The 144,179-nt window shown below is 38.2% G+C and overlaps 3 long non-coding RNA genes across 3 annotated transcripts; 1 reads left to right on the top strand and 2 right to left on the bottom strand.

The window, feature by feature from the left end:
• Nucleotides 1-29,518: 29,518 nt before the first annotated feature.
• Nucleotides 29,519-38,667, bottom strand: LOC134737608 (uncharacterized). The gene is made up of 4 exons (XR_010122656.1): nucleotides 38,580-38,667; nucleotides 32,884-32,973; nucleotides 31,922-32,005; nucleotides 29,519-30,464 (listed from the first exon to the last, which is right to left on the bottom strand). It is a non-coding gene; the product is annotated as an uncharacterized LOC134737608 (long non-coding RNA).
• Nucleotides 38,668-43,301: 4,634 nt separating this feature from the next.
• On the bottom strand, nucleotides 43,302-140,819 carry LOC134737607 (uncharacterized). Its single transcript, XR_010122655.1, has 5 exons — nucleotides 140,364-140,819; nucleotides 131,558-131,646; nucleotides 57,910-57,969; nucleotides 45,505-45,558; nucleotides 43,302-45,210 (listed from the first exon to the last, which is right to left on the bottom strand). It is a non-coding gene; the product is annotated as an uncharacterized LOC134737607 (long non-coding RNA).
• On the top strand, nucleotides 78,173-80,856 carry LOC129010182 (uncharacterized). Its single transcript, XR_008492943.1, has 2 exons — nucleotides 78,173-78,260; nucleotides 79,122-80,856. It is a non-coding gene; the product is annotated as an uncharacterized LOC129010182 (long non-coding RNA).
• Nucleotides 140,820-144,179: the final 3,360 nt, after the last annotated feature.

Below are 144,179 nucleotides of genomic sequence, written 5' to 3'. Positions count from 1 at the left end.
TGGACACAATTTTACTTATATCTATACTAAAATTTGAATATCAGTTATGGGGATTTGCTAGCAATTATGCCAACAAAACAGTAGAATTACATCCATGCATATCAAAAAAGCACAACTGACATATTTAGAAACATCTCCTATTAATCCAGGTTCATTTCAACCTGAATTCTATTTAAAGTCAAGAAAAAAAAAATAAGACACAACAATTATTTAATCTGAAATGTGATGTACAGTAATGATTCTCCTTCATCCTAGGACAACACATTTCATACGTGTAAGTGACTAAAGGGCAATGACTCTTTATGGATTTTCCCTTTGGTGACTTTTACAAAAAGTCTAAGGTAAAGTTCTAACTCAGTTCATTCTACCTCCCCCTCACTGCTCTAAAAGAAGTATTGGGGAGGTGTCATTTCTACAAATCAAGTTCTGACTCAGTGCCAAAAAATTTTTAAGGAACAGAATTCTATATGCAGATTGCCTAGCCCAAGACAACTTTATAGTCACCAGGACATTTTTTTTGGAGGTGGGAGGGTGCAGTTCTCTGTTAAATTTTATTATTATATAAAACATAGCCTTTTCTCTTTTTTTTCTGTACTTGAGAATGCAGATTTGCTTTTTGTCATCACATAAACTTATGGAATCCTAGAATCTTAGGATTGTAAGGGACATTACAATGTAGCCAACATTAGAAATCGGCTACTTTAAACTCTTGCTAAATGCTCCCACTCCCCAGCTCTAATGTATTTTTTTTTTCCCCCTTTAGCTGAGAATTGATTTAAGGGAAGGCAAGATTCTGTGAATGCCTGAACTCTGTTTCATGTCCTACTTCTGTCTTCCTCTGCACTTTGTTTAAATGATTTTTCCAGGAGGACTTTCCAGAGGTGGGGTTTTGTTCTTGAACACATGTGAGAACGCATTCGTGCCCTACATTCTGAGGGGAGGTGATCTCGGCGGGGATTTTTTTGCTCATGGAAGAAAAGTATATGAGCACATTTTTTTCTACTGGGCACAGCTGGTAGTTCCCTACTGACTGGTGTTTGTTTTGAAGTCACGTGGCAAAGGGGGTTTCTGCCAATGTTTACTCATTACACATTCAAATATGACACCCTGACGCCCATTCACAGTAGAACTTCAATGTTGCTATCCAATTCTCTTGCCAGAAACGGAAAGTTTATTCCCAGAGTGAAAGTTGCTCTCTTTGCAAATGCAGAGGGTTTAGTGCTCAACAGTGATAGTTGAGAATTGTTGATTTTTAAATATTAAATTTATTGAATTATTTAATTTTTACGTGATTTAAATGGACTGCTTGGCTCATTATACGTAAAATAATTCTTAGTCAGTACCGCATTTATTAAAGAATAACTTTATGCTACAAGGAAGGGAGGCTGACAACCACTTTATACATTGCTACCCTGATATAACTGAAATAATTTTATGCCTATTTGGGGTCCCTCCCTGTGAAAGGATGATACACCCCTGCCATATTGCATGTGGGCAATGCTGTGACTTGCTTTGGCCAATGAAATAAGGGTGAAAGCCACTTTCTATCAGAAGCCCTAGAAGCCAGTGTGAAGTCCATCAATTGCACTTTTCACACTGCCACATTACTGGCAATGATCCAGATAGGGGCTGTTCTGTCAGCTAAGTCCTGGAGTAAACACAAAGCAGACCAAACCCACAGCAGACAAGGAACATGAACAAGAAATCAAGCTTTATTATAGTGAGCTCCTGAGATCTGAAGGCCATTTATTACTGCAATACAACCTAATACAACCTAGCTCATTCTGACCAATGAAGATTGTACATTGGAAAGAGCAGAAAGATCCTAAGAGAAATCCTGGTTCTGCCATTAAATAATGATGTGAACTTGGACATTTGGAAAGTACCAACGACTTTGACAACTTGAACCTGTTTCCTCTTGTGAGAAATGGACATAAAAACCATTCCATTCCTGATCATACAGAATGGTATGGGGCTAAAATCGCATCATTTATGTTATAAAAATTACACTGGAAAGAACTATTGCCTATATAAAAGTAAGGCACTGCAATTATAATTTCCTCTTTTAGTGAGTTGCATGTACTGATCTTCACCTCTTTTCAACTTTCTAGTAAATAGATGTTCTGAAGTGTATCCTCGTTATAAAGTTTTAGAAGTAATCAAACACAGATAGTCATACTTTCCCGAGAATGGCACTCCTGACTATAGTGGACCATTCTTTTTTAAAAATCCAGCTTTGAGATGAATGGATACACGTGGAGTGCTGCTGAGACATGCGGACACTTGCCTGGCCGGGCCAATCTGCCTGATTATCTTTTCTGAGCCATGAGCATATCATGTTCTGGCCAAACTGCTTTTGCGTTCTGCAAGAACATTGTAACAGGCAGAGAATACTGTCATTTATTTTACCAGGAAGAATTAGATAGTGAAAAGAGCATTAGCTTTAGAAACAGGCAGACTCAGCACATAGTAGTCACTCAATAAATATTTGTTGAATAAATAAACAATCAGTTCAAATCTCACCAACGATTTCTAACTGTGTGGTCTTGTGCAAGATATTTAACCTCTTTGAGTGTCAATTTTCTTATAATTCCTACCTCAAAAAGTTTTTTTTCTTAAAGATTAAGGAAATGGTAGATGTACAAGGTCTATCAAAGTACCTAGTACAGACTGAATAAATGTGAACCTTTAGTTAATTAGCCATGTTCTTTTCTGGAGTGGGTGACCAATTTATAGAAAAAAAGAGCGGGCTTTAGGGCTTGTTTGCAGGGCTTCATTGGTGAATGAAGTCTCTAGATTCCTTCTGAAAAAATCAATAGCATTTTGACAAGACTATACCTTCTTTGCCACAGAAGCAATACTATATAAGTGCACCCGAGGAAAGCATTTCAAATGCTTTTGATACACAAAAGCTTCAAGGACTCTGCCTTTGAAAAGCTTTCCTAACAAAAGGAACCACACAGCCTCCCACTGCCTGGTTTCTAGATTGGTTTTCCATCTCCTCTCAACCGTACTGCCTTTATCTCTCAGTTCCTGTATCTGCCTCTTTAATATACTTGCAGGTGCTTGAAAGACCCTTCTGCAGGTGTTTCTTAGTAACAAACTTAGGAATTTATATGAGCAACAAAAAGGTTGATGGCAAACTTTTAACTGATCTGCATCAACAAAGGAAGAAGAGAAGAAGCATTGGCCAGAAGCCTATTATATACATGCTGCTTTTCCAGATATTTATCATTTCATTTAATCCTCACAGCAGCTCTGTGAGATACATGACTTTATTTATTTATTTTTGCTGTGGTGATTTTAAAATGAGGATAACAAAATACAAAGTTTAGGAATTTGTTCAAGGTCACATAACTAGTAAGTGGCATAGCTGGGAGTTGAATGCCAGTCTGTTTTTTTCCAAAACCATGTTCTTTTCCTCACATTACTCTTCCTCACTGTTTACCGACTGTTCACTACCTCAATGCATGATGCAACAAAGATGTCTGACAGCTTGCTGTGTTGTGGAGAGAGCCTTCAGAGCCAGGAGATCTGGGTTCTTGCACTGATAATGTCATTTACTAATTATGTGGCCTTGGGCAGGTTACTTATCATCTCTGAGCTGCAAGTGCTTCATTAGTAAAAAGAGAAAAATTACCTCTTTCAAGGCAATGTCATTGTGAGGACTAGAGACAGTATATGTAGAGTGACTGGCATAGGGTAGACATTCAATTAATGGAAGTTACTGATATTATTATTATTGTTACCCTTAATAAATGAATCCCTGAATAGGATGACGAATTCTGCATAGCTGTACCTAGTAAGTATCCAATGGGTGAAACAGATATGAGTATTTGAAAGGAGGTGCAAGCAGGGAGATTGTCTTCTTGTTAGAGTAAAGTAACTGGGACAAGACTGAAACTGAATCACTAGACACTGTAAAGTCCACCAGGGCAGAGATTTGGCCTGCATTTCTTTTTCTTAGCATTGTCTTTCTAGGACCTAGGACAACGGGTAGCAAGCACAAAGTAGGTGTTCAATAAGAGTGTGTTGATTGAATGAAGGGAAGTTTGCTCTTAAAAGATGGATTTTGAAGGAGTATAAAGGAGGTTGAAGGGAATGCAAAAGGTGACTTAAAAAGGTAGGGTGGTGATATGGTTTGGCTGTGTCACCACCCAAATCTCATCTTGAATTCCCATGTGTTGTGGGAGGTACCCAGTGGGAGGTAATTTAATCATAGGGGCAGGTCTTTCCTGTGCTGTTCTCGTGATAGTGAATAAGTCTCATGAGATCTGATGGTTTTATAAAGGGGAGTTTCCCTGCACAACCTCTCTTACTTTGTCTGCTGCCATGTGAGATGTGCCTTTCACCTTCCACCATCATTGTGAGGCCTTCCCAGACATGTGGAACAGTAAGTACTTTAAACCTCTTTATTTTGTAAACTGCACAGTCTCGGGTATGTCTTTATCAGCAGCGTGAAAATAGACTAATACAGGTGGTCAGGAAACATAGCATTTATAGGAGACAAAAGTGAAACAGTACGGCTGGAGAAAAGATATGGTTGTATAAGTAAATTGGGGGGTCATGGAAAATGGGAGTTTCAAATACAGCCTGCCAAGTGTGCAAAGGAAGCCTAATTCAATAATCCATCAATGCAGAGACCAATGGTTGTCCTTATTATAAATTAATTATAGTACTAACTCATCTACTTATTGTGGGAATTAAATATTACATGTAAAAAGCCTGGCATAGAGCCTGGCACATAGCAGGCACTCAGAAAATTAGTTTTTTTACTAATATCAACTTATTATTTATTACTTATCATGACATTTTGGCAAGTGATGTGAGCAGAAGGCACACTGTGGAGATCGGAGAAACAGATCAAAAAGACAGCGGATGCTGATATTTATCAAGAACCTATAGGTATAAAATACTGTCCAGGCCCTCCAGAGGACACAGAAATAAAACTTCCTCCTTCTACTTCTTGTAACACCAAGATGTCCCTCAGGGACCTCATTGCCAGGTGTAGAGTTAAAGTCTGCGAAATGGATATACTATTAATAGCCAGTTTCATAAGTTGACCTTGGGGGCCCCTTCCCATGACATCTCCCAACACATCCGTTTCTCTTTTGCACCCAGCTGCCATCCTATGGATAAAAATGGGAATAGGAACAGGTCACGCCTGGTCTTTATCCAAATGTGTCTCAGTTACTAAAGTAACTAAATTATGTGATCAATTTGAGATTACAAGATTGGACTAAAATTTATTTGGATATTTTTCCTGTTGGTAGCAGGTCTTGTGAGGAGGAACACAGAAGTTGTAGACTAAAGAAAGAACAGTTTTAGAACAAGTGTTCTCTGCTTAGTTGAGTATTGCCTTAGCTATTTTATGACCCGCCATGTGAGTATTTCAATAACTATAATACAAAGTAGAAAGCGATAAATACAGAGTACATAAATGCCATGGGAATCCAGAGGAATTATTTCAGCTAATTCAGGAAAGGCTTTTTGGAGGAGACAAAACTGGAGCTGTTTTTCTCTTCAACATTTGACTTTGAAAAATTTAAAACATACAGAAAAATGAAAACAAATCATAAAATGAACACCCATATACCCTTCAATGAGGTTCAACATTTAGTAATCTCTTGGTATATTTGTACTCCCTCTCACTATACAAATATATATATTTGTATATATAAGATACAAATTTTATAATTTTTGGTACCATTTGGGAGTAAGTTGCAGACATCGTGACACTTTGTTTCTAAATACTTCAGCGTGCATTTTTTTTTTAAATGAACAATGACTTTCTCCTATGCAACCACAACATCATTATCATAATCACCAAAGAAAATTGAGGAACCACAACCAGAGTTAGATTTTGGAAGAAAGGTAGAGTTCGGATTTTTGATGACAGTGTTAAGTGCCTCTTGGGTGGAGGACACAGGATGATTCCAGGCACAGATATAGGGGCCTACTTTAATCCCTCCATTTGATGAGAAACTGCTCTAGACCAGAAAGCTGAAGTGATTTGCTAAAGTTTGGAAAGAGCTGGGACCAGAAACCACATTTCCTGATTCCTTTTGCATTGCTCTTCACTACCCTCCTCTTCCGGCATGGCACTAAATTTAGAATATGACACTCTGGTTTCTACACAGCAGAACCTTTAACTCAATCTCAGTTTAAAAGACATTTTATATGGCGCCTTTCTGCATGGATTTCTAAGATGTTGGCAATTCAAATCCTGCCAGTTCTCCTGGAAGATCAAGGTTTAAACAGGGGAACAAATAGAAGTAGGAATGACTAAAAGCACAAGTCATCGAAAAAGCCAGGTGGAATGTTCCAGGTCGCCCCCCAAAAAGCAGCACTGTTACTTGCTCTGACTTCCACTTTCTCACCCCGTGACCTTTATGGCCTAGGACCCCCTCCCTCTCATTTTGCTTCCCACTGCAAGAGAAGAGGAGCCAGCAGATGCAGGGATATGGTTGAGCAGTGAATCAGGACACTGTACGCTGGTCTGTCTCCACTCCTGATGATCTCTGTGACTTTAGACAGTGATTCTCACCCGGGGCGATTTTGCCTTGGCCATTTCTGAAAACACTAGGTTGTCACACCAGAAGGGCTGCTAGTGTCATCTACTTGGTAGAAGCCAGGGATGCTGCTAAACATCCTACAGTACACAGGACGGCTCCCCACCCTGAAGGATTATAGAGTCCAAAATATCAATAGCAGTGAGGTTAAGATACTGCTTTACACAAACCATTCATTTTCTTCAGGCTTTAATACCCTCACTTTGAAATGGGAACATTTGGGTTGGCTCGGTGGTTTTCAATCTTGAGCGTGCTTTAGAATCTCCTGGGGTGCTTGTTTAAAAAAATGCAGGTTACAGCCAGGCACGGTGGCTCACGCCTATAGTCCCAGCACTTTGGGAGGCTGAGGTGGGTGGATCACTTGAGGTCAGTAGTTCGAGACCCGCCTGGCCAACATGGTGAAATCCCGTATCTACTAAACATACAAATATTAGCCAGGCATGGTGGAACACACCTGTAATCCCAGCTACTAGGGAGGCTGAGGCAGTAGGATCACTTAAATCCAGGAGGTGGAGGTTGCAGTGAGCCGAGATCATGCCACTGAACTCCAGCCTGGGTGACAAAGTGAGGCTCCATCTCAAAAAAAAAAAAAGATTACTGACCCCATCTTTAGGGGTTCCATAGATGGGAGGCAGAGTCCACACATGTTGAGAAATGCTACATACACCGATGGTTTCTAACTTCCTTCTCAGCCCTCTCATTTTCTAATTCTGAAAATGCTGATGGGTAAGAAATGTACTTAGAGTTCCCGCCTGAACACAGTATGAATATAGAAACAGGAAATGATAATCTTCCTTAGGCTCTCACACACACTTATACCTCTACTCTCCTGGGCCCACACAGAGTGGCCAGGGGTTCATGTGCTGAGACTGGAGGTCAATTCTTTTTGACCTTCCTTTGAAGCCTATAAACCTATAAGCCCACTGACACCTTGTATGAATAATTCTGTAGACACCAGTTATTCTGGAACACCTCATGTGATAGAATAGTGGGACACGACTGACACTCCTTTAAATTCAAGTCTCAGCTCTCCAAGCATCTTCATTTCAGCAGAGGTACTTTATAATGCAAAGCCATCAGCTGGCATTTTCAGGTTTGGATTGGCTGGTTTACAGACATTATCAAATAAAGCATAGACATGTTTGACTGTTTGTTACTTATGGGATTTGGAAAGGAAAAGAAGGAATCTTTTTGAACTGTATGTCATTTTTGGGGAAGGGCAAAGTTGGGTGTATTGCTACTGCCAGCAAAAGCATGACTCCATGTGTACTAATAGCCACGGAACTGAACATATTCTATGTGTCAGATGAGGTGCTTATATGCATCACTTAAATTTCATAGAGATCTGCAAGAAAGAAATTAATTTTTCATTTTCCAGATTAAAAGACTAAGGTTCAGAGAGATTTAGTAACTTGCCTAAGATCATATTATTAATAAGTGTCAGCGTCCACTTATTAACCCAGGTCTGTTTGATTCCAAAGCTCATCCTCTTGTAAATATGTTTAAGTTCCTTACAAATTCTGGATATTAGACCTTTGTCAGATGGATAGATTGCAAAAATTTTCTCCCATTCTGTAGGTTGCCCGTTCACTCTGATGATAATTTCTTTTGCTGTGCAGAAGCTCTTTAGTTTAATTAGATCCCGTTTGTCAGTTTTGGCTTTCGTTGCAGTTGCTTTTGGCGTTCTTGTCATGAAGTCTTTGCCCATGCCTATGTCCTGAATAGTATTGCCTAGGTTTTCTCCTAGAGTTTTTATAGTTTTAGGTTTTACATTTAAATCTTTAATCCATCTTGAATTAATTTTTGTGTAAGGTATAAAGAAGGGGTCCAGTTTCAATTTTTTGCCTGTGACTAGCCAGTTTTCCCAGGACCATTTACTGAATAGGAGACCCTTTCCCCATTGCTTGTTTTTGCCAGGTTTGTTGAAGATCAGATGGTTGCAGATGTTTAGTGTTATTTCTGAGGTCTCTGTTCTGCTCCATTGGTCTATATGTCTGTTTTGGTACCAGTATCATGCTGTTTTGGTTACTGTAGCCTTGTAGTATAGTTTGAAATAAGGTAGCAAGATGCCTCCAGCTTTGTTCTTTTGCTTAGGATTGTCTTGGCTATGTGGGATCTTCTCTAATTCCATATGAAATTTAAAATAGTTTTTTTCTGATTCTGTGAAGAATGTCAGTGGTAGTTTGATGCGAATAGCATTGAATCTATAAATTACTTCAGGTAATATGGCCAGCCACCCCATGTAAAAGTGGGCAAAGGATATTAACAGACACTTCTCATAAGAAGACATTTAAGCGGCCAACAAACATATGAGAAAAAGCTCAACATCACTGATCATTTTGAAATCCAAATCAAAACCACAATGAGATACCATCTCATTGCAAGTTAGAATGGTGATTATTAAAAAGTCAGGAAACAATAGATGCTGGCAAGGCTGTGGAGAAATAGGAACACTTTACACTGTTCGCGGGAATGTAAATTAATTCAACTATTGTAGAAGATAGTATGGTGATTTCTCAAGGATCTAGAACCAGAAATACCATTTGACCCAGCAATCCCATTACTGGGTTTATACCCAAAAGAATATAAATCATTCTACTGTAAAGACACATGTACATGTATGTTTATTGCAGCACTATTTAAAATAGCAAAGACATGGAACCCACCCAAATGCCCATCAATGACAGACTGGATAAAGAAAATGTGGTTCATGTACACCATGGAATACTATGCAGCCATAAAAAGGAATGAGATCATGTTCTTTGCAGGACATGGATGAAGCTGGAAGCTGTCATCCTCAGCAAACAAACACAGGAACAGAAAACCAAACACTGCATGTTCTCACTCATAAGTGGGAGCTGAATGATGAGAACACATGGACACAGAGAAAGGAACAACACACACCAGGGTCTGTTGAGGGATGAAGGATGAGGGGCGGGAACTTAGAGGACAGGTCAGTAGGTGCAGCAAACCACTACGGCACATGTATACCTGTGTAACAAACCTGCAAGTTCTGTACATATATCCCTTTTTTTTTTAAAGAAATAAACAACAAAAAAAATAAAAACTAGTTCAGAAAAAAAAAGTTCATCCTCTGTCATTATTTCTAAATTGCTCCTATGAGGATTAGAGTTGACCCAGGAAGGGCAGAGACCGGGAAAGTAGAGGTCATAAGACATAAACAGCTTCACATATGGCCTGTCCCCAAAGCATCTCTGTGTGTATGTTCCTGGGCTTGATTTTTGCTTGGAGGTTATTTGGCTATTTCGGGGTAAGATGAAATGTTTATTTATTTAATCATTTCTTAAATATCCAAACTTCTTTCCCAATATTAGTATCTTCTAAGAAAGGAGAATATTAAAAATTTTTATATAGATGGATTTATTTTTCTAAGACCTCTCATCAGAATTACTGAGTTAGACTCTCTGGGTCTAGATTTTTTGATGTTTTATTTTGTTTTTGGTCTATCATATTCAAAACTTCCACTAACAGGGTCATTATTCTTTCTTTCAGTTAAGATATTTTCTCTAGAATGCTTCAGTCTAAATGTAAACATGTTACCTGGAAGTGGTGGCACAGTGAGTCACCGCCTCTGTCAATATTCTGGTGTAGGCAGGTATCAGATCATGTCTTGTGAGAAAGAAACCCATAATAGGCGTAGAATGATGTAAAGATACATTTAGGAGAACTCCACCCATTTTACCCAACACTTGGTGAAGAGACAGAATCCAGGTGGGTCCTTCAGTGGGACTTCATTACTTCAGTACTCTTGGTACTGAGAAAATGGGGATTGGATTTTGGAAATAAATAAATACTAAAGAAGTTGATTAGAAGGGGATGCTGATGGTGAATTTCTTTTATTAAAATAGGTTGATGGCAAGGTCATTACAATATGTTTTAAAGGATTTAATACTAAAAATTAAGGTTTTATCTCTAACTTATTAGATGCACTTTTTAAAAGAAATGAAAATCACAGCCTTTAATATGCTTTTGCCACTGAAAGGATAATAGCAAACTTCGTGTGCTTTCTCATCAGCTTGATACTTCCTTTTTGCAAATAAGCATGTATTCACTGTTGGCTATAACATACTTTTTAGTTAAAATAGTTAATGCTGAGGCTTTTGTAATTTTCTTTCTTATATTTAGAATCTTTAAACTGACAGTTCATTCCTTTCTGCTTTATGTTCATATCTCTGTAATAGCACCTACCATATCTTATTGCAATTTATCTGCTGCGCATTTACTTCAAAATATGGTGAGGAATTTCTCAGGAACAGAAACTGGGTACCATTTATTTTTGTATACCCACTGAATGGAGTGAAGAAAGTATTCAACAAATGGATCACTTGACCAAATGAATGCATTTATTTTCCAGTATAAGCCAGGCCTTGCTTTGATAGGGTCTTTTTGGCCAAAAACTTATTAGAAACACAAATCAAAATATTTCCTGTTTGTATATGAAGGTAATGCCATTGATCTGCTGTTAGTATGGAATGACAACACAGAGTGGGGTGACTTACCAGAATCAGTCATGGATTAGTAGAGATTAAGCTACACATCTAATCCAGGTTTCTTATAGTCACATGCATTTCTGACCATATCTTTTACTACTTTAGGAATGGATCTTTAATTTTTCATTTCTTTATTTATTTTGAATATAAAGACAAAACATGTTTATTATAGAAAGATCGAAAATAAAGACATCTATCAGTCAGAGTTCTTTGGCTATAAGTAACAGAAACCAATTAAGAGCTAATTTAGTAAAAAAAGAAAATTTATGTATTTACTTTTTAGATAAATGGTCTTGCTCTGTCACCCAGTGCAGTGGCACAATCACAGCTCCCTATAACCTTTAACTCCTGGTCACAAGCTATCCTCCCATCTCTGCCTCATGAATAGCTAGGACTGACTACAGGTGTGTACCACCACACCTGGCTAATTAAAAAAAAAAAATCTTTTTTGTAGAGATGGAGTCTTGCTATGTTGACCAGTCTGTTCTCAAACTCCTGGCCTCAAGCAATTCTCCCACCTCAGCCTCCCAAATTGTTAGGATTACAGACATGAGCCACTGTGTCCAACTCAAAAAAGAAAATATATTAAAAGGATGTAAGAGTGTTTCCTATCCAGAATGAGCAGGAGACCGGAGAGTCGGTTTAGAAATAGGACAAAAAGAAGGGCAGCTCTAGGCATCAATGTAGTAAAAACTTGACTGCCTAGTTCAGGTGCAATAGGATTGAATGAAATCTATCATTTTTGTGTGTGTGTGCCAGTGTAGCTCAGCTAAAAAGTCTTATTAGCTCATGTTAGGATGCAGCAAGCTCTTTGGCTTATACTGCACTAATAAGCAAAAAGATCTGGCTAAGGAACTGCCAGAGATCCTTTTCAACTTCCCTTACGGGGAGCAAAGAACCTCAATTATTATCATCAAGATCCATAAGTGAGGAAGAAGTGATTCTCTAAAAGGAAATTGGGGGTATCAGCAGAGAGCAGAAATGAGCTGGTAGAGGGAAAAAGACAATTATTTAAACTATAATTATGATACCACATAATGATAACATTTAGTGTTTTTTGTTTTCTTTCCAGACTTTATTCTAATCATAAGAACCAGATTAGGATTTTAATATATATAGTTTTATGTCTCACTTTAAAAATTTCAATATATGTCATGAGCATTTTTCCTATTAAACATACATCAAAATTATCCTTTCTATTAGCAGTGTAAAATTTCGTCTTTTGGCATTTCATCATACATGGAAGTACTCTCTAGAAAGATGTTTTGGCTATTGTCAGCTTTCTAGAAACTCTTGTAACACAAAGACATGGTAACATGGTGGAACAAAATGGGCTTTGGTGACTGGGAGAATTGTATTTAAATTCCAGCTTTACCATTCCCCAGTTAAGTGCTCTTAGGTGAAATGTCTAACTGCTAAGTCTCAGTTTTCTTATTATAAAATGGGGGTACTAACTCAGACCTTACAGAGTTGGACATGCTGAGTTTGAAGTGATTATGGGATATCTGAGTATATACAGATTTGGGCAAGAGTTCTAGACTGGAGGTACAGCTTTTTAAAAAATTTGATTTTAGGGGACATTTGAAGTCCTAAGAGAGGATGAAATCAGGTAGGAAGAGAGAGTAAAGAGAGAAGGGGCATGAACCATGGATTCAAAGTGACCTGAGCCATAGGACAATGAACAAATGGTAGAGGACTGAAAGGGGAATCATGAAAATTGTATGACGAAGTCAAGGATGTTGCTTTAAGAAGCGAACAGAGAGGCAATAGTCAGAGAGGTATAAATAGGAAGAAGAAATGGTAAGGGGTCAAGATTGGAGGAAGAAGAGACACCATCTGATACAACAGCGAGGTACAGTAATGCAAGGGCTGAAAATGGCCATTTGATTTGGCATTTAAGAGGCCTTTTGTTTCCTCAACTGGGACAGTTTCCCCAGGGTGGAGGGTCAGAAGCTAGAGAAGAACATACTCTAATTGTAGAGCATGCTTTTGAAAAGTTTATATAAACAGGGGAGAAGAAAGGATGGAGAGAAGTTAGAGATGATTAAAGAAAATTTTTATTTTTGAATGATGTAAGCGATTTCAACAAAGTTTTAGGCTGGGTGGTGGGAGGGGGTGAATAAGAAGACAGTGAAGAGGAAGAGATTACAGACGTGAGAAAGAGGGAGTAATTCACTCATTTGTTCATTTCTCCGTTCTTTTATTTATTCTACAAAGTAGAAGAAAGTGCTTACTGTTCATTAAGAACTGTTCTACACACTGTGTATATATAGTAATTATCAAGGCAAGTTGCGGTGCTGCTTTTTTTCTCTCTTTCTTTTTTTTTCTTTTTTTTTTTTTTTTGGAAACAGGGTCTCACTTTGTCACCCACACTGGAGTGCAGTGGCACAATCTCGGCTCACTGCAGCCTCAACCTCCTGGGCTCGAACAATCCTCCCACCTCAGCCTCTTGAGTAGCTGGGACTAGAGGTGTGCACCACCATGCATGGCTAATTTTCATATTTTTTTGTAGAGATGAGGTTTCACTATGTTGCCCAGGCTGGTCTTGAACTTCTGAGCTCAAGCGATCCACCTGACTTGGTCTCCCAAAGTGCTAGGTTACAGGCATGAGCCACCATGCCTGGCTGGGTGCTGCTTTCGTTGGAGGTTCTAGCAGGAGAAAACAAACAACCACCACCAAAATAACAAAAACACGATAATGACACCATGAAGGTAACTGAGAAAAAAAAATGCGAAAAATAAAAAGTGTACACAGGGCATCAACATAGATTCACAGTTTTGTAATGAATGGCTTGTTTAGATTGGATGTTCAAGGATGGCCTGTCTGAGGGGTCAATATTTACACTGAGGACTATATGACAAGACAGAGACAGTCATGCAAAGATGAGTAGGAAGAGACTCCAAGTAATGGGAGGGGATAGTGCAATGACTCGAAGATGAGCTTGGCATGCCTGGAGAGGGTAACAGATAAAGAAAAGAATTGGAGATGTGATTGGAAAGGAAGGAAGCTGCCAGATCCTAAAGGATTTGTAGGCCATGGTTTATTCTGAATGGGATTAGAAGCCATTAGAAGAAAGTAATATGATTACATTTGTGTTTTAAAAGGAGCATTCTGGCTGTGGTAAGAAGACATAGTAGGAGGCAGGAGCAGAAGATGGGGGCCAGTTAACAAGGTATCACTGTAGTCAAAACAAGCAAGATGTGGCTTGGAGTAGAGTGGGAATGATGAGAAATCAGGCCCTATTTCAGAGCAGAGTCAAAGGACATGCTTATGAATTGGATGTGAAGATGCAGCACCTGAGAGAAAAGAGGAATCAAGAAGGGCTCATTGCGGGGGGCTTGAGTGGATGGCAGATGATTTTCTTGAGATGGGGAAGAGTTGGCGGGAGGGATGTGAAAATCAGGAGTTCTATCCTGCACATAGTAAGGGGGATGATTAATGGCTAAATGACTGCAGAAACATGTTTACTGCCAACCTTATCTCTTTTGCAGTTGTACCTACAAGTCTCTGGGTTATTGAAAGCATGTAAAAACAATTCAGAATATCCACTTTGTGACCTCACCCACTTTCCTGTGCTTATTTGCCCATCCCTCTGCTCTCTGGTTTCGTACTCTAGCTTCTGACTCAGCTGCCTGGTTCTAGAAAATTATTTATCCTTTTTCTTTCTTTTATATATATATATATATATATATATTTTTTTTTTTTTTTGAGACAGGGTCTCCCTTTGTTGGCCCAGCTGAAGTGCAGTGGTGCAATCTTGGCTCACTGCAGTCTCAACTTCCTTGGGTTCAAGTGACCCTCCCACTTCAACCTCCTGAGTAGCTGGGACTACAGGTCTATGCTACCACATGCAGCTAATTTTTTAATTTTTTGTAGAGACTGGGTCTCACTACATTGCCAAAGCTGGTCTCAAACTTCTGGGCTCAAGCAGTCCTCCTGCCTGGGCCTCCTAAAGTACTGTATGAGCCACAGTACCCAGCGTATCCTTTTTCTGATTTGTTACTCAGGTTCTTATCTGAGTATCAGCTCTGCATACTCCTTTTATCTCAACTTTAGCCTTGGCTTCAAGATACTCTATCACAGGGGTCCCCCACCCCCAGGTCATGGACAGTTACTGGTCTGTGGCCTGTTAGAAACTGGGCTACACAGCAGGAGGTGAATGGCAGATGAGCGAGTGAAGCTTCATCTGTATTTACAGCTGCTCCTCATTGCTCACGTTACTGCCTGAGCTCTGCCTCCTGTCAGGTCAGTGGCAGCATTAGATTCTCACAGAAGCGTGAGCACTACTGTGAACTGTGCATGTGAGGGATCTCGGTTGAACACTTCTTATGAGAATCTAATGCCTGATGATCTGTCCCTATCTCCTATCACCCTCAGATGGGACCATCTAGTTGCAGGAAAACAAGCTCAGGGCTCCCACTGATTCTATATTATGGTGAGTTGTTTAATTATTGATATTTCATTATATATTACAACATAATAATAATAGACATAAAGTGCACAATAAATATACTGCGCTCGAATCATCCCCAAACCATCCCCCCAACTCTTCCCCAGTCCATGGAAAAATTCTCTTCCATAAAACAGGTCCCTGGTGCCAAAAAGCTTGGTGACCGCTGCTCCGTCAGATATCACCGAGTGTTTTTTATTCTGTTTCACCATTCCATAGACCCAGATCCCAAAAACCATTGCTCTTCAGTACCCCTTCCTTCTTAACCAATGGGAGGAGAATTCAGCTATTTATACTCTGTTAAACTACTGGGTAGATTCAGACAATAGTTTACACATTCTGCGTTTGTTATTATTCTTTAAATCCTCCTTTGTTATAAGTATCAATTTATACTATTTCCTTGTTAGGGTTTTTAATAAAAATATCTGCATTAAGGTGTTCATTAAGCTGGTATGCTGACACCTTCATATTCTAAGCCACCATCTTTTCTTACTTGAATCTTGGAAAACCTCCTAACTGGTTTCTCTTTGTCCAGCTGTTTCATTCTCCACAGTATAGCTGGGGTAATCTCTACAACATGAACTTGATCCTGGCTAGTCTTCTGCTTGTGGTTCTCCATTACCTAGGATCTAGCCTGCTAAGACCTGCATGCCTTAGTAAAAACATTGCCAATCTCTGAATGGCCCCACATGCTCTCTACATTTTCCAGCCTTTCTTGTAGTCAGCTGGGACTTTGCAGCTATTTCTGGCAAGGAGGGGATGAAATGAATGTGTTACTTTTGGACCTACACATGTAAGAGGTGGTGTGCCACTTCCACACTCTGTCTTCACCTGCTGTGGGGATCTTGAAAGCCACGTGTTGAGATGGCAATATCAAAACATAGTGGGATCCTGGGTGTCTCAGTTACATCATGGAGAAGAACTGCCCTGGAATATCACCTGACCTGCATTGGAATTTATTTGACAGAGAAATAAACTTGTGTTTGTTGAGCTGGCAAACTTTAAGGTTTCATTCCTGCAGCACAACCGAGCCTACTTGGCTAATGCACATGGCTAACAGCCCTGCAGGCTCAAACACCAGCCCATCTCTCTAGCTTGTCTGACTCTTCAGGCATGCAAGACACTTTCATTTCCTCCAAGTTGCCATGTTTTCTCCTGCCTCTGGTTATTTCCCGCTTGCTGGGCAATGTCTGCCTCTTCCCCTACTACTTCCGACACATGAATTTTGGTTCAATTTTACTCATCCTTAAAGTCACAGGCTAACCATCACTTCCTTATGGAAGCCTCTATAACCACCTCCCTTCCATAGCTTGCCATCCTCTTGTTCATTACACAGCCTTGCAATTGTATTTAAACAAATGTTTGTCCTGCTAGACTATCAGCTTTTCCAAGGTCCAGACACTGTCCTCCATGGTTTTATTTTAAATAGGATTAGAAGCTATTGAAAGGAAATAATATGATTATATTCATGTTTCAAAAGGATCATCTGGCTGCTGTGTGCCACTGGATTGCCAGCCCCTACTTACATTTAGTAAAGGCTCAATAAATATTTGTTGAATGATGAAATGGTTGAATGAATGAATAGATGATTAGCAGGAATAAATAAAGGCAAATAGGGAGACGATTAGCAGGAATAAATAAAGGCAAATAGGGAAAAGATTATAAAAAGGGGAGATGTAGTAATGGACAGGATCCAGCTTGTGCAGCAATTATGGTTGGTCTAGGTTAGGGGCATTCTGGGTAGCCATGTGAAATACTGATTGCAGCTGGACCTTCTCATCTTTGCTCTGTGATACCACCTGAATTATTTGAATAAAAATCAAATCTTTCCTCCTTAAGAATCCTTGATGGCTTTCTGTTGCATGTGGAGTAAAGTTCAAACATCTTAGCATGAAGAATGCGTCAGTTAAAGGCTGGCCCCTACTTTTCCTTATCTCCTACTACCTCCTTCTCCATTCCCTCACCCTGTCTAAGATATGTGAAGCTTTCTTCCACCTTGCCTACCTAGCCAACCCTTACTTGTATTTTAAGACTCAGCTAAAATATCACCTCCTCTGTAAAGACGGTTTCAAGTCTGCTGGTGTTAGCCATTCAGCATTTTGGGGTCCAATAATGCTGCGTCTGTAGTTCTTCTGTAGCACTTAGAACACAATTATTTGTTTATATGTGTGCCACTCTTACTGAGAAGTGAGCTCCTCTGAGTAGCGGCTATGTGTAACTTATCCATTATTTCCTATTACAGTGTTTAGTCAAAAAAGAACTCTGTGAATGCTTGTTGAGTGAATTAACGAATACATGAATGAATAGCGTTTGAAGAAACAAAGCTGGAATATTACGATAGATGCAATTTCTAGTTTTGCTCTTTGTTTTAAAATACATTTTCTTTTTTTTAAGAGGCAAGAGTCTCTATATTGCTCAGGCTGGAGTGCAGTGGCTAGTCACAGGCATGATTATAGCACACTACAGCCTTGAACTCCTGGGCTTATGGGGTCTTCCTGCTGCAGCCTGCAGAGTCGCTGGGATTATAAGCACGGACCACTGTTCCCAGCCAATATTTTCTTTTCTTAAATGAGTACATAGGCAATGGGAGTTGAGGTTGCAAAAGAGGAAAACAACTTCTTTTAAACAATTATTTTTGCTTTTACATTTTCTCTTAGGACTGGCCAGGTTTCAAATGCCAAGTAATATGGACAGCATATTTCATATTCCATGGCTATTTATGGCTTGGTAGCAAAACCTTAATACAGAATACACATACTTTTGATTTGAGATACTTAGAAAATAGGTTTTTCTAATTATCTGAAAATCAATGCTCAGGATATATTTTTAAATTTGAGATTTTCTTCCAAAAGTTTCTTTTTTTTTCCCTGGGACACATAGAATAAATTTTTCAATGTTGGAAATGGAGGGAGTTTAATTTACATTGATCTTTTCTTCAAACTTTAAGTGTTTTTTTGAATTGTTATTATTTTTTAATTTTCTACAGACATTCAGCCTTGAGCACTGGGAAAATTCCATTTCCCATTCCCTGTTGAGAATATGATGGTGAAAAGTTATTAGTCTTGACAACTCTCCAAGATTTTGTCACTGGCTTGGGATATTAGGCTGATAAAAACCCACGCATCTCAGAAGGAGTGGGTTGGTTCTGAAGAACAACCTATGGAAATGCTTACGTAAACACCCAGTGCTGGGGCTGGTTGCTCACACGGTGTGTCTATCTCATACCTCTATAGACTGACTGATGAATGCTTTGCCCATCCCTTTACCACACAGGGGCTGAGACAATTCTGAAACGTAGCTGCCCAAGCTTTGGAGCAGACTGCCTAGGAATAAACAATGCTGGAGGCACACCATGTGTAGCTTAGAATCTCTAGAGGGGTTTGAAAATTTTTGAAGGAGAAAGATTTTTTTTCTCCTTTCAGATCTGTCTAGGGATTCAGCAGGATCCCCACAAAGTAGACATAAAGATTTCAGTAGGAACAGAAAGTTGCTGGTTTCATTCTCTGTGATCTAGAACTGCCAACTCTTGACATATTCCACTTTAACCTGGCTGAAAGATTTCTAACATAATTTCCAGGGCTGTCAAGCACAATTTGTATGTGTGTGTGCACGCGTGTGTGTGTGTACCTATGTTTTCTTACATACACATTTTCATCCTGCAGGGACAATTGTGTTTGGGCTTGTAGATATAAAGGTCTGTTTTTCCTCTGTCAGGTTTTGGGTTTCGTTGTACTCAGCAGGCCTTTTGTCTAGAGCATTGACACCTTAATGAAAAACAAAAGGTAGATTCATCAAAAGAGACAAGATTACTTGAATCATAAATGGAGAACATCAGGGAGGCTAGCAACAATAATAATAATAAATTACAGCTATCGTCCACAGAAACTTGCTTTTCTAAGGTACTTTTGATAATTACCTGTCAATGTTTCAGTTTTAACACCCTCTCCTTGAATTGATGGAGTCTATTTATATCATATGAAATTCTTGTGTTTGCCTCTTGAAGTAGATTCTATTCCCAGGCATGAATAGGGTTAGGGTTATTTTATTTTTCTAGGAGGGGAAAGTGGCATTGTTGAATTTGATACATGTACACAATGTACACATTGCTTTCTGGTGGAAGGGAAGCAAAATGAAACAACAAATAAGCATCAGCCTGGCCAGATATAATGGCTCATGCCTGTAATCCCAGCACTTTGGGAGACTGAGAGAGAAGTATTGCCTGAGTATAGGAGTTTGAGACAAGCCTGGGCAACATAGCAAGACCTTATCTCTAAAAAAAATAATAATAATTAACCGGGCATGGTGGCACACACTTGTCGTCCCAGCTACTTGGAAGTCTGAGGCAGAGGAATTGCTTGAGTACAGGCGTTACGGTGAGCTATGATCGTGCCACTGCACTCCAGTCTGGGCAGCAGAGCAAAATTCTGTGTCAAAACCAAACCAAAACAACAACAACAACAACAAAAACCAGCTTCAGTAGACAAGCAAAAGAAGAGAATGGAAGCTTGGATGGTTTGGGGGCAAGTTGTGTTTGTGTTTCCAGAAGAATGCATTTGTTTCCCTCTCTGAAGTTGTCTAACATAGGTTATGTCTAACTCAGTTTTTCTGTCAGATGATGTCTTAAAGTTTAAATGAAATATCAGTACAGGAAACAAGGCAGTTGGGAAAAATGAGTCAGTGAAAATCTATGTTAGTAATATAGAAACTTCAGAGATGATAATTTGTCTTCATTTAAAGAGTGTCCTAATATTAATGCCTTAATTTAATAAAACCACAGGCATCTAAAAAGCATGGATGTCCCATTGGTTTAGTTCTTCTCTATGACTTAATTCATAGAAATGAAAATGAGGACTGGATGCAGTGGCTCATGCCTGTAATCCCAGCACTTTGGGAGGCCAAGGAAGGCAGATCACCCGAGGTCAGGAGTTCGAGACCAGCCTGGAGAACATGGTGAAATTCTGTCTCTACTGAAAAATACAAAAAAAAAAAAAAAAAAAAAAAAAAAAGAACAAAAACATTAGCCAGGCTTGGTGGTGCACGCCTGTAGTCCCAGCTACTCAGGAGGCTGAGGCAGAGAATCGCTTGAACCTGGGAGGTGGAGGTTGCAGTGAGCCAAGATTGTGCCACTGCACTCCAGCCTGGGCGACAGAACGAGACTCTGTCTCAAAAAAAAAAAAAAAAAATGAAAATGGGAGAAGTGGTTGTACAGGAGAACATGGCAGAGAACCCTTACATTTCTGTAAGTGGATGAGGGAGACTCAAATCATGAGATATATATCCTGGTACCCACTGTGCTGCTGTGACTTGGAACAACTTGTTTGTCTGTTCTGAAACTCAGTTTCCTTATTTATTAAATGAGAACATTGGGCCAGATCCTATCCAGCTCTAAATGAACTCATTTTTCAAAAGTTCACTTAAAAAATTCTTAGCATCCCTAATTCGTGACACAGTGTCTGACATAAAATTGGGGATAAAGGCCAGGAGTCATGGCTCATATCTGTTATCCCAGCACTTTGGAAGGCTGAGGTGGGCAGATCACATGAGCTCAGGCATTTGAGACAAGCCTAGACAACATGGTGAAACCTCATCTCTACAAAAAATACAAAAATTAAACTGGCATGGTGGTGCACGCCTGTAGTCCCAGCTACTTGGGAGTCTGAGGTGGAAGAATCGCTTGAGCTCAGGAGGTTGAGACTGTAGTAAGCCATGATCAAGCTACTTCCCTCCAGCCTGGGTGACAGAGCAAGACCCTGTTTCAAAAACAAAACAAAACAAATAAATAACAAAAAGCCCCAGTGTTTAATAAACAAACAAATGAGTGTTTCTCTTAGACATCATTTACTTGTTCAGGTCACAGGTTCAGTCCATTAGATGTGCGATCTTTCAGAATTATAAGGACTGTCTGGTAAGGATAACACATTTAATAACTGTACCTTTTACCCACTCCTTGCTATGTGTGGAAGATAGCCTCTAAGATGGGCTCAAGTGACCACCACATCCTGGGATTCATATCCTTGTTTAATCCCTTTCTCTCAGGAGTAGGCTGGATATAATGACTCACTTCTAACAAATAGAATACAGCAGAAGTGATAGATTTTTCACTTCTGAGATTAGGTTACAAAAAGATTGTGACTTCTGATTTGTTCTCTCTCTCTCTCTCTTTCTCTTTCTCTCTCTCTCAACATTTGTTTAGGGGAAAGCCAGCTGTCAGCTGGTTGTGGCTAAGGAGAGACATACTTGGCAGAGAACTGATGTCTCCAGACAACATCCAGCAAGGACTGAAGTCTGCCAACAGTTACATGAGTGAGCCTGGAAGTGGATCCTTCTATAGTTGAGCCTTGAGATGACCACAGCCTAGGTAGACACATTGATTACAGTCTTTGCAGAAACTCTAAGCCATGCCCAGTTTTCTGACCCATAGAAACTGTGAGATAATAAATGTTTGTTGTTTTAAACTGAAAAATTATGGGGATAATTTGCTGCACAGCAATAGATGATAAATATATTATGTACAACAAGCTGAGTTAGACAGATAATTTAAAATGCATATAATCTAAATAAGATATACAACAAATATACCAATAACTGGCCGGGCGCAGTGGCTCACGCCTGTAATCCCAACTCTTTGGGAGGCCAAGGATGGCAGATTACGAGGTCAGGAGATTGAGACCATCCTAGCTAACATGGTGAAACCCCATCTCTACTAAAAATACAAAAAATTAGCCGGGGTTGGTGGCAGATGCCTGTAGTCCCAGCTGCTTGGGAAGCTGAGGCAGGAGAATGGCATGAATCCAGGAGGCAGAGCTTGCAGTGAGCCAAGATCGCGCCACTGCACTCCAGCCTGGGTGACAGAGCGAGACTCCATCTCAAAAAACAAACATAAAAAACAAAAGACAAAAAACACCCAAAAAACAAAAAAAACTATTATGTACAGTTGTGGTAGTCATAATAACCAGTTTCTACAGAGAGCTTATGGTTTGCCCCAAGCTGATAGAGATCTATATCCATCTCTCTCTATATATATCAATTTATTCCTCACAATAACACTGTGAGGTATATGACATGAACTATCACCATTTTACAGATAAGGAAATAGAGTTGCAGAAAGAGTAAAGTCATACTCTAGTAGTAGGTAGTAAATGTAGTAGTAGGTAGTAGGTAGTAGTAGGTAGTAAATGTTTGATATTTGATTAAAAGTTTAAACCCACTTTCCCAGTTTCTATTCATAGAAGTAAAAATGAAGGGGCTGGTTGCACAGAACAATGTGGCAGAGAACCCCAACATTTCCATCAGAGGACAAGAGAGCCCCAAATCAGGAGATACATGTCCTGGTATGAGCTATGCTACTGTGTAGCTTAGGACAACTCAGTTATCTGCTCTGGGACTCAAGTTCCTTATTTATTCAATGAGAACATTGGGCCAGATCGTATCCAGCTCTAAATGTTTGTTACCACTAAGTTGCACTGTACCCATAAATGAAACAAGGAAAGTATCATGAAATGGTAAGAGCTTCAAAAGGAGTGATTGCAACCAGTTTGAGAGATAAGAACAGAACCTTATAAAGGAGGTGAATTGCAGATAGGGAGAATTAAGCTTAGTGAAATGGAAATAACATCATAAATAGAGTTCCCTGTTGAGGGAATCACAGAGAAAGCCCAGAGGAAGAAAAAACAAGCATGTGATTGAAATAGGTCGTCGTGCAATCTGTTAGTCACATTACTCTGTCCATTAGTGTAGCCAAGCCCAGAAGAAATGGGATACAGAATGGCATAATTATCCTGGGGCCAAATTAGTCAGGAAAGTCTTACTAGTGGGAGAGTAGTATTTAGGTGAAGTTGTCATCTCACTGGTCCTTGCTTATCCCTTATGCTTCTTCTCCTAAGTCTTGAATTCATGTCTTCTATTCTCTGCATTCTAATTCTATGTTATATTAATTCCATTGTCTCTTCAAGGTGAGACCCATCACTTCATCTAATGTCCCCTTTCCTATAGCCCTTGGAAGGCAACAGATAAAACAGAAAAATACCCAGGCTTCCAAATATAGTATAAAAATATGATTTCTGGACATATGAATACCCAGCTGATATCCCATCAAGGTCGTCAATTCTCATATTTTAAACAATTGGGAATTTCCCAAATGGTCACTCAATGATTCTACAAAGGTACAACTCAACTCGATGGAGCTGGTATGTTACCAGCTGTTCTCGTGTGTTAGCTAGTTAATGCAATTGCTAGAATTTTCCAGAACCTTGCATTTTATATTTTGTTAATTGTGTATAGTCATCACTCAAACTTCCCCTGACATTTATTCATTTCTTTGGTAATCCTCTCCTTACTTACTAGTGCCTGCTTATTGCATGAGATTCAGCTCACCTATACCCAGCATAGACTGAATGAAGCTCATGATGTCAGCCTGCAGAGTGAGAGGAGACCGCAACTTTCCTTTTTCTTGCCCAGTGTGGTCTGGCTGCTAAAGGGGTTTCAAGGCTCTCATTCCATTTGACAATCTTGAATCTCAAGAGTTCAATTCGGATGCCGTGTCTCATTTTTAGAGGTGTTACATTTGCATAATGTTACAACTGGGGATATCAGTAGCTCAGGTAAATCAAATAAGTTTTCACCTCTGCACAAATGAAAATTTGCTCCCTTTCCCCAGGCTCCCATCATCCTGTTATAACCATTCCTTTGGCTCTGTCTGGCTTTTTCTCAGGCTTCCTCACCATATTGCCTCTCATGCTTGGAAATAACTGGCTCTGTAGTCATTTCCTGCCCGACCTGTGTGTGCCTTCCATAGAAATACAATGTTTGTTAGCTTTAGTGGTGGTGAAAGGTAGGAACTTCAGCTTCAGATGACCTGGGCTCAAATCCTGTTTCCGTACCATACAAAGCCAAGCCACCACCATCTCCTGCATGGCCAGCTGCTGTAGTCTCCTAACTGGCTTCCCTGCCCTCCTTCCCACCTCTAATTTTTCTCTCCATGGACAGGATAATTACTTCAAACAATTTACTACTTTTTAAAATTTAAAAACAATGCATGAATATAGTTAAAAATAAAGCCAAATTCAAAAGTGAACACAATGATAAGTAGGTCTCTCTACTACGTCAGCTCCTTATTTCTCAGGGATCTCTTCTTATAAGCAACCACATTTACCAGTTGATTGTATATTTTTCGGAAATAGTTTATATACATATATGTATATAAGATATATAATATGCATTTTTGATAATTCATTTCTTCTATATAGGAATGCTTTTAATATATAGACTTGATCATAACATACAACAAAAGCTCTCCATTAACCTGAGATAAATGTCCAAAATTTTTAACATGGGCTTCAAGCTCCTGCATAATCTGACCCCTCTCTGACCATGCAAACTTATCTCATGTCATTCTCCTCTTTATTTTCTGTTTTTCACACTGGGCTTATCTTAGATACTCAAACTTTTAATCTTTCCACCTAAGATTATTTGCACACATTTTTCTGTTTGACAGGAGTAGTTTTCTCTTTGACGTGGAAAATGTGGTTGCCTCTTCAATATACATCACATCTATGCCTAGCAGCCATATGTTTGGATGAAATGGATCCACCCTAGGATACAAAAGTATACAAATTTCATTTTCCTTACCACATTGATTGGTTTAGGCATCCACTGGTTAGAAGGATTGGTTTGGGGGAGGCTTAATCAGCATAAAAAGGGAACTCTGTCTGAATGTGAACAAAAAAGCTCTAGTTATTGTTGGTAGACATAGTATGATAGAAACCAAAGGACTGAAACCAACATATAATTTGGAAGGACAGTTAGAGTCTCTAAGAAACAAAGCCAGAGCTTTGATCAAACTGCATCTGACACTGTTCTTAGTGACCAATAAATACCTTTTAGTGTTTTTAAAGCATATTTGCATTGTTAAAGCATCCTGATATACCTCTCCTTTCTTGTATTTGGCTAACTCTTACCCAGTCTCCAAGCCTATGGTGGCAAGTGCCTGTAGTCCCAGCTACTCGGGAGGCTGAGGCAGGAGTATAGTGTGAACCTGGGAGGTGGAGGTTGCAGTGAGCCGAGATGGTGCCACCGCATGCCAGCCTGGGTGACAGAGCAAGACTCTGTCTCAAAAAAAAAAAAATATATATATATATATATATATTTATAACTTTCTCATAGTGGCTTTCTCTGACTTTCTTAGACTAAGTTGGTCTTTCTTTCATTGGTTTTCCTTGCCTTGAGGTCTTTTTCTCCTACATACTTGTCACACTTGTATTGAGTGATTATTTTTTAATGTTTTTCTCCCCCAGTAGACTGTAAATTAAGTGGAGTTGGGGCCATGTCTGTCTGGTTCACTGCTCTAACCCCAGGTTCTGACATGTGCCTCACACTTATTAACTGCTCAATAAATATTTGTTGGATGCAAAAATGAATAAATGGTAGAATTCATTATGGATAACTTGATTTTTCACAATGATTTGTAAATGAAAGTTAAAAATGTTCCTGTAGATTGAACTATAGCTTTTCATAATTTTGTTTTGTTTTGTTTTGCTAGAGACAGGGTTTCACCATGTTGCCCAGGCTAATCTTGAACTCCTGGGCTCAAGCAATCTGCCTGCCTCAGCCTCTCAAAGTTCCGGGATTACAGGCATGAACCACTGCATCCAGCCTGAACTATGGTTTTTTAGTCTTTCGTCTAACGCAAGCAAACTGTCCTGAGTGCCCAAGATAGTTTACTAGCTGAAATCCACTTTCTATTATTGAATCTCTGTGGAGAGGAGGTGTGGGTGACAGTTAAGAGCACCACTGCAGTGCAGATCAGAATCCTGGTTAAGAAACCTGAATCTTCCATATACTGGGTGTCTGGTTTGGGGCAAGTTACTGAACTTCTTCAAGCCTCAGTTTCTTTATTTTTAAAGTGCAGATTATAATGGTATTTGTCTCACGGGTTCATGGTGAAGATTAAATAATGTCACACATGGAATATGGCTATCTCAATAATAAGTACTCACATACAGTATTTTTATCATATAGTAAATACAATAATAAATAGATTACATAATAATACTTAATACACATAGCTACCGGCTATAACAGTTGAACCTCAGTTTCCAGGATTACAAAATGACATTTCTCTTAATTCTACTCCAGGGCTTTGAAAGACTTTACTTATGAATGATTTAATATATATAGAATTGACTGAATGTTGGATTTTTAATTATTTCTGCTTGATTCAGATTCTTGTGTAACTGCATGATTTTGAACAGCTACTGTTCTTCGAAAAAGAAAATGGATTTAAAGGAGTATTTATATTGATGTATTGTTGGTTGTTGAAATGTAAATAGCCCTGAATGTGCCACTCACTGGGAAAGGACAGTGCTTTTCATAATGGACAAAATAGCCTTGTTTCACTTTAATAACCTGCTTGTGGTCAAACCAGTCATGGGATTCCTTCAACACAGCAGAATGCCTGCTATTGTCATTTACATATCAATGAGCAGACATTTCTCTGCTCATTGCTATTACACAGCACTGCCATTTCCCTAACTTGGGGACTGCACTGAGTTTCTATGTGAAATGCACATGTCTTTTTCTTTCATCCAGACACGCATATTCCAAGCATAGGAAACAGCTGCTGAGGCAGTTACACAACTTACCTATTGTGTATCTGTAGAAGTTGGAAGGGTAAGGAATACATTGCCCACCCCCAGAATCTTATGGATCTATATGTGTATATTTATTTTACAGAACTATGCTATGAACAATCATTCTGAGTTTCAAAGTTGTGTGCAGTAGATGCGTAGGCTTAAATGAGAAAAAAAGAATCCTGGCTTTGCTTACACAGGAAACTCTGACTTTCAGATTCAGAGGAAAGAGCCCCCAAAACTTGTTTCCTCTGTTTATTGCCTCATTCCTACCAATGCATTTTCCCAGAGTTAGAAATAGCCCTTCCATTTCACCGATTTGGAAACAAATGGCAGATTACTCTCTCCCTTAGGGGCCACTGAGGGAATTGAGGTTGGATGCAGAGTGTGTGATTCTAGACTGATGCCCAAGGCAGCACAGCAAGAGAGGACTGCTAACCCAGGGATCAACTCTAGCCCTCTGTAATGAGTGCTAGCATCATGCTTTCAATAATCTTTTTAGGTGACCTTAATCGCTGCTGCTGAATTAAACAGTGGTTTCACCCCAGAGCCCGGATTTGGGCATGGATTTTTTACTCAGACCAGTTCAGAGGGAATACAAAGCTGAGGAAACAAAGTCTCTGTCACCTTATCATGTCAGCGGCAGCCGTCCTCCATACTGTGAAAGAACTGATTTGGGTAAATACCTATGTGTTCCCAGATTTTTTAAAATTGAAAATTGGTTATCAAGATCGTACTCATCCTTAGAAAAACTGTGAGGAACACACACTCATACCTCTACCCCCCACATCCATATGAAATAATATTGACCATGCTTGTTATCTACTTGATACTGTTCTAGATTATATCTAGAAATTAAATAATCTAACTCTCTCTCTCTTTGGATAGAGTCTCACTTTCTTGCCCAGGCTGGAGTGCAGTGGCATGATCTTGGCTCACTGCAACCTCTGCCTCCTGAGTTCAAATGATTATTTTGCCTCAGCCACCGGGGTAGCTGGGACTACAGGTGTGCATCACCACGTTTGGCTAATTTTTGTATTTTTAGTAGAGATGGGGTTTCGCCATGTTGGCCGGGCTGATCTCGAACTCCTGAGCTCAAGCAATCCACCTGTCTCAGCCTCCCAAAGTGCTGGGATTACAGGTGTGAGCCACTGCCCCTGGCCTAAATCATATAACTCTCTTCTCCAGCAATACAATGAGGCACATACTATTATTATCTAATTTTTCTGTTCATCATCTGAGGCAAGGAAAGGTCCAGTAATTTACCCATAGCAGGAGCATAAATGTGAAAAGCACATATCTATCTCTTTCATGCAGAGACACATATACTAACAGGAGGCAACCACTGTTGAGGCAGTTGGCCAACTTCTCTATTATGTATTTGTAGAAGCTGTGATGGTATGAGATAAATTGCTCACCCCTACTGTCTTACTTAGAGATAGTATAAGGTGGAGATATTAATGATAAGAATAAAAATTAGCATTAACTGAGTGCTTCCTAGGCCAGGCCAACACTCTTCTGTGGGCTTTATGTGTATTATCTCATTCCTCACAAGGCCCAAGGAGAGAGTTATTCTGATGCTCATTTCAGGGCAACAATATCTAAGGCAGACAGAAGTTAAATACTTTGCACTGAGTCATACATCTAGGAAGTAGGAGAGCAGGAATTTGAACTCCTGAATTTGTGTGTTTAACCACTAATCAGTAGTTCCTTTGAATGGTAAAACTCTTCCTCTAGGCCTCTGGGAGATTGGTATGGGTCTCCACAGTGTGCTGGAAGCCACGGATATGAACTAACCTATCAAGTTGCTTCTTTCTCTGCCAAACCTCAGGATCTTCCCAGTCCCTCCTTCTCATATCTCATTGCCTCCGTCCCACGCTTTCCTTTCCAGTGTTCCATTTCTTTAAGAGCTGGCTTGGGCTTGTTGGCAAAGGGCCAATCTGAGAACCTATTTCATAACCACATATAGTGAGAGCAAGTGAGTTAATATGTTCCAGATACTTACATATTTTTGGAATAGAATCTAACCAATATAATCACAACTTATTATCATTCACAGGCAACAATCATTCTTTTATTCATTCAATAAACATTGAGTGACTGTGATGGCCTGGGCACTGTGCTAGGTCAACATTAGCATTTGTGACAGGAGAATTTTGGAAATGCAGTGCCCCGTTCATTGGAGTGACTTTATGGTGGAAGCCACGGACACATTGGCAAGCCGGCTTTTTGGCCCCTCTCAAGTCCATTAACTCAATGGCCATTGACTCTGCTTATTTAAATGGCTGGTCTTGCTGGCACCACTGCTAAAAAAAAGTGACAGAATTTAATTCCATTATAAAAAAAAAAAGAAGACTGTTCATCTGGGGTTAGATGAATTTTTTCAGATATAGAGGATGCCATTTTTCTGACTGGGAATGTAAAATGTATGTAATAGAACTTAAGTGACCTGTAATTCAGCTTCACAAGAGAAGTATACATTGGTTTCCGTGATGGGACTGGGACAATGTCTTTGTAGTTGTTATTATTTTGGTCAGTATTTTTAAATAACTGGGTTTTTCTTTTGTCTGTTTCTTGCCGGTTAGCAACCTATTTCTTTGGCCAGGCCTTGCCACTGCTGCACTGTTTTATTTTTTCTAACAGAACCTTGTCCTTATAGGGCAGGCAGGATGACCATCATCTGCAAGCACTTTGTCCTCTCTGACTTCAAAACAGCCAATTTATGATGACACGGACAAGTCAGGAGACTCAGAGCTAAAACGAGCAGGATTTTGTAGATCTAATGAAGACTCTGTCAGGCCTCATTTTGATCTAGTTAATGAGGATCTGATTGAATTTGCCATCGTGAGGTCTTCTGGGCCAGTAAACGATTTCCCTTATTTTTCTGCACAGAAACAAGGATGAGGGCGAGTTGTCAGTGTAAGCCTTTGTATGTCATAAGTTGTCAGACATCATGCATTGGTGGATGATTTGCTAGGTCATCTCAGAGAGATTGTTTAATCTTGTGTTTTAGTTGTTTCCATCTGTGAAAGCATAATTACACATATGGGGCTTCCAAGGAAAGTGTTATTAGTGAAAATATGTAAGGTGTATTAATTTGAGGGGCTTTTGCAAAAGAGCTTTGCATCACTTTTTGCTAGACAAAGTGTCATCTTGAGGCAGTATAGAAATTCGATGGCAAGATAGTCTGAGAAAAAGTGCTTGTCAAGGAAATATCAGATCTGAAGGAAGGGAGGGGTCGTTCCTGGTATTCCATGCATTTGGAGGTGACTTCTGACAGGGCTTGTTGGTACAGCAGTTTATCTGAGAGAAAAACTGAAATCATAAGAACGCCATTTGGGAGCCCAAATTCAATGTATCCACAATTAAAAAAGACAAATTCTTATATGCTCAGCTTCAGATTATGAATTACCAATAACATCTTGATGGTTTTGTTCTTTTGCTTTGAGGGGACTTTGGTGCTGAAAACACTCAAAACTCTGCTTTTCACAGGCAGCATGTAAACAACAGCAAACCTGGAGGATGTTAGTCCTTGAAGATGTGCAGGTTAGCACACTCTGGTTTCATTGTACTCCCTTATGATCCAGTAGCCTCAGATCTCCCAGACCAGGTATACTTTTATAAATACTTACAGAACAAATCAATATTTATTTTTGGGTCACCAAAACTATTCTAGCAAATTCCTTAATAAGGTCTCTAGATGAAAACACATCTGAAACAGAAGAATAGTTTCGCTTTCACAACTTCCAGTTCTGATATTTTAAAACACTGATTTAAACCTTTTCATATATAACAAGTGAGACTCGGGGCGGGGGGACCCTGTATTTCACCTTGCTGCTTACCCACTCTCTTTCTCCTCCTTCCTCCACCCCCTTGAAACTGCAAGCATGAGTTCTGTTGCTTTCATCTGTGTGAATTTCCCATTGGCAGTGCTCCAACTTTCAGAATCATTCTGTTTCCCCCAAGGGAATCACCAGATGTTCCTTGTGTGATTGATGTACCGTGTGCTGTTCGGCTTTGCCTGGGCTTGTCCACGTGTCCTCCAAAAATGTAAAGAGAGGCGCTGCAACTGTGCCTCAAAGTGGCAGGCGGGGCGTCAAGTCAGTAACAAAACCAAACAAATGCAGGAAATGTTGCTCCTTCCTGCAGTATGTGCAGGAGGGTGGCTCTCTCATGATACAGTTCTAGCTGTAGTATCTGAACAAGGTGGGTTCTATGGTGTAAAAAGTCACTTGTTAAGTGCTGTGACAATTTGTCAATCTGTGTTACTTCACACTGAAAAAATTCCCAGCAATGTCATTTCTGCCAGTATCACAGGGAAATAGTTATGTGGTTAAAGCTTTAAAAGCTAAGTTCACTGCATATTGTTTATAATAGTTCAAAAGTGGAATGGAATTAAATGTGTAACAAGAATTTGGTTAAAAAAATCATGATATGTGTCTGTTTATATCTCTTCCAGATATATCTATTTTTACCATTTAAAATGAGGGTGTAAAACAGTGGCTTTAAAAATTTTTGATTGTAGGCACCCTTGGGGAGCTTAATAAAAGCTGTGAACCATCTCCCTAGAAAAATCTCCATATGCTCAACATTTTCATGTAATATAAAGAGATTTAAACAGGAACCTGTCTATCACTCAAAGGTTAAGAACTCCTAGTATTAAGAATTTAGTAGAAATAATATTTAATAATTTGCATATATGGAGTAGTGGAACAAGCAAGTTATAAAAGTATGATTCAGCCAGGTGCAATGGTTCATACCTGTAATCCCAGCACTTTGGTTGGCCAAGGCAAGAGGATCACTTGAGCCCAGGAGTTTGATAACAGCCTGGGCAGACTCTGTCTCTGTTAAAAAAAAAAAGAACTAGGTGTGGTGGCAGCATGCACCTGTAGTCCCACATACTCTGGAGGCTGAAGTGGGAGGATTGCTTGAGCCCAGAAGGTCAAGGCTGCAGGAAGCCACTGCACTCCAATCCGAGAAACAGAGCCAGCCCCATGCGTCAAAAAAAAAAAAAAAAAAAAAAAAGTATGATCACATTTTTGTAAAAATAACCCCACCATATATAGTTTAAAAAAAGGGGGGCTTTGAAAGGCTGAACATTTAGATGCTAATGATGGCTTCTCTGGGGGATGATATGTTTTCTCTGCAAGTCTTCTTTTCTCTTTCCCTTCCTCCCTCCCTCCTTTCTTCTCTTTCTTCATTCATGTCTCCCTCTCTCCCTTCTTCTCCTTGTTTTCCCTTATTTGTATCTTCTAACTTTTCTACAGTTAAACAAAAACTGCCTTTATGAAAAGAAATATGTCAGGTAAGTTTGTTTTAATTAAACAAAAATGCTGTAATGAGCTTTGGCAAGTATGTTAGAACATCTGGGGACATTTCCAGCACCCCACTTCATTCATCGCATGGTGAAACACTAGGAAGAAGTCACATTAGAATGAAGGGACACTATTTCTGAGTGAGATATGGTTAGGGCCATATAAAAAGAAAGCAGTTAGATAGATATCTTTTCAACATAAAATGCAGATAAAACATATTTAAAAGAGTCAAAATGAATCAAAACAAATACATGCCCAAACCATATGTGGTGACCAAAAAGGGCCAGCTACATGTAAACTGTAGCTTGACATCAAGAACATTTCTATTCTTGGAACGTCCTTTGGTGATACCTATGGCAAGTCAACATCTTAAGAGGTTATGAATCCAATATTCCGATTTCTTTCACCTTAGAAAAGAAAAGTTGTTCCATCTTTGCAGATCTTGTTCTCTCAGTTTGAAGGTGAAGTTTGCATTTCATCTGTTTCTTGGCAAGTATCTTTAAGAAAACAAAAGTTAAGTTTTGGACTGCAAGTATATCTGCTTGGCATTCATGCTCTCTTTCTTAAGTAACAGTCCCCCCTTATCTTCTTCGGGTCACTCCCTTCTCCCTTTTTCAATTCTGTGGGTTTAGTGTGGCTGGCATCATCCTCCAGCTCCAGGTTGAGCACATGACTCAAGCTTGGTCAGTTTGAGTTCTCCCTCTCTCTCTTCCTCTCTATCTCTCTGCCACAGTGATTGGTCAGAGATGGAAGGGCATATGATCCAATAAATGAGGTATAGAGAGCGAGCTTTTGATAGGGCCAAGGTTTCTCAGGTGGGAAAATATAAGTATAGAATTCTTCTGAAAAAGGCTGCAGAAGAATGAAGGCAAAACAGCAAAACAGAGGCACAAGATGGAAGAAGGTGGGGAAAAAGATTCGGGTGAGCATCAAGACCCGGGTCTTCATTTCAGCGCCCAGGTCCACATGTGCCTGAATCCAACTTGCCGTTGAAGTTTTCAATCATGTGGGGCAACAATTTTCCTTTTATGTTTAAGTCAGTTTGACTGAGATTGGTTTTACTTACAATCAATTGAGTCCTGATTAATATACTGATTTAGTAATAATAATACTTACTGAGTATGTCTTAAGTGACAAACCTTGTATACATCCTTTATATGCATTCTCTTATTTAATTATCACAACAGTTCTTTTTAAGAAAGGAAACAGGTTCAGAAAGGTTAATTCACTTTCATAAGATCCCTTGGTGAGAAGTAGACCCAGATGAAAACCAGATATGTCTGATTCTAAAACTCTGTGCTCAACCAGCTATTAACTAAGCAGTAATACCTGATGGAAGTTAGGCCTGACAGCTCCTGGATTGCACATCTTAAGCCTTCATTTTTAACTGCAATTTACAAAAGGACTCACTGAAGACAAGAAATGAGTATTTACTAAGCATGGCTATTTTTAGGCGTTAAACTGACTTCATTTCCTTGTTAGTGCCTCCTTTCATTATTATTATTTTTTGCTTTCTGAGACTAGACAATGTTCAACAGAAGAATCCCAACCAGCTTCTGTGCCTTCATTCAGTTTGGTGGAAACCAATTTACCTGATGCAGACTAATTTAATCTATAACTGCTTGGGGGCTCACTTCAGCTGTAAACAAGTAGACCTGGAGATTAATCATGGTTCCTTTAAGAATCAAGGAAGAACTAATGTACACTCCCACCAACAGTTTAAAAGCATTCCTATTTCTCCACATCCTCTCCAGCATCTGTTGTTTCCTGACTTTTTAATGATCACCATTATAACTGGCATGAAATGGTATCTCATTGTGGTTTTGATTTACATTTCTCTAATGACCAGTGATGATGAGCTTTTTTTCATGGGTTTATTGGCCACATAAATGTCTTCTTTTGAGAAGTGTCTGTTCATATGCTTCGCCTGCTTTTTGATGGGGTTGTGTGTTTTTCTCTTGTAAATCTGTTTAAATTCCTTGTAGATTTTTGATATTAGCTCTTTGTCAGATGGGTAGATTGCAAAAATTTTCTCCCATTCTGTAGGTTGCCTGTTCAACCATTGTGGAAGACAGTGTGATGATTCCTCAAGGATCTAGAACCAGAAATACCATTTGACCCAGCAATCCCATTACTGGGTATATACCCAAAGGATTATAAATTATTCTACTATAAAGACACATGCACACGTATGTTCATTGCAGCACTATTCACAATAGCAAAGACTTGGAACCAACCCAAATGCCCATCAATGATAGACTGGATAAAGAAAATGTGGCACATATACACCACGGAATACTATGCAGCCACAAAAAGGATGAGTTCATGTCCTTTGCAGGGACACGGATGAAGCTGGAAACCATCATTCTCAGCCAACTAATGCAGGAACAGAAAACCAAACACCGCATGTTCTCACTCATAATTGGGAGTTGAACAATAAGAACCCACGGACACAGGGAGGGGAACATCACACACTGGGGCCTGCCAGTGGGTGGGGGTGCCAGGGGAGGGATAGCATTAGGAGAAATACCTAATGTAGATGACGGGTTGATGGGTGCAACAAACGACCATGGCACTTGTATACCTATGTAACAAACCTGCATGTTCTGCACAGGTATCCCAGAACTTAAAGTACAATAATTAAAAAAAATATATAGGAAGAGTGCCAGGGTTACTTTGGCACTCTTCTTATATTGGTATGTTGTTATCAACCCAGAGTGAGCTTTCTTTTCATTAATAAGATGAAAATAAAGAGGTTTATCAGTTCTGCACTGCTCCTTTCTCAGGCAGTGTTTTCTTAACTCTTCATAGAACAGAAATGTTCTATCTGGAAGACTGAAGAAAAACGTAAACACTTGCCTGGGAAATATGGTTTTTGACTCTAGCTTTGAGGTTCATGCTGTACTCAGAACATCGTGTTCTTCTCAACTGACTGTGATGTGGTAGATAGCAGTCCCTCCCAGGCTGTTAACAGCTGAGCTGATTTTTCATAGATGCCGTTCAGTGAGGCTGAGGAAATGGGCCACTGCTGCTTCCTCCTTTGTCACTCTTACCGTTAAGGATGGGTACTCCTGGTTTCTTTGAGAAGGCACTTGCCATCTTCTCTTAAATTAGGTCTTTAATTCCTTTGAGATATTTGGCAAACTTAGATGTTACTGGAAGCTTAGTGAGTGGAAGAGAAGTCTCAAAAAATCATATGTTTAGCATAGGAGAAAGCTACTCTGTTGAACCCTGCTGTGATGGAGTTAGGAAAGGAAGAGTGGCTTCTGGGAAAAGGTGTAATAAAGCCTGATACTGAGAAAAGACAGCATTAGTAAAGTCATCCAGCTTTTTAGGAACTGGGATTTCTGACTTCTCATTGACCCCTTCAGTAAGAGCTGGAGAAGTGGCTTTTTGTGCAATAGATTTGTTAACTTCCGAATAAACCTGTGTTTAGTAATCACATCTATCACAAACACACAAATGTAATAAGGAAAAAAGTTTCATTTCTGTGGTCAGGAACCTGATGCAAAATTATTCCATTGCATTTGGAGATTATAAAGGCATAAGTGGAATAGGGATGACTTCTGCTGGTCACCAGCAAAGGAAGATGTTTCCTTTCTGCCTCCTCTGCTGTGTTGCAAAGTGTCTGCTTTGTCATCCAGGAGATGGACAACAGTGTTGTCTGTTTTTTGGATGGCGTTTGTTAGAGAGCATAAGGTATGTCCCATGACTCTGCTTCTCATTGGGCAGTTCCAAAACTTGCCTTGGCATTGGAATAATGAAAATGCTTTAATAAGAATAGTGAGATCCTTTGTCAAACCCAGACCAATCGAAAAGAAACACATAAGAATAAGGCCTGGCCATCTATAATTTTACACAGGTTATTCATACTATAATTAACCAGGGAGTCACTACTCTTGTCTTGCCTCATTGGGCTGGATAAATTAATCAATCAAATTAGCAACTCTTGCCATGCATTCATTAGGATGTGTAGACATGACTCCAGTGCAGGCCAGTCTTCAACTAGGAGCAGTGGGTAGGGAATGAAAGGTGATGATTATAAGGATATGCCAAGGCTGAGCCAATGTGAGGAGCATTGAGGCATCATATAGGAAAGCCCCATATAAGATGAAAAGGATTCCTGGGATGTTTGTCTGCATGGATTTTAAAGACTGGGTTGTTAAAAGAACAGAGAGTGGCAAAGCCCACTTTGCTTCCTTCAAGTTAATCAACATATCTCATTTCCATCTGGCCATAATGCTTACCATTTTTATGGTAATCATCATGGTCAGCAATCAGAGATGTGTGTTAAAACCCCATTCCTTCCAAACAGAGATATGAAACAGAGGAAATCTAAATCAGATATTTCAATGCAACATATATGTAGGTGGTAGTGCAGCCTCCCTTTTACACCTAAGAGAGCACATCACATGCCCATTGACTCATTCCATCATTTAATTAACCATCATTTATGGTTGAGCAGAACCAGTACTAATCAGGCATGGTGCCACATAGTGGGGAACAAACAAACATCTATTTTGCCCTCTAGATAGTCACAGATCCACGGACACATAAGAAATGATGGAAGAAAGAGAAGAGTCGGCTCTCACTGGGGAGGAGAAGGTATGCTAGAGAAGGTGATGCCTGAACAAGGTGTTTAAGAATAAAACAGAGATTCACCTGGGAAATGAGCACAATCTTCTTAGACAGAGGCAATAGCTTGGACAAGGGCACAAAGTGGCCTGGTGGGCCTGGAGAAGTCTGTGTAATTCGCTATGACAGTGTGAGAGGGAAAAGTGGTGGGATGTGATCTGCTGATTTGGCAGCATCCAAATCATGCAGGGTCTTGAAAGTTTCTGCTTCTGTTCTAAGGTAAAGAACTTGGCACAATCCAAAGACCTGAGCTCATAAACACACAGCAGAGGAGAACAGAGGCTGCTCAGTTGAAGACACAGGGGAGTATCAACTAATTCTTGCTTTCATTTTGCACACACCTTGAGATTGGCCTTGTAGGAGTCTACCTCTCAGGGAAACTGGGTATTATAATAATACAGCAACTCATAACTTTTAGAGAACTGCTATATATTTTTCCTTGACTGCAGAATATGTATGGAAAAAATGAATACCATTTCCAGCTTCAATTTTAAGATGCCTTAATTTGAGAGACCATTAGTCATGAAGGTGTTTCCATAGCAAATGTGTGTGGGATGTCCTAGCTTTGTTGGCAATGGTTCAAGGGAACTTATATCATTAAATTGGGATGAGGCCTGGCATGATGGTTAGAAAATTCATGGCACTGTTCCCATAGCACACGAGGCCTCCATTTAAGGGCAAGATAAAGGAAAGGCAAAGACCAAGAGGAGAAATGCTGGAATGAAAACAAGTAAAAAAGGGAAGATAAAAATGGAAATCACAGTTCAGTGTGAATAATAGGAATGCAAATGGTACTACTAAAATAGGAAGGAACATTACTTTTCAAAAAGGCAAAGCAAAGGAAAATTGTAGTAGCAAAAGCATTTTGCATGGTAAAATTGTACACTGTGTATGCCTCTAAGAAGCAAAGCCACCTACTCTAATTTTTCCCAGCTCGATGCTGTGAATTTGGTGAGTCATTTTATGAAGGTTTACTATAAAGCCCCAATCTGCATATTTTTAAAAATAATACTCTTGGATTAAATCTTCTTTTTCCCAGCACCTGCCTACTAATGGTCCCATTTTATAGACAAAATTTTTCACCTGGTCTAGTAAGTAACACACTTTTTTAAAAAAAATCAATAAGTTTATGGAATAATCCGTAGGGCTTACTGCTAAGTAAGAAAAAGTCATGGTGAAAAAAATGTGTCTACCATGCTACTATTTATCAAGGAATCTGAATACACATTTGCTTATGCTAAAAACAATTGCAGGAAAAGATTATTTATGGAGGAGGGTGGAAACCAGGTGGTGGGGGACAGGATTCACAGCTAGATGTGTCTGAATCTATTTTGTTTTTGTTTTGAATTCAAAAGCATATAAATGTTTAACACGACTATAAAAAATAATCATGAAACAAAGCAATCTCTGAAATTTGAAAGCAAAATGACATGAATGAACCTAAGTCTCAAATTAGTGGCATACTCACGGAGAGGAATTATTTCAAATGATACAGTATGTAGTTATCACCTAAGAAAAAGAATTGTCAAACAATTTTACATTGTTTTTTAAAATTATTATTGATGATAGTGTCGTTACTGTTTACATCTGCCTGCCTGCCTGCCTTCCTGCTTTCCTTCTTTCCTTCCTTCCTTCCCTCCCTTCCTCCCTCCCTCCCTCTCTTTCTCTTTTGTCTCTCTCTCTCTCTCTTTCTCTCTCTCTCTCGTTCTTTTTGAGACTTGTGTGCATTATGGGATAAAGCAAATGAAATTATGTTGATATCAGGAACTAGGATTTTTGATATGGAAGAAAGGTAATTTAGATTTAAGAGAAAAAACGTTTAAGTAAAAACCTTGTAGTCTCGGCCAGCTGTGGTGGCTCACACCTATAATCCCAACACTTTGGGAGGCCAAGGTAGGAGGATTGCTTGAGCCCAGGAGTTTGGGACTAGCCTAGGAAACACAGCAAGACCCCATTTCTACAAAAGAGATTTTTTTTTTAAATGGCTGGGCATGGTAGTGCATGCCTGTAGTTCCAGCTACTCAGAAGGCCAAGGCAGAAAGATCGCTTGAGCCCAGGATTTCAAGGTTGTAGTGAGCTGTAATTGGGCCACTGTACTCCAGCCTAGGTGATGGCCAGAACCAGTCTCAGAAAACAAAAACAAAAACAAAAAGAAACTTCTAGTCTTTAAATTATATTGTAATTATTAATTGAAATTGTGATGTATTTTAATGTAAAAATATAAATTCCCTGGCTCTATTGACCGAAAAGACTTAGAAATAATGACAAGGTAGGTAAAATGAATATCTTTGGATTCATTTACTAGGTTCAAAATCTAGTGCTCAGACTGTGAGCACTAAAAGGAACCTGGGATGTTTGGGTGAGAACTGATCACAGATCTGGGGCAGGAATTGTGTAACGTGAACCTGGAATAATTTATCATACTGAAGGGCAAGATGGCTAGCAGTGACTTTTGGGGCTATGTCTAAAATACTCTGGAGCCAGCTAGAGAAGGCTTTTTCTAGGCAAAGATGAGATGATGTGAGCCTCAATAAAATCGTACCTACAAGAATTAAAACAATCAACTATGTTTTAACCTATAGTGTTTCCAAAACATACACACATACATGCACATGTGATTGAATAGTTAGTAATATTGTATAGTTATTGTTAATCACCTCTAATTACGATAATGAATTGTGCTTAGATTTAAGGAAAAGTTCTTATTTGTGATAATATATATATCAAATATATTCATCTTCATATATATTCATTCATATATATACTCATTTCATCTTCATGTATAAATTCATGTATATCTTCATATATACATATACATATGAAGATATACATGAAGATGAAATGATGTGATAGCTTGGTTTTGCTTCAAAATAATCTAGTGGCATGGAGGGGAATGGAATTAGATGGGGGTATAAATAAAACAAGTTTGACCATGAGTTGATAATTATTGAAGCAGAGTACATGGGGTTTATTATGTTCTTTTTTCTTTTTTGAATTTTGAAATTTCAAAATACATTTGAAATTTTTCATATAAAAAGTTTAAATAAATAAATTGCTTTGCTCATCTCTCCCTGTAATCTGATGAGCCTGCTTTCCAATGTATTTTCATGCCTCCATGGGAACTACTCAGTAAATGTTTGCAAGTAATCACGCTGCTGTTGTTGAAGATATTTCTCTAGCATTATCGAAGATTCTCATGGGGGATGAAAATTGAACAGATAGAGAAATGAATTCTAGGCGTTATTCAAGTCACTTAGTGGGTAACTCCTTTTGGACAGTTATGAGCTTTCAGACTTAAACATTTGATGTTTGGAGTTCTAACAGAGACTCCAGTCTCAAAGCGAAAGACAGTAGTCTTCTTATCTAGGAGTAATACTGCTATGAACCACAAAGAAACAAAGTTTCTTAACTCAACTGGTCATGAAAATTGGCATGATGTGGTCTCATGACTGATTACATCCTCAACTGCAGGAAGACTCAATTGCTAATTATTTTACCATAAAGCAGTTGAGCTCATGACTATCTTTGGTCAGTAAGTATTTGTAATTCTTTACCAGCAAACTCCATGCTTCAATGCATCTCATTAAGTCACTCTGAGATATTTGCTGTCATTCTGAAGGTTTTAATGTGTATAATCTTTCATTTATGTGGTAACTTTTCTTGTATTATTGATATTTTTCCTCTCAATTTATTTTTTCTCAAACAATAATTCAGATCTCTGATCTCCTGTGTGTAATCCTATAATTGTGTTTTTCCCCCCATTTGTTGTATTTTCCATCTCTATTATTTCTATCTAATTTCTGGGCAATTTCTACAACTTTATGTTTCTAATTCTACCTGCTTAAAAAATTCTGGTCAATCAGAAAGAATCCTTTCATATATTTCTCACGGTCTCTTTAAAAAATAGCATCTTATTCTTGTTTGATTTGTTTTGTGGATGTAGTATCTTTTTATATTTCTCTGAGGTTATAATATTTATTTATTTATTTATATTTAGGGAGTACAAGTTTCTCACATGCATATATTGCATGTGGAGTGGTGAAGTCTGGGCTTTCAGTGTACCCATCACCCGAAGAGTGAACATTGTACCCAATATGTAGTTTTGCAACCCTCGCCCCCTCCTACCCTCCCACTTTTTGAAGTCTCCAATGTCTATTATTTCCCTCTGTATGTCCATGTGTACGCATTGTTTAGCTCCCAATTATAAGTGAGAACATGCAGTATTTAACTTTCTGAGTTATTCACTGAGGATAATGGCCTTCAGTTCCATCCACACTGCTGCAAAAGACATAATTTTATTCTTTTTTATGGCTGAGTAGTATTCCATGCCATATATATATATATATATATATATATATATACACACACCATATATAAATACATAGTTTATATATTTATATAAAAATATATTTTTTATATTTATATAAAATGTGTATATATATATAACTTCATTCAGTCCTCCATTGGTGGACACTTAGGTTGATTCCATATTTTTGCTGTTGTGAATAGTGCTATGATAAACATATGAGTGTAGGTATGTTTTTTATATAATGATGTTTTCCCTTTGGGTAGATACCAAATAGTGAAATTGCTGGATTGAATGAAAGTACTAATTTTACTTATTTGAGAAATCGCTATAATGTTTTTCATGAAGGTTGTACTCATTTACTTTCCCACCAATAGTATATAAACATTCCCTGAAAGTGTAACTTTTTAAGAGTTTTATTCTGCCCTTTGAATTATCTCTTTTCCCTCCAAGTTATATTATTTATTTATTTATTTATTTATTTATGTCTTTGCTTTTCATCTTGGTGGCATCCTTTAATATCTGGTAGTCTTTGGTTGACTCTTCACAATAAGAATGATACTGTAAATAGCTGATCAAATGCTCTGTGTATGAGGCTGAGTCTTATTGACTGCTGAGTTTTCTAGTAACTAACAGTAGAAAGTTATTTACTGGGGGCCTCCAAGGCTGATATGGCATAGGTATCATTCATTCAGAGAGGTACCAGGACTCTCAGAATGCACTGGTCATAAACAAGTCATTCAAGAAGACTGTGTGTACAGGCTGAATTCAAACTCAACAGTAGTTCTGTCTCTTAGACAGGATGGTATCCTCAGAGAGGACTTCTCTAGTCTCCTGTCTTGGGTGAAATAGGAATAATAATCCCACTCTCAAATTTGGAGGGGTCTGGGAGGCTATTTCTATTTTTAATGTGTCCATGGATCTGTTGCCTAGGCTGGAATGCAGTGGTATGAACATGGTTCACTGCAGCCTCAACCTTTTGGGCTCAAGCAATACTGCCACCTCAGCCTCCCAAGTAGCTGAGACTACAGAAACACACCATCATACTTAGCTGTTTTTTTTTTAATTTTAATTTTTAGTAGAGATGGGGTCTCACTATGTTGCCCAGACTCATCTCTAACTCCTGGGCTCAAGACGTCTTCCTGTCTCAGCCTCCCAAAGTGTTGGGATTACAGGCCTGAGCCACTATGCCCGGCTAGCGGGAGTTCTTTCCATAGGATTTCATTTAATCTATTAGCTGTACTTCCTGTTCCTGGAGCTCAGAGCTTCTCAGATTTAATTTCTCCAGAATCATTACTTTTCTGTCTTCTCAGCTTAGTTAGAGGTAATCACCTAGATATTGGAATAAGGGAGGACACTTGGGGTTCTGATTGCTTTTTATTTAGTCAGACTTCCTCTTTTTTTCTTTTTTTTTTTTTTTTGAGACAGGATCTGGCTCTGTTGCCCAGGCTGGAGTACAGTCAGTGGCGAGATCTTGGCTCACTGCAACCTCTGCCTCCCTGGCTCAAGTGATCCTCCTACCTCAGCCCCCCAAGTAGCTGGGACCTCAAGCGCATGCCACCACGCCTGGCTAATTTTTGTATTTTTGGTAGAGACGGGGGTTCACCATGTTGCCCACGCTGGTCTCGAACTCCTGAGTTCAAGTGATCCACCCACTTCAGCCTCCCAAAGTGCTGGGAGTACAGTAGTCAAACTTCCTTCTAAGAGTTCATTCTTCAGTTCTACCCTTTACCCTCACTTTCAGAGATACTCAGAGCCTCCAATTCCTAAGTCATTCTGGGTTTCTTTTGCACAAATTGTCTTGCTTCCTGTTGGCATGCCTCCCTTCAGGCATAAAATTTAGCCTTTTCAGATTTAGCAAATCAGTTACCACTTACCCAGCTGCTTTCTTTATTCTTTCATTTCTTTTTTCTTTTCTTTTCTTTTTAGCACACTTCATTTGCTGTCATTTCCTTTCCCATTCTTTTAGCTTTTATTGGTTTAAAATGTCTCTTTGTACGTGTGTACATACCTGTGTACATGTTTAATTTACTTTTTTTTTTTTTTTTGAGATGGAATCTCGCTCTGTCGCCCAGGCTGGAGTGCAGGGGTACAATCCCAGCTCACTGCAAGCTCCGCCTCCCGGGTTCATACCATTCTCCTGCCTCAGTCTCTCGAGTAGCTGGGACTACAGGCACCCACCACCATGCCTGGCTAATTTTTTGTATTTTTAGTAGAGACGGGGTTTCACTGTGTTAGCCAGGATGGTCTCGATCTCCTGACCTCGTGATCCGCCCAACTTGGCCTCCCAAAGTGCTGGGATTACAGGCGTGAGCCACCATGCCTGGCCTGTTTACTTTTAAGTTTTTAGTAGCACTCTAAAATAAAATAAAGTAAATATGTAGACTTAATCCATTAAGTTTAACCAGAAGTTTTACTTTTAAATTCTTAAAATACGCCTCCAACTATAATTAGTTTTTTACTATAGTTAGAGTTCATCGGCATTTATATGTACACATATAATGTACACATTTATGTGTACACATCCTACACATGTAGCTCCCGTCCTCATATCTAAAATAAAAGCTGAAATTAAAGAAAAAAGATTTAAACTTAACAATATATTTTATTATTTTTTCTTATCATGCTTTCTTATATCCCACATTTTTCTTTATCTTGGAATCTTAGTTTTGTTGGCGTACATATTTGAATAACTTGTTCACATTTTAGTAGAAACTGACTCGGATTACAGGAGCTTATCTGCAGTGATCGTGGGGACAGGACAGGGCATTCTGCTAGGAGGAGGTTTCAACTGGTCTCAAGGGTATCACTAGCTACCTGTGACAATGAATTGTCCCATCTCTTTGGTCTCAGAGCCCATGCTCATCTGTTTTAGCCTGACGGCAATTGCTGCTCTCTTTTGCTCAGCTTAGTCAGGAGGAAGGGGGGCTGGCTGACCAGCCTAGTCCCTCTAAATGCACTGCCCCAGTTAATCACTGTGACAATTGTTCCTTAACCTCCTAAGGCTGCCTGAAGTTCCCATAAGCACTCTCATCTCTGCACTCTCTCTCTCTCCTATGTGTTTTTTTTTCTGGTCTTCTTTTTTTGAAGAATTCAATCCTGTCTGCTCTATATCTTTTATAAATATCTCAACATCTTTGATGTTGACACCACCCTTTCTTGTTTTCTAGTGCGTTATGAATGTATTTATTTATTTGATCATATCAGAGTAATTGGGGTGGGAAAGAACACATGTTCAGTCTGCCATTCTGCTCCTATTTTGAGATAAACAGACCCCCCCACATGCAAACACACACAAATATTTAAACGTAGTGTCCCTGCTAACCAACTTGTCTGCTGTTGTTCATTGTTTCAAAATGAAAATTTGATTTGGTCTTCCTTCCTTCCTTTGGTCTTGCCTTAAAAGAAAATCTGCTTATCCTTCTTTTTGTTTAGTATAATCCAACCTGTAGGTAAAAGTCTGTCTTTTTAGCCAGCCGCAGATAAAAAACCAACAACAAAATCCTAGCTCTGATATTCATTTACTGTGAATACTCTGCCAAGTGGCGAAGAATGCATTTCCAGTATAGACTCCCCAGTGGTACTAAAGGCATCTGCAGAGACATAGTCATATGAAAGAGAGCCAAAAACCTACAATGATGTTAGTGTTGTGCATAACAATTTTCTTTAAATGTACTTATCTTAAAAGGACTCTGTATGTTCCTTCAGGGAGATGGAGACTTTCTCTTCCCACATTTTTAATTGGCAGTCACTCCATTTTCTGGAACTGCATTATGAAACTTGTTGTTCAATACTTTAATCAGTACAAAGAAAAATTAACACTTTATTAGAAAGTTATGTTTTCTATAAAGTATATGATTTTAAAAGAGGTGTTTCCATACTCATTCAGGTAAATTGTTCTCATTTATAGGCAACAATTATTGCTTCTACCATGAATTCCATCTCTGAAGTTAAAATGTAAAGCCTAAGAATATAAGTTAACTTTAACTTATGACATTTTATTTTAGGGATTTCCCACATTAGAGTTAAGGAGAGTTAGTATTATCACATTGTATGTAATAAATGCATATCGTAAAATATGGTTTACCTGAATTGATGTAATCCTTTTAGATTGAAGGAATGATGACTCTTCTTTCACACCCTGTAAGGAAACATATTCATAGTTGCAATGTCATTGCTTATGTAAATTCAGGAAATCTGATCACTATATAGACAACAGTATTTTGTAAAAAAAAAATAAAAAGGAATATTTACATATTTAATGTTTTTAACAACTTGAATTCTGTATATCTGACTTTTGGGTTCTCAGCTAGACCATTTTTCTCTCAATCACGATTCATGTTCTGATACAGGTGTGATTCATGTGTACTTTTGGACGTTAGTTGGGGCCTCTTTTGCTGTGCATATTATAGTCATGGCAGATGTCTCTGTCCTTGGAACATATGTTGAGTCTTATCTAGATTTTGGAGTAAATAATAAAAATGAGAACTAAAAGGCACAGAGAATTCTGCTGCTGCAAGAGATTTACCAGGCAAGTTATTCCATGTTTTTCATTGTTTACATGAGAAAACTTAGACCTAGGAAAAGAAATCCCTTAAAATTAAATGCCTTAAAATCTCACAACTGGCTAGCACTAGCCATCGACCATAGAAGTGTACATCACTGGTAGGTGGAGTAGGTTTGTCAGCATCCGTCACTTCTGTTCCTGCCTCGAGCCAGATGATTCAACTTAAGCTGATGCCAAATTTCAAGATGTCTAAAAATATTCTCGGCTCTAGAATGTGGATAATACATATTAAATATCTGCTTTACTTTTGAAGAAATTCACAATTAAAATTTATTTTTCTCCTCTTTTTTTCTTAATCAACTATAGTTGAGCTTATGCTGTGTGAGTATATAAAATAAATTAAGTTGCTATGGTAAATCTTTAATAACCACAGTATGGAGAGTACCTGAATTGGATAAAAATGTTTCTTGCCAAAGAACAAATACAGTAATATAATATTTATCATGAGTCCTTGAAAGAGTTCTGGTCTGTTAAACTTGGGTATTTATGTTTAAAAGCTAAACTGTTTTCTGGGTAAAATCAAACAATCCCACAAGTACACAGTGAAGTAACTTAAGTAATCAACTGTGCTTTGTGTAAAAGCCATTTCTAGAGGTTCAATTAATGAAGAACAGATTTTTTTTGTTTGCCATATAACACTTGTAGTGGAAAGCTAGATTACTGTATAGTTGATATGTTGCCTAAAGCATATTATTTTATTGTTGTGTGTGTGTGAGTGTGTGTATGTGTGTGAAAGAGAGAGTTTACAAGCAAATCACTACCTCTTTGGTAAATTAGTACTCATAAAAAAAGTAAAGGGTCTCATTGCAGCTTGGTTTGGAGGAAAGAGCACTGAATTAGAAAACTCGAGTTCCCCTTCTAACTCTCATGTTCCTACTTGTGTGTTGCTAAGAAAGCCATTTGCCTTCTCAAAATCTCGGTTTCCTCATCTGTAAAAGGAAAGAGAATGACATTCCATTTCAAAACCCCTTCCCAGCCCTGAAGTTTCATAATTCTCTTCAATGAAACAAGTATTCTTACTTTGCTGATCCTAGATATTGTTTAGTAACAATAAGTGTCAGAATGATTTGTTACCGCATTTTCTTCTTGGAAAGAAATGCATGAGAAAGTATTCTGTCTTACAGGACACAGCCTATATTTAGAAATATTTTTTTCTTCATCAACCTAGCAAGATTTATCTTGGGGATTATTGGCAACTTTTTGGTTATTATAACTAAAATCTCAATTAGACCTCTTTACCAAAATCAGTACGCTATATAATAAAGATTTTTGACTTTTTCTCCAAGAGGAATGTAATAGTTCATACTCACCTATATATTCCTGTAATAGGTCCCATGAAACAGGGATTATTTCTGCTTAGTTCACAATTTAACCCTAGAGTTTAGCATAGAGCATGGTATCTAGTATGTGTTCAATGAAGAAAGACATTTGGTTGAATCTACCCCACAGAAATACAAAAGAAGAAGGTGTTTATAATAGTTCAGAGGGAAATGGAAAATCTAGATGAAATGGGTAAATTCCTGGAAACATACAACCTCCCAAGATTGAATCAGGAAAAAAATCAAGACCTTGCACAGACCAATATCAAGTTCTGAAATTAAACCAGTAATAAAATACCTACCAACCAACAAAAAGCTCCAGACCAGATGCAGTCAAGCCAAATTCTACCAGATGTACAAAGAAGAGTGCATACCAATTACACTGAAACTATTCTAAAAAAATCAAGGAGGAGAGACTCCTCCCTAACTCATTCTACAAAGCTAGCATCACCCTGATACCAAAACCTGGCAAAGATACAACAAATAAAGAAAACTACAGGCCTATATCCTGATGAACACAGACACAAAAGTCCTCTACAAAATACTAGCAAACTGAATCCAGCTGCACACCAAAAAGTTAATTGACCATGATCAGGTAGGCTTTACTGCTGGGATGCAAGGTTGGTTCAACATATACAAATCATTAAACATGATTTACCATATAAACAGAATTAAAAACCAAAACCATACGATCATCTCAATAGGTAAAGAGACAGCCTTTGATAAAATCCAATATTCTTTCATGATAAAAACTCTCAAGAAACCAGACATCAAAGGAACATACCTCAAAATAATAAGAGCCACTTATGAAAAACCCACAATGCACTTCATATTGGATGGGCAAAAGCTGGAAGCGTTCCCCTTGAAAACTGGAACGAGATAAGGATGCCCACTCTCACCATTCCTATTCAACATAGTACTAGAAGTCCTATCCAGAGCCATTAAGCAAGAGGAAGAAATAAAAGGCTTCTAAATAGGAAAAGAAAAAGTCAAACTCTCTTTGCTGACAATATGATTCTATACTTCAAGAACCCTAAAGACTCTGCTAAAGGGCTCCTGGAACTGGAAAACAACTTCAGCTGGTACCATTCCTTCTGAAACTATTCCAATCAATAGAAAAAGAGGGAATCCTCCCTAACTCATTTGATGAGGCCAGCATCATCCTGATACCAAAGCCTGGTGGAGACACAACAAAAAAAGAGAATTTTAGACCAATATCCTTGATGAACATTGATGCAAAAATCCTCAATAAAATACTGGCAAACAGAATCCAGCAGCACATCCAAAAGCTTATCCACCATGATCAAGTGGGCTTCATCCCTGGGATGCAAGGCTGGTTCAACATACGAAAATCAATAAACGTAATCCAGTATATAAACAGAACCAAAGACAAAAACCACGTGATTATCTCAATAGATGCAGAAAAGGCCTTTGACAAAATTCAACAATGCTTCATGCTAAAAACTCTCAATAAATTAGGTATTGATGAGATGTATCTCAAAATAATAAGAGCTATCTATGACAAACCCACAGCCAATATCATACTGAATGGGCAAAAACTGGAATCATTCCCTTTGAAAACTGGCACAAGACAGGGATGCCCTCTCTCACCACTCCTATTCAACATAGTGTTGGAAGTTCTGGCCAGGGCAATTAGGCAGGAGAAGGAAATAAAGGGCATTCTATTAGGAAAAGAGGAAGTCAAATTGTCCCTGTTTGCAGATGACATGATTGTATATCTAGAAAACCCCATCATCTCAGCCCAAAATCTCCTTAAGCTGATAAGCAACTTCAGCCAAGTCTCAGGATACAAAATCAATGTACAAAAATCACAAGCATTCTTATACACCAATAAAAGACAGAGAGCCAAATCATGAGTGAACTCCCATTCACAATTGCTTCAAAGAGAATAAAATACCTAGGAATCCAACTTACAAGGGATGTGAAGGACCTCTTCAAGGAGAACTACAAACCACTGCTCAGTGAAATAAAAGAGGATACAAAGAAATGGAAGAACATTCCATGCTCATGGGTAGGAAGAATCAATATCATGAAAATGGCCATACTGCCCAAGGTAATTGATAGATTCAATGCCATCCCCATCAAGCTACCAATGACTTTCTTCACAGAATTGGAAAAAACTACTTTAAAGTTCATATGGAACCAAAAAAGAGCCCTCATTGCCAAGTCAATCCTAAGCGAAAAGAACAAAGCTGGAGGCATCACGCTACCTGACTTCAAACTATACTACAAGGCTACAGTAACCAAAACAGCATGGTACTGGTACCAAAACAGAGATATAGACCAATGGAACAGAACAGAGCCCAAAGAAATAATGCTGCATATCTACAACTATCTGATCTTTGACAAACCTGACAAAAACAAGCAATGGGGAAAGGATTCCCTATTTAATAAATGGTGCTGGGAAAACTGGCTAGCCATATGTAGAAAGCTGAAACTGGATCCCTTCTTTACACCTTATACAAAAGTTAATTCAAGATGGATTAAAGACTTACATCTTAGACCTAAAACCATAAAAACCCTAGAAGAAAACCTAGGCAATACCTATTCAGAACATAGGCATGGGCAAGGACTTCATGTCTAAAACACCAAAAGCAATGGCAATAAAAGCCAAAATTGGCAAATGGGATCTAATTAAACTAAAGAGCTTCTGCACAGCAAAAGAAACTACCATCAGAGTGAACAGGTAACCTACAGAATGGGAGAAAATTTTTGCAACCTGCTCATCTGACAAAGGGCTAACACTCAGAATCTACAATGAACTCAAACAAATTTACAAGAGAAAAACAAACAACCCCATCAAAAAGTGGGCAAAGGATATGAACAGACATTTCTCAAAAGAAGACATTTATGCAGCCAAAAAACACGTGAAAAAATGCTCATCATCACTGGCCATCAGAGAAATGCAAATCAAAACCACAATGAGATACCATCTCACACCAGTTAGAATGGCGATCATTAAAACGTCAGGAAACAACAGGTTCTGGAGAGGTTGTGGAGAAATAGGAACACTTTTACACTGTTGATAGGGCTGTAAACTAGTTCAACCATTGTGGAAGTCAGTGTGGTGATTCCTCAGGGATCTAGAATTAGAAATACCATTTGACCCAGCCATCCCATTACTGGGTATATACCCAAAGGATTATAAATCATGCTGCTATAAAAATGCATGCACGCGTGTGTTTATTGCAGCACTATTCACAATAGTAAAGACTTGGAACCAACCCAAATGTCCAACAATGATAGACTGGATTAAGAAAATGTGGCACATATACACCATGGAATACTATGCATCCATAAAAAATGATGAGTTCATGTTCTTTGTAGGGACAAGGGTGAAGCTGGAAACCATCATTCTCAGCAAACTATTGCAAGGACAAAAAACCAAACACGACATGTTCTCACTCATAGGTGGGAATTGAACAGTGAGAACATATGGACACAGGAAGGGGAACATCACACACTGGGGACTGTTGTGGGGTGGGGGGAGGGGAGAGGGATAGCATTAGGAGATATACCTAATGCTAAATGAGGAGTTAATGGGTGCAGCACACCAACATGGCACATGTATACATATGTAACAAACCTGCACCTTGTGCACATGTACCCTAAAACTTAAAGTATAATAATAATAAAATTAAAAAAAAAGTTTTAGGAAACAAAATCAATGTACAAAATCAGTAGCATTTCTAAACACCAATAACATTCAGGCTGAGAGCCAAATCAAGAACACAATCCCATTTACAATAGCTATACATATGCTTAGGAATACATCTAACCAAGGAGGTGAAAGATCTCTATAAGGAGAACTATAAAACACTGTTGAAAGAAATTATAAATGACACATACAAATAAAAAAACATTCCATGCTCATGGAATGGAAGAACCACTGTCATTAAGATAGCCACACTGCCTAAAGTAACCTACAGATTCAGTGCTATTCTTGTCATCTACCAATGTAATTTTTCACAGACTTAGAAAAAACTATTCTGAAATTCATATGGAATTGAAAAGCCAAAGCAATTCTAGGCAAAACAAACAAACAAACAACAAACAACAACAACAACAACAAAACAAAGCTGGGGTAATGGAGGCATCACATTACCTGACTTCAAACTATGCTAAAAGCCACAGTAACCCAAACAGCATGTTACTGGAATAAAAACAGACACATAGAACAATGAAACTGATAGAAATAAAGCCACACACCTACAGCCATCTGATCTTTGACAAAGCTGACAAAAACAAACAATGGGGAAAGGACTCCTTATTAAATAAATAGTGTTGGAATAGCTGGCTAGTCATATGGAAAATAATGAAACTGGACCCATACCTTTTACCATATACAAAAATTAACTGAAGGTAGGTTAACGATTTAAATATAAGACCTCAAACTATAAGAATTCTAGGCCGGGCGTGGTGGCTTACGCCTATAATCCCAGCACTTTGGGAGGCTGAGGTGGGCAGATCATGAGGTCAGGAGATCGAGACCATCCTGGCTAACACGATGAAACCCTGTCTCTAAACATTAGCTGGACATGGTGGCACGTGCCTGTAGTCCCAGCTACTCGGGAGGCCGAGGCAGGAGAATGGCGTGAACCCGGGAGGCAGAGCTTGCAGTGAGCCGAGATCGCACCACTGCACCCCAGCCTGGGCGTCAGAGCGAGACTCCATCTCAAATAAATAATTAAATAAATGAAATAAAGAAAGAATTATAGAAGCGAATCCAGGAAACGCCATTCCGGGTATTGGCCTTGGGGAAGAATTTATGACTGAGTCCTCAAAAGCAATTGCAACAAAAACAAAAATTGACAAGTGGGACCTAATTAAACTAAATAACTTTTGCACAGCAAAATAAACTATTAACAGAGTTAACAGGCAACCTACAGAATGAGAGAAAGTATTTATAAACTACATATCTGACAAAAGTGTAATATCCAGACTCTATAAAGAATTTATATAACTCAATATGCAAAAATTAAATAACCCTATCAAAATGGGCAAAAGACACGGACACTTTTCAAAAAAGACATACAAGTGGCCAACAGACATGAAAAATGCTCAACAGCACTCATTATCAGAGAAATGCAAACTAAAACCACAATGAGACACCATCTCACACCAGTCAGAATGGCTATTGCTAAAAAATCAAAAAATAGCAGATGCTGGTGAGGCTGTGGAAAAAAGGGATTACTTATACACTGTTAGTGGGAATGTAAATTAGTTCAGCCACTGTGGAAAGCAGTTTGGAGATTTCTCGAAGAACTTAAAATAGAACTGCCATTCAACTCAGTAATCCCATTAATAGATGTATATCCAAATGAAAATTAATAGTTGTACCCAAAAGACACAGGCACCCATATGTTCATCACAGCACTGTTCACAAAGCAAAGACATGGAATCAACCTAGGTGCCCATCAACAGTGAATTGAATAAAGAAAATGTGGCACATATATACCATGGAATACTATGCAGCCATAAAAAAGAAACAAAATCATGTCCTTTGCAGCAACTTGGATGCAGCTGGAGGCTGTCATCCTAAGCTAATGAACACAGAAACAGAAAACCAAATACCACATATTCTCACTTATAAGTGAGGGCTAAACATTAGGTACTTATGGACATAAAGATGGCAACAGTGGACACCAGGAGCTAGGAGGGAGGGGAGAAGGTGGGCAGGAGTTGAAAAACTACCTTTTGGGTACTATGCTGACTACTTGGGTGATGAGATCAATTGTACTCCAAACCTCAGCATCACAGTATTCCCAGGCAACAAATCTGCACATGTACCCCCTGAATCTAAAATAAGAGTTGGAATTATAAAAAAGGAGAGGAAATTTGGTTGAGTAGACTGACTCTGATGACAGTCAGTAGACTGACTACATCTGATGACATGTATCATCTTGAAATCATCCAAGAAAATTTCCATAAAGAACATATGTGACTCATGTGCAGCCTTTCTGTTATCTGGATTATACCACTGATGAGGAAGCACTTTCTTAGCTATTTTTGCAGGAGAAGTTTTGCTATTTGTTATCTGTAGACAAAGGTTGTTTGTAAACCAGGCTCAAGCAGCTAATTTGGGATGCCTCCTTCACCACCTCCTTGCAAACTTTTATGACTCTCCATATTGATCCTTAAACTCATTTTGCTGAAGTCCTTGATCAAGCATCCTGACTCATCATCCTCTGCAAAGACTCACATCAAGAATCCAGAGCAAGGCCAGAATCAGGACAAAACTCATAGATGCTGGATGTGCCAACTGAGGCCATACTGGCAAGAAGGGACAGTGTGGAAAGAGCTTTGGTTGCTACAAGCTGAGGTATCATGGCCGAATGATGTGGTTGCTCATTTAGATGGGAGGTTTTGATTATTTTTATTTTTTGAGACAGGGTCTCACTTTGTCGTCCAGGCTGGAGTGCAGTGACGTGATCACTGCTCACTGCAGCCTTCACCTCCCTAGCTCAGGTGATCCTTCCACCTCAGCCTCCTGGGTAGCTGGGACTACAGGTGCATGCCACCACACCTGCTAATTTTTGTGTATTTTTTGTAGAAGCGGGGTTTCACTGTGTTGCCCAGGCTGGTCTTGAACTCCTGGGCTCAAGTGATCCTCTTGCCTTGGCCTCCCAAACTGCTGGTATTACAGGCTTAAGCCACAATGAGCAGTCAATTGTCTTTATAATGTTCTCTTGCAAATCATACCTGTAACAGTTGAAGCATGAATGCTATATGAAAATCAATACAATGATACTTGTTTGAAGAATTTTGCAAGGATTAGAGTTGGGTACAGTTGAAAAAAAAAATCACGATCTTCCTTTCTTTCTTCCTGTTTTATTTCCTCCTTCCTTTTATTCCTCCCTCCCTCCTTCGTTCCTTTTTTCCTTCCTGCCTTTATACCTTCCTGCCTGCTTTCATTCTTCCATTCATTTTGCATCGAGTCGGGCTGCTATAGCAAAAAAGCTTGGGTTTTAGAGTCAGGCAGTTATCATTTAGAATCTTGACTTTGCCATTTTCTATGAAATCACTTTAGCTTCTCTGAGGTTCAGTTTCCTCATATGGTAAAATGTTTCCTCATATGGTACAATATTTATATCACAGGATTGTAGTGAGGCTTAAGTCATGTAATAATGTTAACTACCATTTATTAAACACCAAATATGTGCATTACCTAATTTAATCTTTATAATAACTTTGCAGGCAAAGTGCATGGTACATGGTTTTACCACATACAGGTAATGTAAATAACAGGGCGATGGAAATAGCGTGTGCTCTCTGTTACATGTCTTCTGAGTAAGTGTGTACTTACTTAATTGTCAGATGTCATTATTCATGCCATTCGCCTCCACAGTTCCAACCACCAGAGTGAAATGGGTCATTTATTCATGTAATCATCCAACGAATGTTTCTTGAGTACCTGCTATGTATCAGGTGTTTTGTGTGTGTGTTACTAAGGAGAAAAATGGGGAACAAGCAATGAGACACAGTTCCTAACTTCAAAGGTGTTGTAATTTAGGAGGAGTTACAGATAAATAAACTGACAACTATAACCAAGTAAAATGAGGCCTTTGACAGCAGGAAGTAGAGACTGAATGTTTTAGGAGGGGCCTCTCATTTCAATTTGGAGGTTCAGGGAGGATTCCCTGCAAGAAATCACATCTATGCTGAGAGCTGAGGGATAAAGAAATGGGAATTTGAGGTTGGAGTGTGTTCTAAAAAACTACATGTGTGAAGATACTAAGATGAGAGGGACTATGAAACATGAGAGAACTGAAAGCGGTTCATTCTGGTATTTAAAGAGACACATGGTGACAATTGAGTAATACAATAACAGTAGCTATTATTATTGTTTATAGAGCATGAACTATTTCTAGCACCCTGTTATCCGTGTTACCTGTATGTGGTAAAACCATGTATCATGTACTATGCCTGCAAAGTTATTATAAAGATTAACTTAGATAATGCACACATTTGGTGCTTAATAAATAGTAGCTAATGTTATTATATTACTTAGTTGGGACTGCTAAATCCCAGTAAAATCATCATCACCATAAATAATACATTAGCTATATTACAGATGGGACTGCTGAATAATGAAAGGTGTGGGGCTCAAGGAGTAAGGATTGTCTAATCTCAGGTTACTACCTTTTAGCTATTTAGAGTTCTTGGTCTCTCTCCTCCTCAGCCTGGCTTTGGAATAAGAGCCCTTTTGTACTGCTGACCCCTGGACTCCTGATCTGAGCTGGCATATAGCTGTGTTGCTAACTCCTGATTCTTGTATAATCTCCTGAGCTGTGTTCTTGGTTCTGAAAGAGAAAGGGTTATCCTACTCATAAAAGGCTGGATATTCTTGGTCTGTTGGCTGCCTTTAAATATCATCTCTACTCCACTCTGAGGAGCATGAGGCTATGGGGCAAGGAGGCTTTTATCAGGGGGGTTCTTCTGGTTAGCACTTTGCAGTCTGGAAGGCCTTTTCAGCAGGCCCAGCAATCAGAGGCCAGCCTCGTCCAGAAGCAAATCTCACACTACTTGACCTCTCTGAACCCAAATGCCTTCTGGAAGGCCAAGGCAAGCCAGACTCTGTCACATGATAACCTAATTTCCATTTCACTTTTTTTGAAAGTGGAGGAGAAATGATATATTGATCAACAAGCTAGGTGGAAGACTGATTCATTTATTGACTTGCAGATAGTTTACCTTTGAGCTTGTGCTACAGAAAGGACTATCCTCGTAGCTAGGTATGCCATAGAGTGCTGAGAAAAGTCTGAGATGTGCCCGAGGCTCAGAGACGGGAAAGCAAAAAGCCAGTTGGCACCAAATCCCTCTCTGCTCACCTCTCTTTTGTGTGGACAGTCAAACGCTAATGAACTCTGAAAAAGTTGACCATATACTTTAATGTCCAAATCCAGACATTTTTGAGAATAAAACGGGCTATTAATTAGTGTAGCGGGACAGCTGGCATGAACCGGGAGTGTTTCAGGCAAACCCAGTCCTAAGTTTGCCTGAAACAAACTTATGGTCGTCCTAACCGTGAGCTCTCTGTTGATCGAATGACTACTCCCTAGTTAGTGGTGTCTGTATTTGAGGGGAGAAGTTGGAGCCAAGTCATTGCTGGTATTTTCTTCCATGTTCCCCAAAGCAATTTTTGGAAGTGTCTCCATTTTATGAGATCCTCATGTTTCTGAAAGATCAATATTAGCCATTTTAATACAAGACAATGGTTTCTATTTAAAGCAAAGGAATGGACTGGTAAAAACAGAAAATTTGAAGGGAAAGATAATCCTAAAAAGGAAAACTGCAGCTGTGTCTTCTGGTACCTTATAATCCTTCATTAATTAGAATATAGAGGCTAAGATATTAGTATTTTTAAAGTGTTGGCCCATGAATTATCTACCATACATTATTAGCTTTGATGTTATAAGACTGTATGGATAGGAATGATTACTTTTGCTATTATTGTTTGTTCAGAGAGGTAACAAAAAAGAAAATCTCTCACATTCGACTAACACACAAGAAGCTTAGGAGGCACTTTTTTGATTTACGGAGGTGTTTTCTTCTAAACATGTTTCTTGGTAAAATAATAAGTAAAATGTCAGTTTACTGTGAAGCCAGCACCATCTCAGCAGCAGTATTTTTCTCCACCTCAAATTAAGCAGGTTGTGGGAGAATTTGATGATCAAATGTTACTTTGATTTTGCATTTCTTCCCCTATTAAAATAATATTAAAAGCTACTATCTCTAGCACTTACCCTGTTGCAGAGGCTCTCAAGTCCGAATGATTTTGCCTCTCCATGAACGTTTGGCAACGTCTGTGCACAGTTTTGCTCATCACAGCTGGGGGTGGGGTGCCGTTGGCCTCTAGTGGTTAGAGGCCAGGGATGTTGCTAAACATCTCACAGGGCACAGGACAGCCCCTACCCCCTCAAGCAAATTAATCATCTGGCTCCAAATGTCAGTGGTGTCAAAGTTGAGAAACTGCTCTGTAGTATCCTAACCATTAATCTATTTATTTCACTTTTTTAAAAATTGATAACCTACCAGGTGCTAGGCACTGTAATGCTGAGGATGTAGCAGTGAACAAAATAGGAAAACATTCTTACTCTTGTTTGGTTTGCATTCTCTTAGGAGAGAGAGATAATAACTGAGATAAATCACTAAAATACTGAGTATGTTAGAAAGTTATAGGTGCTAGGGGGAGAAGTCAAGCTGGGAAGAGAATAGGAGATGTCAGCAGGGAATCATCAAAATTGAAATCCTCCCATCATTCATTAAGGCAGGTGTGTTTATCACTATTTGTGGATGAAAAATCTGAGTTTTAGATCAAGTGTTGGTCAAGGGGGACACTGCTAGTTAGAGATAAGGCTGGGATTTGACTTTGAATGTGAGTGACTCTTTAGGGTCTAAAACAGCAGCCCCCAACCTTTTTGGCACCAGGGACCCGTTTCATGGTTTATAGTTTTTCCATGGACCGGGATGGGAGATGGTTTTGGGATGATTCAAGCACATTACATTACATTTATTGTGCACTTTATTTCTATTATTATTACATTGTAATATATAACGAAATATTAATAATTATACAACTCACCATAATGTAGAATCAGTGGGAGCCCTGACATCTTGCTTTCCTGCAACTAGACGGTTCCATCTGGAGGTGATGGGAAACAATGACAGATCATCAGGCGTTAGATTCTCATAAGGAGTGCATCTCACAAGGAGCACGCAGCCTAGACCCCTCGCATGCGCAGCTCACAATAGGGTTCACACTCCTATTAGAATCTAATGCTGCCACTGAACTGACAGGAGGAAGAGCTCAGGCGGTAATGTGGCAATTGAAAGCAGCTGTAAATACAGACCGAGCTTTCTGTGCTCACCTGCTGCTCACCTCCTGCTGTGTGGCCTGGTTCCTAACAGGCCATGGACTGGGACTGGAGGCTGGAGACTCCTAGTCTAAAGTGTTCTTTCCACTGTGCCGTTTTATATATGATCATCAGAAACGGGGTTGTCTTTCTTCCTTTTGATTAAATTCTCCTTTCTTAACTCACAGATAACTGTATCCCTCCCCATCCAAAGCATTCATTTCTTACATCTGTGTTTCTGCTGGTCATAATATTCCCAGGTTAAATTCTTTTTCTATCTTCATTACTATCGTTAAACATGCCCAAATCTCTCTACCATTTAAAAAAAGAAATGAAAAAAGTCCCCACCTTCATTCCACATGCCCCTCTGGCTATAGCCACTCTCTTTCCTTCCTATCATAGCTAAACTTCTTAAAAAGATGCTCCAGGCCGGGCACGGTGGCTCATGCCTGTAATCCTAGCACTTTGGAAGGCTGAGGCAGGTGGATCACCTGAGGTCGGGAGTTGGAGACCAGCTTGACTAACATGGAGAAACCCCATCTCTACTAAAAATACAAAAAATTATCCGGGCGTGGTGGCGCATGCCTGTAATCCTAGCTACTCGGGAGGCTGAGGCAGAATTGCTTAAACCTGGAAGGTGGAGGTTGCGGTGAGGCGAGATCACGCCATTGCACTCCAGCCTGGGCAACAAGAGTAAAACTCCGTCTCAAAAAAAAAAAAAAAAATGCTCCATACCAGCCATTTCTACCCCTGACCCAATTTACTTAATTTACTTGTAATATAGGATCTCTGTACTCTTATTCCATACAAATTGTTCTGTTAGGAGCCATCAATGACCCTGAAACTCTGCTTTTACAGGCTTTGTTCTGTGGGTCTGCCCTTTCTACTTGGCCTCCTCCCATGCTCTTCCTTTCCCTGCGTCTGATCGACTTCTCTGGTGCCTTACACCTTTTAGCTCTCTGGGATTTCGTTCTTCCACCAGGGAGACTTCATGGATTTCTCTGCTCTTTCAGCAATTTATTGACCCATGTCCTCCAGGATCCTGTCCTCAGCTTTCTTTCTTTTCAACCGTGGCTTGAACAGATTTGTCATTTAGAGCCATCCCAGAGATACAAGACATTATTTGTAATTTGCTGAGATGCAATGTGATTTATATGCGAGAAGAGTAGGATGTGCAGCATGAGGACCAGCTTTGATGGGTGATCCACATTGCTCAACTCAATTAAATAAGTGTTACAGAGTGGACCCCCCTACCCCCGCCAACACCCTTGACAATGATAAGAGCTCCTTAGCTGGTCTCTTTAGTCCCAAGTTTAGCTCTACCCTTTATTTTTGTCAGGTTCATCTTTCCAAAAGGCAAACCTAATCATGATCTAGCTTCTAGCCCCTTCATTGTTCACAACATAACAGATTTACACCCATGTTTTCATGCCAAGCACAGCCTGCCATCTGCCTGGAATGCCTTCTCCTCCCCAACTCATCACTCTTACTTCACAGCGTTGATCTTGGGAAGTCCAACTCATTCTGGAAGGCTCAACCTTAAGCATCACTTTTCTTCCCCTACACAGCATTCTAGGCAAAGTTTCAACTCATATATGCCCCCACTGCCTCCCACATTCAATTAGGTTGTGCATTCCTTTAGGGCATTGAGAGGGAGACTCAAGAACAAAATTTTAATTCTCAAGTAAGCTGCTCTACCCAGCATATTGTCTTTTTTTTTTTCTTTTTAAAGCTTTCCCACTCTCTCAATTCAAAATTTTTAAATATCGGACAATAATTTTCTCTGTGGCTCTGTCTATTTTACTTAATCTCTCTGAGCTGTCATTTTATCAACTCAAATTCCATCAAATAATGTTCTTCCTTTAACTCAAAAAAAATTAAACAGTTCGAGTTCTCTAAAGGAAAAGATGTCATAAACCAAAGATGAAACAACTTGTCATTCATTGAAGAAGACTGTCCATAATTTTTTTGTTATGAAGCATTTCATTCAGAACCCAACAATGTGTAAATATGTCCAAAGAATGATGTTTCCCCTCATGCATCTTTAAAACTTGAAGCCATTTATAATGTTAAGTAAAATTTGCCATATAATTTTTCATGTGTGTGTATGACATCACAATTTGGCTTCTTCTTGAATTTCTCCTTAAAGTTTTGAAAGACTTCAGATTTGTCTTTTGCTATTCTTCTTAGCTCTTTTTTTTCTCCTAAATTGAAAGGAAAGTTTCATGTCAGAAGAGTGAGGAGATAAAGTTTAAAATTAGATGTCCTTGACCTTGATCCAAAGCTTCCTTAGATAATCAGTGGCACTTACTGCCACAACTTGGAGAAGAGAAATGAAGCAATAGAGAAGGAGAATTTAGAAGAAAAGGGCTATTAGATGTGAATGACAGTTACCTTTACTCACTTTATGAATTGTTGTAGAATTAAAAGTTGTAGAATTAAAATCACTTTTTAAAAATATCATTTTGGTGAGACGGGTAAATATGTGGCAATGAATTATTGTTAAGAGAAAATAATGCAAGGAAAGAGTTTCAGTCAGGCTTTCATTCACACTTTACTGTCCTTGACACTTCCATGGAATATTTCCATGTGTAGAAAACTGATGCTTAGATATTAGAGTTGGAATGAGTATGGAGAGAGAGAGAGAACTAGAATTTATTGATTTCATCACCTGTGCTATGTGTGTATGTTATTTCATTTACTGTCTTTAACAACTCTATGAAGTATATTTACCTACTTTTATTTTAAAGCAGACTAGAGCTTGCTATAGTTAGTGGTAAATAGAGCCAAAATTAAAACCTGGGGTTTTCAGTCAGGTGCAGTGGCTCATGCCTGTAATCTCAGGAATTTGGGAGGCCGAGGAAGGTGGATCACTTGATCCCAGAAGTGGGATTTTCTTTGAAACCAGCCTGGCCAACATACTTAGATCTTAACTCTACAAAAAAATTAGAAAATTAGCTGTGTGTGGTGGTGCATCCATGTAGTCCCAGCTACTCAGGAGACAGATGGGAGGATTACTTGAGCCCAGGATGTCAAAGCTGCAGTGAACTGATTGTGCCACTGCACTCCAGCCTGGGGGACAGAGTGAGACCCTGTCTCTAAAGCAAGCAAACAAACAAACAAACAAGAAAACCCAAAAACCTAGGATTTTCTGACTCAGACATTATACCACACTGATGTCCTATTATGTAGAAAATACATGACCTAACCCCAAGCAGTTTATAAATCCAGAAAAGGAATGCAAATCTCTATAAAGGGCAGAGGTGGCAGACCCCACATGTATCCTAAGTACTGTAAAAATAACCTCATCTAAGTGATTATGAAGGTTTGGCCTCACTGCAAGTAGGATACCCGCTTTGAATTGTTTTTCCCTGGACAGTAATGCAGAAACAAAGAGACACTTTTTCGCTAACAAGTTTTATTTTTTACCCCCCCCCAGCAGATAATATAACATGTTACACAGATTTTGATGTTATTCAGAATCAAGCCCTCATATTTAATCTTGATCAGACAGAATTTCCACTTGTAAAATAGGGATGATGATGATGATATCTACCTTATGGGGTTACTATAAGATACCTCTTTAAGGTGCTTGCATCATGTTCAGCTCTCTAAAATGCTAGTTATGATGATTTGCTGCAGCCATTGTTGTTGACATGTGTTTTGATACTTATTGATGCATTTTGGAGACCTTTGGTGGGAGGTCTGGCTGTAACACTAGATAGAACGGCTACACTTACTGACCAGTGGTGCTGGTCAGTCTGATATGTGCCCCAAAGTGCTAAGTAATTGGGTGTGGGGTTGAGAGAGGCCAGGGTTGGAGAGATACTGGAAAGAGGAAACCAAGTGTTTTACTAAAAGTGCTTTGAAAAATCGAGTCAAGGGAATGGCAGGAATCTACAGGGAAAAGTAGAAAAAGGGTGAGGTGGGAGACAAATACTGGCTTCTTTCCAACTAAAGAGTTCTTCTGAAAGAAGAACTCAAAAACACCAATTGCAAAATGATGGCACATGTTTGCTCTTCCTTATTTCATTCGTTAATGGAATACATTTAAAAAAGAAGTTGTTTCACGTAAACCCGATTAACTCTGAAGACGGTCATAATCCATCCAAACCAATCCAAATAAAGGTAAAAGGAATAATCAGCTCTTATTATGCAAAATGGTGCTTAGTTAATTTATTGCACTGCACTAAATAATAAGCTGTTAGGCTCCACATTGCTTTTTCCACATTAGATTAAATAGCTTATTGCTGCTGGAGCTTATTTCATACTGCATACAATTTGGATATATTACATTGGCATAGATATTAGTCCATTATAAGAGACAGGCATAAACACTTCATTTATAGGATCTCTCCATTTGGAAAATGGTAAGGAAGAAGAAGAAATGCAAACGAGAGTAATGAACAGAGGGGATTTATGTGCATTGCCTGATGGGTCTGCTGCGGGTGACAGTTGGTTGCCACGCACGGGGCCCAGGCACCTTGGAGAAAAGTAACATTTCCAATGGGAAGAAAATCCAAAGAGAGTTTATGTTCTTTTTCAGAGAAGTGTTGACATTTTAATTATTTTCTGTTTTCTTTGGAGCTACATTTGAGAATTGGAAGCAAGTTAGAAAAATAAGAATTGGCTTTATTAGAAATAAGATGAATTGACATGCAGGCAGGAACTGGAGAGAGTCCAGGGTTAGCTCTTAACAAACTCAAGTCTCCAGCAGTATCCAGAGAGCCAAAAAAACTCAGCCATTGAAAAACTAACCAGAAGAACTACTCAGGGCTTATCATCTCCGAGAGCAGACTGTGCCTCTGAGCAATCTAATCTTTTCCGGCCTTGGGGCCTCTGTACTTCACTCTTTAATTTTTTTGCTTTACACTTTGGTCTTTTGCGAACAAGGATAAGGATAAGTAGTACAGGAATGCAAAGCAAAAAGAAAATAATCAGGGAGAATTGGAATGAGTTGGGGAAACTGGGAGGTTTAGAATTATTTAGTTTTGAAGATAATCTGATATTTTTGGTATTTCATGAAAGAAAACTGCCTGTGGAAGTGAGGGTGGAGCCAGAGTAAATGGCTTTGGAAGATAAGATACATTTGCACCTTCTCTACCTGCACCTGGAGTTGCCTGGGACTGAATAAACACTTAGCCAAACCAGTGTGTCTACCAGCACCAGCATATTCCAGGGCTCACAAATCCAAAAATAGTAACTCATTTGAAGATTGAACTTTTTAAAAAAAGAAAAACAAAAAAGCCAAAATCTCCCACCAGCATCTTTGTGGTGCCTGAAAGGGTGACTCCTGTGGACATAGGTTCTCCTTGTCCCTTGCTCACCCTCCCAGCATTGCTATGCTGTAGGAATAGTGCAAAAACTCCCTAACTTCAGACCAGTCAATTCAGCAATAAATGGGTCAAACTGAGTCCCCACAAATTATCTAACAGCCACTGTGTGCCATGTGATTTAAATATACTATTTAAAATTTCAGAAAAATCTATAAGGAGATATTATCTCTGCTGTAGATATTGTTATTTCTGTTTAATAAATGAGAAAACTGAGGCTTTGGGAAGTAAAGTAAATTGCCAAGTTATATATAAACTTTTATTGGAAAAGATTTCAAATATATATGAGAGAAGATGAAATAATGAACTTCCATGCTTATTTCACTAATTCAGGGTCAATTTTGTCAATCACCATCTACTCCCCCCATTATTTTTTATTTATTTTTACTTTTTATTTAAACATTTTAAAAACTGACACACAATGTATGGGGTACATAGTGGTGCTGTGATACTTGTATAGTGATCCTATCAGGGGTAATTAGCATGTTCATCATCTCAAACATTTATCATTTCATTTCACTGGAAACCTTCAATGCCTTTCTTCTAGGTAATTAAAACTATGTAATATGTTATTATTGGCAATTGGCATCCTACAGTGCCACAGAACACTAGAACTTATTCTGTCTACTTAGCTGTACTGTCTTTCAACAAATTTCTCCCTATCCTCCTTCTTCCCCTTTCTCTTCCCAGCCTCTATCATCCTCTATTCTACTTTTTACTTCTATGAGATCAACTTTTTTTTTAGCTTCCACATGTGGTGTTTAACTTTCTGTTCCTGGCTAATTTCATTTAAAATAATGTCTTCCAGTTTCATCCATGTTGCCATGAATAAAGAGTTCATTCTTTTTAAAGGCTGAATAGTATTCCATTATGTATATATACCACATTTCCTTTCTTTTCTTTTACTTTTTGAGACAGGTTCTTTCCCTATTACCAAGGCTGGAGTGCAGTGGTATGATCATGGCTTTCTGAAGCCTCCAACTTCTGGATTCAAGCAGTCCTCCTTCCTCAGACTCTTGAGTAGCTGGGACTACAGTACGCTGGACCATCGTGACTGACTAATTTTTTTTTCCTTCTGTACAGATGGGGTCTTTCTATGCTGCCTAGGCTAGTTTTGAAATCCTAGCCTCATGAAATCCTTCCACCTTAGTCTCCGAAAGTGTTAGGATTATAGGCTTGAGCCACTGAGCCCAGCCTACCACATTCTCTTCATCCATTCATCTGTTGTTAGATACTTAAAGTGATTCCATATCTTGGCTATTGAGAATGGTGCTGCTGGGGGTGCAGATGTCTCTTTGATACACTGATTTTCTTTCCTTTGGATAATTGCCCAGTAGGGGGATAGCTGGATCAAATGATAGTTCTATTTGTAGATTTTTCAGGAAATTTCATGCATTTCTCTATAGTGGCTGTACTAGTTTGCATTCCCACCAACAGTGTATAAGAGCTTCCTTAGTTTTGCAGCTTCACCAGCATTTGTTATTTTTTGTCTTTTTGATAATAGCCATCTTAACTGGGGTGAGATGATACCTCATTGTGGTTTTGATTTGCATTTGCCTAGTGGTTGGTGATGTTGGGCATTTTTTCATGTATTTTTTGGCCATTTGTGTGTCTTCTTTTGAGAAATGTCTGTTCAGATCATTTGTCCATTTTAAAATCAGATTTTTTATTTTCCTGTTGAGATGTTTGAGATCCTTGTATATTCTAAATATTAATGCCCTTTGGATGAGTAGTTTGCAAATATTTTCTACTATTCTGTGGGTTATCTTTTCACTCTATTGATTATTTACTTTGCTATTCAGAAGCTTTTTAGTTATAATCCCATTTTGTTTTTGCTTTTGTTGTGTGTGCTTTTGAGGTCTTATTTATAAAATCTTTTCCAGGCTGAGCACAGTGGTTCATGCCTGTAATCCCAGCACTTGAGCCCAGGAGTTTGAGGCCAGCTTGGGCAACATGGTGAAACCTCATCTCTACCAAAAAAAAAAAATTATTTTCCACAGAACAATGTCTTGAAGTATTTCTCCTATGTCTTCTTCTAGTAGTTTTATAATTTCAGGTCTTACATATAGGTCTTTGATCCATTTTGAGGTTTTTTTTTTGTATAGGATGATATGAGGGGGTCTAATTTCATTATCTTGTATATGGGTACCTGGGTTTCCCATCACCATTTGTGGAAGTGACTGTCCTTTCCCCAATGTATGTCCTTGACACCTTTGTCAGGAATCAGTTGACTGTAGATATATGGATTAATTTTGGAGTTCTCTATTCTGCTCCACTGGTCTATGTATGTGATTGTCATGTTGTTTCAGTTACTACAGCTTTGAAATATATTGTATATTTTAAAGCCTGGTAGTGTAATGTCTCCAGCTTTTTTTTTTCTTTTTTTCCTCAGGATTGTTTTGGTTGAGGTCTTGTGTGGTTCCATACAATATTTGGGATTGGTTTTTCTATTTTCATGAAGAATGTTATTGGTATTTTGGTAGGAATTGTGTTAAATGTGTAGATTGCTTTGGGTAGTTTGGTCATTTCAACAATATTAATTCTTCTGATCTATGAGCATGGGATGTTTTTCAGTTTGTTTGTATTCTCTTCAATTTCTTTCATTAGTGTGTTGCAGTTTTCCTTGTAGAGACTTTTTACCTCCTTGGTTAAATTTATTCATAAATATTTTATTTTATTTTGTAGCCATTGTAGATGGGATTGCCTTCTTGATTTCTAATTAATTGTGTATAGAAATGCTACTGATTTTCACATATTGATTTTGTATCCTGTAACTTCACTGAATTTGTTTATCAGTTCTAAGAGTTTTTTGGTGGAGTCTAGGTTTTTCTATATATAAGATCATGTCCTGTGAAAACAGGGACAATTTGAATTCCTTCTTTCTAATTTGGATTCCCTTTATTTCTTTCTCTTCCCTAATTATTCTGGCTAGGATTTCCAGTACCATATCACAAAAGAGTAGTGAAAATGGGCCTCCTTGTCCTGTTCCAGTTCTTACTTTCAGCTATTCCACATTCAATATGATGTTAGCTGTGAGTTTGTCACATGTGGTCTTTATTGTTTGGAGGTACCTTCCTTCTATACTTAATTATTGAGAATTTTTATATGAAGCGGTGTTGAGTTATTTCAAATGTTTTTTCTGCATCTATTGCAATGATCATATGGTTTTTGTCCTTCATTCTGTTGATAGGATGTATCACTTTTATTAATTTGCGTATGTTGAACCATTCTTGCATTCCTGGGATTAATCCCATTTGATCATGGTATATTATCTTTTTGATCTGTTGTTGGATTCTGTTTACCAGTATTTTGTTGAAGATTTTTATGTCTCTGTTCATCAGGGATATTGGCTTGTAATTTTCATTTTGTGTATGTGTTCCTGTCTGGTTTTGGTATTAGGGTTGTGCTGGTCTCATGAAATGAGTAAGAAAGAACTCCCTTTGCGTCAATTTTTTTTGAAAAGTTTGAGAGAATTGGTATTACTTCTTCTGTAAAACTTTGGTAGAATTCAGCAGTGGAGTCATCTAGTCCTGGAGTTTTTGTTGTTGTTGATGGGAGACTTTTGTTTACCTTTTTGAAAAGCCAACTTTTTTTGTGGTTGATTTTTAAAATTGTGTTTTCTTAGTCTCAATTTTATTAATTTCCGTTCTGATCTTTATAATTTCCTTCTACTAATTTTAGGTTTGACTTGTCCTTGCTTTTCTAGTTTCCTGAGATGCATCATTAGGTTGTTTATTTGAAATGTTTCTAATTTTTTGAGATAGGTATTTATTGTTATAAATTTGTCTTAATACTCCTTTTGCTGTGTTGCATAGGTTTTGGGATGTTGTATTTCAATTTTCTTTTGTTTCAAGGAATTTTCTAATTTTATTTTTAATTTCTTCCTTCATCCATTAGTTAAGAGTAGGTTGTTTAATTTCCATGCATTCGTATAGTTTCAAGTGTTCCCCTTGTTACTGATTTCTAGTTGCATTCTGTTATGGTCAGATAAGATACTTGGTATAATTTAATTTTTAAAAAATTTTTTGAGACTTGTTTTGAGTCTTAATATATAGGCACTACAGGAGAATTCCATGTGCTGATGAAAAGAATGTGTATTCTGTAGCTGTTGGATGACATGTTTTGTAAATGTCTGTCAGGTCCATCTGGTTGACGGTGCAGTTTAAATCTGATTTTTTTTGTTGATTTTCTGTCTAGATGATCTGCCCAATGCTAAGTGGATTGTTGAAGTCCTCAACTATTGTATTGGGATTTCTTTGTTCAGGTCTAATAATATTTTCTTTATGTGTCTGGGTGCTCCAGTGTGGGGTGCATATATATTTACAGTTGTTTTATTGTCTTGCTGAATTAATTCTTTTATTATCATGTAATGTTCTTGCTTGTCTCTTTTTACAGCTTTTGACTTGAAGTCTATTTTGTCTGATATAAGTATAGCTATTCCTGCTCCCTTTTGATTTCCATTTACTTGCAATATCTTTTTCTGTTCATTCACTTTCAACCCATGTAACCCTTTCCATGTGAGATGAGTTTCTTGTATGCAGCATATAGTTGGATCTTTTTCCCGTTATTTTGAGACAAAGCTCCAAGCATTAATTTCTTTTTATCTATATATCTTTCAGTTTGGGTCTCTACGAGACAGGGATTCTTTAAAATAAAATACCACTATTACACCTAAAAACATTACAATAATTTCTAATATCAATAAATATGCAGTCAGTATACACATATCTCCAATTATCTTACCATCTATTTTTTTAACAATCAAATCCAGATCTAAACAAGGTTCATAATTTATTACTATTTGATATATTTCTAGGGTCTCTTTTAACCTGTAGGCTCTATCTTCATCTCTACTTTTTTTTTCTTCGTCCCTTTTTTTTCCTTTTTCTTGGTCTCATTGGAGAAACGAGATTGTTTCAACTGAAGATTTTCTAATAATTTGAATTTTCTTGATTCCATCCTGAATGTGTTCTCAAACATATTCATCATCTTGTACAATGTACTTCTTCTAAATTCACAGTTATGGCTAGAGATCAGATTCTGCTTCCATGGTTTTGGCAAGGTTACTTCACAAATAGTGGTATATATTTCCATAAGTGGAAATGTGTATGTGTGAAATGTTAACAACTATTGGGGATTTTTGCCTAGATTAATCAATTCTTCAGCTATTGCAAAGTGGTGATGTCTTAATTTTATGATTTTAAAAAATTGACTTTATTTTTTAGAGCAGTTTTAGGTTTGCAGCAAAGTTGGGTGGAAAGTATGCAAAATTCCCATATACCCCCAGCTCCCACCCATGCATAGCTTCCTTCATTATTGATATTCCTCACTAGAGTGGTAAGCTGTTTACAATTGATGGATGTACATTGACACGTTATTACCACTCAAAGTCCATCCTTTCTTTGGGTTCACTCTTGGTGTTATACATTCTATAGGTTTTGACAAATATAACATGTATCCACTAACGATTCATTCTTCATTTATTGAGTTGGGTATTTCTGTAAGGAGAAACTTCTCCCCCTCCCCATTTCCTACTTGTATCTAAAGTAACAAAACCCAGGAAAAATGTTTTGTTCTTTACCTCATCTACCAGTTTGCAGAATAATGAGTTGGTTCTCTCCTCTAAAGTAAACATGAATTGTTGTTTCTGTTAAGATCACTAAGACCTCACATATCTAAACATATTTGAAGTGTTCCAATGCTCTATTATATGTGTATATATATAGCTATATATATGTATGTGTACCTACATACACATATCCATAAATGTATACACACATCATATCCTAATAACTTGATGGTAAACTCATAGGTCACCAACATTTATAAACCTACTTTGTTGTCTAGTTTTAAATAAAGTAATCCATAAGACAATTAAAAATTTAATTTTAGAACAGTATTTTCTATTTAGTAGTTCTCATAAAGACTCCTCTGAGTCTCTGAGGATGGTAGAAAACCTTGCTTTGTTGCTAAAAAAGAGAAGCAGCTCTCTCTCTATATATATTATATATTATATATAATATATAATATATAGAATTATATATAATATATAATATATAATATATAGAATTATATATAATATATAATATATAATATATAGAATTATATATAATATATAATATATAGAATTATATATATAATATATAATATATAGAATTATATATATAATATATAATATATAGAATTATATATATAATATATAATATATAGAATTATATATATAATATATAATATATAATATATAGAATTATATATATAATATATAATATATAGATTTATAATATATAGAATTATATATATAATATATGATATATAGAATTATATATAATATATAATATATAGAATTATATATTATATATAATATATAGAATTATATATTATATATAATATATAGAATTATATATTATATATAATATATAGAATTATATATTATATATAATATATAGAATTATATATTATATATAATATATAGAATTATATATTATATATAATATATAGAATTATATATTATATATAATATGTAATTCTATATTATATATAATATATATAGAATTATATATTCTATATATATAGCTCTTTATATATACACACACACACAAGAAGAAGAAGGAAGGAGAGAAAGAAAAGAGGAAGAAAAGAAAAAAAGAGTAAGCAAATGAGTAATAAAAGACAAGTGAATTAATGGGCTATTGCACAATTTGGGAAAATTACTGTAGTTAATTTATTTACATGGTCTCATGTGACATTATTGGAAAGTAGCTAAGCTTGAATGTTTGAGACTCAGACTACCTGGGTAAAATCTCTAGGTCTGGTACTTCCTAGTGGTGTCAGTGTGGGCAAGTTACTTCTCTTTGGCTGATCCTCCTCAATAGTACAACAAGTATACAAAGCAGAGTTTTGTAAGGATAAAATAAACGAATACATATAAAATGCTTAGATTGCTCACAGGAAATGGTCAATAAATGTTAGTTTATTTTGTTTTCATTGTTGTGATGATGATGATGATGATGTGGTATAGATATGCGGATGGCAAAGTAGTATCTTTCTGGACAAAAAAGAAGAGCAAAAATGATATTTGTTAGGTAACTACTATGAGCAGATACTACACTAGCACCTGCTTCATATTATATAATGTATTTTTAATTTTAATTAAATTATCAACATTTTAAATTTATCAATATTATTTATTATTTATTTTAGCATATAGCTTGAATAGAGAAGGGATACAATATATCTTTTCTTAAATTGAGTGGTATTATTAAGTGTATTTGACCTATATTAGGTATTGTTATATCTGCAAAGAACTTATAAGATGAAGTATTATTCTAACATACAGAACTGGCAAAGAATGGAAATTTAAAATTCTATAAGAAAAGCTTCAACGAAAAATCCCAGCAAAGGTGATCATGTACGAATGTGGATAGTGAGGCACTCATGAATCACATAATTCTAGTATTGCCCATGGTACATTCATATCAATATTCACCAAAGTATTTTTCCTCTACACAGGAAAAGAAAGAAATAAAAGTGAAACAATTTCGGAATCACTCCCTATAACCACGGAAATGATTTTAATTACCAATTCATCTGTTGGCAGACTCTTCTGGCAGATGTACCTGCAACTTGGAAAGATAACAAATGAACCAATTCCTTACTCCAGAGTTGACACTGATAGTGCTTACTGAATTTGCTCTCAAAAAAGGATCCTGGGCAACAATACATCTGGCACTCTGCTTGAGGAATTTGTCATGTCACTGACATGTTCAGCCTCCATTGTCCACACCACCCTGACAGCAGGTCCTTTATATTTCAAAGAAATTGCAGCCTGAATTAATATAATTAGAATGTAACTGTTATTCACTGCAGAAACTCCTTATTTCCAGGAGTAAAGATCTGATAGCATGTCTGTGCTTAAAATCTCCCCCATGATGGCTGGAGGGGAGCAAGCAGATAATAAAATGACAGGATATATGCTATTTCACTGGCTTTTTAAAGTATTAACTAATGGAAATATAGGGGGAGAAGAAAACTGTTCTACCCTTGGCATGTATAAATGGAAACATCTTTTAAGTTTACTAGCCTTTATAGTACTTCTATAAAATATGTTCTGAAGAGTATCTAAACTCAGAGAAATAAATTAAATCAGAAAGATTAGCTATCTCCAAAAAATATGCAGTGAAGCATGAAGTAGAGTGGCTAATTCATAGACAGAATTACAGATTTAAGAGATGGTTGAATAACTTTAGTCATTTTTCCCTGCTTCCCTTTGAACAGTTGATGTCACTAACTAAGCAACTGTCACCAGTTAATAACTTGGGTGCTGGATTTTTGAATTTTATTCTTTGTTAGCATTCTGTTTCTACAAATATATGATTATTGATATAGTGGAAACTGACATTGGCATTTTTCTTTTGAAAATAAGATGGATTCACATTCTTTTAAATAAGTTAACTTTCTCACTGGGAATGACTCATTTGAGGGAGAATAATGGCCTGGCATATCAATGTGTTGGCTGGTGCTTATGGCCTCTTCTCTGAAGAATATAATGTTTATCCTTGTACATGTTATAGACTGTTTGTGTCCTTCTGAAATTTATATGTTGAAGCCCTAATTCCCAGTGTAATGATATTTGGTTATGCAAGCCTTTAGGTAATCAGATTTAGGAGCCTGGAGGGTGGAGCTCTCATGGTGGAATTAGTGTCCTTATAAGAAGAGGAAAAAAACATCAGAGTGCTTGCTCTCTCCTCTCTCTCTCTCTCCCCTGTGCCCTGCCTCCAGACCTCCGACTATGTGAAAATACAGTGGGAAGATGACTGTCTGCAAGGCAGGAAGAGAGCCCTCACTGAGGAACCAAATTGGCCAGTATCTTGATCTTGGATTTCTCAGCCTCGAGAACCATGAGAAATGAATATCTATTGTTCAAGCCACCCAGTTTATGGTATTTTGTTATGGCAGCCCCAGCTGACCAAGATAGTGCATATGAATTTAATGAGCATTGAGAAGAGCTAATGTTTTTCATTTTTTCCCTTAGAAGCGTCTATTGATCTTCATCAGAAATTATGTGTCAGAAATTGCAATAATAGAAATAAAGAGAATGGGCTAGGTAGTGTAAGAATAGGGCTAAGGTTATATAAGTGAGAGAGAGTCTCAAGAGATGAATTTCAGTAGCCTTTAAAATTTTAAATAAAATACACTCTATAAACCAAATGCATTAGTTAAGGAGCTGTGGACATCAGTTTCTCCTTATAAAGATTGCATATACCTTTCAGTTACCATCTTGGACAAGTCAGGAATGATTCCTTTCCTCCAGGGTGTCCTGTGGAATATTTTCCTTGTCTCCCTCAACATAGAGGAACTATCCACCCTTTTCCATTAAATAGCCTAGAATTAGGTGTGTTTCAGAATCACGTGTATATATGTACATGGTGGTTGGATGTGGGTGGATTCGGAAGGACTTGTTAAGATGCCCATGCCTGAATTCCTCCCAGATCCACTGAATCAGAATTGTCAGCGGTGGTGCCCAAATTACCTAAGTTAAAAACCACTCCAAGTGCTTCTGATACATACCAGACTTGACATCCATAGACCAATGTTCTCATTCATTGATACACATATTCAAGTTTACTACCTAGGCAGATCTTTCTATAGGTTATATATGTGAGTTTAAAAATGGGTACATTTTAGTTTTATAAATGGAAATCCATTTAAGACATTTTCGGCCAATGGTTTTGAGGACAGCCCATTAGGATACCAGCTGGGCTACCCCATTCCCTCATTGCACACCTTCCTTCTTCCTTTGCCATAGGTTGCTTAGTTTCTCAGTCTGCCTGTCTGGTCTGAGTTAGAAAGAAAAATGGGCATCTCACAGTTCCTAGCAATTTATTTTGCAAAAGAATGCAGTAGAGATTTCTATTTTAATGTAAAAAAATCCTTTGAGTAAATAGTTTTCCCTCTCTCCAATATATTTTCTTATTATTCTGTATATTTAATAATGGGATTATATGTTATAAACACATGCTTAGACATCCAAATATATGCACAGATGGAAAATATCAAGCTTGCAGGAAAGGTCCATCCCCCAAACACAATTTTAAGGGGTTTTGCCTTTGTTTTCTCTAAGGAATACAAAAGTCAGACTTGAAAAAAGGAGGTTTAGGGAATTCTGTCGCTAGTCTCCAAATTTCCACCAAATGCTAATTCTGATGTTGTCTTTTTGATTTTTAGTGGCCTTTAGAGAATTCTTGGGGATGGGGGTGGGTAGGAAGTGGATTGAGGATGGGGGAGAGTTCCTATCTGATGTCTGACCAATGCACTGTTACATAAACTAGTCATGTAGAAAACAGCTTGATTTATCTAAGAGAGATAATAGTGACTCCCAGGATCCAGCCTGCCCTGTAACAACCCAGAGGACTTCTTTCCTGAGGTTTACAGAATACATTGATTGGTGAATCAACTAGATGTAGTAAATATGTAAAAATTATATTCCAAAAAATTTTTAAAAATTGTAAAATAAGTACGTATTTTTGGAAGAGTATGTGGGGAAAAAGTAATGCAGAGGAAAAAAAAGAAGGGAGAAAATATGGGCCAAGGTGCTACTTTCAGAATCAGACACATGTGGATTAGATTCCAGTGTTAGTTGTTGTATGCCCTTGGGTAGTTATGTCACATTTCTAAGCCAATGTTGTCATCTGTTAAATGGGAATAATATTTCTCTCACACGGCTATGGTAAGGGTTTGCTAAAGTATTTATTTTACAGTCGGTAAAAGGATTTAGAAAAATGCCTGATATACAGTAGCTGTTAACACAATACATCTGAGATAATAGTATTGATATTGCTGGCAGCAGAGAGTGGTAGTTACTAAGTATATTTTTTCTGGACATGCAGTCCTGACTTTGAACCCCTTTTGGTTTGAGGCAGAATTACTGCTATTGGCATTTCTAGCACTAAGTCTACATGATATTTTAAAGAATTTGTTGAGAGCTCTTAAATTATTACTATTATTATCAAGAAATAGATTTGTTATGTCTTTTTTCGTGATTTATTAACTGAAATTCTGTAGTCCTTGCCTTAAGCTTACAAGCGTTCTTAGTTTGATTTTTAAAATACCCTCAGAAACCATTAATGTTCACAAGAAGTAAGAAATCTTTGCAATAATATTTCATTGTATCGTCATATTTTTTCTTTCCTGAAAAACCAATGAAGAATGGCAGTTTTATATGTAAAACGGTAGTTAGCCTTTATATGGATGACATTTTCCTAAAAGCCTAGAAAAATTTCACATTTGCAAAAAAATACTCTGTTCCCATATTAAATCTGATTAAAATTCAAATCTATATTAACATCTCATTACTTTTTGAAAAAAGTGAATGCCACACTTAATGGAAAATGCTCACTGTCTGTCCTCATTGCTTTTGTGGGCTTCTTAGCAAGGCTGTCCTGGGATCCAGGAGGGCTGGACCACAGCTACATCCTTGTTAAAACAGTCACCCGGCGTGAATGTTGGCCTTTAGTTTTTCCTTCCTTTCCCCTCTCCCATCCCTACATTGTTTCAGCTGCCAGCTCCCTAATATTTTTTTCTGAAGCAAGGGAAAGGGAAGGGCAAAAATGACTTAGAAAGAATAACATTTCTTTCTATGGACTTAAATAGAACATTCAACACAAAACATCCTGTGTTTTCTTTTAGTTGATGACACACTGACTGTAGGAATGAATGAACTAAAAACCAGGGCTTGATTTTCAAATGGGGGTTATTTTAGTTGCATACTACCTGATCAAGGGAAAGTTGTTCAACTATTTTAAATTATAACCTGTTCGTTTCTCCTCTGTACTCCTGATCTCCTTATCTTGCTGTGCGTTTCTTTTCTCCATTTTACATATCACCTTCTAACATGTGTTTATTATGTTTTTTGTTTATTTTCCCACTCTCCTGGCCATGATGGAAGTCCATGAGGGCAAGCATCTTTGTTCATTTTGCTCACTATTGGATTCCCTGTTTTAAAAATATCACCTGGCCCAGCGTAGGTGCTCGATAAATATTTGCAGCATGAATTAATGAAATAGTTTCTTTCTCAGTGTCTTTTTCTATACAATTATGGGGAAAACAACTGGTACAAATATGGTACAAAAACATCTTGTAAATATGTGCTTATACCTAGTAGATACATTTGAAAGTACAGCTCTGCTGGGAGTGTACATATCTTAGTTGGTGAAGAAGAGATAATAAAAGAGTTAGATTAAAAAAAGCACCTTGTCACTCTCTATTCTCTTATTTACTCTGCTTTATTTTTCTTTGAACCCTGAATCCTAATACTCGACATAATATATTTATTTGCATATTGTCTGCTTCCTCATACTAGAATGTAAGCTTTTTAAGGACAGGATCTTGTGTGTTTTGTTCACTACTATAGCCCCATTGCTTGGATTGATGCCTGATACAGAGTAAGCACCCAATACATATTTATTGAATGAATAAATGTATGTTTGAATGAGTGTGTTTGTTTTAGACTGTATTCATGCCTGGCTCTTGCTCTATATACAGACTCTTTGGAATGATTTTTCATTAAGACCTTAGTACTGTTGAGGTGGATGATGGGTGGGGAGATAAAAGGAAGAAAATGACCAAGATTATACTAATATTTTTAAATTTTTTTATTAATTGTGAAAAAGATGTCTCAATCATTATATATGTAGTATAGTGTGAGCCTAGGGCCGGTGGTTTGGGTCCTGAAATATCCACCTATTTTCAGAATGAACTAAAATAATTTCTTAGTTTCTTGATGTCACATTTTCATTATTTGTAAAATTAAAACAATGTTACCTTACCCAGGGCTATAATGGGAGAATAGAGAGGGACTGGTACATAGAAGTTGGTCAGTAAATGTTAGCTATCATCATCATCATCATCATCATTATCAACATCATCATCCAAGGGTTGGTGAACTATAGCTGGTGGGCCAAATCTCTCCTGAGGTCTGCTTTTATAAATAAAGTTTTATTGAACACAGTGTATTAATTTTCTTATTGTCTCTGGCTGCTTTTACATTACAACAACAGAATTGAGTCATGCCTTGCAAATCCTAAAATATTTGCCCTCTCATCCTTGATAGAAAAGGTTTGGAAACCTTCATCTAGAAAGTGGTCTAGCAAAGTGTGGTCCATGGATGAGTTTGATCTGCAAAGTGCTTGTTATTGGTTCATGACAAGGTGAGTACAGAAACTATGAGTAATTATTTAGAAACTTATATAACAATTTAAGAATGCTAGTGACATCTAAGTGCATTATTTTGACATCTAAGTGCATGATTTTGGTTTATACAAAAGTGTTGATTTGTGACTGATTGGAAATTTAAGAAAAAGAAAACCTGGCCTTTTCCACTGGAATAGAGTCGGGTGTTTTGTAATGGGATTTTGTTGTATTGGTGACTTAGTAAGACATATTCACGTGGCTTCGGATGGAAACATCTGGGGGCCCATCAGGTGGGAGTGACAAACATGTCCTGAGATTACAAGTGACCTGGGAAGGTTGATGAGCATGCACATTAATAACGTCACACAAATGGATTTTATATGCAGATGGATGGGCCAGCCACAGTTCACTTATCAGCTAATACAGTTGTAATGTGTTGCTTCATATCTGAGAGAAGGCAGCACCTTAGGATATTATGTGCGTCTCACTTACATACATAAATGAATTCCCTTTTGAGGTAGATGAATTTTAAGTCAATAAGTCATCTTCTCTCAATAGTAAGCCAACAACTTTCCTGGAAATCTAGCAAAACAACAGTTCTATGACCAGCCTTATGTTTTGTTGCATGGGTGCATAAAAAATGCAGATTGACTCTTTCCTTTTCTGTTTTAGAATTGGTTCCAAACAGTAAAGCCTGCCAGAAAAAACAGACAAACTCTTAGGAACAACAATGCCCATTATGTGTGGAGTAGAAGCTGCCAGACTTTGATTACTGGCTAGACATTAACCCCTTTGGTGTCTTAGGGGGGAAAATGCCAAGTCTGAATCCAGACATTTCCAGGATTTTACAGTCATTCATGGTGTGAGACCAGGCGATTTATAATGACTTGTGCAAAAAAAAAAGACTATTGGGAGAAGGAAGTGCAAGTTGAAGGCCACGTCTCCTTGCTTCCTGAATTCTGCCATGACTAATTCCGGCAAGCGGACATAGACCTGATCACCTCTGCTTTTCCCTTTGCTAGCCTGCCTAGTCATGGATGAGAAGCACGCTGCTCTTGCTACCTTCGTGTGGTGGTTTGGGTCTTGAAACATCCACCTATTTTCAGAATAAACTAAAATAATTTCTTAATTTCTTGAGGTCACATTTACATTATTTGTAAAATTAAAACAATGTTACCTAACCCAGGGCTATAGTGGGAGAGTAGAGAGGGATTGACACATAGAAGTTGTTCAGTAAATGTTAGCTATCATCTTCATCATTATCATCATTATCAACATCATCATCCAAGGGTTGAATGATGTTTTTGTGTTTTTGTCCAGGTGTCAGAAGGAGGCTGGCAAATTTGGCACTCACAGAGGGAAACCTATGTGCTTCGTAAGGTCATTGCTTACAGTACAACTGCTACCAAGAACATTCCCTGCAAACTCTTTTGTGATCAGTTTCTTCCCTTCTCTCATATACCCTCTGCAGGTCCACCAATTGCATTTTGAGAGCTCAGATAAGCAGAGAGCAATGCAATTTGTCACGGAAGGATGATTATGTATATGCACTGTCATGTGTATGTATGTGTATGTATATACAGTATGTGTATATATGCATATGTATATACAGTATGTGTATTTCATTTGTTCTTTTATCTTATCCTTCAATATGTATTTATTGATAATTTATTATGAGAGGCTGAGAATACCAAGTTAATTATAATTAATTATAATAATAGCTACCATTCATCAAGAACATATTGCATATCAACATTATGCTAAATATTTTATATACGTATACTTTAATGCATTTAGTCACTTAAAAAACTTTATGAAATAGCCCCATTTTATACATTAGTAAACCGAGTTCCAGAAAACTCAAGGGCATGCAGCTAGTTAATGTCAGAGCTGGGATTCGCATTCAGATCTGTTTGATTCAAAACCCATTCCCTTAATCACTTTGTTAAATTTTCTTCCCAAAGATGAATAACATGATACAAAGGCATTTACCTACTTTCTTGGAATTCACAATCTGGTTGGCAAGAAAGGCATATGATGCAGAACATAAAAGGCTATAATACAGCTGTGTACAAAATACCATGATTAACTCGTTCTCTTGCGGGGTGGGAGAAGGTGGGGGAGGGTAGAGGAAGGCCTCATAGGGCAAGTTGTGCTTGAGCTATGCCTCCGGGGTGTGGGATATTCACGCAGCAGAGAGAGAAAAGGAGGAGGCTGGAGAGGAGAGAGAGAGAGAGAAAGAGAGAGAGAGGGGGAAGGAGGGAGAGAGAGATTTCAGCTGGGTGTGACTTTGTTTTGTAGGACGAGACGTAGACTTGTTCAGGTGCAAAGAGACATCTGGAACTAGTTAGTGGGAAGTTCTTCAAGGCTGTTTCTCCACTGACCAAGCCCATATATTTTTCCTCTTTGTTCTCCTTTAGCTATTTCCATGCCTAACTCAAAGGAGACACAGGGAGAAAGTGAGCTTAGCCTGGGTAAATTGGAGGTTGTGATGACTTCTAGGAAGCCTCAGGAAAGAGAAACAAAGACAACGCTGGCCTGCTGCTCTCTGCAATAGTGGGACCCTTGTGGGATAACTGTTTTAGGAATGAAGGTGTCTACCCTCTCTAGAAATGAAAACGCAAGTTTGGCTGTGGTTAAGTATTGGATGGACGCAAAAAGAAACTGACATATTTGCTTCTTTTCAATTGTTTGATTCACCCTGAAGGGTATGGCTGCCTAATTTTTTTTCTCCAGAGATAGGTGGACAGATAAAGACAGGAAAGTAACATCCGCAGACTGCCCTCTGTGAAGGTGACAGTGATGAAGGGAACGCTTGATCTGAACACTGGTAAATAAAGTGACCGCATATTTCCCTAGCCAGGAGAGCAATCTGGCTCAAAAGAAACGAGAACAATGACATTACTGCCAGGCTGCTCCTAAGCCTTTGGCTATGCTGTTCAGTGCACATAAAAAGCAGTGAACATAGCTGTGACCTGCCTTGTTGGCAGTATCACAATTCTTTGGGGCTCCACTTTGAGAAATTGAGACCTACCTACCTTAACCCTGGGGGCGGGTTAAGCTTTCAGACTGGAATCATAACTGAACTATTCATTTGCAGTAATTCTGGGTTTTGTGCATATTTTAAAAAGGAATACCGGGCTTGCCTATATTCATTACAACGTCCTCCCAGCTTTCAAATCTTCTAATACAATGCCTCTTCTCTAGTCTTTTAAGCACATCCTGTGACTGGATATGATTATGGGAGATTTACATGCATCCTTGTCTATTGTATCAAAAGATCAGCGAATAAAATGCCCATCATTAAAACCCCAAAGTGATTGGATTGGCATGAGGAATGGGGATGGGGCTGGCATGGAAGAGAGGGTTCTGACTCTGAGATTTCATGAAATGCAAAACAATAGGACAGCTGCTCTTCCATAAACAGATTATTATTATTATTTCTACCTAGACAGCTTGATAGCAGCCATTATCTTCTTTCCGGGTGTCTTATCAAGTTCTGGCTGTGTGCAGCATGGGTGATAAGGAATGAGAAATGTCACCCATGGGATTGCCAAGGATTATTTCTATGCACTGCTGTTCAGCAACAGCCAATCTCTCAGAACTGAGAAGTAGTCCTATTGTTCACGCTGGGCAGTTGCTATTCTGACTATCCCAAGAGAGCAGAAAACGGATGTAGTTGCCATTGTGCAAAAGATTGATATTTCATTACTTTCAGCTAAAGTTCAAGCAGTCTTGATTTTGAAAAGCAGAATCATCATGAAATATCTTTGAAGAGAGAGAAGACAAGGGAAGAAAAGAAGAATGAAATGAGTTCAGAGCTTTTTAGAACTGTGAGGGGGTGCGAAAAAAGAAAGGTGTGATACTTTCAAACAGTGGAAGTTAAAATGCCAGGCGTCTAAGCCTCAGTGAAATTGAGCAGCATCACATCACCTTGACTTGTGGTCCAGCTGTTTATTGCAAAGACTCCATCTTGCATTACTCATCAGAAAATAGTTAACTTTGTATCTGGCATTATTTTAATTAAAAAAAAAGTTAACTTACTAGATTTCTGTTTGTGTTTCATACAAGGTTCTTGAATGAAAATAATCTGTTGATATTTAACATTTTTCCTTTCCTTCTCAATGAGAACATGAATGTTTTATTATACATGCAGATATGCCAGCTAAATATTTCAGGAAAAAAAAAATCTCTTCGTCGTTTTGTTCCAGTATCTCAGCTTCCCAAACTTGTATCTTCCCAGAGAAAAGACTGCATTAGAAAAAAATTAAAACTAAAGTGTATGACTAACCTGTAGTGTATTCATAGAGAATTCCCCCCAAAGTGTTCTGAGTGCTTTAGTCTTCTTTATACATGGTTTTAGGGTCCTGCTGATATTATAATGTAAGCTGCTTGGAAGTGAGCCAAATCAAATTTTTCCAACATTTTAAATCACTATTCTGAAACTGGAATTTCAAATGAATAAAATGCTTTGCTCTTAAACCAATGACTTCAGAAATGAGGTCCTAGTCAGGGATTATTACAATGGGAAGTGAGAGGAGGTTGGGAAGGTAAAGGGCAAAAGGAGGGCACAGAGGCAGAAAGGAGGATGCAGGAAAAGAGGAAGGAGCTTTGACTCTCTTGTGACGGGTGAGCTCCAGGAGGGCAAGAGCCTTCCCTTTATGTTTGTACAACACCTCATATAGAGTAAGCACTCAGGGGATATTTGTTAAATGAATTAGTGAGAGGGGCTTAGAAAAAAAGGTTTTGGTATTAAGATATGCAAAGGAATATTCCCTTAACAAAATATATTATTTTAGTTTTTCAGCCCTTAAGCATTTACTGGGAAACGTAGAGATTCTCCAACTTTAATACACATATTAATTACCTGAGAGCCTTGTAAAAAAATCCAGATTCTGATTCAGTAGGCCTGATTCAGTAGGCCTGGGATAGGCTGAGAGATTCTGCATTTCTATGAGGCTCCCAAAGGATGCAGATGCTACTGGCTCATGGAATACGCTCTGAATAACAATGTGTTAGAGTAGTACATGGGGTACTGGGCTGGGGGTCATGAGCTCCGAGTTCTGATCTCTGACATGAACCACCTGTGCTTCTAAGCCAGGTGATTAGCTTTCCTAGTCTCAGTCTCCCCATGTAGCTAATGACTGGTTGGATCTACATAATTTCTAGAGTTCTTACAGCCTTAATATTTTGAAAGTTAAAAAGAAAAGAAAGAACTTAGAGAATGCCCAGTTTAACTTTGTCTCTTGAAATCCTGGGGAGGCAAAATCACTTCCTTCCAAAGTTGCACAGCGGATTTGTCCTGTGTGAATTGTGCTACAGCTGATTCCCTGGTTTCTAGTATAGTAATTGTTCCACTCCCATTTCTTTTGTCATTATTATTTCTTGTGGAATACTTAGAATTTGTCTGATGCTATGCTAGGTGCTGGGAATACAAAGATGCATTAGAAATACATTATTATAATTTATTATCAAATTCCTTGCTTGAGTAACATGCTGAAGGTGACAACTAATCCCTGCAAATGTGTAACATGTGTGCTAATATTAGGGTTCCCCCTTCCATGATATAATAATGGCTACAGTAGAATGTTTGCAACGATGACCCGAATTCTCCAATTCTCCCCATATCCATCCATTCCCTTTTCGATGTGATTTTGCAGCTTATCATATCAAAAACTGGAATTTCTTTCCCCAGCCCTTGACTCTGGAATGGTCTGTGATTTGCTTTTACCAAGAGAATGCAGTGGAAGGAACAACATGCCAGCTCTATACCCCGGTCTGAAGAGGCCATACCCACTTTTGTTACTTCTCTCAGGATCCTGCTGCTGCCATAAGAACAAGTCTGGGGTAGCCTCCTGGAGGATAAACGTTCACAAGTGACCTACCATCCCAGAAGAGGCCAACTTAGAGCAGTCTACACCTAGCTATCCACAAATATGTGTGAAAGTCCAACCAAGAGCAACAGAGCTGCTTACTCAACCCACAGCTGACCACCGATGCACAAGTGAGCTCAGATGAGGCCAGAACTGCTCAGCTGAGCCATAAACTTGTGAGCGATAATAAACTTGTGAAGCCACTTAGTTTTAGGAGGCTTTGTTTTGCAGCATAGCTAAGTGGTATGATGGCCTTCTGGACGCAAAGCTTTATCTGAAATAAATGGTTCTAGTTTGAGTTCTCCCTGGAAGATAGTATGTGAGATGTTGTGGGAGTGGCACAGGCTTTGCTGCTTCTTCCATATTTCTGAGATGCTTTTCACTTAAAAAGGAGGGGAGCTAGCTCATGCTATTTTTACTTTACTGTTAAAAGAAAGATATGGCCAGTGAAGTTAAGTTTAGAGATTAAAGCTCAAGGTAACACACATGTATATCCCTTTTTTTGAAAGAAGCATAAAAGAGCTATGATCTGAGATCAAAAAAGAAAATGAATGCTTTAGTCTTGGCTTTGCCATGTATGTTATCTTGAGCTTCAGAGTTATTCTTGGTAAACAAATATAACTATGGCTGCCGGCCTGCCTTCCTTCAAAGATGGTATGAGAGTGAACACATATAATGAATATAAAAATGTCCTGTAAACTCTTAAGTGGTACACAAATATAACTTCTTTTGAACATTGTACTATATTTCGTTTTCACATAACAGTATCTAGTACTTATTGAGAACTCATAACTCCCTTTATAAGTATAATAATAGCTATGACATATACATTTTATAGTTTTTAGGTTGCTTTTATATAAATTATCTCTCTTTGATTCTTCAGTGGTGCCCTGAAAAACATATTTTTATTTTCTCATTTTGCAGATGCAGAACCTCTGCTATCTTCTATGTGATGGGATTTATAAAGCTGAGATAATGGGCAGGTTTTGCTAAGATAGGAGCCCCATAATGTTGGGGTTTTCTTTAACAGTCAAACTTGGTGAATAAATCAGATCTCTGTCTTTTATAATCTTGTTTAAACTCAATCTAGCATTGTAATTTTTAAATGTATCCCAATTCTTCTCATAACAGTTATTGTCTATGAGGTGTCATTATTTTCTCCCCCAAGATATATATTTTTTTAATTTTTACTTTTATTTTAGATACAGGCGATACATGTGAAGGTTTGTTACATGGGAATTTTGTGTGATGCTGAGTACCCAACAGGTAGTTTTTCACCCTTTTTTCCTACCCACTCAGAAGTCCATGGTGTCTATTCTCATATTTGTGTTCATGTGTGCTCATTGTTTGGCTCCCACTTATAAGTGAGAACATGCAATATTCGGGTTTCTGTTTCTTCATTAATTTGCTTAGGATTATGGCCTCCAATTGCATCCATGTTGCAGCAAAGGGCATGATTTCATTTTTTTGGCTGCATAGTATTCCTTGGTGTATATGTACCACCTTTTATTTATTCAGTCTGCCATTGATGGGAACCTGGGTTGATTCCATGTTTTTGCTATTGTGAATAGCACAGCAGTGAACATACAGTAATCAAAACAGCATGGTACTGGTACAAAAACAGACGTACAGACCAATAGAACAGAATAGAAAACTCAGAAATAAAGCCACACACCTGTAACGATTTGTCTTCAACAAGACCAACAAAAACAAAATGGGGAAAGGACTCATTAATCAATAAATGGTTCTGGAGTATTGGCTAGCCCTATGCAGAAGATTGAAGCTGGACCCCTACCTTTTATCATGTAAAAAAATTAACTCAAAATGGATCAAAGATTTATACATAAGATCTCAAAATATAAAAATCCTAGAAGACAACTTAGGAAATACTCTTCTTGATATTGGCCTTAGCAAATAATTTTTGGCTAAGTTCTCAAAAGCAATTGCAACAAAAACAAAAATTGACAAGTGGGACTTAGTTAAACTAAAGAGCTTCTGCACAGCAAAATAAACTATCAGCAGAATAAACAGACAACCTATAGAGTGGGAGAAGATATTCACAAACTAGCATCTGACGAAGGCCTAATACGTAGAATCTATAGGGAACTTAAACAAATCAACAAGCAAAAAACAAATTAACCCCATTAAACAATGGGCAAATGATATGAACAGACATTTATCAAAAGAAGACATACAAGCAGCTCGTGAATATATGAAAAAAAGCTAATCATTACTAATCATCAGAGAAATGCAAATCAAACCACAATGAGGTACCATCTCACACCAGTCAGAATGCTATTATTAAAAAGTCAAAAAACAACAGATGCTGGCGAGGCTGCAGAGAAAAGGGGATGCTCATACACTGTTGGTGGGAATGTAAGTTAGTTCAGCCATTATGGAAATCAGTTTGGAGTCTTCTCAAAGTGCTTAAAGCAGAGCTACCATTTGACCCAGCAATCCCATTACTGGGTTTATAGCCAAAGAAAATAAATCATTCTATCAAAACATTTTTAAAATGAGAAAAAGATAATGGTTACTCTGAAATTGCATGTTGGCTTGGTATTTATATTCTTTTTTGTTTGTTTGTTTTGTTTTGTTTCCAGAGAGCCAGCTTTTCATATAATTTATATTCTTAAGCAATCAGAATTTTTATTTGATAATGTTAATGGACTAAACATATAATTAAATTATTATCATCAGAGGCTTGAGCCAAGAAGTTTTATTTGTAAGTATGCAGTTGCCTTGGCTGATGATATAGAGATTGGGCTTGGGCAATTTTTATCTGAAATATGTAAAATGGCCCAAGTATTTGGTGAATATTGTCTGGCCCCTGACCAGTGATTTAAATTTCATCCAACAGTCAAAATAAGTCTGCAAGCAGAACATTTCCTCTGGTCTACTTAATTTTAAGAGTTGTGCTTATTTTGAGCCTATCTTATAACTGCGCCAGTGGCAAAACATTTTGGTCGTGTGAAAGACAGTTGCTATTTTGACAATATTATAATAGCTGCCATTGATCAAGAGCTTACTACATGAGAGTCAGCATTCTAAGTGTCTTACTCCCTTAAGTCCTTTAATTCTCATAAGAGCCCATTGAAATGGGGTCTATTATTATTATCCTCATTTAACAGACAGGGGAACTGAGTCACAGAAACATCAAATAAATTGCCCAAAATCACACAGCTAGTAAATGCCAGAGGTGGATTTAGCTCAGGTAATTTGAGTAGAAAATTTCTATACTATACAGCACTATTTTACTTGTACTCTCAGCCTTTCTTTAAGTCAGATATCAAGAAAAATTATCTGTATTTGCCATAGCAGTGCTGCATCATAAAAAATTGTGTATTTTCCAGGAAGGGGAACATCACACTTCGGGGACTGTTGTGGGGTGGGGGGAGGGGGGAGGGATAGCATTGGGAGATATACCTAATGCTAGATGACGAGTTGGTGGGTGCAGCGCACCAGCATGGCACATGTATACATATGTAACTTACCTGCACATTGCGCACATGTACCATAAAACCTAAAGTATAATAATAATAATAATAATAATAATAAAAGAGAAAAAAAAAATTGTGTATTTTCACAAGTGGTCTGGGTACTATGACCTCCCTTACAGAAATCTAGTAATCTAATAATCAATCTCCAATAAGCTATTTCCTTGTGTATTAGACATATCAAAGCATGTAAAAGAAATAGGAGAAGTAATTCCTTTTAATGGACCTGAAGACTTACAAGAGTAGATGATCTTTTGGGGAAGTTAAAAGGATAGAGTTGGTTCTATAAGGTCTTAAGGTCATATTGGAGAGGCAATTGATAGTAACCCTTGAATTTACTTCATTTTAAGCCATTAGCATCCAGATTTTAGCTAGGTCTTTATCTCAGTTTGTTTTGTGCTATTATAACAGAATATTGGAGGTTGGGTAATTTATAAAGAACAGACATTTATTTCTCATAGTTCTGGAGGCTGGCAAGTCTAAAATAATTAGGGTGAAAGCAGGTTCGATGTCTGATAAGGGCTCGGTCTTCATTTCCATGATAGTAAATTTTTTTTTTTTTTTTTTTTTTTTGAGACAGGGTCTCACTCTCTCACCCAGGCTAGGGTGCAGTGGTGTGATCTGGGCTCACTGCAGCCTTCACCTCCCAGGCTCAAGTGATTCCCCTGCCTCAGCCTTCTGAGTAACTGGGACAACACACGGATGCCACCATGTCTGGCTAATATTTGTTATTTTTTTGTAGAGACGGGGTTTCACCATGTTAGCCAGGCTGGTCTCGAACTCCTGAGCTCAAGTGATCCATCTGCCTCAGCCTCCCAAACTGCTGGGATTACAGGCGTGAGCCACTACACCCAGCCACCATGATGACGCTTTGAATGCTGCATCCCGTGTGTGTGCATGTGCGTGTGTGTGTGCACGTGCATATGTGTGTGCGTGTGCATGTGCGTGCACATGCGTATGTGTGTGTGGGTGGGGGAGGAATGCTGTTCTTTGCATGGCAGAAGAGCAGAAGCAGATGAACCTGCTCCTGAAAGCCATTTTGATTGCAGGATGAATTTATTCACTAGGGCAGAGCCCTCATTACATAAACAACTTCCATTATGCCCTACCTCCCAGCACTGTTGCATTGGGGATTAAGTTTCCAACACGAGTTTTGGAGGGGACAAACATTCAAATCATAGCAGTCTGTCACTGCTTGAGACACATGTAGGCTTGCCTCTAATTCCAATTTCTCAACTTGAGAGAGCTTAGACCCCTCTACATATCTCCCAGGACTCATAATCTTACTGTCCTCATCTCATGGTAGATAAGTTGTCTCTGTTTGTTACCACATTCACTCAGATGTAGAACCCAATCCTTTTACACATTTGCACAAGAAATCTAATCTACATTGATTATGAATTAGATTATGTGCCACAAAAATTTATATGGTGAGGTCCTAACCCCTAGTACCTCAGAATGTGACCCTATTTGGAAATAGGGTTATTGCAGATATAAATAGTTAAGATGAGGTCATACTGGGATAATGTGGACCTCTAAACCAGTATGACTGTTGCCTTTATACAAAGAGGAAATATGAACACAGACACAGGGAGAATGCCACGGGAAAATGAAGCAGAGATCAGTGATGCGTTTATATAGCAAGGAATATCAAAGATTGCAGGGAAGCCATCAGATGCTAAAAGACAGGCATGAAACACATCCTTCCTTCACTACCCTCGGAAGGACCCCACCCTGCCAACACTTTGATCTTGAACTTTTAACCTCCAGAACAGTGGCAATACATTTTTGTTGTTGAAGCCATTCAGTTTGTGGTACTTTGCTATGGCAGTCCTAACAAATAAATACAATGTCTAACTTTCCCCACGTTGGGTAGATTTTACTGAAGACATTTGCGGGAAGGCATGTCACAGGGAGAAACACATCACACAGCTCACAGCGCTCCCTCAGTTAAATTGCCCCACATCTCCCTTCACTCCCTCTTCTCATCTCCTCCATCCTGGATTAACCCCCAAATATTCATATTCAAATTTATCTCACTGTTTTTCCAGAGTAGCTTTTCTCTTCCATTGAAGTTGTGACCGCAACCAATACCCATTTCCTTGGGTTCTGCCTCTAGCACAGACATTAATCAAACAACACATCCGACACAGTCTATTCACTGAGAGAGATGCCTGTGCCAAATGTCACAGTAAAAACATTTTTTAGATGGCCTGCTCTCAGATCTTGGCTCTGCTATTTACTAGCCACATGAACTCAGGTAAGTTACTATACCTCTTGACAATCAGGATAATACAAAGGAAGATAAATTGTTCTACCAAAAAGACAGATGCACTTGTATGTTCATTGCAGCACTATTCACAATATCAAAGACAGGGAATCAACCCAGGTGTCCATCAACTCTGGAATGAATAAAGAAAATGTGCTACACATTCACCACGGAATACTATGTAGCCATAAAAAAGAACAAAATCATGTCCTTTGCAGCAACATGGATACAGCTGGAGGCCATTATCCTGAGAAAACTAATACAGAAACAGAAAATCAAATATCACATGTTCTGACTTACAAGTGAGAGTTAAAAACTGAATATGCATGAACATAAAGATAATAACAATAGACAATGGAGATTACTAGAACAGAAGTAGAGGAGGGGTCCAAGGGTTGAAAAACTACTCTTTGGGCACTATGCTCCCTACCTGGGTGATGGATTCGTTTGTACTCCAAACCTCAGCATCATGCAATATACCTTTCTAACAACTGACACATGTACCCCCGATTCTAAAAGAAAAGTTTGTTGTTGTTGTTGTTGTTGTTGTTTTGAGATAGAGTCTCATTCAGTGGCCCAGGCTGGAGTGCAGTGGTGTAATCTTGGCTCACTGCAAAATCTGCCTCCCGGGTTCAAGTGATTTCCCTGCCTCAGCCTCCTAAGTATCTGGGATTAGAGGTGCCTGCCACCATACCTGGCTAATTTTTATATTTTTAGTAGAGATGGGGTTTCACCATGTTGGCCAGGCTAGTCTCGAACTCCTGACCTCAGGTGATCCACCCACCTCGGCTTCCCAAAGTGCTGGAATTACAAGCATGAATCACCGCCTCCGGCCTTAAAATAAAAGTTTTTAAAAAAGGAAATGACAGTACTCCGTAGCACCCGTCTTATGTTAAATGCTCCCAAAAGTAGGCTCTGAGACAGACCATTGTGTGTAGATGGCTCACTGGGGAATCTTCTGAGGAATAGCACTGTAACACGGGGAGAGGAGCAGGATGGGGAAGAGATGCAGGTGCAACAGAGGCCTCAGCCCACCATGGAAGCTGGGGAGCTGGATGGCCCTTTAGAGAGTGGTCTCATAATAAGGCAAGGAAGCTGAAGCTTTGCCCTCTCTCACCCACAACAACTAGGCATTGGAAGTGGACTACCCGCAGTGAGGGCTCATAATCTTGAATGAGGCAGTTCCTTTGGCTGAAAGCAACTTCTGGAGAGCAACTCAGCTCTGAGTGGTCATTCACCAACACTGTCTTAAATAGCTGGGGAAATAAGGGTCTTGATCCTGTGGTCAGTTTTGGGGTGACACGTTAGAGAATTTGCTACAGGATTATTGTGAGCATGAAATGAGTTAATATACAAAATATGCTTGGAACAGCACATGGCTTGTGGTAAGTACTGCGTACAAGAGAGCTGTCACTATACTTAAGATCTGTGGTAGCAACACTTAGGTTTGTGTAGTTACATACACTTTAGAAAAGAGTTTCATATGGATTTTGATCCTTATAAAGGCGCTATAGATGAATGAAGTAAGTAATCTACAATTCTTTATATGAAAAAATTTAGGTTCAGAGCAATAAATGACTTGTCCAATACCACCCAGTTAGTAGGGACTAGGTTTCCCCTGTTTTCAATTTTTCCTCTTGTTCTACAACTAACTTTTCAAGTCACAAGTACCCATATGCAAGCTCAGCCTCATCACTCCTAATTTTAGGATGAATTGCTTAAGGATTTACAATGCTCTAGTTTAACAGCAAGATGAAGCATTAAGGATCTTGCACCTGCCTGCCTTGGCCCTATCTTGAGCCATATTAAAGTTGCAAAGGTAGCTTATGAAAGTGAAGGCATTTCACCAGGGAAGGTTGACCAGCTGACAATGTTATAGCCCTTATGACATAGCCTTTACTTTAGCGGGTTCTGTTATATGTTGGCCCTCCACTTCTGATGCTTTGTTTTCTGAAAGTAGAGCAAATGTTCAGGGAAATAGCACACTAAACAAACAAACAGACTGGTGTTTAAGCAGAATCCTACTTTATTATTATTATGTAATGGCCTTTATTTTTTACAACAGTCTGATTTCCAGAAAAATTAAAGATGGTACAGAGAATTCCCACATACTTCACACCCAGCTTCCCCTATTATTAACATCTTACTTTAGGGTGGCATATTTGTTACAATCAATGAACCAATACTGATACATTAACATTAATTAAAGTCCATACTTTATTCAGAGAATCCTACTTTAGTACGTTACCAAAATACTTGAATGCCTAGAGCCTCCCTATAGGCAAACTAATCAGACATTTACCTGGTAAGCATAAATTAGAGTAAAGAGAGTTGGTTGATCTAAAGAAATATACCTCAACAAAAATAACTAGAGGCTCTTTCCTCCACTATAGGGGTACCAGCGAAGCCTGCCCTAATGTTTTTGCCTGGTAACCAAAGGCTTCTCTCCCCTGATTAGCATTGCACATGCACTGTTAGTCTTTGTCTCTGGGACTCTCATTTTTCTGTGTTCCATGGTTGACCAACTACCCTTTTAAGATTATCACATTAATAACTCTAATGAGTTTACAGGGAAGGTCTACTCTGGCCAGATGGTCATGTTGCCTCCTTGGAGAGATTTTGCATATTTCTGTGCTGATTTCATAGCTTAATTTTCTAAGGGAAATACTCTATCCCCTATTTAGAGAGGCAGCATAGTAAGCAGAGTGTTCAGAGCTCAGGCTCTGACATTAGATTGTCTGGGCTTACATCTCAGCTTACCTTTTGCTAACAGTGTGACCTAGGACAAGTTGCTTTAACCTGACGTGCCACAGCTTCTTTATCTACACAGTGGAGGTGTGTGGGCGGCAGGGATTGATATTCATTCAGCTTTTCATTTATGTTGTTTGTCTTCTAGGTGTTAAGATACTGCAAACAAATAACCAACTCTGTCCAAACCAATAAGAACGCTAAAGATTAACTCCACAAATGTAGGCAGTTTCAGAAAAGTATACCAAAATTGAATGGACCTAATGAAATGACAGTAGGAAAATAATAAAAGTTATTTGCAGTTTTTGTTTAATTAAGTAAACTGTTTTGCATTTCAATATTAATGCAAGAACTTTAGGCTGAATGTCTCCTGTCTTCAAACAGGGCCACAGGTGAATTTGAGAGAGAACCCAGGGACAGATGGCAGGAATGGAGGTGGGAGTGGAGGAGTGACACTATACACTTGGTCTGGCCAGATGTATTGAACTTTGATGTGACAACACCCAGGTCAGATATTCTCAGCGTTTAGCAAACTTCTGAATATCCTGGCCAGTCTTGAAGTACACTTTTTTCCTTTTTTTTTTCTCTTCCCAGCATCTCTGCTTTACTGCCCACGTACTGAAACACTGAAACACACCCAGTCAGATGTCAGACTAGGCTGCCTCAGGCTCTAAAACTACCCAACATGCCATTGATTAAAACCCTCACTTCCTATCCAAGAAGTCCAACTCAGGGAGTTAGAAATAAGTATGTGATTCTCTTTATAGACCGACATGTAAATTATGAACTTGCCTTTTAATGAAAGACATTTTAATATTTTATTTCTAAGCCTGGCAAGATATAATAACTTTAGGATGGGAAGTAAGTGCCACTCCCCACTGCTGAAGCCATGACAGGCATTGTTAATCCATCTCTGGACTCCCTGTCATTGGTCCTGGTCTTGACCTCAGAGTAGTTTACAACATGGTGTTACAGGTAGCAACTACCACTTAGTTGGAGTAGGCTTGAAATTTAAACTCCTTGCCATCTTTGCACTACATGCACTACATGTTTTAACTTACTACGTATGTAAGTAACAGCAAGATACTCTGACACTTTGTCCTATGCATATGATATACCTTAAAATATTTTAAATTATAAAAAACATTAAGTCTGCATAATTATCTGTGCTTGGGTAAACCAAGATAAAGCACTATTTTAACATCAGAAACCTCTTTATCAAAGTAGTTATCAGCAAAAACTATTTAATGTCAAGGACTACCATTTTATGGATTTCAGAAAGTGCTAACTAATTAGCTTTGGTGTTTGGCAAGGGCAATGGGTAGTTTTAAGACATAAAAATGGTTTTAAAAAAGTGGACAGGGCAGGAGGCATTGCAGAGAAAGGCATGAAGGATGAAATAAGGTCATTCTTCCTTCTCCTTTAAATGGCTTCTCTGTGTGATTCTCTCTCTCTGTCTCTTTCTCACTCTCTCATACATACAAAATAAGACAATTGCATTCATTATCTATGATAATGAATGAAATGAAATATGAATGAATGAAATATGCCTTGCATATGGGGAGACTCTTCAATCATCAGTTTCATTTGTGTAAAATTATGTTTTGAGGTTTTACAGAAAAAGGCGGAATTGAAAAGTTTCAAAGGATTTGGGAATCAAAGACCTTTTGTGTGAATCTTGGTGCTGCCATTGATACTTGCCTGTAGGAATAAGGGAAAATAGTGAACCATCATGGCGTCTCGGTTTCCTCAGGAAAATGGCTGAGATGATAATAATACCTGTCTTTCAAGATTTCATGAGCACTAAATGACTGAACTTTTCTGACAACACTTTAAATCAGTAAAGTGCTAACAAATATGGGCTATTTTTGATAAATGATAAGCGGAGAACTTATAAAAATATAAAACACACAGTATTGCTATTCATCAATGTTATTATGAACATACATTTTTAATCTTCAGTTAAAGTTTTAAAATACAAAACTTTCTATATTTTCTGTTTTTAAATAGAGGCAATATTGTTGAACTTAGATAACGCTTTATAATATTTCTATTTCCTCTAATTTTTCTGGGTATTAATAACTTTATATATTGATTAATGTAGATTCAGCAGCAGCTTCTATTAGACCTTTATCCACAGGTATGAGAAGCACAGTGGTCACTACTGGTTGGCCCACGTGTGGGGCAGTTATACGTGACATTCTATTAACTTCAGGAAACTGTGCAGTACCTTATCTCCAGATTTGTCTAAAATTGAATTTAGATTTCCACTCAGTGCTTTTGTGGTCCAGCAGTCATCAGATAAACTACAATCGATTTATTTAATATTTAGTTCAGGCTAGTGGGCTGAATTGACTAAACCCTCAAAATCCTCCCACAGAAAAAACAGGTTCCTCACTGAATTCTCTCTCAGTTATTTTTTCCTTGGAATATTTGTTACTACAATTGACTTTCACCATCTGTACTAATAGAAGCAGAGCTCAGGTGCAGATTATCCAAAGTGAATGCGATCAGTCGCAAGAAGCTACTTGGAGGTACATAAAGATAGAATTGAGAAAGAGCTTTTTCAGCCTTTTAGGAGGGTCCTCACTAATATGGTTAGGATCTGTGTCCCTGTCCAAATCTCTTGTTCAATTAGTAATCCTCAATGTTGGAGGTGGAGCCTGGTAGGAGATGATTGGATCATGGGGGTGGTTTCTCATGGTTTAACACCATTCCTCTTGATTATGTTGTCACAATAGTGAGCTCTCGTGAGATCTGGTTGTTTAAGAGTATGTAGCACCTCCTCCCCTGCTCTCTTGCTCCTGCTCCGGCCATGTAAGACGTGCCTCACGCCCCCTTTACCTTCTGCCATGATTGTAAGTTCCCTGAGGCATCCCCAGAAGCTGATGCCACTATGCTTTCTATATAGCCTGCAGAACTGTGAGCCAATTAAATCCCTTTTCTTTATAAATTACTCAGTCTCAGATAGTTCTTTATAGCAGTGTGAGAATGGACTAATACAGAAAATTGGTACGAAGTGGTGGGGCACTGAAAATGTGGAAGTGACTTTGGAACTGGGTAATGGGCAGAGGTTGGAAGTGTTTGGAGGTCTCAGAAGAAAACAGAAAGATGAGAGAAAATTTGGAACTTCTTAGAGACTTGTTGAATGGTTGTGACCAAAATTATAGTAATATGGACAATGAAGTCCAGGCTGAGGAAGTCTCAGATGGAAATGAGGAACTTATTCGGTACTGGAAAAAAGGGCTCTTTTATTATGCTTTAGTGAAGAACTTGGTGGCATTATGCCTATGCCCTACAGATTTGTGGAACTTTGAATTTGAGAATGATGATTTAGGGTATCTAGTGGAAGAAATTTCTAAACAGCAAACCATTCAAGATGTGATCTGGCTGTTTTTAACTGCCTATGCTCATATACGTGAGCAAAAAAATAACCTAAAACTGCAAGTTACGTTTAAAAGGGAAGCAGAGCATAAAAGGTTGAAAAACTTGCAGCCTGGCCATGTGGTAGTAAAGAAAAGCTCATTCAGGGGGGAAATTAAAGCAAGTGGCAAAAATTTGCATAAGTAAAAAGGAGCCAAGTGCTGATGGCCAAGACAATGGGGAGAAACCTTTGGAGGCATTTCAGAGACCTTCATGGCAACCCCTCCCATCACAGGTCCAGAGGCCCAGGGTCCTGATGCCCTGAACACTAGTCCCTGCATCCTAGTCACTCCAGCTCCAGTTGTGGCTAAAAGGAACCCAGGTAAAGCACAGGCCACTGCTTCAGAGGGTGCAAGCCCTAAGTCTTGGCAGCTTCTACATGGTGTTAAGCCTGTGGATGTGCACAGTACAAGAGTTGAGGCTTGGGAACCTCTGCCTAGATTTCTGAGGATGTATGGAAGAGCATGGATGTCCAGGCAGAAGGCTGCTACAGGGGCAGAGCCCTCATGGAGGACCTCTACTAACGTAGTGTAAAGGGGAAATGTGGGGTTGGAGCCACATAGAGTTCCCACTGGGGCACTGCTTAGTGGAGCTGTGAGAAAAGGGCTACCATCCTCCAGATCATAGAATGGTAGATCCACTGGCAGCTTGCACTCTGTGCCTGGAAAAGCTGCAGACACTCAACACCAGCCTATGAGAGCAGCCATGGGAAGGGACCCCTGCAAAGCCACCAGGGTGGAGCTGCCCAAAGCCTTGCCTCAGAGTGCTGTGGACGTGAGACATGGAGTCAAAGGAGACTATTTTGGAGCTTTGAGATTTAATGACTCCCCTACTGGGTTTCAGACTTGCATGGTGCCTGTAGCTACTTTCTTTTGGCTGATTTGTCTCTTTTGGAATGGGAATATTTACCCAATGCCTGTGCCCCCATTGTATCTTGGAAGTAACTAACTTGTTTTTCTATACTTACAGGCTCATAGGTGGAAGGAACTAGCTTTGTTTCAGATGAGACTTTGGATTTTGGACTTTGGACTTGTGAGTTAATGCTGAAATGAGTTCAGACTTTGGGGGATTACTGGGAAGGCATGATTGTATTTTGCAATGTGAGAAGAACATGAGATTTTGGAGGGGCCAGGGACAGAATGACATGATTGGGATCTGTGTTCCTGCCCATATCTCATGTTTAATTGTAATCACCATTGTTGGAGGTGGGGCCTCGTGGGAGGTGATTGGATCATGGGGGTGGTTTCTCATGGCTTAACACCATTCCCCTTAGTGCTGTCATTGCAATAGTGAATTCTCGGGAGATCTGGCTGTTTAAAAGTGGGTAGCAACTGTCCCCTCTTTCTCTTGCTCCTGCTCTGGCCTTGTAAGACATGCCTGCTTCCCCTTCACCTTCCGCCATGATTGTAAGTTTCCTAAGGCCTCCTCAGAAACTGATGCCACCATGCTTCCTGTACAGCCTGAAGAACTGTGAGCCAATTAAACTTATTTTCTTTCCTTCTTTTTTTTTTTTTTTTTGAGACAGAGTCTCACTCTCGCCCAGGCTGGAGTGCAGTGACACAATCTCGGCTCACTGCAAGCTCCACTTCCCAGGTTCACTCCATTCTCCTGCCTCAGCCTCCCAAGTAGCTGGGACAACAGGTGCCCACCACCACGCCTGGCTAATTTTTTTGTATTTTTAGTAGAGACGGAGTTTCACCGTGTTAACCAGGATGGTCTCGATCTCCTGACCTCATGATCCGCCCACCTTGGCCTCCAAAAGTGCTGGGATTACAGGCGTGAGCCACCATGCCCAGCCTAAACTTATTTTCTTTATAAATTAACCAGTCTCAGGTATTTCTTTATTTCAGGGCAAGAATGAACTAATTTACTCACCAAAATATCCTTTCCCTGAGAACCAAGGAGACTGCCTTCTTCCTTTGCCAAGCACATCTTCATTATTTTGCAGATAGATCCTAGTTCTACCCATATTTATCACTGACATCACATTTCTTTCTCATGATTTTTGTGGTGTGACAGTTAACATCCTGCTTGCACTTCTTAACCACATTGAGCCATTATATGACTGGCTTTAGACTAGTGCTCCCCAGGAATGACCCCTGGGGCTTCTTAGGGTTGAACTCTATTGTGCCTCAGTATATGGCCAGAATATTGAAAAGTTCAAGCGAATTGTGCTGGTACCAGAGATAAGGAAGTATCTCTACTTTTTGTCTTCCTCTGTAGATTTCTCCCAGAAGTAAAACTCAGATGACTAGGACAAGCTGTAGTGAGAGAAGCCATTGGCTGCCATCTAGACTGTGTTGAAGGCACACAGTCACTTGTTAAAGGCAGTAAGTGTTCACGGCTGACCTTCGCTTGGACGGGTTAGCCTTCTCCTCTCCTAGTTTCAGTGCACCCTATTTTGTGGTCCTAGATTAGCATATAGTGGCTAAAATAATGTAACAACTATTTCTGTGCTTTAGTGCTTTTTGATTTTGTGCTTTTCATCCTGAAGGAACAGGAGAAAATTAGAATGAGAAGTGGTGGGTTTGAGCGCTTACATTTTCCATCCCCACATTCAGCTTCTTTCCTGCTCCTGGGTCCATAATGAGAATGGAAAACATTATTTCCCATGTCAATGACGAATGGCACCTTAGAGTTCAGCTGCTTCCCATCACACTGAGTGTGCAGATTTACATCTCTGTAAAGCAAAGAGGGAGCTTATTTGGACTACTATCTACTTATTTTAATTGTATTTTAATAAATGTTTACTATTTACAAAGTGTACAAAGAAAGGTAACTACTTTCTCCTGGTACCAAAGCCATTAGCTATGCAAGACAATAGCAATAGGAATTTTGTAGGAATATTTGCTTCTAAGTGGAAAATTCAGTTGCAAATACAGGAGAGGTGGAATTCAACATTGTGAACAGTTGGTAAATTATGTATGTCATCATACCCTGCGCAAATGACTGGCACTGTTCTAAATCTTGAAAACCATGCACATAGCTCCCCAGGCTTCCTGCATATCCCAAAATGTGCCGAGCAGACTTCTGCAACAGGGTCTTTTCACCGCTCTTCCTCCTACCTGGAATATTTTCCATCCAACTATTTCTCTGCATAGCCCCTTCTCTGTTTTTTTTCAGTTCTCTCTTTCTTTTCAGGTTTCTGTTCGAATATCACTAGTAGATCAGCTGCTTCTAAGCAGCTTTTGTCAAATGGCAACTTCCTATAATCCCTAATCATTCTCTTTTCCTCTTACTCTGTTGATGTTTCTTCTTGGCATAGTTTGTCACCTGCCATATTAGGCATGTATTGGTTTATTCATTTCAGTCTCCTCCTACTAGAATGTAGCTCTTTTGTTCTCTACCAAAGTCCAAGAGTCTAAAACACTTTCTGGCCCATCATATATACTGAGTAATATTTGTTGCACTAATGGTTAAATGCAGCCTGGAGGGATTGTTTCACCAGCTCACAAGTCAAGGTTTATCTATGACACAGCTCTGGGTCTGTGGCCAAAGAAATTAATAGTATTTATAGCTACAATTTATCAAGTGCTTAGCCTACCATTTTCTGGTTACTTTTTATATTGTATCATTTTATCTTTATAGAAATCTTATAAATAGGAGTTTTATGCCAAATTGAGAGATGAGTGAAAGGTAGATCAGATAGGTCTAAATAAAGTGGCCAAAGCCACACAGCTAGTAAGAGGGGAAGCCATGTCACCAAGACACATCCTTATGACTCCAAAGCCAAGATTTATTCCACTTCACCAGGCTACCTCTCAGAATAAGAGCAAGAAGAACAGAATGTTTTATTAATTACTCAGCAAAGCTCAGCTTAGTGAGCACTAGCTAATTGTGAATTTAGCTAACTAACTAGTTAACAAAGATCTGGCTTTGAATCCTAGTTCTGCCCTAGAAAAGGATAAGGCATCAAGTAGTTCTGTCTTTAAAATCAACTTATTTGAATATGATCAAACTGATCAAGAAAAAATGACTTCATTGTGGTATAATTTATATACAATAAAATATACCCAACTAAACTGTACAATTTTAAAGAGTTTTGAAAAATCTATATCTTGTGTAACCACCAGCACAACTAAGACGTAAAACATTTCATAAAAGATATAAAATCTTTCCATCATCCCCAAAAGTTCTCTCGGGCCCCTTCACAAACTCTTGCCACCTCACCCCCTCAGGACCCAGGCAACTACTGTTATGCTTTGAATCTCTATAGCTTGCATTCTTTAGAACTTCATTTAAGCAGAATCAGACAGTATGTACTCTTTATACTGTTTCTTCTGCTGAGCATAATGCTTTTAAGATACATCCATGTTGTGTGCACCACTCTTCATTCTTTTTTATTGCTGAATATATTCAATTATATGAAATTTAGTTATCCATTCTCCTGTTGATGGACATTGGATTGTTTTCAGTTTAGACTGTTACAAACAAAGCAGCTGTGAACATTTGTATGCAATTCTTTGTGTGGATGTAAGTTTTTATTTCTCTTGGGTGAATACTTCAGAAGGGAATGACTAGGTTGCCCATGTAAACATGGTAAGTCTATGTTTAACTTTATTAAAAAACGCCAAAATTGTTTTCAAAAATAGTTTTGTCATTGAGACATCTCTTAGCATGGAGTTGCTCATCTGTAAAACAGAGATATTTGACTAGATGATCTGTAAATTCTCTTTCAATGACTTGTGGCTCTAGGACCTGCTGCTGTGTTGGATTTCTGACTCTTGTCTGTCTTGAGCTGCTACACTTTATTATTTTTTTTTTTTTTCAAATATCTTAACTGCTGTACCTCTATCTTGTCCCTGTTAATGTCAAGAAAATGATGATGATAGTAGAAAGCTATGTGTCAAGCACAATGCTAAATATTTTCCTGATTTTTTTCTTTTAGTCTTCACATAAGCATTTGCAGTAGATACTATTTTTATATAATCTGTCTTAGTGATAAAGAAACTGAAGCTGAGAAAACTTAAGTAACTCCCCCAAGTTAACAAAGCTATTAACAGGTAGAGTTGGGAAGCAAAATCAGGTCTGCCTGGATTACTTCTAAATTACTGATTTCTTGACCCTCTCTCTGATACCTTAGCTCCTACTTCTACAGGACCTGCCTGGCTGTATTCTGAATATACTTCACCTTCCCGGTGTTATTCACCAGTTTTCCTTTCATACCATGGCATGACATCAGTGTTCAATGACCCAGCAATTTTCCAGAAGGCAACAAAAAAGGCAATTTAGAGAGTGAGGAGAGCTTAAGATCATCTTACTTATGTCAGCTCCATTAAGTTTTCATTAGCAGTCAGAATGGGATTTCTTAAATCAGCATAATGCCAGTAAGCATTGCTTTGAAAAAAAAAAAAGAAATGCTTAACTAATAGGATATCTTGTCGACATTTTGTCTGAATCTACAGAGCCCAGTCATTTGAAATCATCATAGAGGTCATTGCCAATTTTGCACTGAACAATCCCTCTTCTCATCAAGTGGTGAAATTTCCATGCTAGCTTTTTGCAGGAATCAGAACTTGTTACTGGCTCTTCATGCTTTTCTCTGCAGTCATCATTAGGCATAACACGGACTCAGATGCTGAGTATTATCATTTAGATTAGTAAAGTATTGTGTGACTATCCTGAACATTTCCCATTTAATTATTTTTCGGTATAGTCTTTTGAAGCAAAAGTCAAGACTGTACCAATCTCATGCCTCACATGCCACTATAATACACATGCTATGTTATGTGGCTTGTGAGAGAACCATTTCTTACCTCCACAATATTTATAGTGCTAATCAACCATTACCATTAGAAAAAAACAAGAACATAAATTGACTTTAAAAAATCCTGATGAGGGTTCTGAAATTCTTTTCCCTGAGATAACCTCTCTTCTACTCTTTACTTACAGTCTTGAGGAGTTAACCTAAACTCTAACTCCTCCATGAGCCTATTGTATTTAATTTTCACTGTTTTTATTCTTTGAATTTCTAGATCATTTATAGTCATCCTGGATATTTTAAATGTAATTTTCTGTTTTGTTTTGTCACTTGTGTTTCACTCATAGGGAGGCATTGTGGCATAAAGGAAGAATATTAAACATTGAATTCCAAGAAATATTGGCTTTACCACTAAAAGACAATGTGATTCTGGGTAAGTTTCATATATTCTATGGGTCTCAGTTCCTTCATTAAAAAAAAAGATAGTGGTTCTCGCAAATTATGGTGACAAAGCTGTCTCGTAAGGTTCTTGCCAGCAACAAAGGACAAAATGCATGAAAATTTTAAATCCTGCAAGACAGAGCCATGTCTTATGCCTCAGAACATATTGCATCCTCTCATTCATTTAATAAAAATTTATTTGGTACCCATTATGTACTAAACAGTGCACTTGGTACTAGGAATACAGTCATGAACAAATCAACTGTCCCTCTCCTTGTGAACTTTTGGTTTAGCAGAGGACACAGAAATGTAGTAAATCCAAATGATGACATGGTTTTACAAACACTTGAAACGTCAGGGAGTTCTCCATACAGTTACTAAAATCAAGGATGCAGAACAAATTTGTTCCCAAGCTTTTGCTGGAGAACAGAAAAATCATACCGATGATAGTGTCTCCTCACTCTCCCTGACTTTCGTGTTTATACATACTTCTTCCTCACATGCCTTATGAATATTTTGTAATCAAATAAACAGAGGCATGCTCTAGACAGAATCTAGATTCTCTCTTGTTACAAACATGTTCCAGTTATAATTATTTCAAAGTATTTTATGGTAAGAAATCTCATATTTAAGAGTCAATGTTTTAGAGTTTTTGGAGTTACTTGGCCATTTTTGCAATCCGAAGCTTTCTGATTGGCTGACATTATCAATGCTATCTCTATAATTACAGGCATGCATCATTTAATGATGGGGATACATTCTGAGAAATGCCTTGTTAGGAAATTTTATCGTTATATGAATATCATAGAGTGTTCTTTTACAAACCTAGATGGTACAGTCTACTACACACCTAGGCTATATGGTATAGCTTATTTCTCCTAGGCTACAGACCTGCACAGCATGTTACTGCGCTGAATATAGTGGGCAATTGTAACACAACAGTGAGTATTTGTATATCTAAAAAATAGAAAAGGTACAGTAAAAATGTGTTATTATAATCTTCTGGAACCACTTTCATATAGGTTGTCCATTGTTGACCGAAATGTTGTTAATGTGGCACATGTCTGTATTATCAAATATTATTTGAGTGTCTACTGTGGGTTAAGCACTGTAGTATGTACCTAGGATAATTCTGTAATGAAGAAACGTAATTTAAATAGGGAATCAAAACGTGTATTTGATTGAAAAGACATAATGCAGAGCAAGTCTATATCTGGTAAGGTAAGGCTGAAAACAACAAAAATTACGAGGTAAAATACAAAATGCTTTCATAAAAGTATTGAAAAGTCTAACATGACATAGTAAGACATTATTTAAGAGCTAGAATTTAGAGAGGTGAGCAGATCATTGTTTTGGCTTTCAGGACCTTTGCAAACTTAGATTAAATAAATTAACTTAAATTAGCTATCAAATATAGCTGTGAGTTTGAAGGGTTCATAGCCTAGAGGAAAACAGAAGTAAAATTCAGCATCTGTCAAAGGTTGCCAAAGTAGTAATAAACATGGTAGTTATCTGATCCCTTTCCTAGGGCACCAGATTTGGGCACCAGCACATGTGATGTGGGGTGGATTGGCCAATAGAAGCCAAATGAAGTCAGACGCTCAAGATGTAACTAAAGGTAAACCAAAGTGCTTGTTGTAGGGAGAGAAGGAAATTTAAGCATGAAGCAGGGGATCCAACCAAGTGCTCAGACCAGAGGGAGCAGTATCAGAATGGAGAGTAGGAGGCAGAACCTAGAATTTTGTAGTAGGGGTTTGAGCAGCTGGATCTTACATAAGATTAATGAGCCAGACTGAACATGTAATATAAATCAATAATGACAGAAAGAGTTATTCCACATGTGAGACTTTTATTTCAAGCAATGTTTGCTAGAAAATTAAATTTGAGCCCCACTTCACAACCCCATCCTGCAATTCCATCTGTACCATGTTAAATGGTACATGTTAAATGTAAAATGTCCAGCAACGGAAGAAGAAGAAGACGACGAAGAAGGAAGAAGGAAGAAGCTCAGATAAACTTATTATCTTGTATGTATTTCTGGAACAGAAAAGATTTTCTACCTTTAAAAGCAATGGTAAACCTCAAGAAGAAATGCTTAAGAGGGCCGGGTGCAGTGGCTCACGCCTGTAATCCCAGCGCTTTGGGAGGCCCAGGCAGGCGGATCACGAGGTCAGGAGATCGAGACCATCGTGGCTAACATGGTGAAACCCCGTCTCTACCAAAAAAATACAAAAAATTAGCCGGGCATGGTGGCAGGCACCTGTAGTCCCAGCTACTCAGGAGGCTGAGGCAGGAGAAGGGCATGAACTCGGGAGGCGGAGCTTGCAGTAAGCCGAGATGCGCCACTGCACTCCAGCCTGGGTGACAGAGGAGACTCCATCTCAAAAAATAAAATAAAATAAAATAAAAGAAGAAATGCAATATTATCAAATGCCTATCAAATTTTTTGAAAGACAAAAAAGTTAGAAATGAATTTGCTATAAATATAATCAAGCATTAATATTTTAGTACACAAAGAACACTACATTTAAATTAAAATATTAAGATCCTAATAAGTAGTTAACACAGAAGGATAATTAATAAAATATAAGTAGATAATAAATGAAACAGATTAATAACATAATCATATTAGGCAATGTTTATTGAATCTTTACTATGTACAAGGAACCATACTATGTACTTTATACATATTATTTCATTTAATCCCCACAATCCTAAAAGCTAAATTCTATTATAAGTCCTAGTTTATAGATGAGTAAATAGGTAGAAACGAGCCAGGGGGCCTTAGGGCTGAGTTTTACTTCTCAATTCCTTTTGTATTGATTAAATTTAGCCTGTTGTTATTCTCATTATCTTCATCAAGGAGAGTGTCAATAAATATTTATATTTATTTATATTTATATATAGAAACAGCCTCAGACTCATTTGACTTATACAGTATTACCTATAGCAAATACAAAATCTTATTACGAAAATTATTCTAAAATTTCTTTGGAACCTTAGGAAAAAAGTTAGTAAAAAGTTTAGAGAGGTGACTACAAAAGAAAATTCTTTTATTGTTGTGTCTTTAGGCTTTTAAAAAATATACTCTTGCATCTTTTAAAGCATGTTGAAAAAGTTATGTCCACGTTACCTTTCTTTTTAGTTTTTCAAGGCCAAGAATTTGATTTTCAATTAACTTTATAGAGGTCTATATGCATTTTGAAGATTTAGTAAATGTATTTGATAGAAAATAACTTAAGATTTTGTTTATTGAAGCTGAGGGAAGAAAATAAGACTTGCAAACCAATTGATTCCAACATCTGTCATGTTTGGACAGGGTGTTTAAACAACAGTTTGAATACAAATTGAGTTTTGGCTGGAAAACAAGTTCTTATTTCAGAGATGGTTCACCTCAAAAACATTTTTAGGATAAATGTTTTTTTACCTTTTCCAAACCTTTATGCTAATTCAAGCATGGGCAAGTTTAAAAGCAGAAAGGAGAAAAGTCTTGGAAAACGAAGAATTGAAGATACTAGCGAGAAAATTGGGCCCCTATGATACCAGCACGAAGCCTTGTGCATTTGATTTCTCCTTTCCCTCCACTACTCTTATCAAATCAGTCAACCAGTCTTAGGAATTGTCTACAATGTCTCCCAAGTTGTCCCCATTTCCTCCTAGTTGCATTGCTAGCATTGCAATGCAGGCCTTGACCCTTTTACTCCCAGACTATCATACTAATTTATTATTCCATTTCCCTATTTCTGGATTCTCTTACCTTCCATCCGTTGCCAACTGACCACCGGACACATTTTCTTAAAGGATCACTTTCTCTATGTCACTCTCCTTCACAGAATTTTTATTGTTTTCTTATTGCCTCTCAATTAGAGTCCTTTAGCTGATAGGAGACTTTCACATCTGATTGGCAACTGCACAACATGGTCTAATTTGTCTGTTTCTCTGGCCTTGTTTCTAACGTTCCTGGATGCGGAGACGTACCTATTTGCGGCCTACTTACTATTCTCCAAGTGCATTTTAATTCCCCTGACTGCATGATTTTGCTCAGGTAATTATCAGTTTTCTCAAATTTGGTTTTCCATTTTCATAATCTATTGTGTGACGGTAGAGGGATTGTCGTAAAGTTTGTCTAGATTCTTAGGCCAAGGTGTTGCATTTCCTCTCCCCATCTACTTTAAATAGACTCAGGACCAGGAAAGCCAATGGTGTAACACTATGTCCAAGGTAAAGGCCTGAGAAACTGGGGGCCACTAATGCAAGTTCTGGAGACCAAAGGCCAGAGAATTTAGAGTTCTGATGTTCAAGAGCAAGAGAAGAATGGTGTCACAGGTTCACAAGAGAGAGTGAATGAGAATTTGCTTTTCCTCTACCTTTTAGTTCTTTCTAGGGCCTCAGCTGATTGCATGGTTCCTGCCCACATTGGATGAGTGTGGGTGTTGCTCACTAAGTCCACTGATTGAAATGCCGATCTCCAGAAATGCTGTCATCAACACACTCAAAATTAATGTTTCATCAGCTATCTGGGTATCTCTTAACTCAGTCAAGTTGACATCTAAAATTAACCATCACATGGGCCTACTAAGAACTCTCTCATACTTTAAAAAATAATAAGTAGGCATAGATAGGAAAATAAATAACAATATTGCATATTTAGTTAGATCAGAAACACTTCCTGGCTCTAGTCAGAGTGTAGAAAGCTAGAATGTTGCTTCCACCTTAACAATAACAAAAAGCCAGATAATCTTCAAAATCATAATTTTTCTTGACCTCATCAGAGAATTGATAACACAAGGAAACTAATTAGCCAAAAATCTGAAGAAAGACAGGCACCTCCAAGGAGAAGTGGGGATGTGAGTACTGGTTTACCTGGGCACTGACTTACCTGGCCACTGGTTTACCTGGGGCATAGTGAGGGAGGAAGACTGAGTTGTCACAAAAGTGAGTAAAAAATTCAGATACATTTTTGATTGAATTATTAAAAGACAAGGGTGGCTTCCTGGGTGTATAGAACCCACAGGAGCTGCAGATGCAAGAGGAGTTTGTGTTTGTGCACATGTTCTTCTCCATAGACTACATGGTGCACCCTTGAGAAAGATGGAGAACAGGGCAGGAGCTTAAAAACACTTTCTCTTTGATATCAAGCTGGCAGTGGGTGGAGCACAGCAACCAATGTGGAAAACACATGACGCTTGGTCCTGATCCTTCCCTCATATCTTTCCTACAGGAAGATATTCTGGGTTCAGTTCCAGATCACGGCAAAAAGCAACAACAAAAAGAATATCACAATAAAGTGAGTCACAAAATATTTTGGCTTCCCAGTGCATTTAAAAGTTATGTTTACACAACACTCGAGTCTATTAAGCATGCAATAGCATTTTTTCTTAAAAGGCAGTGTACATCCCTTAATTTAAAAAATACTTTCTGGCTAAAAAATGCTAATGATTATTTGAGCTTTCAGCAAATCATAGTCTATGTTGGTGGAGGGTTTTACCTCAATGTCGATGGCTGCTAAATGATCAGGATGGTGGTTGCTGAAGGTTGGGGTGACTGTGACATTTCTTAAAATAAGACAACAGTAAAGTTTGCTGCATTGATTCACTCTTGCTTTTATGAAAGATTTCTCTGTAGCCTGTGGTGGTGTTTAATAGAATTTTACTCATAGTAGAACTTCTTTCAAAATTGAAGTCAATCTTAGTTTATGTAACACTGTAAATCCTATGTTGTCATTTCAACCATGTTCACAACATCTTCCCCAGAAGTAGTTTCCTTCTCAAGAAATCACTTTTTTCACTCATATATGAGTAGCAACTCCTCATCCATTCCAGTTTTACCATGAAATTGAAGCAATTCAGTTGCATCTTCAGACTCCACTTCTAATTCTAATTCTCTTGTTCTTTCCTCCATATCTGCAGTTACTTCTTCTACTCAAGTCACGAATCCCTCAAAGTTATCCATGAGAGCTGGAATCAGCTTTTTCAAACACCTATTCATATTGATATTTGACTTTCTTCCATGAATTATGGACTTTCTTAATGGCATCTAGAATGGTGAATCATTTCCAAAAGATTTTCAATGTACTTAGCCCAGATTCATTAAAGGAGTCACAATCTATGTCAACGATAACCTTATGAAACGTATTTCTTTTTTTTTTTTTTTTGTCTTTTTCAAGAGATGAGATCTCCCCTCTATCACCCAGCCTGAAATACAGTGGCATAATCATAGCTCACTGCAGTCTTGAACTACTGGGCTCAAGCAATCCTTCTGCTTCAGCCTACCAATTAGCTGGGACTATAGGCATGTGCCACTGTGCCTGGATAATTTTCTTTTTTAATTTTTCTGTATAGATGTTGCCCAGGCTGGTTTCAAACTCCTGGCCTCAAGCAATCCTCCCACCTCTGCCCTCAAAAGAGAGGTGGCATGAGCCACCACATGTGGCCTTGAAATGTATTTCTTAAGTAATAATACTTAAAAGTCAAAATTACTCTTTGACTCATGGATTGTAGAATGGATGTTGTATTAGCAGGCATGAAAATAACATTAATTTCCATGTACATCTCCATCAGAGCTCTTGGGTGACCAGGTGCATTGTCAATGAACAGCAATATTTTGAAAGGAGTCTTTTTTTTTTTCCTGAGCAATAGGTCTCAACAGATGGCTTAAAATATTTCAGTAAGTCATGCTGCAAACAGATGTGCTGTCATCCAGACTTTGTTGTTTTATGTATAGAACACAGAGAGAGTCAATTTAGCATGATTTTTACAGGCACAAGAATTTTTGAAATGGTAAATGATCACTGGTTTCAACTCAAAAAGTTACTAGCTGTGTTAACCCCTAACAATAGAGTAAGCCTATCCTTTGGAGCTTTGAAGTCAGGCATTGACTTTTCCTCTCTAGCTATGAAAGTCCTAAAAGGCATTTCTTCTAATATAAGGCTGTTTCATCTGCATTGAAAATCTGTTGTTTAGTGTAGCCGCCTTCATCAATGATCTTAGCTAGATCTTCTGGATCACTTGCTGCAAATTCTCCATCAAGCACTTACTACTTCACCTTGTGCTTTTATGTTATGGAGGTGGATTCTTTCCTTAAATCTCATGAAGCAACTTCTACTAGCTTACAAATTTTCTTCTGCAGCTTCCTCATCTCTTTCAGGCTTCATAAAATTGCAGAGAGTTAGAGCTTTGCTCTAGATTAGGCTTTAGTTTAAGGGAATGGTGTGACTGGTTTGATCTTGTATCCAGACCACTAAAACTCTCCCTATCAGCAATAAAGCTGTTTTTCTTTCTTATCATTCACATGTTCACTGGAATAGCACTTGGAATTTTCTTCAAGAACTTTTCCTTTGCCTTTACAACTTGATTGTTTGGCACAAGAGACTTCGCTTTTGGCCTGCTGCAGCTTTCCACATGCTTTTCTCAGTAAGGCTAATCATTTCTAGCTTTTGATTTATAGTGAGAGCTGTGTGACTCTTCCTTTCACTTAAATATTTAGAGGACACTGTAGGTTTATTAATTGGCCTAATTTCCATATTGTTGTGTCTCAGGCAATAGGGAGGCCCAAGGCAAGGGAGAGAGATGGGAGAACAGCCAGTTGGTGCAGCAATCAGAACACATACAATATTTACCCACTGCATTTGCTGTCAGATTGGTGAGGTTTACAGTGCCCCAAAACAATTACAATAGCAACACCAAATATCACTAATCACAGATTACCTGTAACAGATATGACAATAAGGGAAAAGGTTTAAATATTTTGAGAATTATGAAAATGTGACACAGAGATATGAAGTGAGCACATGCTGTTTGAAAAATGGTGCCAATTGACTTGTTGGGCGAAGGATTGCCGCAAAGCTTCAATTAGTAAAAAAATGCTGTATCCGTGAAGCACAATAGAGCAAGGTGAATAAAACGAGGTATGCTTGTGTTCTCTTTCTGGTTACCCCACTCTATTCAGTATAATGTTATTGTGATTCTCTTTTGAAATTTGGTTGCATTTACATATTACTTTTCTGTTTATAGCCTCTTTTTAGATCTATCTGCAATAGTTTCATATTATAGAGATTTTTAAGAACTACATACATATTTTTACCTTGACATTCTGTACTAATGAAATGCAGATTTACATTTGAAAAAAAGCAAAGCAGGACAAAAACAGAGTTGTATCGCAATTGTGCTAAAAACTACATTACGTATCTGAGTTAAAGGATACAAGAGATAAAGAAAACTGGTTTAAACATGCAACTTGAAAAATGATAATGCCAGTGGAAAACATCTTTGCAATATTCCCCTCCTGTGAGCACATGTACAAATTTGATTTGCAATATAAGCAGCAAACCTTTTGAACAAGGAAAGAAATTAATATGTACAAACACACGATCTATGATACATCAAAGACTGGAAAAGCCACATGCTTATTCTAATAAAATATAGTATCACCATAAAATAAGAAGTGATTATTGATAATCTTAGGGCAGAAAGAGATGAAAGCAATTCTCGAATAAGGTTTTCATTTGGTCTTTCTGTCTCTATATTCATTGTTCCTCAATTTTAATAAAGCACACATAAAAAGTAGAGCCAAAATTTGGCAATAAACTATGCATTCTCTATTTATCCCCCGGGTCACCTTAGGATGATCTGTTGTTTTGATGGCCAACAGGAAACATTTAAGTTCATCTAAACTTGGCAAATACATGTACAGGATTTGCAGTTAGATTGGATTTGAATGTAGGCTTGTGTAAGTTGCTTAACATTCTTGAACTTTATCTTCAAATGAGGCAAATATTTAGAGATTTTGCTGGATTCATTGGTAAACACAGGTAGAACACCAAGTAAAGGAATGTATTTATCAATTATTCATTGGTAAATACAGGTAGAACACCAAGTAAGATGCTCAACATTTAGTACATGATAGGGATTAATCTTATCATCGAGAAAGCAATGTGGTGGAAATAACCTGGATTTAAAGACTGGACATTTTTTTTTCTGCTCCTGATTCTGAAGGAATCTTAAGTGACTTGTGCTACCTCTCTGGCCTTCAATTTCCTCCTCTCTAAAATGAGGAAGTTGGAATATCAGCTAGTTAAACATTTTTATAAGTAACCAAACCCTTTGTGCAAATGTAATCTTAGACAAAAGGTCAGTGTTTGAAAGTTGTAAAGGCAGTGCTGGTGGAATCAAGCTAAAGAAGTGGAGCAGGAGCTAAACTTTCCCTCTCCCTATTGCCTGGAGCTGCCTGAGGCACCACACAGGACACCTTGGATTCAGCAGAGGATAGGAATAAATGATTGTCAAGAAGTTTTGGAACAAGTCTCTCTGCTCTTTGATGTTTGCATAGTGTGTTAGCTAGATGATTTTTCATTAAGTAAATTCTTTATTGCATTTCTCTTAGAATGGTCCCAAACAGTAGTCTTACAACAAAAGCAACAGAATTTTAATGATTAAATAAATTTAGTGATGCAATTCATTGCTCTGAACTCATGATATTAAAGATTGAATCAATTTGTCATAACAGATTTGCATATATATACACATATATATGTCTGTGTGTGTGTGTGTGTGTGTGTGTGTGTGTATATATATATATGCTTCTAATCAGGTCCCATACAACTGTGTTGGGCCTCTCTATTGCCTGAGACACAACAATATGGAAATTAGGCCAATTAATAAACCTACAATGTCCTCTAAGTGTTTAAGTGAAAGGAAGTTCCCATACAAACTATCATAACTGGTAACTTGAGGACAATATGTACATATGTCTTTACTTGTCATTTAATTTCCATCAGATAGGTGTCATCAGCTTCATATTAGTCAAAATAGAATTCCCAAAGGTTAATTAATAATTTTGTTGAATATTCTTACTTCTAAATTAGATTTAATTAACTGTATACTAGGTTCTGTTCTCATTTTATCTTCAAATAACCCTTTGCAGGAGGTATCATTATTGTCATTTTGTAGATGTGGAAAATGTAACTCATGTTTTAGGAACTTACCTGAAATCACAAAGGGCTATTAAGTGGCAAGGCCAATATTTTATCCCAGGTTCCTTTTTTGTTAAAGACAGATTCTCCTTTTTTTTTTCTTTTCTTTAAGACAGAGTCTCGCTTGGCCACCCAGGCTGGAGAGCAGTGGCACAATCTCAGCTCACTGCAACCTCTGCCTCCCAGGCTCAAGCCCTTCTCCCACCCCGGCCTCTCAAGTAGCTGGGATTATAGGTGGCTGCTACCACACTTGGGTAATATTTGTATGTTTAGTAGAGACGGGGTTTCACCATGTTGGCCAGGCTGGTCTTGAACTCCCGACATCAAGTGATCCGCCCGCCTCAACCTCCCGAAGTGCCGGAATTACAGGCATTACAGGAATTACACTGCACTTAGCCAGAGCCCAGGTTTCTTGATGACATCTTCAGTCCTTTTTTTTGCTAAGCTATGAGAGCCAGTGGAAATTCAGACAGAACAATGCACAAGCTTTTCTTTATTGAGGATGTGTTCTTATTGCCTTGCTTGAGAATTTCAAGTAGTTCAGAGAAGCTCTCTGAATCATCTGATGACACACAGTTAATAAGTATTCAGGCTGGCCCGGATTTTTCAAAAGCAAAATGGATAAATATTCTTCATGTTTTAAATTATAGTAAAAACATTTCCATTCTGATATTAATATTTATTGATTTTTTTGAGGTTCAGTGAATAGTTCTCATGATAATTCCTAAATCTTCAGAGAAAACCTGCATTCATAAATAATAAATTGTGTCATTATCTACATCTGTTCTCATTTTATATAGGCTTACAAATTCTGTATTATGGGAGCCAAAAGAAATGGCTGCCAACCAGTGTCTCTATCGAATTTTAGCTCATTTTTCTCACTTAATTCTTTATTTGAGAATGAAATGCTTATCCAAAATAAATAAGGGACATACTAAACTGCAATGATTAGCATGCAATGAGTGTCAGATTCCATTTTCTTATGGAAATTGAGTAAAATCCAACATTTTAGCAATACTATTGTGATGTCAGCTGCCCAATTAGGCTGTTATAACTGCAGGAGCTACTACTTTATTTTATTGATTTATTTATTTACTTTGAGACAGAGTCTTGCTCAGTTGCCCAGGCTGGAGTGCAGTGGTGCAATCTTGGCTCACTACAGCCTCCACCTCCTGGGCTCAAGTGATTCTCCTGCCTCAGCCTCCTGAGTAGCTGGGATTACAGACACGCGCCATCACGCCCGGCTAATTTTTGTATTTTTAGTAGAGTCAGGGCTTCACGACGTTGGCCAGGCTGGTCTTGAACTCCTGACTTCAGGTAATCTGCCCACCTCAGCCTCCCAAAGTGCTGGGATTACAGGCGTGAGCCACCGTGCCCAGCCAGTAGTTAGTACTTTAATATCATATTAAGACATTATTAGCTTGAACCATGCCACAGCAGTATGAAAATTAGCAAGTTTCATGTTTTAAAAGAGACAATATGAACTTTTCCTGCTGCTTAAATTTGTTTTATGTGTGTGTGTCAAGTACGGCTGGTGACAGAGGACATATGGAGCAAAGTTATGTTTTAAATTAATAACAAGTTGCTTTTGAAAAGTGTGTATATTCAGAAATAAAATCTAAGGTGTATTTTAAAAATAAAAAACAAGACAAGACCTTTTATATTATTATTATGATTAATTATTATTGTATACCCTTTGTTAGCTGCCTGAAATTTTTTTCTGGAGCAAAATGAGCCAGAAATAAGCAAGCAAGCAAACTGAAAAATGCACTACTACTTTATAACCTCAAAATTATATTTAGCTACTGAAGCCATATTAAAAGAATATTTTGAGTGGATGAATAAAAATATGTCATCATCTATTAACTAGTGGCAAAATGTCCTTTTTAAAATTTGGCACACATATTCTATTTTTATTATTACTTCAAGTTGTACAGTGCAATTTCTAAAGCATGTTAACATGTATTAGTATTATTTCAACTTCACATAACCTTAAAATATGGTCAGAGCAACTATCCATATATTTGTTTCACAGGTAAGGAAATTGGATTTTGACTTTCCCTAGGTCACACAGATTCATTTTTATTGTTTGCTATCTATACGATCTTGAAAAAAAATGACTGCTCTGTACCTCAGTTGTGACATCTATAAAATGAGAATAACAAGTAGATCTGTTTTGCAAGATTGTTATGGGAAATAAATGAGATAAACCATCATAAAATCTTAGTACAGTGCCTGAAACATGGTAAACATCTATAAATGTTAACTGTTGCTATTTTTATTGCTTTTTTAAAAAACTGAGAAAGATAAATCCATTATAGAAAAGCATAGAGACTTCTATAATACCATATATTATTGAATACTTCTATAATATCTGTATAATGTGAAAGGTAAACATGTTTCCTTTAGATTCATTTATTTGCTCATAATTGCTTTTTGTTCCCTTTGCTCATGGGATTCATTTTGTTTCTTGCCAGTGTGTATCCTCTAGTAGTTCTTTCATGAGGGCCTGTGAGTCATAAAGATGCTTATACTTTGTGCATCTGAGACGTCCCCTATTTCTGCTTTCATTCCTAAATGGTGATTTTGCAGAGAGGAGACTGTGGTTGTGGCCAGAATCTTATGTGCATCTGATTGGTCATCTGTCTTTTTTCTCTAGTAGCTTTTAGGATCCTCTTGTTATCCTTGCTACTTTATGCTTTCATTATTATATGATGCATCAATGTGGGGACTTACCTTTATTTATTTTGTTTGATATTAGGCAATCTTTTTTTTTTTCTTTCACCTAGGCTGCAGTGCAGTGGTGTGCTCTTGGCTCACTGCAACCTCCAGTTCCTGGGTTCAAGTGATCCTTCCACCTCAGCCTACTGAGTATTAGGATTTACAGGTGCCCACCACCATGTCCGGCTAATATTTGTATTTTTAGTAGAGACGGAGATTTCACCATGTTAGCCAGGCTGATCTCAAACTCCTGACCTCAAGTGTTCCACCCGCGTTGGTCTCCCAAATTGCTGGGATTACAGGTGTGAGCCAGGGCACCCTGCTAGGCAATCGCATTGAATTGTACATTTACATATTTATCAAAGTTAATACTGCTTAAAATGTTATTTTTCCACCATCTCCTCTATTATTTTCCTCTGGAACTTCTGTTAAATATATTTTTAGAACTTCTCATTCTATATTTCATATCTCTTAACATCTCAAGAATATTTTCCCATCACTTAATTTTTTTAGTAACATATTTAACCTGCATTTTGGGTGACTTTGTCTGATCTATTTTTACATATTCTTTCTTTATCTGTACTTGCTCTAATTTTTATTTTTAGAATTTCTATTTTGCTCTTTAAAATCTGCTTATTCTTCTTTTATAAAATAATTTATTGTTTTTGATTATCTTCTACTTTTTCTTTATCTTCTACTTTATCTTCTTGACTGTTTAAACATACTCATTTTAAAATTGCATTCTCTTTGTAGTAATCTGAGTTTCCTCGGATGTAATTTGTTCCCTTTTCTTTTCTTTTTTTGAGATGAAGTCTCGTGTCATCCAGGCTGGAGTGCGGTGACGAGATCTTGGCTCACTGCAAGCTCTGCCTCCCAGGTTCACGCCATTCTCCTGCCTCAGCCTCCCGAGTAGCTGGGACTACAGGCGCCCGCCACCAGGCCCGGCTAATTTTTTGTATTTTTAGTAGAGACGGGGTTTCACTATGTTAGTCAGGATGGTCTCGATCTCCTGACCTCGTGATCCATGCGCCTTGGCTTCCCAAAGTGCTGGGATTACAGGCGTGAGCCACTGCGCACAGCCAATTTGTTCCCTTTTCTTTTCTTCTGATTTTCTCTCATTTGGTTTCCTTTTGGCATCATAGATTCTTTTTGTGAGCACATTTTGGAATGGATAATGTTACTATGTGTGTTCTGAGTGGTGTAGACTTTCTGTCTACACCCAAGGAACTTCAGATTAGTATAAAGAGAATGTAATCTTAAAATGAGTGTGTTTAAATATTCAGGGAAATTAAGAAAAAATAGAAAATAATGTACAAACAATAAATTATCTTAAAAAGAAAGGCTAAGCAGATATTAAAGGGCCAAATAGAAATCTTGAGTACCTCTATGGAGCCCTGGGAAAGGCAAGAGCCTCATTTCAGTGTTTGCTCAAGTTCTGGGCTTGGAATTTTCATACTCTTTGTGTCCATATAGGAATTCAGGTCCCATAATGGGTACAGGTTCAAGGCTGCAGGGTTTAGCAACTAAATCTGTTTTTTATTCATGGCTTCAAATGGGCCTCAGTCTTGTTTACTATGGGAGAAAAAAAGAGGAAGAGATTAGAATACTGCGACCTTGTATTCAGCAACATGTACCCATAACTCAGAACAGGATGTTATCATCTGTCCCCAGGAAGGCCGCATGCAGTTGAAAACCTCAATGTTTCTGCCAGCAGTGCTTGCTCCAAAATATTCCTGGCTGTGTAAGGCTTTATCTCTGTGGGCACAGCACATCCACGGCACTTCCCTCCAGGCTGCCTTTCCTGGTGCTAGAATGGACACTTGTCTTGTGGGAATATTTTTTCCTTGCTTTTAATTTTCTTTCCCTGATGGCCAAGGTAATACATGCTTATGTTAAAAGGAAACAAAAAAAAAAGGGAAAATATAGAAAAACACGAAGAAGTAGGGAGAAAAGTCACTTATACTCTTATTGCAGTAATATTCTGATATATATTCTACAGGCCTTTTGGCCTCTATTTTTGCCCTTTTCATAATTGAGATAATACTAAAAATACTTTTAAAAAATCTACTTTTGTTGCTTATAACTATAGTAAAATCTTTTAATGAGGTGTGATGTTAAGGGTTCTAAAAGGCCTTCTTCACTAAAACCTTTACGCCATTGGCTTGTTAAGGATTTCTGAAATTCCAGTATTAGACATTCATTTCTTTAGATTTAATAGACAGTTGTCAATTGCTTTACTGGTGAAGTAAACCAGAGTGATCAGCCATTAATACTTTATCAATCATTGATGGCTTCTGTAGCTTCATAGATTGCATGCTTGCTTTCCTTAAATTTCAAGAGTGTGACAGGCCAACCTAGGAGAGTATAAGGTGACAGGGGTGTGTGGCAGAAAAGGGCAGGTCCATGGATGGGGTAGATAGATGTAGACGATGGTCCTATGGAGTATATTAAAACATTTACATGTAACCACTTGCTCTGGGTAGCAGTCCAAAGGCCAGGTCCATGATTTGAGGGTGAAATGGGGTTAAAACCTGGCTCTTTCATTTCCTAGTGGTGTGTCTGAAGTACACTGCTTGAAGTCTTCGATTCTCAGTGTTTTCATGTGTAATAGGGAGTTACTGAAGCCTACTTCAAGGTCATTATGAAAAGTAAATGAGGAAATGTAAGTGTTTGATTCATAGTAATTGTACACTAGATGTTTCCTTTTCATCCCTACTTTCCCCCAGCCCCTCAACAGCCCTGTTTTATTACGTAAGTACTTAGAAAAATGGGCTTTCCACAGCTCGGTCAATCAGAATGGCCTTAGTCACAGCAGGACCAAGAATACGGTTACACTAAACCATGCTGATTCATATCAGGTTTCAGTATGGTTGTTCAGCTATAGTCAGCCTCTTGGTATGGTGTACTGAGTTGGTGCTAGTATAGTGCCTAGCACATCACAGGTGCAAAATCAATGTTTGTTGAATGAAGGTTTACAGACTCAACCTTCATCAACACATAGAAACTTTAATGGGCCATAAACCCCTTAGAACATAGTCTTTGGTTGTTTTTTATAATTATTTACATGCCATGTATTCTTAAAAATTTGTATTTGTTTATATGAAAGCTTCTTGATAATACAGTTGTACACTTTGTTAAATTATTATTAAATTAGGAATAATTGAATCTGAAATCTGAAACCATAAAAACATAAGTTCAAAGACCCCCTGAAGCTCTTTTCCTTACTCCCATTTCTTCAAAAATAATTTTTCAGTTTTCAGAATCATGATGTCTACCATTTTAAACTATGTGTTTATACAATTCAACAATGAAGCTTAGTGTTTTATATAAAATTGCTAAAAATCAGGTCTAATATTAAATCAGAAAATAGTCTGTAAAATAGCCTGCGCATCTTGACCATTATTTAATAATGGTTCGCTGAGACTTATAAAGGAGCAGAAAAAGAAGTTGGTTTTGCAAAAGGAAATACACACAGAAACTTACTCGCATTCAGACAACCTTAATAATGTTTCATCAGAATCATTGCTCCTGGTACACAGTATAGGTGAAAAGTACTTGGGAAAAAAAGCCAGCATAATGATAGGAAACTTAATTAATCTATTAATGCAGCTTTTCCAAGGTTCTCTTCAAGTTTGTAGCATTTGCATCGTGGATACTTGAGTTTTCGATACTTATGTTCAGCACCAAGACATCCTTCCACTTCGAGACTTAGGTATTTAGAGACTTTAGACATGATAAAAGTAAAAAAAAAAAAAATCAGCAAAAAAATTTTGAGTACCCACTCTTTGCAGTATAAAAACATAACAGCCCTTGTTCTTCAAGAATGTAACATTTTCATCAGCTGTCATTATTACAAATTGAATTAGTTATGTGCCATTAACTATTTTCATCAAGTCATGACAAATATAGGTTGTTAGCACTGCTTCAGATAGCTAGCGGGGAGAGGAAAAGCGTGGAGCTGTATTCTTTTGCTTCCTCCCCTGAAAATGAAGATAATAAAGCCTCCCTGTAAAATTATGGTCAGGATTAAATGGGATAACACCTGGGAAAATGCTCTGCAAACGCTAAATCTATGAGTTCCAAGATGTGGTTCCTAGGCCAGCAGCATGGGCACTGCCTGGGAACCTGCTGGGAAAGCAAATTCTTGGGCCCCACTCCCAGACCTGCTAAATCAGAAACTCTAGGGATGGGGCTCAGCAATCTGCGTTTTAACTATCCCTTCAGGTGATTCCTGTGCTTGCCAAAGATTAAGAACCACTATCCTAAAGTGTTATACAAATGTCAGGCATTGCTATTCTATGATATTCAAGGACCCAAGATACCCATCAGCCCTAAAATATCTCTTCCTCACTGGCCTATCCTCTGCCTTCAATTTGCATAAGTAATGAACAGGAGTGCATCAAAAAACGATATCCCCCTTTTCCTCCTCCAAAAAAATCCTCCAGTATTAATTGCCCCTGAATTACCTGATTAATCAACAGTATGTCAGCTGGGATGAAACGTTTCCCACTACCACCCATTGTCTCTGAAATCAGACTTGAGGACTCTTAGGTGGCCACTCCTTCAGCAAGACCACAGGAGGTCTAGGGAACAGCCACCAAAAAGAAAGGACGCTGCCACACTTGAAATTTACCTGCTATTAAAAGCCTCCCTCAAAGCTAAAACATGAGGATGGTTTAGAGTTGACTGGTTTATGAGTGTGGCAAGATTAAAAGGGACTAGATCTTCCACCGTTGTTGAGACTAAAGGTGAGGCAATAAAACAGATTTTCATTTTGCTTTCCTTGGGATGTCATCTAAAATGTTTGCAGGAGACTCAGGGCAACATTTTGGAAACACTAACTCTGTGTCACACACAGTGCTAAATACTTCAAGTGTGTTATCCCATTTACTTTTATTTACACACTCAAGAGGTATGTGCTAACATGGGTCTTGTTCACTGATGAAGAAAAATGGCACAGAAAAATTAACTAATTGGCCAAGTCACACAACTGGTGCTTAGTAGAGGCACAATTTGAAGACAGGTTCTAACTGCAAAGTCCACACAAGTAATTGCTCTACGTTATTGACTTTCAGCATTTACGAATATCATCTGTCTAATCTGGAGAAACACGTCTTATTTGGCCACTCTCATGGTTCTTGTTGCCTTCTGTTGTTTGGAGGAATCTAAGGATTTATGGAAGTTATGTTGGTATATCAGAAGTTGGTTGGTATATATTTGGTGAGTATATATTTTGTTCTTTGTTCAGTTCCAGCTCTCTATAAATAGCCTCCCCATAACCCCATCCATGTACCAGCAAAGTATTCCTGGCAGCTGTTTAATTCCATGGGGCCTTCCCTTTCTGGTCCTAGTCTATTGGATCAAGAATAAGTTACCGACAGAGATTAGGCTGATAAGTATAGTTCTTGGAGGAAGATTTGAATCTGGGACTAAATTATAGCGTTTGGGTCCCATGTAGACTAACAGACAGAGGCCAGAGGGATTGAGAAAAAAGTCGATGTTCAAAGGAGAGACATTGTCTCAATTGTATTTCAGTTCTTGGTTTCAGTTCCCTTTTAAAGACCAATTTTTTTAGGATACCCTCATATCTCTATGATGAACTCCCCCTTTTTCACTTAAGTTAGGCTCAGAAACAATTGACCGTCTAATTGATTGATGGAAAACACCTGCTGACAACTCAGCAACTCTCACATAAGATTTTGATACTCATGGACCATTATTTCCTGGCTGCCTGGTGGGGGTCCTTTAGTGTCCTACCAACTCCATCTCCTTATCCTTTCCTTTCTAGTAAACTTGGTTGCTTGGATGCTTGATGATATATTTGTTTATTCTTTCACCCGTCTTGGTTTATCTCTACACACATGTACACACCTCTACTCTCCCTGCTCCCCACATGTTATGTGGATCTTGCCAATGGCCACTTTATAATTTTGTCAAGTTCCAGATCCTGCAAGCTGCCAGTTATCCTCTTCAAACTTCATTACTATGAATTATAATTCACTGCTCTGAAACAGTGAATTATCTTTTTAGTGACTTATGCAGTTAAGCCAAGTTGTAAAATTCAGTGCCAAATCCCTGTAGTGCAAACTTTAAACACTGTGATTTTAAATGCTCTCCTGTTTCAATGTGTTCAACATCCCATTAGATACTACCACTAATGTGTTCCATATCTTATCCCATAACCTCTAAAAAATGGGTAAACAATGTTCAAAAAAAGACTTATGGAAACTTAAAGTTGGAAGATAACCAACATTTTCCAAATGCAGGAGTCCTTGCTGCAACCCTCCTGCATTTAAGTTATTGAACCTCTTAAACACTTTCAGCGATGGAGAGTTGCACAGTCTTCTAAATGAGTATTTTATTCTCTTAAAATAAGACCTACCTCTTTGTCATATCCAAATTTTGCTACATAAAGCACCTTAGAGTGAATATTCTCCCGATACTTATGATAGATTGCTTTCTAAATTTTCCTTTCTTAAGGTAAACAATACCAACCTCCTTCAACTGTTTTCCACTAAGTGGTTTTAAAGGGTTATGGTCATTTGATGTCCTTTTTTCTGAAGAATATCTTATTTCACAGAGTCTTTTTTTAATGTGGCCCTTCAAAATTGAACATATCATTGGCATGTGATCTGGAGGTCTATCTCTATGGAAGTAGATTGGGACCACATTTATTTTCCTAATACTTCTATCAGCTTGTTGTCTCCTAGGATCTTTTTCACATGTTATATTGTCAAGTCAAGAATCCAGAATCTCCTATTAATATGGTTTTAAGCAAGAAAAAAATGTAGGATTCCCACCATGACAATAAGATATCATTGAGAAAATTGGTCACCTTTAACTTTCCACACACCTTTAACCAATGACTTAGCCACAGTTATCCTCATTTTCTCTCCATTTTTTTTTTAGGTTGAGATGACCCTCTTTTATATCAAGACTCACTTTTCTACCCATGGAATCCATTCTTTTCTTCTTGGAAGCTTGTCTTATTCTTCTTTTGCTCTCCTCTCTTACTGACTCTGCCCTCTGTGCCTCTGAACTGTCTCAAATCTCTTCCATTACAAATGAAACAGGTTCTCTCTGGCAGCTACTACCTTATCTCTGTCCTTTCATTACCAAGTTCTTGAAGAAATGCATGCTTTCTTCTCTTTTCTGATTTAGTTTTTAAAATACACTTTAATTTGGCTTCCATCTGAACCACTCTACTGAAACTGCACCTATTGAGTCTAACAATTGGTTTGACTGTGAAATTTGCAGGCCATTTTAAAATTCTCATCTTAATGGACCTCTGAGTTACATTTAATACTGTAAATTACATCTTTTTTGAAACTCTGTTTCCATGGCTTCCAAGACCCAGAACTCTCAGAGTTCATCCCATGTCCCTCTAACCATTCTTTCCTTCATTTTTTCCTTTTTCTCCATAAACTTCTTTTCCTTTTCTTTTGGCTTTTAAACCCTGGAGCACCCAAAGTAACATGGAATTATTTGAGGTCCTGCTCCTTAATATGACTTTGTGTTTTCACGGCTTCTCTAATATTGTCTGTCACCATTTCCTGCTCTGTCTTTTAGCACTCAGAGATTTCTGTGTATACTCTACTAGTTTTCACCTGTGTGTATTTCTCATGTTGTGCCCTTTAGCCAGAATAAAACCCTTTCAGCTCAGATGTCTACTTCACTGGTACATCTTCTTCCCCTCGTCACTCTTCATTGGATGAGTTAAATGCTGCTTGCTTCTCTGTACTGTATAAATGGCCCATCCTTGCACTTTTCTTTTTATAGATCTCCCTCCTCAAGTGGACTGAGTATTATGAGAAACTGGGATAAAATATTTTTCATTTTTTTAATATCTGCATCTCTCAGCAAAGGACCTGAATAAATGATCAGCCACTGTATGGAATTTTGCTATTTACATTGCTCTATATTTTTATAGACACCATTTTATGTTTATCTTTTCTTATAGCTAGTTTTAGTCCAGCATTCCAGGCTGTTCTTCTCTTTTTAATTTTCCACTTGACCATCCGTGCTATTCATCATCTTGCCATTCTTTCCAGTACTGGCAGATTAGATATGCGTGCCCTCTTGGTTTTTATTCAAATCATTTAGAGAAAATGTTGAATAGGACCGATCCTATAGTAGAATTCTGGAACTGGTAAGTGGTATCCTAGCATCTAATGTCTTGTTGCTCTTTTTTCACAAATTGCCAAAATAAAGCCGTCTTTGCCAAATAGCTCAGTTGCAGATTGGGCTTCTGCATTGATTTCAGCTACTGTCTTACATCTTTTCCCTGCACAAATGTATTATCTAATGTCTTCATTACAAGAGAATGTGAAGGAAACCTTTAATGAAAACTTGTGTTATAGCAACAGTCTCAGTCTTTCAACATTGGATAACTAGCAAAGAGTTATCAGGAGAAAGGATTATATGGGTTAAAGCAATTTTATTTTTTAATGAGGAATATAACAACTTGGCCATTTTCCATTGGTTATATCAGCACCCCTGTATTAACAAGTGCAAAATACACTTTCTATTTACCATTACTCCAAGGGAAAAAAAGTACATTATTTGCATTGAAGAAATATATAGTTATGTCTTCTGGAGTTACATCAAGCATAATTTTAATGTTGATTGCAGAAAACTAAATATTAGTAATTAATTGATTATACCTATGTGCCAGGAACATTTTGAGATGTTTTTATGTATTATTTATTAGTCAGAATAACTCTATGAAGGAAGTATTATTTATTTATATGTTTTACGAATGAGACATTGAAACAGAGAGAGGTTAAGTAACCTGTCCAAGGTTATATAATCAGTAAGTTCAAGGGTCATCAGGCTCAGTTCTAGAAAATTCTCAAGTATATACTCATGTTGCCACAAATTCTAACTATCACTGTTCTACCTAACAAAGAGCTATGCCCTTCTTAGAAAGAAACATCATCTCCTTCAATACAATACACCCAGTTCTCCTTGTGTGCAATTCTGTGGGTGAGTGGGCAGTGTTCTTGAGCATGGAATACAAATAATGAAAACCCTGGTGGGTGGAGAAGCTAAAAGAATTAGTTCTTTCTGCTCATTATCTTGTAATAATTTGTTTTTGATGGGCTTAGAAGGGAATTGGGAATGAAAAAAGACCCACACCATCTTCTTTATAGTGGTGATCATCATTATTTTCAATTTGGTAGAAAATGTTCTATCCCTTTCCCAGTATATCTCCCTTGTCCCATAAATAGAAACTCGGCCTTTTAAAATTTATTAGGAAGATAACATGGGTATTCCCCTCCACCACTGCCTACACCCAACTTTGTTCCTCCTTGCTGGGGCAGCAGTGAATCATATGCCTGGGGGATGGCTGGACCTGGTGGAGATCCCCATGAGACCTGCCCTTGTCTAGCTTGAGATCTTTTCTATACTGTATCTCAATCTTATTTCCAAACAGTAAGTGAATTACTTAGTCATGCCTTCTTCATCCTGCTCCTGGATAGGTAACATTATTTCAGGGCATGAGGAATGTAGAACTCCTTTTTTTTAGGGGTGTAAGCTGAATTTCCAAATCCAGGGTTAAAGGTGGGACTATGACTCTTTGACTCCTCTTTCAATATTTATTGAACACCAACCATGTTCATATACTGTTCTGGTGTTGGAGATTCCACAATGAACAAAACTAGCTGTGACTCTGCCTCCAAGGATGGTACATTCTAGTCAGGGAAGACAGACAGACAGACAAAAATATATAAAACATATCAGATAATAAAAAGAGTTGGGAAGAAAAATAAAGTAGTTAAAGGGGAATAGAGAGTGCATAGTTGGGTGGAGTGGTGCTATTTTCCATGGAGTGGTCAAGGAAAGCCTCTCTGACTGTTTAAAATTTGAGCGGAGAGTGAGGAAGTGAGTCCTGTGGCTTCCTGGGGGGTACAAATTTTTTCTTTTTTTTACGATAGCAAAAACACAGTCAACCCAAGTGGCCATCAACTTTGGATTTGATAAAGAAAATGTGGCACATACACACCATGGAATACTATGCAGTCATAAAAAAGAACAAAGAGGCATCTTAATTTGGGAAGGTAGCAGTGGAGGTGGTAAGCATTAACTTACAGTTAGAGGCAATAGATACATGCCTTTTGTAGCAACATGGATGCAGCTAAAGGCCATTATCCTAAGCTAACTAATGCAGGAAACAGAAAACCAAACACTATATATGTATTTGGTTGGAGTTAAACATCGAGTATACATGGACATGAAGATGAGAATCATAGACACTGAGAAACACAAGGTGGGGGAGTGAGGGAGAGAGGCAAGGGCTGAAAAACTACCTATTGTGTACTATGCTTATTGCCTGGGAAATAGAGACATTCATATTCCAAACCTCAGCATCATGCAATATATCTTTGTAACAAACCTGCACATGTACACCTTGAACCTATAATAAAAGTTGGAAATAAATAAATAAATGTCTAAAGACAACAGACACTGGCAAGGCTGTCAAGAAAGGGGAATACTTATACACTGCTGGGGGGAATGTAAATTAGTTCAGTCATGTGAAAAGCAGTTTGCAGATTTCTCAAAGAGCCAAAGAACTAAGGGTTGAACTACCATTTGATCCAGCAACTCCATTACTGGGTATATACCCAAAGGAAAATAAGTCACTCTACCAAAAAGAATTTTCTAAGAGCAAGTTCAAAAAACCTTGAGGCAAGCTAAAACTTTTTTTTTTTTTTTGGGGGGCGGGGAGGGGAGATGTAGGATGTAGGGAGGCCAGTGTGGCTGGAACAGAATGAGTAAAAGAGGAAAATGTAATAGTTGAGTACAGACAGAAAGAAGAAAACAAATTCATGTAGGACCCCAACAGCCAAAGTAAAGAATTTTAATTTTACTTTGTGAGAGATGGGAAAGCAAGACTTTGAAATGTGGGATAATGTAATCTGACTTGTCTATTGAAAAAATAATTCTTAATTTAGTGTAGAATATACATGCCATGGGGAAATTGTGGACATAGGGAGAGTGGCCAGAAGGCTACTGTAAGAGTTTAATTAGGAGATAAAGGCAGCTTAATTTAAGGGGGTAGCAGTGGAGGCAGTAAGTATTAATGTATTCTGGATGTATTTTAAAGTAAGAGGCAACAGAATTTGCAAGTAGATTGAGTACGGGATTTGATACTGTCCATGTGGTAATTTATATTTTTATTAAGTAGTTGTTTTAAAATTTATTTTTGTTTTTAAAGTTTAAATATAAAAATAGAGTAACAAAATGCATCCCCATAAGCCCAGATTCTACACGCATCCATATTTGACACATTTGCTTTAATTTTCTCCTTTTGTATTTGTTGAATTATTTTAAAACAATCTCATGGACAGTAGTCTAGAGATTAATACAGGATATCAAAGAAGGAGTAGTCGATGGGATAGTCTGATGTTATGAGAATATGGAAGGGAGAACGATCTGGAAATTTTAATGAAGAAACAGGCAGGATACCCATCCCCCCTTTAGGTCCAATGAATATAGTGCAGAAAAATAACCACCTTCTAAGAAGCCTGCAGGTAAAATAACTAGCAAATCTACTTTCTGCTATATAAAAAGGTGAGGGAACTATTCAGATAAGAGACTGAGGACATATAAGATCTTGCCGATGATGGACTATGGGTAAAGAGCTTCAGGAATTAGAGAGGGAAGGGAGATGGGGACAAAATAAGAGATTATGGAGCTATGTGACTGTTAAACATGGAGGGTGAGGGTTACCTGTGATTCTAAAGCTTCTTGAGGTAACAGACATAACAATAATGAATGTGGTTTCCAGGCAGAAAATGGTGGCATGGTTGTGGATTTTAGAGTGCAGGGAATTCTGGGTATCAAAGAGCCCCATTTCATACTTGGTGGTGGACACAGGTGGTTAAGGGAAAGATAGTTTTACTCTGAGTTCACATATCTCACTCTTAACTCCCATTGGGTGATGAGTTGATTAGGTAGTGATCTAGCTTTGTTCAAGCACATGCTAAAACAAAAACGTGACCAATAAAAAAATCACACTGTAAATTGTTTTCCATATTTGTTCATTAACGCATGTAGCACACTTTGGGAATCATTGCTCAATACTGCCTCTCTTTGGACCACCTTAACCATGAATAATATCCAGGAATGTAACAAATAGAAGCAGCTGTATAGGTTAGTTGCTGAACATCACCATACTGGATATTATGAAAACTACAAAGATGAGAGGAAGATGGTTTCTCAAGGCACTTACACACTTTTGGGGAAACAGGCATGTAAGTAATCACCTATGATAGAATACAGAAGTAAAAGTAATATTTTGTGCAAGTATAGAAGTGATCAATTCTAGGAATAGGAGGAGTGTGGGGAAGGGGATCTGGGAAGTTGCTATACAGGAAGTGGAATGTGACCCAATGTTTGAAGGAGGGCTGGGATATCTATAGAAAGTGAATGAGGAATGGATAGTTTGGGCAGAAAGAACTTTACAAAGTTACAAAGGTGTAAATGTGACTAATCTTCGTCCATCTAGTCAATAGGGTGAAAACTTTTGGGGATTATCTTTGATTCCTCCTCTCCCTCATTCTTGTGACATCTGTCACCAAATCCTATTGGTAACACTTTTACAAAGTCTCTTGAATCATCCACTCTCTTCTACTCCTACTGCCATATCCTGAGTTCAAGCCTACTTTACCTTCTTTGCTCTTCCCTCGACTATTGCAACTAACTTCTCACTGGTTTACCAGCTTCTGATCTATCTTCATTCTAATTCCTTTCACACACTGCCTCTGGAACTCCTTGCCGAACACAAAACTGCTATTTTCCTGCCTAGAGCATTGATGGTAAAATAGAGTTTTCAATGTCTGTCACTCAAGGCCTTTCCACATCTCACCTCAATCTCTTTTCTCTTCTAATTTCTGGCCTTACGTTCTCTAAGTCACCATGTGTTTTACCTATAATAAACAAGTTTGCTCCTTAAATGACGCCTTACATTTTTTTTTCCCTGAATTTGCATCTTTGCTGAAACTACTAATCCCAGCCTTCAGAGTCTTTCCCTTTCTCTCTGCTTAATTGATCCTCTGAGGTCAAATTCATTGTTACCTCCTTCTGAGAAGCTTTTCTCAACTTCTACCCCTGTCAAAATGAATCACTCTTTCGACATTGCTTCTGCCACGTAAACCATGCTTTGTATCATAATGATTTATATTAATTCCCATTCCTCCACTGGAGTGTGACCTCCTTGGAAAAAAAGGCCATGTTTTGGTTACTCTGGGCCTACCAAAGATCCCCCTTAGGAAGAGTAAATATGCCTTTTCCATTTCTGGCTTTCTTTATATTATTATTGTATAAAACCATTTTCTTTTACTTAAAGGTATACTGTCTTCTAGAAGTAAAAGTCCACAAATTATAAAGCATTTTTGTCATGACATTCAGTCTGACACAGTGCTGAAAGCCACTCAACGTGGCTAATTATATGATGAGTTTCAAAAATTAGATCACAGCATGCCCAAGCAGGTAGTTATTTTATCATCAGGGAAATTCATAGCCTTGACTTAACTTGTAGACATGTGACAATTTTTTTCTTTTTGCTACACCCATTTTTTACAATAATGTTGTCTTTTATAACTGGAGGGAAGCATGTCATATTTAAGAATAAATTATTTTACTCAGGCAAAAATACAAGATCAAGTTGAAGATATTTTCAGCATTCAGAAATAGGACACGAGGTCTTGGGAACTGTAACATTAAATTGGGGTAGAAATATATTAAATAGACTAAAACATAGTGTTTTATGATTGAGTGCATTTCTAGTATCTGGTCCTATGAAGTATTCAGACTGAACTAAGATTCTCATTACAGCTTAACTGAAATAATGAACTCACTGTTGAGTTAGGGATAAGAAAGTAAATCATCATGTCTCTAGTCTTGGCCTGATTCATTCAGCTTCTAGGAGATTTTCCCCTTTTGTCATTAATATAAAATAATACTGGAAGGTTATATATATGAACAAAGAGACTAATAATCATTAGCTATTTAAGTCATGTGACTTCTTGCTCTGAATGCCTTTTTAAAAACATACTTTGTTGTAACTTACAATGTGAAACCTGTAAGATATTTAAATGAGCATTGAAAACTGGCATAAGAGCCAGGTTTGTGCTTTATAATCATATAAATTTTACCTGATGAAAATTCTAAAGTTTTCTCAAATTCACATTATGAAGAAATTCTTAAACAATTTTTATGTGCACTTCCTTGCCCCTCCCCCACCTGATCTCCAAATTTCTCCAGTCAGTTACCATAGCAGACAATAAACAATGTAGAAAATAGATTTGTTTCCATTGAAGGAATATATATATATATATATATATAACAAATAATTATTTAAAGGCACAGAAGGATGTCTGTAAAGACATTCTCCCCAAAAGTCATAATTATCTTGGTTTCAGAATATACATTATTATGTTCATTAACAGGAGCACAGAAGAGAGTTTGCTTTTTATAATATAACTACAAATTGTAGAAGTACCTCAGATTTCAGAATCAGGCTATACATATATGCACTACGTTTTAGAGAAAGAATATATATTAATTTATGAAGTGGGAAGTAAATAAAAGGTAAGATAAATTTTGCTTTAAAAGTTGTTATATTATTTACAAAAGTGAAGCCAAGGTTGCCATTTTTAGAAATCATGTCAGATGAAGATTAGTTAAAGGAATTGAGAATTTTGTCCTGAGAGAGAGAGAACTAAAGAAAGAGACAAAAGTTTTTAATATTTAAAGATCTCCCTGGAGAAGTAGAAATAGGCCTGTTTTGTATTATGCAGACTGGCTTCTGAATGCTGCAATTCCTCAGCCTACCTCTTCCTGTTAACCTTGGGGTGTGCTGCAAATTAAGGAGAAACCAAGTCTGGGGGAGGAAGAGGGAGTTACCAGGAAGGTGGCTGAGTGTGTGAAATCACATCAAGAGTTTTAATGATGGCCTTGCCCTTTATTCTAGTGTTTCTGCAGAATCTTATTAACAGTAGCGATGGTAACAATAACAAGACAGTAATAGCTTTATTCTTCTAAGTACTTTACAGCCTGCATGTAAAATAAATGTACCTTGACAATAAAGCAGCAGCCATTCTTAGATTATTTTTATTTGTTCATTTAAAAATATCTTACCTATGAACGCAAATATATTTTCATAAGAAAAAAAGACAATCCTAGGATACCGATATAACCAGGATGATTCAGTCTTTGAAACAAAGGTATGATTTCAGAGAATAAATAGGGCTCTATTGAGAAAGATATAAATGGAGTCTCACAAATAAGCTGTGATTTTAATGGGCTTCATTATATCGTTCAACTAAAATTAAAAATTTGAGCAATTTTAAAAAATCACTTATCATTATTGTCTTCCCATTTCATCTTGCTCATTAGAGCTGTTTCTTTGTCATGCCAAAATCTTTTTTGAATCAGGGTGAGACATGAACCTGAGTATTTTCTTGACTGTATTCTTGCTTGAGACAATGCAAGAAGTACCAAAGTAATAATATATTTTTAAATAAATATAAATTATTCATTTTATAAAATGTAAGTGTATTCATATATGTATATATATAGAGAGAGAGAGAGAAAGAGAGTCTTTCAGAGCAAAATATTCAATAGTGACAATGGTAACAAAATTATTCACAATATTGATCTCATAGATGTTTGCTGTAAATAGACATATGTAGAAATCATTTAGGGGAAGGTCAAATTTACTACCAATTGATTTCTCTAGAGAGTGTTATTTATGAATGCTCTTAGTTTGCATCAAAAGAAAAACAGAGATCACATTACGTTTTGATGAAAGTTTTATAGTTGTTTACACAAAGGTCCTGTCCAATTTTGACAACATGTTCTTGCTAGAAATTTACTAGCAAGAGTGTAAATGTATATTGACATACTTACTAAAATTCATTTGGATTTGATCTGCCTCTATCTCTATCCTAGTGTTCCCCTCTCTATCCGATAAGCAAGCTGCAAATCTTTATCTTCCTCCCTTTCCTTCTTTTTTCCTCAATACTTCTGTATGGAATTACAATTTTGCAATCAGTTGTTTATTGATAGCTTCCTAGACCCTGTTGCAGGTACTGCTGTACTCTGCAGGATGATGTTTTACCATACTCCGTTGCACAGTCTGTTGGATATATATCCTCTTGCATGGTTCAGGGGATTTAGTGAAGAATAGCACCTTGTCAAGGAACACAGCATTTAGAAGGACAGTTGTGATATGTATACATGTAAACACATGCACACACTTGACCATAGTACAATGTTTACAACGGCACAAAGAGAGTGTTGTAAGAGTTAGAAGAGGGAGCACTTATTTCTGACAGGCATGGTCATAAAAGCTTCATGAAGAAGGCTACATCTGAGCTCAGCTTTGAAGTATGGGTAATCTGTCAAAGAAAATGATAGGGAGGAGAAAAATGTAGGTGAAGATAAATAATTTTTTAAATTAAAAGTTGTATATTTTTAGTTTTCATCTGTGGTTGCATGATTCATCTCGAATAAATTTTTCTGAGTGGTGTGAGATAAATGTTAACATTCATTCTTTTCATGTATTTATTCAGTCATTCTAAAACAACTTGTTGATTAGACTTTATCTGTTGAATTGTCTTGACTCTCTTGTCAAAAATCAGTTGACTTTATATGTATGAGTTTATTTCTGGACTCTTTTTTCCATTGATCTATCAGTCTGTCCTTGCACTTATCCTGTGTTGATTACTGTTGTTTGGTAGTAAGTCTTAAAATAAGTAGCTTTTGTCTCCACATTTTCTTTTCATTTTTAAGATCACTTTTGGATATTTTAAATCTTTTGAATTTTCATATAACCTTAGAATCAGCCTGTTAATTTCTATAAGAAAGAATCAACAGTTTGCCTACTTGGATAAGCAAAGACTTTTTAGACTCCACAAAGCACTAACATTAAAGAAAAAATATGATAAATTCAACTTTGTTCAGATTAAAAATCTCTGCTCACCATAAGACATTAAAAATGAAAAAGGTAAAATGCAAACAGAGAAAATCTCTGCAAAACATATATCTGATAAGGAATTTGTATCTAGAATACATAGTCATTACACATCAATAATAAAAGGACAAAATCTAATAAAAATAGGAAAACATCCTGAAAGTCACAAAGTAAGATATATAAATGGACAAAAAGTATATGAAATGTGGTCAACATCACTGGTTGTCACATTAAACCACAATGCGGTACCACTTCACACCAATTAGAATGGCTGAAATTAAAAAGAAAATGGCAAACATAGGAACCCTCATACATTGATAGTTGGAGTGTAGGATGAAAAAGCCACTTTGGAAAGCTATGATAATCTCTTATACAGTTAAGCATACACATACTGCAGGACCCCCAAGTTTTGTCACTAAATATTTATCCAAAAAAAATAAAAACATGTGTCTACAAAAAGACTTGTACATAAAAATTTATAGCAACTTTATTTATAGTAGTCTCAAACTGGACACAGTTCAAGTATTCATCAACAGGAGACTAAATAAACAAATTGTGATATGTTCACTTGATGGGATACTACACAGCAATAAAAAAGGAACATGCCACTGACACGTGAAAAACATGGATGAATTCTACAAACATTATGTTTAGCTAAAGAAGCCAAACTAAAAGGATGCATTATGTATCAATGTATTTGTACAAAATTCAGAAAAATCCAAAGCTATATACATTGAAAGAAATCAGAATAGCATTTGTGGTTGGCATTGGGGTTGATCAGAAAGGAGGACAGGGAACTTTTTAGTTACTGAAAATATTCTCTTTGGTATGGTTTGGGTTTCATGAGTGTACACATTTGTCATTTGTCAAAACTCATTGTACTGTACACTTAAGCTCTCTTCATTTTAATGTATATAAACATTATACCTTAATTAAAAAGATATATTAAGTAAAGTTTTAAGATTAAAAAAGAGAAGGAAAGCCAAATATGCAAGTATGTATCTACAGAGAGTTGGATATAGAACAGGAAACAGTGAGAGATAATATTAGAGGGCCATCAATGTTAAAGTGTTAGATTTTTTCTTATTTGTAAATGTTGTGCTGTCAAAGATGGCTTTCAAGGAAGGAGGGAAGTTTAAAGAACAGGTATTCCACCAGGATGTTCCATAGACTTTGCTCCTAAATACATTTAGAATCCATCCACTTCTCTAGATCTTCATCTATTGTTTTACCTTTGGTCCACGCCACCATCATCCAGCTTTTGTCCTGGCAGCTATTCTTGCTTCAGTTCTCAGATTCCTACAATCTTCCATCATCTACACTGCAACCAGAGAGAGTGATCTTTTATTAACATAAATTTGATGACATCAAATTTCCTGCTTAAAACACTGCAGTATCTCTTAATTGTACTTAGAAGAAAATTCAGACTTGAAGGTTTTACATTATCTGGCTCCAGCCTACCTCTCAGTACTTGTACTATTCTACTGCTGACTGTTGACCTGCTTCTAACTTAAAGGCTAGTACTTTTAACTGTTATTTTTGGGTAGAGGAAACTGTAGTTTTTACTCTTTGCTACTCACAGGTTGGTTTTCTCAGCTTTAAGTTATGGCAAGCTGCTCTGACCAGTTGTCATCAGCTAGACCAAAGAATCTGCTCTTTTAAATTCCTAAAATGTTGAATTCTTTGATCAATTCCCTGTGCTGATGGAAATGGAGTCTAGCCCCTACTTGAGAGTTTTCTTCACCCAAATGACTGTTTCAGAGACACCACTATATTGACAATTTTGAAATTTAGAACAAGTCCTAATTCTAGGTCTCTGCCTTGTGTTCATGGAACACCTCAAGCTAAATTTATATTTTCATGACTTTTCTTCCCTTTCTGGACTCTGTCTCATCTCCAAATTGTAAGTGGTTTTTGCTGTTCTCATTCGAGCAGCCACATGATTATGGGAACCTACAAACTGGGAGCAGAACTAGTGATTAAGATGGGGCATGTAGAGTTTGGAACAACTTATTAACTTCTGGGTGTGGCCCACACGAATCTGGCAAGCTCAGACTCATAGCACTTCTCCTTGAATTTACCCTGGGGAAGAGGCTTAGCTAGCAGTTCTTTAAAGAGCCCAGGGTTTGGTGCCAGGTGTTTTCCTTGTAAAACAGCTGACCAACTTTACACAATGCAATCAGAGTCTTGGGTTGCCTCCCACAAGGAAGAACTGGTGACCCATTTCAGTTAACACTACAGAAAACTTTCTCAGAGACCAAAAATGATCTTGGGGAACAAGGAAAGTGCCTATTAATTGAATTTTGTATAATTTTTTATTGTAGAAAAACTACACATAACACGAAACTTACAATTTCCATTATTTTAAAGCATACAATTCAGTAGCATTAAGAACACTCATAATATTATGCAACTATCACTATTATTTAGTTCCAGAACTATTTCATTACATGAAAAAGAAACCTTGTACCCTGTTAAGCTATTATTTCTAACTCCTCCCCCAATTAACCCCTGGAAATCACAAATCTGCTATCTATCTCTATGAATTTGCCTATTCTGGATATTTCAAATAAATAAAACCATACTCTATGCAGCCTTTTGTGTCTGCTTCTTTTACTTTTAGCATGTTTTCAAGCTTCACTGGTGTTTTAGCATTTAACAGAACTACATTCCTTTTTATGGCTGAATAATATTCTGTTATATGAATGTACTACTTCTTGTTTATCCGTTTATCTGTTGATGAACATTTGGGTTGTTTCTACCTTTACGCTATTATCAGTGGTGCTACCATGAATATTATTGTAAACAGTTTTGTTTGCACACCTGTTTTCAATTATTTTTGACATATATCTAGGAGTAGACTTGCCAGGTTATATGCTAATTCTGTGTTTAACTTTATTGAGGCACTGCCAAACTGCTTTCTACAGTGATGGAGCAGTCTTACATTCTTGTCAATCATGTATGAGAGTCAATTTTGAAGCATTTTTGAGTATTTTATGAAGGTGCCCGTACCCATAAGTGAATCATTAAATAATATTTTAATGGTAAGTAAAAGAAAACTGATTTGTGTTTTTAAAGTAAGGTGAATTTATCTTCTCCTCCTCAATTGAATTCTTCTTTCCCTCCTCCTCCCTCCACCAAGGGATGAGAATGGACTATGATGGCTAATTTTGAGTCAGGTCCCAGGAAATTCTGAAAGCTACTTGCTAGGGCACCCATATGTAAAAAGTTTGCCTATGTAGTGTTTTGAAATAGTCACAGCTCAGATGTGAAGAAATATTAACATAACTTTACCTTTTCTATTACTGAGCTCTATTTAGCCCTGGCACCACCATTTTTGCTGCTGTTAAAAACCTCTTAATCTTGTCACTGAAAGCCAATATGGTCTCTTCTGGTTTAAACATTTGAAACTCAGTGGAATTGTTAATTCCACCCAGAATTTAGTCATTAACTCAAAGGTCAAACTACCTACAAGGGCTGTTCTCTGTTCTCCTGGCCTTGGCCCTCCCCACTGCCTCCCTCCATCCCAGAAATGTACGATCATCATGGCATTGGAGGTGTGTTTGGTCCACACATCCTTGTCAGGTCTCCACTACCTCTGCTTGGTCTTTTGGTGTTAACCTTGTCCTTGATGTATTTGTGTTAACTGTACCAGCCAGGCCTTTAGGAATGTACCAGAATTTTCTAGCAATGTCCATAGCGTTGCCCGTACCCTATGAAAATAAAATGTGGCTCCCCTGAACTTGGATCCCAGGTTTCCTCGAATCCCCTGGACCACTCAGCATTTATGCCACTCTCTCAGTCTTTCACCCTGTGGGTGATATGTGATAAGTCCAGTGGATCTCATAGCATTTGCCCATCACCCTATTTCCTTAGTCATAAAGTAGGTTCATTGGTTTGATGCAATGTTATATGGGAATCCAATTAAGTGGCTGGAACTATAAGCCCTAAACAGTAGTTCTGGCTGAAGTCTTGTAGGTAGGAAATTCAATTCACATCCAGAATATGCACTGGCAATTCAAAATGAATCTTTGTTTCTTCCAGAGTAGAAGGGCTTCAATGAAGTCAACTTATACCACTAAGTGGATTGTTGATTCTTCGATGGATGAGGCTGTATAAGGGGATCAACATTAATCAATGTTGCTGACAGGCTGGACATTCGGCAGCAGCCTTGGTAAGTGGAAATCCATAATTGTGGGTCAGTGCAGGGCCTTTTTCTCTGCTGCCATTGTTCTACATTTACAAACACATTGTGCCAGCTCTAGGATAGCAGGTGACAGAGGCTGACTGATGTCAACTGTCCAAGTTATTCTCTGTACTTGGTTGCTTGGTGTCTCCTCCTTGGAAGATACTCTATAGTGGTGGTAACATATAATGCAAATATAAAGATCTCTTTTCAGGCCCAAAGTTCTATCCACATGCTTCTATTCCACATCTTGATCTTCTAATATTTCTTCTTCCAAGTCTCCAACTAACCAGATAAGCTACTGGTTGAGCCCATGTATATCTTGTATCAGGATACTTCCCTTTCCACATAAAGAAAATGAGGTATATTGCCTGAAGATCTGCCTGTTGGGAGAATTTCACCTCACAGACCTCACCTTCAAGGTCATTGCTTAATGGGAATGTAGTGTAGCCAAAGTCCATTTTTGGCTTATACCCACATACTGACCCACATTCATGGTCATGAGACAGCCCATCCATGAATCAAGCTTGACTTTCCTCCCCCTTCATCAGCTTGGGGTAGGAAGAATCATGAATGGAATCACCATGAGTGACATGGGTTCACCTCTTGTGCCTTACTTTTGTACCTCTGGCCCTGCCCTGGCTTTGATCCCAGATATTTCTCTTCCAGCACATGTTGGATAACTTCTGGAACTGTCCAGTTTGGTGTGTCTGGTAGAACCCAGCTCCTATTGAGAAGTTTTGGATTTGAGATCACTTTGTGCATCATGGTCAGGCACTTAGCCTTTCCAGTACCAATTATCACACTTAAGCAGTTTTTGAAAAAGGGTATAATTCTCTGCTACAGACGGCATGACCTTTTTTCAGAACTCTAAAAGAGATTCTCCTACTGGGATTTGAACTTCTAATTTAGGTTCTGCTGAGTCCAGTGGCCCAAATGGCAAAACCATCTACATCACAGCCTAGACTTGCTGCTGAGAGAGTCATTTCTTGCCCTGGCTCCCACTCAAAGCTGGTGGCCTTTCATATCACCTGGTTTATGAATCAGAAAAGTATTCAGATTCCTGCCTCCAGGAATGGGACATAATTTGGTTGAAGTGGCTCTCTTCCATTGAGACCAATTTCTAGCATTCTCAGTATTTGAGGGTAATTTCAGTCCCTAAAAGGGATAACAGCAGCACATAACAGAGTCCACTATAGCTTCAAATCAGTGGCAGTTAGACTGACAGCTAACTTATCAGTAGCAACAAAGGATGCCAGAGACAGTGGAATAATATTAGAAATGTGCTGAAAAAATAATTGCCAAACTAATATTCTGTATTCATCCAGTATCCTTCATGAATTAGTGTAAAATAAAAAATTTTTCAGGAAGAAAAGGAAAAAAGATAAGAGAATTTGCCCTCAGCAACCCCTCACTAAAGCAATTAATTTTAAAGGACATATTTCAGGAAGAATGAAAATGGTCTGAAATGGGTGCAAGAAAAAATGAAGAACAAATAATATAGTTAATATGTGTGTAAATTTAAGTGACTATTGACTGTATAAAATAGCAATAATAATGTCATGTAGGTTTTATTTTAAAATCTCCTAACATATTGCTAATATCTGAATTATATATAGTATATTTAAGTATATTTTGTATACTTAAAATTTGATACTTCCTAGAAAAGCTGGAGTACAGAGTTACATGGGTATAAATTTGGGTATAAATCATGGTGCAGACACATACAGTGCCTTCTCTAAGAAAAACACAAAAACCAAGAAACAGAAAATAAACAAGAATACACAAACAAATACTACCAATTCTATGAAAATAAACAGCTGTAAATATGGACCATTACACAAAATGTCACATTCCTGCTATGGTTTTTGTGGTGATTACTTAATAACAGATGCTAAAAATTAAATAAATAAGATGCAATGGTTGAATTGCATTTTTTCTGTTTTTTTATTCCCCCTTAAGAGATCATTCTCAACCACTTGTCTACTATATGTTGATTGAAAGCCATTTGGAAATTACTCCATCTGTCAATGAAATGCAAACACCTATGTAGGGAAACGAAGCAGCTGTTTAAATGCTCAGAGCTTTGCTAGACAAAGACATCCTCTTCCTTAACACAGGCTCTGTTTACACTATTCTAAAACAATGACTCATTCAGGGAAAAATTCAGTATTTCCAGGTTGTGTAAACACAACCATTATTTATAAAGAGATTTATAAGAAGGCCTGGTATTAACTACTTCCTAGTTGAGGAATTGCTAAGTGCTAGAGTTAGACTCAGGTGTGTCTGTGTGTGTGTATGTGTATTTGGTGAATTCATAATTGTTTATATTTGTGGGCCACACTTAAAAATCCAGTTCTTCTTATTTTGCAAAATCAACTATCAAGCCTGGAATAAATAGAAGCATTACAAGTGGTAGCATAATTTCTAATTCTAAATAGCCTACTTATACCATACAGAAATTAGCAAATATTTTTACATAAACAAAGCCATACCATTGTCAATTATTAATAATTATTTTTTCATCAAGGAAAATTGAGTGACATCTAGATTCTGAATTTTGCCTGAGATTGAATACCAGTTTCATCTCTGGTTTATTATATGGCATTGAGTAAGGCACTTCTTCTCCCTGAGCCTTGGTTTCCACATCCTTTTTTTTTTTTTCTTTTTGAGACAGAGTCTCACTCTGTCACCCAGGCTGGAGTGCAGTGGTGGGATCTTGGCTCACTGCAACCTTTGCCTCCTGGGTTCAAGGGATTCTTCTCCCTCAGTCTCCCGAGTAGCTGGGATTATAGGCACCCGCTACCACTCAGCTAATTTTTGTATTTTTAGTAGAGACAGAGTTTCACCATATTGGCCAAGCTGGTCTCAAATTCCTGACCTCAAGTGATCCGCCCACCTTGGCCTCCCAAAGTGCTGGATTACAGATGTAAGCCACCATGCCTGGCAGGTTTCCACATCTTTTGAATGGCAAAATTATTATTATTTTATTTTTTTTACACTTTAAGTTCTAGGGTGCATGTGCACAACATGCAGGCTTGTTACATATGTATATATGTGCCATGTTGGTGTGCTGCACCTGTTAACTTGTCATTTACATTAGGTATAACTCCTAATGCTATCCCTCCCCCTCCCCCCACCCCACGACAGGCCCCAGTGTGTGATGTTCCCCACCCTGTGTCCAAGTGTTCTCATTGTTCAATTCCCACCTATAAGTGAGAACATGCGGTGTTTGGTTTTCTGTCCTTGTGATAGTTTGCTCAGAATGATGGTTTCCAGCTTCATCCATGGCCCTACAAAGGACATAGACTCATCCTTTACAGCTGCAAAGTATTCCATGGTGTATATGTGCCACATTTTCTCAATCCAGTCTATCATTGATAGACATTTGGGTTGGTTCCAAGTCTTTGCTATTGTGAATAGTGCCACAACAAACATACGTGTGCATGTGTCTTTATAGCAGCATGATTTATAATCTTTTGGGTATATACCCAGTAATGGGATGGCTGGGTCAAATGGTATTTCTAGTTACAGATCTTTGAGGAATTGCCACACTGTCTTCCACAATGCTTGAACTAGTTTGCAGTCCCACCAACAGTGTAAAAGTGTTCCTATTTCTCCACATCCTCTCTAGCACTTGTTGTCTCCTGACTTTTTAATGATCGCCATTGAATAGCAAAATTATTATACCACACAGAATGATTGTGATGATTAAAATAATCTTAAAAATGTGTATCATTTGACACAATGCTTGTCACTCGACACTCAATACAAGTTACTGTTATTTTAAATCATGAGGTATTTTGCCAGGTTTAGTATTGATGATCCTCAATTAGTTAATATTCAGCCCTTGTAGCTTTTGGCAATAAATGATTATTCATACAGACTTGCTAGAAATGAAAATTGCTGCCAGTCACTAAGCTTCAATCAAATCACAACTGAGTAATTCAATAGCCAATTGTTTTAATTACTTGTGACTCTATCTCACAGTGTGTAACTGTAGGTATCCTGGGAGGCTATGATGTTTAAAATCAGCCACTTTACAGTTAGGGTCCTGGCAGGGAACAGAGACACATTCAAACTAGGTAATGGAGAAGAGTTTAATAGAGAACTATTTACAAAGTTGTTGGCAGGGCTTAGGAAGAAAAAGCGATGATGAAACACCCCGAAGTTAGATAATGTTGGGGAGTAGTTACTACTTCGAAGTCTGAATGGGCAAGGGGAGTATGGTTATAGGGCCCTGAAGTGGATCGCTGGGAAGATAGGTCCTTTTTTTTTTTTTTTAGACAGAGTCTCTGTCACCCAGGGTGGAGTGCAATGGCATGATCTTGGCTCACTGCAACCTCCACCTCTCAGGTTCAAACGATTCTCCTGCCTCAGCCTCCTGAGTAGCTGAGATTATAGGCACATACCACCATGACCGGCTAATTTTTGTGTTTTTAGTATAGACGGGGTTTGACCATGTTGGCCAGGATGGTCTTGATCTCCTGACCTCATGATCCACCCACCTCAGCCTCCCAAAGTGCTGGGATTACAGGCATGAGCCATTGCGCCCGGCCATTAGGCCCTCTTAACAGGGGCTGTGACTTTTAGTAGAGAGACACAGTTAAAGTTGCCATCTGGCTATAAAGAGGCTAGGAGACAACTACCCCAACTTACTCTCTTCCTGCTTTCAAATCCCCTTCTAGAGCTTCCAATTGGCTATACCCTACTAGAAGATGAGGTCAAGGTGAGAGGTGACAGCATGCTGGCAGCCCTCACAGCCCTCGCTCACTCTCGGCTCCTCCTCGGCCTTGGAGCCCTCTCTGGCTGCGCTTGAGGAGCCCTTCAGCCCACTGCTGCACTGTGGGAGCCCCTTCCTTGGCTGGCCGAGGCCAGAGCTGGCTCTCTTAGCTTGCAGGGAGGTGTGGAGGGAGAGATGCGAGCGGGAACCAGGGCTGTGCCCGGCGCTTGTGGGCCAGCTGGAGTTCCGGGTGGGCGTGGGCTTGGCGCCCCACACTCGGAGCGGCCCCAGCAATGAGGGGCTTAGCACCTGGGCCAGCGGCTGCAGAGGGTGTACTGGGTCCTCTAGCAGTGCTGGCCCACCCTACTGCGCTTGATTTCTCGCCAGGCCTTAGCTGCCTCCCTGCGGGGCAGGGCTTGGGACCTGCAGCCCGCCATGCCTGAGCCTCCCCACCGTCCGTGTGCTTCTGTGTGGCCCCAGCCTCCCCGACGAGCGCCGCCCCCTGCTCCATGGCACCCAGTCCCATCGACCACCCAAGGGCTGAGGAGTGTGGGCGCAGGGCAGGGGACTGGTAGGCAGCTCCACCTGCGGCCCTGGTGCGGGATCCACTGGGTGAAGCCAGCTGGACTCCTGAGTCTTGTGGGGACTTGGAGAACCTTTATGTCTAGCTAAGGGATTGTAAATACACCAATCGGCACTCTGTATCTAGCACAAGGTTTGTAAACACACCAATCAGCACCCTGTGTCTAGCTCAGGGTTTGTGAATGCACCAATGGACACTCTGTATCTAGCTACTCTGGTGGGGGCTTGGAGAACCTTTGTGTCCACACTCTATATCTAGCTAATCCGGTGGGGACGTGGAGAACCTTTGTATCTAGCTCAGGGATTGTAAACGCACCAATCGGCACCCTGTCAAAACAGACCACTCGGCTCTCTGTAAAATGGACCAATCAGCAGGATGTGGGTAGGGCCAAATAAGAGAATAAAAGCAGGCTGCCCGAGCCAGCAGTGGCAACCGGCTCAGGTCCCCTTCCACACTGTGGAAGCTTTGTTCTTTCATTCTTTGCAATAAATCTTGCTACTGCTCACTCTTTGGGTCCACGCTGCCTTTATGAGCTGTAACACTCACCGTGAAGGTCTGCAGCTTCACTCCTGAAGCCAGGGAGACCACGAAGCCATCGGGAGGAACAACTCCAGACGCGTCGCCTTAAGAGTTGTAACACTCACCGGGAAGGTCCGCGGCTTCACTCCTGAGCCAGCGAGACCACGAACCCCACCGGAAGGAAGAGACTCTGAACACATCCGAACATCAGAAGGAGCAAACTCCGGACATGCCGCCTTTAAGAACTGTAACACTCAACGCGAGGGTCCACGGCTTCATTCTTAAAGTCAGTGAGACCAAGAATCCACCAATTCCGGACACAAATGGAGCCTGCTGATTACTTCCATGCAGCTCATTTTCTAGAGGGCCAAACACTGGAGCATGGGTTTGGAGGAACAAGCAGAAAGCAGCCAGTATCATAGTTAATGCCGTTTGCCCATAGTTGATATGGGAACGGTTAAAATCTACTCAAAATAATGTTGCAATCCCAGACCATCTTTGCTCAATTAGATAGTGCAGCACTCTGGATCCACTAGGCAAATTTCAGCCCTTGGAATGCATACAAAGTGGCTCCATAAGAAAAATACTGCCTTGACTGCATTTTCCTGGTCATTTCCATGTGGAGACAGGGCAAATTTTCACAGGGTAAAAATCCTATTATGTTTCGTGACCTTCAAACCGTTAAGTTCCAAATTTAGAAGATGGCTTTGATCCTAACTTAGGGATGTCTTGCCTAGGCAGAAAGTGCCAGGCTAAGCCTCCAGTAAATAAATCAATAAGCATCATGAGATCTACAATCTGGAATCAGACAGTTTGCTTGATTGCTGAGATAGGGTCTATGGCAGATCCTATGTTTTGTGTTCTTCAGCCCCCACAGAGCCTTGAGAAGACTGCAGCTGTAGCCAACTGCTTGACTGCAACCTTGTGAGAGACCCTGAGCTGAGCTAAGTTACTCCTTCCTGCCTGGCTCCCAGAAATTGTATGAGATAATAAATGTTTGTTGTTACTCAGCAAATAACTCGTGCAATAACATGCAAGACATTTTTTAAAAGGCCAAGGACATTCACTGAAAACTGACTAAGGAATAGTCTTGAACAGAGTGAGCATGGAACCTTGGAGAAAAGAACCAGTGTTGGCTGGGAAAAGTTCACGTGCCTGTAATGAACAACAGAGTAAGACACAACTATGTGTTCAGTAAAACTATAGCTACCAGCAAAGAGAGATGAAGAAATAGTCATTTGTCAAGTGCTTGTCTTGTATATCTTTATCGTTTGCAAAAATTCTGTGGTTATGTGAAATACATGATTTTTGGATCAGAAGCAGGCATAGCTACTCAAAGTCGCACAGATAGTAGATGATAGAACTTGGATTAGACCCCAAGCCAGTCCAACTCCAAAGTTTCTGTGCTTCTGTGTGCTTAAAAAAAGAAAAAAAGGGAAATTCAACAAGGGAGATTGTATTGGGAGATGGGAGATGAAGTGAGATAAACGAAACTGTCAGGGGAAAAATCCTTCAGGCTTTTGGAAGGATGGGGGAAACCGCCTGTGGTGAAAACAAAACAAAACCTAGCAAAAACACATGGCTGATTAAAAAGAGAAAGCAAAGCTGGCCTCACTAGAGAACAGAAGGCATTTGGGCGATAATAGAGGTTAGAGTGAAAGAAGCCCCATCTGTAGTCATCTCTTCAAGGCCAGATCGAAATATGCAGAATATGGATGGCTCTACTCGTTTGCAGATTGATGCTCCTCACCCACCCGAAATGGATACACAAGAGGAAAACACAGCACCTATAGTAACAGGGAAATATGAACACCCCCAAGACAACACTCTCTGGCTCAGAGCAGATGGCTGGGAGACCAGGTCTTGGAAAATCCTCTAGTAGGAAAGTGAAAGGAGGTCAAGGAGAATTTTGCCAAGCATATGCCACGTGATACCATAATTTTCTATTTCTACATCTTCGGTGACATTGTTCAGCTAAAATAAAAGCCACACTAAGTAAAATTTAAAGGAGGATGTATTCTTGTTTTACCAGGGTGGTGAGAAAGGGTGTTATAGGAAACAGATTTGAGGACCTTGAATTTTGGGGGAACTTGTTTAAGCAATATGACTTAATGGGTAAAGTGGTTAAACAGAAAATCTCCACAGCTAACTACTCTAGAGTGGAGGTGGAGGTTTAAGAGTATTACACAGGAAGGGTCATGACTTCTGTGATTTGGCCCAAGGAGAATCTATTTTGTGATCTGACCCCAGTAGAAGTGGAACATCAGTCCTGGCCCACCAGACCAAGTGATATATCAGTTTCTCTGCCATTGTGGAGAAACAGAAGCACAGGGAGGAACACAGAATGCTTAGAGAGACATAGTACACAGCTGTTGCAAAGTCATGTCACCCTTGTTGGTGAGCTCAGGCACTCAGCAGTTTTGCTTAGCTGATTGGTTGGCCTTACTGATACTACTATCTTAGCCTGGCTTACTGGCAGACAGCAGAGTCTGAAACACATCTTTTATCCAGGTAGTTTGCTTGGGGATGTGATCTCAGGGCCACAAATTGGAGACTAGGGAGGGTAAAATTGGGGAGGAGAGGCTGCTAAAATAAGAATGCATTATCTATCCAGTCATAGCTGTGGGCAACTGGGGTTTGGTCCCACTGTAACTCTCGGAAGAGCCATATAGGCTGTGCCTCTGAATTGTCAGTATGAGAGGAAGAAGAGAAGGTATTTATCCACTGTCTCCAGCTCTGCATTGACCAAGGGTTGCCTCACAGGATGGCAGTCTTCCAGATTTATGCATGCATTGGTACCAATCAGGTTTTCATAGGCATCCCATGTCAGAGAAGTCTGAATGCAGAAAGTAAGCGACCTGGGTGTAGTGGGGACAGGGTGCTGACAAGTTTAGCAGCCTGAAGTTGATTTGTGGGTGCCATTGAGTGAGTATAAGCCTTGAGGCATGACTCAAGAAGTGTTTGATAACAATATGCTGAAAACTGCTTAGGCAAACGTGAACAGTTCAAAAACTGAAACAATGTAAGGGTTCTAATTCAGGAAAACACCACCTGTCTGGCTGGGACAGGGATGCGGGACACACAAAGTACTCAGCAGGTTGTAAAAGATGGTATATTGTACTTGAATTATTCCCTTGGTTATTGCTGTCATTTTTACTAAGTCGTGTTCAGGAGTGAAAATGGAAATGACTCTCAATTCCCTATTATTATTTGTCATTTGTTTTATGTAAGTATATTTAAAATTGTTGTTTAAATATTCTCATATAGTTCGCATTTCAGTGAGTGGGTTCAGTAATTTTTATCAAATTATTTTGCATTCTTTTAAAGTCCTATGGCTCCCTCCAACTCCACAACATGCACATATTTATATATTTATATTTTTAGATACCTAAATGGGTTGAACTCAGCTGGGCTGCCAGTCAAGATTCCAGTGCCTTGAGAAAGCAAAATCAGATAAGCATTATCCCTTTACAGACTGGGATTTCAGTCTGTGTATGCTTTGTGTTATAATAATCACTTTTATGGGTTTCTGAAAAAGGATTTCTAACCTGTGCTTACATTAAATCATATCAGGTGGCCTCCTTAATTCAGAGAAAATGACATTCAGAAATAAACTTAGGAGGAATTTTTTTAAATAAAAAAATCTCAAAAAAGTAAGTCTTTCATTGTGTACCTTCTCTTTGCCAGTGGCTTTATATACATAATACTCAAATTTACAATAAACATACAAACGTGATATTATCATCTCTATTTTTACAGACAAGAGAATGAAGGCCAAATGGAGTTTCCCTGAGCAACTCATTTAACGTTAAGAATCCAGATGGTGCCCAAGGTCAGATGACA

The sequence above is a fragment of the Pongo pygmaeus genome, chromosome 10 (genome assembly GCF_028885625.2).
Source record: "Pongo pygmaeus isolate AG05252 chromosome 10, NHGRI_mPonPyg2-v2.0_pri, whole genome shotgun sequence".
Lineage (NCBI taxonomy): Eukaryota > Metazoa > Chordata > Mammalia > Primates > Hominidae > Pongo > Pongo pygmaeus.
The sequence above is the reverse complement of the archived record's forward strand: the minus strand, read 5'-3'. Positions and strand labels throughout refer to the sequence as shown.